Here is a 115,385-nt window from a genome sequence, read left to right on the forward strand (position 1 = left end):
TTTTTGTTTTTTTGCCTTTGGGTTGCTGTCTAGTTAACGTATCCTCCACATCTCGATTTCTATATACAATAAAAATCAGTTCAGGAAAGCACTAAATTCTATAAAAACGGCCGATGGGAAGGCCACAAAGGCAAGCAATAATGTTGAAAAGAATGCTCGACATTACCCCTAGCAATTTCCAAGTACTTTCCCTTCCCCAATGAAGTCATGCCGTTTGCATTATGATGTCGGTTTTTGAGTTTCAAAGTAGATTACATATAGAAACGTCATGAACAAAGACAGAACTGATGTTGCAAAAAGAAAGAAAGAAATGAAAGACTCCTACAATGTATTATTAATCTTCGTCATTAAGTCTGTGACGTCAACTATTAAGATTTTAAGGACAGTTATAAAACGTGTTAGCTTTACAAATAATAATGATGTAAAAAAAATGATGAAAATCATACGTCCTGAATAAATCTGTATGTTTGTTATTATGACCAATTTGTGATATTCATATTCCGGATGTAAAAATATAAAGTAATATTTTTACAGAATGGAATTGACAAGTCATTGAGAACACTACTTTAAGTGTATTATATGGTTTATTGTCACAGCGATTGCGAATTTTCTAAAATCATATGTTCAGATAGACACGTTTATTGAAAGTGCCACAAGGTGACGGAGATTCCTGGAAATAAAACAAAAAATCCTTATAGATTCTGTGTTAATGAAGTTTAAATCCTTAATTTCAATTAGTTAATCAGTTATAACAAAAAATGATAAGTTTAAGTAATATTCATATCAATCAGATGTAAATTCATACATCTAAAGCAGCTCCGATATCTATGTTGGAGTTAGGAGTCGTAGGGAAAGCTTCAATGGCAGCAATAGTTGCTGGCTTTGTACTATGAGTATTCAAGTAGAAATGCTTTACTGGTTCTTTTGAAAAACAAAGAGCGGCAAACTGGGTTCCAGTGGCTCCTACTGGATGGAACAAATCCACAACATTTACCATAAAATCTTCCATTGCAGGAAAATTATCACGACTGATACTTCCACTAGTATCGTACACAAAAATGATGTCAGCAACTGCTTTACATGTCAGTTTTTCATCTTAATATAGATAAGATAAAAAATGTATTCAATTAATAACATTCTACGCGTGAATTGTTTTCATAATCAAATTTGAGAAAAAGAAACTTGTTGTGATCACTTGTAATTGATAAATTAAAATTATTTTCATTTGAGTTTCATTGATGTCTTTGAAGCTGTTATTAGTTAAGATCACATTCATTTATATGAATATAAAACATTAAACGTTTACCTGGTTTCTTTGGATGATAACGATAGTGTGCTTCTCCTGCTGCAATCACAACCAAAACCTACAGATATTTAAAAGTCATGAAATGTATTGGATTTCTTAAGATTGTAACATGGATACGACGTTTAAAGTATGCAATGAACAAGAATTCTGAATCTAAAATGGAAAATGTGCCAGCTATGATGTGACACAGATAAGATGTAATTCACAAACAGGTTATGATGAAACCACTTATACATTCATGACATGTGCCTATCATAGAATTCAAACCTACCATAATAACATTTAGGAAGACCATTGTGGTATCTAAAAAAGAAGAGATATCGTTTAAAAAGTGTTAAAAAAACAAATATTCGTGGAAAAAAGAATTAACACGTATGTAATGTCATGAAAACTTGAATTACAATTTGTTAGCAAAATTATATGCAGTTAAATAATATCAAAGAAGCAAAGATGTCAACTTTTAATCATTAAAACAAATATTTCAGAAATAATTTGTTTTCTTCATTATTATCAATTGCACTTTCGAGATTTGTGGAGTCTGTGCGGTTGCCTGGTGTTGATGATAAATAAAACATGTGTAATGAAAGCCAGTCGACAGTATATCTCACAATTCACGAACAGTGTGAGAGAAAAGAAGATACTATGTGTGCTAAGAATGAACTTGTTTTAACCCTCATCTGTTATGATAGTATCCATAAACTTAGAATACACAGACAAATGAAAATATTAAGATAATTAAAACAAAAAGGAGCTTAACAGAGCTTACATAACCAGGAAAAACCAAGTAATTTAAAGAAAACCTCGTGATAATCTATGTGAAAATGCTTTTATCAAAAATACTTTACCTTGTCTCAAATAAGCAAATTCTTACCAGGATGTCTGTATATTTTGATCGAGAACTGCTGAGCAAAAATTTACCTCTATGGGGACAGAAAAGTAGTCATATAGGTAGTCTGCGTAACAGTTTTTCAATGCTGCGTCAACATTTCTTTCACTTTTAATTTATTACTTCATTGATTTTAAAAATGTAAAAATATTGATTTCTTGTTTCAAATAATGTGTGTTGAACTTTTAAATGATTTAATTTCTGGTTAGTATAAGATGCTAATATTTGTTTTTTTATTTTAAATACATTCAGCAAGAATCAATAATATTTTCATAATTACATGTAAGTCAGAATATACATTTAAACATCAATTTAATTTCTTTGAAACGAAGGAGTAAACGAGCAAAGTGTTCGTTATCCTATCAAAACTAAGTAACATGCCTTCTCGTATTTTTCTCATTGCCCAAATGTATTTTTAGCTCAGTTGGTCAAATACCACACCAGCCTTTGGTATCAAAAGATGTCCTTCGTCTAATGTTTTTCCGTTAGCCTTCAACATTTGGTCTTCTTGTTACCCACAATACAGAATAAAACAACTTGACTAAAATATCAATCGGTACCATCCAGCATCCAATGGAATTAGTGAAAAGACGTCATTAAAAGCCAGAGAAAAACTCGATCTTGTAGAATTCAAAACTATCAGGTATTGAAATAGTGTAGGACCGTGAATGTACATATGTGTATATCAATAATATTTTGTTTCGTTTTAATCTATGGATAAAAAAATGATATTTAAACTGATAAAAACAATATTCATGATATAGTTACAGTGTTGTATTTGTAACCTTTTAGATCGATAAGTTAACTTGGAATGTATCTTAATTAACAGGCTCGTTTAACAAAATCACCGTAAAAATTATGATGTGTAATCCCGTTTATAATATGAGGAAGGCGCTACCTTAAATGCCAGCTTACCAAGCCAATAATTCACTATGTCCCTACATATAGTTTTTGCCTAAAATTAAAAAGAAAAGGCTTGTTGAGTGAAATTTTCAAGTTTAGACTATCACTATTATATCTTACACTTTCCAAGCCCCCAAAACAGAACTGTCAACAAATAAATGTTTCCTCTACTTTCTTCCTGATATCAATATGTGGGGTCAGGCAAAATTACACTTGAATGTGTATTACCTTCTATTTCACCAGGGTCTGTTTGATCAGGGACAAGGCCATTGTCAGAAATATGAACAGTATTGCCTTGGTATTCAACTGTTTGTATATCTGTAAATAACATCAATAGGCAATGCAGCTAACCTTTCTTTACTAATAATAATGTCAACATAAGCTGGATTGTACTGTTTAAAAAAAAAGAGCAGTTTATATTTTGAATCTTCTTACTACAAAATCTTTAGATGTTCCATTTTTGCCCTGCTTCCGTACACGAATAATATTAATTTCTTCAGGAAGTCTAGGAAATATTTTGGCTGGTTCATTTACTTCATGTGGGAAAGTAACAAAGTGTCCATCAGAAGCAATACCCCCATGACCTAACATGTGAACATTTATACAAAGTGAGATTCTACATATAAGTTGTTGTTCAGATGGAATATTTTTAGGATCCATATTGTTTTCTGCTGAAAATAATTTTATTGGTGATTTATCTAAATGACAATGATTACATTCATTATCTTGTGCCATTTTCATATCCATTTGTCTTTCTTTGCAAATATTACAAAATTTAAAACAATAAGACATTTGTTTAATTTCAAAACTACGAATACAATCCATAACTTTATTAAATTGTTGATTTTCATAAAGAGCTGGAGGATTTGGAATATCTTTTTTATCATTATTTAAAAGTTGTAGCTGTTTTGTTTTATTTTGTATTGCAAACGACGCTTTCTGTTTGTTAAATTATTTTACTTTCTAAATTAGCTGGGTGTTCATATTGTATTCCCAGTTTCTAGCATCTCATATATATTTGATCAGCAAGAGGATCATACTGATTGTTAAAAGAAGAGTTTGAATTTAAATAAGCCTGATTAGAATATTGTTTTTCATTTTCATCTAAGCCTAAGGAACCATACATAGGATTGTTAAGTTGATGATCTAAAGATTTTGCTATTTTCTGGGATGCTATCTGAAATAAGAGGGGGAGACACTGCTCAGCAGTATAAATAGTCCGTGTAACACTTCACAATTCAAAATTTAAAAAAGTTTCGAAATTTTAGTATTTTTGTTTTTTAATCAAAGTTTTAAAATACCAACATTACTAATTTTTGAATTTTTTTGTAATTTTGAAAATATCACCAAATAATTCTTAAATTCTATAATTCGTTTGAAATTCAATAGTTTAGATTTTTAACCAAACTTTAAAAATACTAAATAAAGGCAACAGTAGTATACCGCTGTTCGAAATTCATAAATCGATTGAGAAAAAAACAAATCCGGGTTACAAACTAAAACTGAGGGAAACACATCAAATATAAGAGGAGAACTACGACACAACAGAAACACAACATTAAAATGTAACACACACAGAAACAAACTGTAATATAAAAATGGCCGTATTGCTGACTTGGTACAGGACATTTTAAGAAAAAATGGTGGGTTGAGCCTGGTTTAAACTTAACCTGCAGCTTTGATCATTTCGCTTTTTGAAATTTGAATTTTTTTTTTATTGAAATATTAAAAATAGAAAACGGACAAAAAGAGAACATCTGTATCATTATCGCCTTTGGGTTACCTGTAAAGTGCGAAACAGAATAAAACGGAACGAAACAAAACCAAAACAAAACCAAACAAAACAAAACCAAACCAAACCAAACGAAATTTGCCACAACGACACGAAATTTGACGAAACGAAACGAAATGAACATTCTTAATTAAAAATCAATGTAAAAAAAAAGCAAGAAGCAGACGGGGATGAAAGCGGAGAAAAATTGAATAAGAAAATAAATATCTCTCAAAAGTGGAGACTTAATTTTAAAAAAAGAAACACTTTGATTATGATCATTCTGAAATAAGAATAAAAAGACCGAAACGAATTGAATCATTTTTAATTGAAAATAAAATAATATTTCAGCGTTTCCGATAATTTATTCAGAACTATTTGCTTTTCACATTTAATCAAAAGATAACAGCGAATTTTGAATTTATTCTGTCTATGATGATACACTGTACCAACAACTTTATTAAAGACAGCAATATAATACTTGTAAAACGTGCAATTAAGTGTTGGAAACCAAGACCACAGAACAACACATTACCATTGCATAAAAGGGAGTAGTTATTTCACAACAGCATTCATATATATAGCCATTAATTTGTTTATCCTGTTATATCTATCATGTTACCCTGACAATGTAAGCACATAAATTACGCAAAAATCCGACCTCAACATATTTTAATCTTATCAAAATAGATCTGGTCCAGGTTAGGGGAGGGTTGCGTGCTCACAGACATGTTTAACCCCGCCACATTATTTATGTGTCATGTCCCATGTCAGCAGTGGTTGTCGTTTGTTTATGTCAAACACTTACAACTGCAATTTTCATTAAAAATAAAATGTTTAGCATAGGTTTACTGAAAATTCGACATTTTTTTTTAAATGACCAATATAATAACTATTAATACCACAAGGTTATTTATTTGCATTCAACATTTCATGATCTTTTGCGTAGAAATGTACGCATGTGAACTTGTCAATTCAAACATAATGTCATAAAAAAGTCTTACGGCATTACTGTTACAGTACAACAGTGCTATATCAAGACGATTTTGACTTTGAGTATGCCGCCCACTCTAACCCCAAAACAACAAAAACGAACTTTCTGTCAATGAATAGCGCTGGGAGATCTTTTTGTGTTCCTTTCATAACGTGGGACTATTACGTCTTATCCAAACGAGACCGGTGCATCAACTTGGTAAATTGGTAAAAGAGAGGCAAAAAATACCAAAGGGATATTCAAAATCATAAGTCAAAAACAAACTGACAAAGCCATAGCAAATACGAAAAACGACGAAAATACAAACAGTACACAAAAACACAACAAAGAAAACTAAAGACTTCAAGCAACACGAACCCCACCAAAAACTATTGGTACGCATCTCCTGATATGCATGCAACCTGCCATACGAATTTACACTCAGTCAAAATGTCACACAATCAGGAATGGGACACAGTTGGTAAAATTACGGATCAAACGACTATACTTCTATCTAAAGATTTAAGACCGCAAAACATGTCGTTGGTGAGTTGAGACACCGACACATTGTATCGGTCAACCAATTCGAGATGGTGATAGTAAAACCTATGCAGTTTTGACTTCAGCCGCTCTTCCTCTTAACTTTGTTGGAAACGTTTTTGTGTAAAAAGTTAAATCACAAAAATACTGAACTCCGAGGAAAATTCAAAACGGAAAGTCCCTAATCAAATGGCAAAATCAAAAGCACAAACACATCAAACGAATGGACAAAAACTGTCATATTCCTGGCTTGGTACAGGCATTTTCGTATGTAGAAAATGGTGGATTGAACCTGGTTTTATAGCGCTAAACCTCTCACTTGTATGACAGTCGCATCAAATTCCATTATATTGACAACGATGCGTGAATAAAACAAACAGACATAATAGGTAAAAATGTCAAAATAGGGGTATAGCAGTCAACACCGTGTCACAATATTAATCACAACAAAAACAAACAAATATTTTACAAAGAAGCACAAAAAAGCATATATCACATTTAACAACCTCGTTCATTGCTTACTTATTTTTGTATTTTATTTAGGTATGCCGAATCAACCCATAAAGTATCGAGGGATTTTAAGCCCTGGGACCGAATCGTAATTTTAACATTAACTCTGGCGTAGACTCGCGTGTTTGACGACAGAATGTAAGGTAGCATTGCATAGCAAAAAAAGTTAAAATTGACACTCATTAATTCTTTACCGCCCTCTTTTCCTTGCTTTCTAACAAATAAGGATTACTGCTTATGTCATGTATGTGCATATGTATGGAAACAGCATCTTCCATAGATTTGATTTCTAATAGATAAAATGGCGAAACATAATCTCTTTTAGGTGTAACCATGGCAGCAATCTGCATTAATTTGAAACAAAATATTGCAAAATGGGGTAGAAAATGTCATAAAAGTCCCCAAAACACTACAATAATTTCTGGAACTACGGGCTGTACGGATGTGAAAATACGAACTGTCAAACAGAAAATGGCCTATAAAACATTCAAACAACAATCTTGATGTTCATATAAACCCACTTTGAAGGCTATATTGTACTTCAGCTATCTAAAAATCCATTTTATTGCACAATAATGTTCATATATTAACAATTATGCGAAACCAAACTCCTAACTGTGTATTGCTACCTAAGGAGCACACCCCTTTTAATGAAGTCCGTATCGTGTGAACATGCAAGAGCGTAACGTATTAACTGAATTATGCAAACACAATACGATGAAATAGAGGGTATGTTACTGCTGTGAAATAGGAAGTTGACAATTGGAAAGATGAAATCATCACGTTTAATTGTCATAGATTCCAATTTGATGTCATCCATATGTGTTAATATCGAGGAAAAGATCCCGTTATGAAGCACCTTCTACTTTCGGCAGTATCATTAACCTCAAGTTCACATGGATATATGAGATGCAAGCATTCATTGAAAAGTGGGTTATTTAGGGACAGACCATCATCAATATATGTTACACTATTTCACCATAAGCGATAAAAAATAATTTAAAGTTGCATTCAATACAATTTTTCAAGCCAAGCAAATTTTGACGGGCAAGCAAATATTTTGTGTTTTCGAGCTTCTTTGTGAACTCAACGCCTCATTTCTAGAATATAATACGGTTTCAATGGCTTTTTTAACATCAAAACAAAACATCACAAACTTCTAAGCAGTCACCACAATATTATCGAACAAGTGATATAATTTGTAGATTTAAATTTTCATGTATTATTAAACAAAAGGATATATATAAACCAATGTGTTTTATGTTCCCCGTAAATCGCTGTCTTTACAATTAAAAATATTTCATGTATTATCTCTTGCCAATTATGCATCTAGATAATTCAAAGGTGATTTTATTATCCAAGAGTATCTTTAACGAGACGAAGTGACCAACAGTATGGAGATTTGAATTTTAATCTATCAATGATAGTTCAATCTCTAGATCAATGGTTATTTACATCCCGATCATAGATCAAAGAACTAAAGAGATATGTGACGTACAATTTCCCCTGACCGTATTTCACACAAGGATCATTTTCTAAAAGTTCTTCAATCTTAACTAAAATTCACAGTATCATAGATCTATATGTGTATTTTAATGTTCCAAAAATATTATGGCGGATTTCCGAAAATTGTCACAAACTTATAAATGCCTAAAGAAGGCTCAAAACAAAGATATTTTGACAGATTTTGTCAAAATTGAATAATTGTCCAAAACATTTACATGAAAGACGTTTTTAAAAACAACCAAAATTCCAATCGAAATAATTTTATATATTGTCATTGTGATACAAATCAATTCAGTTTGGTTAGTTTTGTCCTTCGATGCGAAATTTTACAAAAACATGTAAAATTTGAAATATTGTTTTCAACAGCGCTACGCTGAATAATATTTTGATTATTAAATCAAATTTAGATATAACGATTGCAATCATTGGAGTCATTCAAAATAATAATATCAAACAACGATGGAAAATGAAAAATTGTCGATAAGTATATTATAAAGGCATCTTAATATTTGATAACCAGTGGACTTCAACAACTTTCTATTAATGCTCTTCTGAAGGAACCAAATACACAGAAAATTGGCACTACCTATTTTCTTTCTTTGTTCACTCACTGATTCTCTAGTTTAATATTTAACGTTTTCAGTCATAAGAATTTTGAGAAGATGTCTATGACGATTTATATGAAGTTGAATCTGTGCGGTTGTATTGAGCAGTCTTTGTCATATCCACGTGCACCTAGTCAGCATCATGATATGATCATGAACATGTTCCCCTCTCGCAAGCAGTATTCCCTTCTCTTTTCCTCGAATGTGACATCACCGAATGCAACTTATCGCCAGATTTTTTTTTTGCCATGAAGGTGCCACTGGTAGAGTAGGATCGGATTATCCTTTCGGAACACACGAGTTCACCCCCGGTTTTGGTGAGGTTCATATTGTTCAAGATCTTTGTAATGTTTTCTTGACTGTTATTCGTCTTTTCGCCGTTTTAATTTTGGCATAGTGTCGTCTGTTTTTCTTCGACTTTTTATTGCCCTTTGATATCTTCTCTCCCACTTTTCCAAGGTCCCTGCAGACTGATTTATTTTCCATTTTTTCAAAATATTCTACAAGTATTCATAAATACAATTCATCCGCCCTAGAAATATAAGCTGGATTAGAATGGTCCTTAAATATGTAGGACTCTGAATCACGATCGTACTCTGAACCGCGATGGTAACGCTGAAGTCTGATGATTTGAAACTGTAGTGCGTTTTTAATAACGCTGAAATGCGATGGTTGCATTGTGACGCTATCTTCTTGATAGCTAGGCTACACCGAAGTGCGTTGGTGGTTATGCTGAAGTGCGATGGATTACATAAACCAAATTTCAAAGTTGTTCATGTTTACATTTCGATGTAGACGTCAATTTGTTTGTTAGAAGCAGCATTTCATGTTAATAAGTAAATCATCGAGAGTATGCAGCAAAATTAAATAAATCGATAGCTCATTTTGTATGAAACTGTAACTAAGGACATACATAATATGAAATATATTCTTGCATTTCAAATGTTGCAAACACTGTTCAAAGGCACGTACATTAAAGGTATATATGAAACTATAATATTAGCAGGGTACTAACAGATGATATTCAAACAGTATACGATTATCACACAATTCTAATTTGTATGGTAAACAGGCTTATTACAGGATGATAATTCTTTTGCCGATTGTTTTATTTCAACCATGTATAGACATATCATTGATACCAAAAAGCCATAAATGTTTTATGGACAATACTGAATGCAAATGATATACTAACTAATACAAACTAATAAAACAAATCTACTTTTCATAATAATTGCATATCTGTTGATTTAAAACTAGATCACACTCCATCTAGACTATCGCACACTAGCGAAAGGACCATTAAACTTCGGCGAACATCGAACTTCAGAGTGACCATCGCTTTTCAGCGTCCCCATCGCACCTCCGAGTCCTATATATATTGAAAGGATGTGGATAAAAACTGCATCAGCATGAGAACTTGAATAAGACACTGTTGGGCCTAGCCTGTCTAACGTATGTTGCATTCTAACTCGTATGGGATGTTATTTTTATATACGGTAGAATAGTTAACTAACTGATTTTGGTCCTTATTTTTGGCATTGATATTGGTTTCCACTGACAATGAGGTAAAACCAAATCAGCCAACTACATTCATAAATCAAATAGCTATGTCACTCATTTCCCACAAGTTAAACCATTGTTCGATAACACACTTATTATATATACTTTATATATTCTTTTTGGTCGGGTTGTTGTCTCTTTGACACGTTCCCCATTTCCATTTTAATTTTATTAGAAATAATTTCTATTATGTCTTATTTTGTTTATATTTATATGCCTGGTAATATAAAGATCTTTAAAGGTAGAAGTGTTATGTTTGTATTTTGTTAACCAATTAATTGTGATCTGAGATTTATCAATGCATCGTTGGACACGATAACATGGTTATTTAAACTCACTTACAATACCTTCTAATTAAGAAAAGGCTTTAATTTTGAAAAGAAATTAACACAATAGTTTAAGTTATAGATACAATGGATAAGCGTAGATTCATGAAAAACAAACCATTCGCCCTCCGGGCTCATGGTTTCTTTTTCAAGAATCCCCGCTTATCCATTGTATCTATATAACAGAACAGACATTGACCTTATTTGTGTGTCTATCAGACATGTATAATCCTCCAAAAGCTACGTTTTCCTAGGAAAAGCCAGCAATGTGTTAAATGTTATTTTTTGTGATCCAAGTGTCCGAGAACTGTGTTTTGTGAATGTTGGAGGAGGGTGGTCCACCTCAAACAGTTATTTATTTAGAATTAAGATCACTTATTTTTCATAACTCTAATCACAAATAAATATCATTAATGATAAGTTTTTGGTGAAAAATACTGCCTTTTCGTTGTTTTTCGTTTTATGCCATGGCATTGTCCGTTTGTTTACGACTTATGAGTTTGAATATCCCTTTGGTATCTTTCGCCTCTCTTCTTCAAGAGGTGTCTTGAAAAGATTATCAATAAATAGGCCATAATTTATTTGATATCTATTGGCTTTCATTCACACATTGTTGTTCTTTTACCCATGCAGTTTATTCATTATGAATTAAATACATTACCAACAACACCGTAGTGTTTCAATTTAAACAATTGAAGATCGTGGGACAGACAGCATATAACGCCTTAAAGTTTGATAATCATTATTGTCCCCTCAAATTTATTATATATATTATACTCAGGCCCAAACAAGTGTATAGGTAGGCGTGTCGCCTAAAAATCGTTAAACAAGTCAAAGAGAAAAATATCAAAATTGTAGATCGAGTTTATTTGAACAACACATACTCGTTTGGAAATGTTAAACTGTATCTTTAGACACATCGTTTTTGGGGGAGAAGCGTACATGGTTTTGTTTTAAATTAATTTTGAATATAAATTTGTAGATTTCTTGAAAATTAGTGCAAACACAACAACATTGATTTTTAAAAATCGTGTTCCTCAACTGGACGAAGGGAACTCAATATTGTACAAAAGGGTAATCACCATTTCTAAACCGATACAAAGCGATGATGCACTGAATACTAGCATCGGTATCATTGTCCAACCGCGAAAGGCCCACGAGTTGCAAATAAACTACTATTCTATCATGACTTTATCTGTATACTTTTTCTGTTGTTTTATTTCACAGCTGTTGCGTCCCAACATGTAGGCATTCCAACTTTTTAACCAATGTGCTTGTGTTTAATTTAAATTTTGTGACCTTTTCTATGCAGTTTGCAAAGACAAGCAACGTTCACTGATATTCGTCGGACAAAGCGGCATAACTCAGAATTATATTGGTTAAACCGGTACTTTGGTTGCCTGGATGTTGGATGTGAACTGATTGAAATTTAAGTCTTAGATACTTGATTTTGTTTATTAGTTGTTATTGGCTTTGAACTAGCTGGCAGTAACTGCGAGTACTCTCAGGTCTGTACTTAGTGTATTTTTTGTTGTTAGGGATGAGGGATGAATAAATACCCTGCCACGTCCTGTCTGTGTTTTTGTTTGATGTTTTTCTTTGTATCGATCTGAAGAGAAGCCTTTTTCAACTGATTTTTATAGTTTGTTCTAATTTTGTGCTGTTGCACCACTGTCCCAGGTTAGGGAGAGGGTTGAGCGCTCACAAACATGTTTAACCCCGCCACATTCTTTATGTGCCTGTCCCAAGTCAGGAGCCTGTAGTTCAGTAGTTGTCGTTGGTTCAAGTCTGTCATATTTGTTTTTCGTAAATTGTAGTTTTATAAATTAGGCCGTTAGTTTTCTCAATTGAATTGTTTCATATTTTTTTTATGTCGGGGCCTTTTATAGCTGACTATACGGTATGGGTTTTTCTCATTGTTGAAGGCCGTACGGTTGCCTTTAATTGCTTAAATCCACTTCATTTGAACTTTACTGGATAGTTGTCTCATTGGCAATATCATACCACATCTCCTTATTTTTATATTAGTAATAAATTGCCAATTGAAACTGGCATATTTTTTAATATTGATAGAACTGAAAGACATCGTAATCTCTATAATGCTAATGAACTTGGTGATGAGTTTCATTACTTATTTAAATGTACCTTTTTCAACAATGTAAGAGCTAAATTTTTACCTTTAGATATACATGAAATTTACAAAAACAAGTAAAATTTGAAATATTGTCTTCAACAGCGCTACGCTGAATAATAGTTTGATTATTAAATCAAATTTAGATATAATGATTAAACTCATCAAAGCGGATATCAGAATTAAAATTTGATACGCCAGACTTAAAATTTAGTTGGAATACAACCTAAAGGACCCCACTGGAACTAAGATTCATTAACTTTTGTTGGTCATCCTAAGGTATTAGGCTGCAGTGAAAATCTAGTCCATTTAAATATATATATATATATAATATATATTAAAATCTAGTCAGTCAAATATCAAAATAATGACCATTTCCATAATTTTATTTTTTGAATTATAACTTTTTAGTGATCATAACTGTAAATCATTTTAGTGTATGTAACTGTGAAATCCTATTCATGATGTTTATTGTGTCTGTCAAATTCATGCCTTTTATCTTGAATAAATATTTCTAAATGTAGCAACATTCCAGCAACGCCTGCATAATGGATATATATCTCCAAGTTGAAACGATATTCCAGAGTTTGCGTTTCCTATCATGATTTCCTTGATAAAGGGTTGCTGCCTAAACGGATGCTACCGTATTGCGGTTTTATTATTATTATTATTATTATTATTATTATTATTATTATTATTATTATTGAGGGACGGAAGGGACGTCTGGATTTGGCCTTTATTTTTCCGGGAATTCGGGTCGGGCCTTTATTTCGCGAGAATTCGGGATTTACACTCATCGCGACTCGGGAATAAATGATTAATTCATCGGTGTTCGGGAAAGAATACTTTTTTTTTGGGAATTCGGGATGACACCCCCTCCTACTGCCTCTCACTATTATTGGAAGTCCCGGGTTGGAAGTCCAGTTTCTTGTGAAAAAAATTACGGAAATAAATCCCGTCTTGGCTTCCTTAAAAATACAATTTTATCTCTATTAACTGCGGACCAGTTTGACGCGGTTAAAAATTTAAGGAAAAAAATTGACAAAGCTACCTGAACTCTCTTTTTGGTATAGTTATCATGTCACTAGCATTTGTTCAGCCTCAGCAGAAGAAAGGACAACCCAACCAAGCACAAATTCAAAAGGTAAGCCGTGACTGTCTTGAAATTCAAAAACTCACAAAAAAATCCTTCCATTGTTTCACATTCACCCTAGTTTTAGTCTAGATGTATATTGATTTAAAACTTTTAACTATCGGCAAGACATTTTTGGCCACAGTTGTTTCAGCCATACTTGGTTAAGTTGATTTAAGGTGGCCAAAAATGTATTTATATCATTTGAAGACTGAATTTGCATTTAGATAATGATATTAAGGTCAAATTTGACACAACTTGTCCCTCTGTACTATTTTGTTTCCTCTTATGGTACATCGTTGATCAAGGAGATTGCTTACGGTACCTTAGAAAATTTGTTTAGGCGCAACATTGGGATTCAGGGCTTGCCAGTTCTTGAATTTCCTTGATCTTGCTAAATATTCTCTTACAATTTGAGCTGTTGCTTTGTATGCTTCTCTCTTTGGTGGTGACAATATTGATTTTATGGGATGTTCATTATTTCCATATGTCTAAGCATGTCTTCTCTTTCCTGTTGGTTTCTTGGGCAGTCATAGTAAGAAATGTTCTGTTGTTTCTTCTTCGCAACATACACAATCATACTTGCCAACCTCTAACAATGAGAAATCATGTCATGACATGTCAAAAAGCGAGTGAAAATGTGCGATGTAGATGCAGACTTTTTAATATGTTCAATATTCATAACTTTACATTATACAAATTTGTTAATATAAAAAACAATATTCTACTATAAACTTTTATTGTATTCAACAGTGGTCTGTTTTGCTGCTTTTAAAGCAACACCACTAGGTACAAATTCAAAACAACTGCCAGTTTGGCTGAACTAAAATAGCTTTATCAAGCTTTGAAAGAGTGTCATAACGTTTTTTTGCCATCTAAAATGTCATCTATTATCTCTGCCATTGCTCCCAACAAACTATATATGTTGCTATTGCCTGGTCAAAACTAGGTACAATGTAGTTCATCAGAAAACAGCTGGTACTATGAGAACTGATCCAACAGTTCTGTGATATTTCCATCCCCTATGGCCTGTGGAAATCTGTTGGCTAGATTTGAAACTGAAAAAGAAAAATATTTTATTATTTGATTACCATTAAACACGTTAAATGCTTAATCAAATAGCTACATTGTAGTTCTTCTCTTACATGTATTGTTATGATTGCAACATAGGGTGCACAATGCGTTACTCGTCCCGTGATCATTTAAACTGGAACTCCCAAATATAATTTATAAATCTTGAATCTTATACGTACACATCGTTTTCACTTAACAATCGGCTCTTTAGACAACGGTACAGGTCCTGAAAGTGACCTCTCTCTGTGGACATTTCCCCTACGTGAATTTGAAAGAAAGAAAGTCATAAAATCATAAAAAACTAATCACAAACTACTTACCTTAAGTGCTTTTTGCTGTTCGTCCATATAGAAAAATAAACAATGGCGACCAAACAATTATTTAGAAATTTTGGTATTTATCGTCTAATAATGAAAAACCTGAGAATCGCGATATCACTAACGACCAAAAAATCAAAACAACGAAAAAACGTGTAATTGCATGTAAATTGGTGAAAAGCGTGTACACGCCATGTGACAAAATCCTCGCGTGTAAACCGTTGAAAAAGCGTGTATTACATGCGAATATCATGTCAGTTGGCAACTATGTTCACAATATGGCGTGAGGGATTGGCCTATTTGGTTTTGGTATTTATGTAATCTGCTGTAACCTGTTCTCAGTTCTGACAATATTCTTCCTATTTGGGGGTTTGGTGTGTCAAGTTGTACATCCTTCCCAACAATTGGTACTAGATTGAAAAGTTGTCTTCCTGTTTCACTGATTGTCCATCTACTTTGCCATTTCAATTTTGTAGAAATTCTGACAGCACTTCTTACCAATGCTTCCAAAACGGTCATATATTCCGGACATTTGTATAATGTCTGGTAAAAGTCCGGCTGGGCAAAGCATGAAACACTACTTTTTAGTTTTCAAGGCTTAAGAGACGGTCATTTTAACATAATTCGAGATCTTTTTGACCCAACCTTTTGCCTTTAACAGCCACACATTTCCGGTCATAAAAGTGACATGATCATTAAGTACTATCAAAACAACTCCTACTTTAATACCTTCTCATTTTAATCAAGGCTAATTAGTTGTCGAACAGCTGAAATTTACCTGTTCAGGTGACAGGTAAACTATTTTGAACCGGACATTGATCGGTCTATTTAAAGTTATTTTCTTACATTTCAGCGGTTTGCATCTAATTAATTTAGTTAAAAAGATTTAAATTATCAGAAAAACGTTTACAAATATGATTTGATGAAAAAATTAAAAAGGTGAAAATGAAAAATCGCCATAACCACGTTGTTTGAACCAGAGACATGTCTCTGTTTGAACTAGTACATGTGTGCGCAGGTGTGAAATTTAATTATGCATCCTAATTTCTTCAAAAAATGCTTAAATTGTCATTGATACCTTTATCTCACGTTTATTTCGAATATTTTCTTGAAGAAATAACGTAGAAAGAGCTACTTGCACTCATTCATGCTTTGCAAACGTACACGGAATTTACGTATCCGTCTCTGGTCCATGTTTTACCATTGTCAAGATAACATCCAGTTTAGATATAATAAACTGCTTCGCTGAGCGCAGCTGGATACGCCCGCAGAGGTCCAACCCTGAACAGTTGGGGCAAAAATGGACACAATATTCAAGCTTGATACAGGTCTGAATTTGGATTGTATTAAATATTTGACATATTATAGGTTTCTGAATAAATGTAGTCAAAGAACTTGAAATTGGTTATATGAATTGAATTTATATTCAATTACAGATTTCTTGCTGTTGTGCAATACACTGTGCTGTTGTGCAATACTTAGTAAATCTGTTGTCAGACTATAAACAAATAAAGTTCAATAAATTCTCAATGTCATATTAGAAATTTATGAAAATGTAAAGGGAGCTTACATCAATAGATATCAGGGATGGGCACGATTACTGACAAATGTAATCGATTAATAATCGATTACATGAAGGATTTTTGTGCAATCGATTATTAATCGATTACTCTGAATTTTGTATGTAATCGATTCCAATCGATTACTTTATCAAAAGTAATTACATTACTTTTCGATTATTATCAATTACTTATATTGAAGAAAGTTTAAACACAACTTATATAGAGTGGTAATTTGGAACTTTACAAAAACAGCTTTTTAAGCATTGTTGTCAAATGTTTTCAAATCGTTTTCTAGATAGACACTCTTAGAGGGGAACTAAACTATTTAAATATTCTTGAGTGAGCGATGACTTATAATGGTTTACTTTTATAAATTTTGACTTGGATTGAGAGTTGTCTCATTGGCACTCATACCACATCTTCTTATATCTATATATGAGAACATTCTTGAAATGAAATCGACAATTGTATCAAATGCTTCCTTATATTGTAGGTCATTTTGTCCATAGTTTGCAAATTTTTGCTGTCATACTGACTTAATTTTGATATTTACTCTTATATAACAGGATGATATATTTGAATTTAATAAGTATGAGAGGTTTCCTATGAAAAAAAAATATATAAAAAAGAAGAAGAGTTAGTTTTTTAACTTATTTTAAAAGATGGAAATTTATAGTTTATAGTTACATGAATGAATTTATCCTTTTGTTTGGATAATCCACCTAATTACAGGAGCTTATTCTCATTTCGCCTTAGCTGTCAAAATCATTATATTAAATAAATCCCAATTGGCCTTAGTACAAATTTTCAGGTAAAAAAGAATTAACTAAGGCAAAATGGGAGCTTGTGTAAACAATGTAATTAAGTTATTTTTTGTTTTTATTGCAATTATTTGATATTTGTTATGATTTTAATGTCAAAATATGCCATGCATTACTTTTTAAGAGAAGATGTTTTTTTTGTGTCTTCTCAATTGTCCCACTTTTAGAATAAGTCTTTTTATAGTTGCTCATATTTTTTTTTTTTTTTAAACTTTTTAACATATGATATATTTTGTAAATACAGTCTTTGTTGTTGTTTGTAATTAGAGATGACATTCGTTCCTTTCATTCATATGTTTAATTCCTCATAAATGAAATGTGCATTAGTACTTGGGCAATTGCAAAAAGCAACAGTTTTGTATGGCCCCGCAACAAAGTTGTCAGTGCCATATAGTTTTACCCTTGTCCGTCATTCCGTCATTCCGCAACAAACCATTATACAGACTTTTTTTCTAAACTCCTTCAGATTTTGGTATCATTCCCACACATCTAGTTTTTTTTTTTTTTTATTAAAGTTTCAGTTATATATGTAAACAAGTCTGTGGGAAAACATGTTTTTCTGTTCTTTTAAACTTTTTGTGTTGCAAAATGTTAAGGATAATTGAATTATTTAGATTTTTCTAATTGCATAAAATTCATAAATTTCAACTTTTATTAAATGAAACAAACAATATTTCAAGAGAAACAACTTTCCTACTGATATGTTTTTGTTGTAGATTTTTCATGGTCACTTTTATTAAATTAATATAAAAATAATATTTAAAGAGAAAAAAATCCCTAATTACATGTTGTTTAAATTGTTAAAAAAACACAGAGGTTTAATTTGTTTATTTAACATTTTTATCTAAATTCACATTTCGTCTTAGTTCAATTCCCATCTCGCCTTAGTATTTTTTTTACCTTTTTTACCTGGAATTCACAGCTAAGGTGAAATGGGAACACACCATTACAGGTTATAAAATTGCCAATGGAGAACAATTTATAAGCTTAGGGCAACAACATGTATTAAATCTCTCATTTAATTAAACATAATTGAAATCAAAACATAGTCTGTATCTCATTGATTAGAGGTCTTTGATCATCTGATTAGTAATTATAACAACAAGAAGGTTTTTGAGAATTCTTTGTTCTCTTTTCAAAATCATAAACAATTTACATTTTAGTGACACAATGGGATACATGTATCTATTACTGAACAAAAATTTCAATGCATTGGTTCATTGTAAAAATGTTTTGTATTCTTTCCTAATTTTGATGTCATAACACAATGACGAATCCACAGTTTATCTACTCTTAGCTAAAGTTCTAAATATAATTGAAAATTAAGCTTTAAAAAATGTTATTACATATATAAAACCATTCTTCTTTAGTATAGTACAGAACTAAACTTAGGACTACAAGTACATTTATGTTTTCCCTATTTTGAATCTATTTTCTTATTTTTAACATTTTTGTGTTTAATAAAAAATATCTCAAATTATTGACAAGCATTGGAAGTCATTTATTTCAAAAGCTGGAAATAAAGTAAAATTTGTTAGCCTAGGAGATCTGGTTTATCATAATGCAGCTTGAGACAACAGATCTAAATAAGGTATTTGATAAACTCTCAAGTAATATTGATGCATTTTATTTTATCAGTACTTTAAACTGATGAATACATGCAGTTGTCTATTTTCATAGGTTTTATTTCAAACTATATTACTAAAGTAATCGAAATGTAACCGAAAAGTAATCGATGATTACATCATAATTTTTGCTGTAATCGATTAAATTACGATTACATGTAATCGAAAATGTTGTTGATTACAGATTACTGTCGATTACTTGAAAAAATGTAATCAATTACAATCGATTATGATTACAGATTACGATTACCCCATCCCTGATAGATATAAACAATTCACCAAAGTTTCATGAGAATTGCTGTCAGCATTTTTGAGTTATTGTCTGAAAACTGAAAAATCCCCCCTTTTTTAATGAATAAAACCCCATAACTCAGAAATGTAAAATGTAAAATTTATAAAATTCTAAACGGAGCTTACATCAATAGATATAAACAATTAACCAAAGTTTCATACTAACTGCTGAAAGCATTTTTGATTTTTTGTTCGAAAACTGGAAAATCCCCCTTTTTTTATGAATAAAACCCTGTAACTCGGAAACATAAAATCTAAAATACATAAAAATTGAAAGGGAGCTCATGTCAATAGATATAAACAATTCACCACAATTTCTTGCAAGTTGGTGAAAGCATTCTTGAGTTATTGTCCGAAAACTGGAAAATCCCCCTTTTTTTAATGAATAAAACCCCATAACTCGGAAACGTAAAATCTAAAATTTATAAAAAACAAAAGGGAGCTCACGTCAATAGATACAAACAATTCACCAAAGTTTTATGCAAATTTTTGCGGTCGTATAACGGTATGACGTTGGCGTCGTCGTTGTCGTCGTCGTCCAAAGACACATTAGTTTTCGCACTCTAACTTTAGTTTAAGTGAATGGATCTCAATGAAATTTTACCATCAGGTTCAATACCACAAAAGGAAGGTGGGGATTGATTTTGGGGGTTATGGTACCCACAGTTAAGGAATTAGGGGCCAAAAATAAGCATTTTTGTAACTTCCAGACATAACTTGTGTGTAAGTGTATGGATCTCTCTGACATTGTACCACAAGGTTCCATATTACAAAGGGAATGCTGGGATTGATTTTGGGGGTAATTGCCTCCAAATTTTAGGAATTAGGGGCCAAAAAGGGGCAAATAACAAGCATTTTTCTAGTTTCATGACAATAACTTGTGTGTAAGTGTATGGATCTCTCTGACATTGTATCACAAGGTTCCATATCACAAAGGGAATGCTGGGATTGATTTTGGGGGTAATTGCCTCCAAATTTGAGGAAGTTTAGGAATAAGGGGCCAAAAATAAGCATTTTTCTAGTTTCCAGACAATAACTTAATTGTGTTCAAATGTATGGATCTCTCTGAAATTGTACTGCAAGGTACCATACCACAAAGGGAAGGCTGGGATTGAGTTTGGGGGTGATGAATCATAAGGGGGTTCAAAAAATTTGGGGGGGGATTTTTTTTTTCTTTCTTTTTTTCCTTTTTTTTTTTCTTTCAAAATTTTCCATTTTAAGTTGGTTATTTCTGATTTATATTTAAAAGCAAATAATAATGATATGGTAGGAGATAAACACCAAACAGGATGTGTAAATTATTATATAATAAGTATTGTGCAATAGCAAGAAATTTTCAATTGCACAGTATTGCACAATAGCAAGAAATCTTCAATTGCACAGTATTGCGCAATAGCAAGAAATCTTCAATTGCACAGTATTGTGCAATAGCAAGAAATATCCAATAGCACAATATTGCGCAATAGCAAGAAATTGTCAACTGTACAGTATTGCGCAATAGCAAGAAATATTCAATTGCACAGTATTGTGCAAAAGAAGATACTTCGTATAAATTGCTTATTTCTTGACCAATTTCAATGGGGTTTTATTCTTGAAGTCTTGGGGTTCTTTAATATGCTGAATCTAACCATGTATTAAGTTTTTGGGCCCCGTTTTTAAATTGGTCCACATTGAGGTCCAAAGGGTCCAAAATTAAAGTTTGTTTGATTTCATCAAAAATTGAATTATTGGGGTTCTTTCATATGCCGATTCTAACTGTGTATTTAGATTCTTAATTTTTGTTTCCGTTTTCAAATTGGTCTACATTAAGGTCCAAAGGGTCCAAAATTAAACTTAGTTTGACAAAAATTGAATTCTTAGGGTTCTTTGATATGCTGAATCTAAACATGTATTTAGATTTTTGATTATGGGCCCAGTTTTCAAGTTGGTCCAAATCAGGGTCCAAATTTAAACTTTGTTTGATTTCAACAAAAATTGAATATATGGGGTTCTTTGATATGCTGAATCTAACCATGTATTTTGATTTTTGGGCCCCGTTATCAACTTTGTCCACATTGAGGTCAAAAGGGTCCAAAATTAAACTTTGTTTGATTTCATCAAAAATTGAATTCTTGGGGTTCTTTGATATGCTGAATCTAACCATGTATTTAGATTTTGGATATTGGACCATAATAGGTGAATGTCCAATTTAAAATTTTTAAGTTCTTAGACCACATTCATTCTGTGTCAGAAACCTTATTAATAATAATGCTGTGTCAAATATTTAATCACAATCCAAATTCAGAGCTGTATCAAGCTTGAATGTTGTGTCCATACTTGCCCCAACTGTTCAGGGTTCGACCTCTGCGGTCGTATCAAGCTGCGCCCTGCGGAGCATTTTATTTTTTTTATGTCAATCATTGGGATGGCCAACTCGGCAACTGATTACCATAATTGCCTTTTATTTATTTAGTCTTAAGGGATTAAAATCGGGATAATATTTAAAATGTCCGGCTGGCTAAAAATAATTTTGGAAGCCCTGCTTCTTACATCTGACATTGTTATAACATTATATTGGTCATTTATCATTTTATGGTTCATCACAACATGGCATTGGCAATGATTACGTTGAAAAGTAACAATACCAAAAAATTATAGTTACATTTACATGTAAGACTAAGCACTGTTCTCCCCAGATATTTCATTTAGCATCCTGGTAAACAGGGAAATTTAAAATACCATCTTGTTTCCAAATATTATAGCATCACATCCATAACATAATCTATAAGAAAACCAATTCAGATAGCATCACAAATAAGATTATAGCATCACATTACCATGATGCTTAAAGGCCCTGGGGAGAACACTGCTAAGGCCATGCAATAATGATTGTTTGTTTACCCCTACCCTGCCTGGTCTGTTTTTATTGTCTGGGTCAATTCTTTTTTTTGTTGAAGATAAAAAAAAGTGTTGCTTTGGTCTCTAATGACAATTTTTCGATGATGCTTTTTAAAATAGTCTTATAACCTCTTAAAAGTGTGTCAACATTGTTCAATTACCATCCCTTTAGTTTCACATAGCTTATACCACAATATAGAATGTAAAACAAAAGTTAAGTGCAATATTCTCTGTAGTTCTACACTGATTTTTCACAAAAAATTAAAAGAAAAAGATTTTCCTGTCTGCCTGGCCTTAATACAATAATAGTTTTCTCATATTAATGGAAACCAACATTTATTTTTCCATGACCTAAATTCTGTAGTGCTTAATGTAGGTAGGGTCAGGAACTGATTAATTATTAACATAACAATGCTACTTGTGTCTACAATTACATGTACATTTATTATTGTTAGATTTATTAAATGTTTAAGTCTTTGGTTTTTGTTGCTCAATTCTCCCATATATGCTTAAATAGTTTTTAAGTATTAATTCACATGTTTTAATATTCTTTAAGATAAATTGATAATACTATCATGACTATATATAATGTAGAAGTGCCAAAGGTGAAGAATATAGTTCAATGGTTGGATGTTTGTGATGGCTGCCTTGAGTGGTTCTACCAAAAAATGTGTAGGTCTAAAACATGCACAAAAAACACAAGCTGAATGTGCAGAAGTTGCCATTGTTAATAAACTATACAGTGTATGCAATATTGTCATGATTGTATTATTGAATTAATGTTGAATAAAAGGGTTTTCAAGTTCTATTTTGATACATGTATTCCCAGCATACATGGAAAAGCAATGTCACCGTAGACACAAATATCATTGTTATGTCCATAATCAATCAGTTCATGACCTGACCTTGCATTCCTGCAATTAGTCTTAATGTAACAATAATTTTTCGTGATTGTTATTTTTTCAACATAATTGTAGCCAGTGCCACACAATAAATGACAGACAAACCTATGAAGCTGTAAAAGTTTTCAGGCCTAACATCCAATAGATATATAAACATGATAAAAGCTAAATGCATTTTGTGTTTCAGAAAAACAAAATCTATTTTAAGATTTTGATGGGTATGTGTTTTCATCACTACAGAAGATGGTAAAATAAACACCTGAATTACATTTGACACTGTCCACTGATCATGAGTAGTATAGGTTAGACAATACTTGGTCATGTTTTATGAAGATTAAAAGCCAAAGGTGTAGCTGAGGGTTTTAAATGTTCCTAAAACATGACCAAGTATTGTCTGACCTTACAAAATTATCCTTTCCCATTGTAATATTCAAACCTTAATTAGAATTCACTTTTTATAATGAAACTTGATTAACAAAAGGAATGTATAACATATATATGTAATGGTCATTTCAATGGATGGAATGAAATAGCACTAACATAGTTTTGTGAGAACAAAAAGGATAAATTGTTCAAACATTTGTGTTTTTCTTCTGCTTCAGGTAAAATTTCATACTTATCATGCTTATATACCTTAAATTACTTGGTTATAAAAAGCATGCAATGTTATTTAAATCAGCTTTTTGGAATTTGTATATTTTTTGGTAATTATAAAACTCACTCAATAAATTTAAGAATTACGATCATTCAACATCAGATGCTTACTTTTTATTGATGTGTTGTATTTTTCTTCTTCATAAAGTTCCTTTGCTTTATATATCAGCAGTCTGACATTGTTTTCTTTGAAAAAAAAACATTGACTCTAATCATGATAATGTCTGGTATTAAAATTTATCTGGAAATGATACCTGTCAACTTTTCAAAATCTCCATGTTGGGATTTTAATTGCAAGAGGACATGATGCTCCTCTTATATTGTACTAAGTGTTTTTAATCTACTACTGTATTGTTTGAATGAGTATATATGTGATAAATACCCTTTTACATGTTTTAACTCATTTTAATGTCTGTTTTGAGGTGTTCAGTTTATAATATAATAAAGAATTTTAAAGTTCATGTCAACACCTCTCATGGGGAAAATCCCCCTAAATCGTGCGAGTTGGCAGGTCTGGGAAACATCCAAGATTTTTAGATAAGAAATAACAACGTCTGGCCTTACATTCATTAAAATTTTTTGAACGATTATCATACTCAGACTCAGAAATCAACCAATCAAAATACTGGAACTCATGTTTCGAGCACAAATTTTGTGGTACTCAGTAGATTTTTATAAACTGAAAGGCCAGATCCTGTATTTGTTAATGGTTTATGAGTATGATTCATACATTTTTTACAATGTACATGTAAATTGAAATAACTGTACATGTCCCTGCTGTGTTCCATGTTGTCATTTTATAGTAAGTTAGTCCATTTTTTTTTATGTAGATGCTTGATGAAAATAACCAGTTGATACAAGCTATCACAGATTACCAGAATAAAGGAAAGGCATCAGAATGCATGCAGTAAGTAAACAATATCTTAATTGTTCAGTTAATTCTTGTTCAATAAACTTTTAACTCCTGACAATAAAATTTCTAAAAGAATATATATATTGTTACTTGCCAGAGTTTGATGTTTACTTCATGCAGTGACAAAAAAATCAGTTTTTGATAAACTGACAGACATAAGATTGTTCAGAACTTCAGATGTATAGAAATAATGATGAAACCCTTAAGAACAAACAAACAATAGCTTTCTGAATCTCTCATTTTTGTTTCCTTGATTAAGTGCTTCCAATACAATATTAATGTATGTATGATAAATATATGTAAAATGTATGTCAATTGTTCTAGGTATCAGCAGATGTTACATAGAAATCTGGTTTACCTTGCTACTCTGGCTGATTCCAACCAAAACTTGCAAGCTCTTCTCCCTGTAAGTATATGACTAAGGTACTAGATAAGACCTGGTTTATTTAAAAGTTGAGTCAGTCTTGTCAGAACATTTTTTACATGTCAGATTTAGATGAAAAGTTTTTGCATAGTTTACAATCATGTTAAAGTTGAGATTATGTCAGTTAGAGGAGAACAACACATAGTAACCCAATGATATTTGGTATACATTTGTATTAGCATTCAGTCTTCACACTTAACTTTTTAACCTACAAGTCAGTAGGACTTGTGGTTCATAAATTTTTACAAGTCCCCAGAAAATTCTACAAGACCACACAAAATATTATCACCGCTGAGCAGCGCGAAGCGCTGCGAACCAGCTAGGAGGGTTCTGGGGGCATGCCCCCCCCAGAAAAATTTTGAAAAATTAGATGCAAAATCCTGCATTCTGAGAGCTTTGAGTGTCATGTTTTGAAGATAAATTTAATAGGAATAACATTGACAATTGGAGAAAAAAGTAAAAAGTAGCTGTTATAATAATTTTATTCTCTAGAAGTAGAATGCTGTAACATTTTTTAGCCTCTGATGGTTCAGCTGCAGGCTTCTCATATTTAGAGCAATAAATTTGTGACTCTTATTCTTCTCGTGAATTTTAATAGTATCCAGTTTAAAGTTGTCACTACCTGGGGTCACAAACTGTGAATCCATTTTATGTTCTGTGCACCATGAACAGAACATTTTGTTTTTCAACTCATACATCAACCAAGGACTTCCTTCTAACCAACTGGAAAGGAACTGACGCGACCATGTAGCGTCGTACTTTCTCTTCCTTACATTTTCATCGGCGGGGGGCTAAAACGGCTTCCCCGGACGAGCTCCGCCAGTACATTGCCAAAGAAATATTTTGGGAATATAAGTTAGGGGGAAGGAAACCAATGATCTGTCATTTCATACAATGTCTCGATACAGTATTAATCGCAATACGTTTAATTCATGTGAAAAAGCGCAAAATAGAAACCGATTTATTGGTATCACTAATTACCAAAGACGCAAAGAGCGTACCAACTACCGAAAAATCTACAAGCCCAGTCGGACTTTTGAACAACAAATTTGACAAGTCCGCGGCCGATTTTACTGGCCAGGACCGTCGGACTTGTGGCTAAATTCGAAGACTGAGCATTAGAATATATCTCATTTCTATTTGGGCCTGAACCTCAAGTCATGATTCATTGACTCTCATTGTTTTGCATAGTTTAAATGTTAAAGTACAATGTATTGCCATTTTAATATCAACATTTGCAGTTGCTATCAAAATTTCAAACAGTTTATTTTGATTGATGTTTATTTTTTTGTTTGTTTTTATATTCTTAAGTCAATTTTTTTCAGCCCCCAGGACAACAGCAGCAGTATCATGATCCAAACATGCCACAGTCACAGCAGCCTAGTACTCAGATGAGGCCACCTGGCAATATGCCAAATCAGATACCACATCGTAAGTTATATCATACAAAGCAAATATAGAACAGTCACAAAAGTCTAGTACTTAGATGAGGCTACCTGGCAATATGCCAAATCAGATGCCACATCATACATAATTAGATACAAATCAAACATAGCACAGTAGCAGCAGATATGGCCACCTGGCAATATGCCAAATCAGGTGCCACATCTCAAGTAACAGCCTAGAACACAACTGCAATCTTCCAAATGCATTATAAGTTATAAAATAGAAATTAAAGCGTAGCACATTAATAGCAGCCTAGTATTCAGATGTAGCCACATGGCAATGTGCAAAATCAGTTGCCACATCATAAGTAATAACTTATAAATCAAAAAGCACAGCAACAGCAGCCTAGGTTCAGATGTGAAGACCTGGCAATGTGCCTATCATAAGTAATGACATAGAAAACAAAATGTAGCACAGCAACAACATTTGACTACTCAGGTGTTGCCACCTGGCAATGTCAGAAATCAGTTTCCACATCATAGGTAATAACTTTGAAAACAAAAAGCACAGTATCTACTGCCACTTCTGAAGTAACAACATTAAACTGAAACATGCCACATTCATAAATAGCCACCTACATAGATGAGACCTCCTTGTGATATACCTAAACATATGCCATATCTTGGGTAATAACATAAAACCCTAACATACCATAGAAACAACAGTATTTTATTCAGATTAGGTAATTAGGCACTATGGCATATGTTGCAAAAACACAAATTCCAGATCTGGGTAGGAAGAATACACCAAAAGTTCCAAATTTAAACCAAAAAATCCCTATGCATAGCTGTTAAGAATATAAAATATTATGCAAATATTGGTTTTTCAAATTAAAGTTTAAGGATTTGAGATCAACGTAGATTCCAGCTGAATGTTTGTTTTGAATAGAAGAAAAAATATATAAATTGAAATATTTTGACTGTTGCTCTGATGAGAAATTGACCCCGGGGGCATTGAGACACCTTGGTACATAGCACCTTGGTACATAGCACCATGGTACCATCACGACCATACGCAAGTAGTTTTCCTCCTAATCAGGTGTCAATCCTGACATTTTGTAAAATTTTGCAACAGTATGGACCTGAACATGCCACAATTTTTTTTATGAAAACAGCCTATAACTATGTTGAATGAAAACATCTGGTAATATGCCAATTAAGATGCCACCACATATAAATAGGCACAGTAATATGATCTAAGCATACAAATAAATGCCAATATGAAGTGATTTGGTAACAATTGTATTAGTTGATCTAAAATGTTACTTTCCTTGTCAAATGCTAAGACAGTCCCATAATCAAAGTGACAACACACAGATGTTTTACTGCACAGGATAATGTCGAGAAGTTTTGTAGTTTTTTATGTCATACAAATTGACACATTTTCCTAAACATTACTCATATTACAATTAGCCTAAACACAAAATATTGCAACATTCTAGCAGACTACACGAATGAATTTTATTTTTACAGGACATTCGGTCTGGTAAACAACCTAGCTTTACCAGACCGAATGAAATTTTACCAGACCAATTTTGTTTACATCTAATTGTATATTATCCGACAAAATACAACAATCTTATGACTTGTTGTGCCCTACTCCCTGTCCAAAATGCACAAAAACAAAATCACGTGACAAGAGTGTATATTTTGATGAAAGTTGTGCTCAATTGCTTGAATGCATTTCACTGATAAAGAAAATTAATGTCACATTTTATTGGATTTTGACATGAAAATTATTTGTGAACTAAAAATAATTTTGAGTTTTTGTATAAAATATTTCCTGTATCTTCTTTCATTTTCATATATCTTTTGGTTTTCAATTCTAGTGTTTATATTTCATAGCTGTATTTTGTGAACCTGCTTGGATTTTTTTTTTATGTTTCTATTGTATTTGATCGGCAAACCCGGAAATTGACCTTATCCGTTCCCGGAATCTGATCCGGTATTGTTTATATTTCCGGTTGATGGATGCCATTGGGTGCTATAAACAGTTTCGTATAAAAAACTAGGGGTTATTCCCCGACTAAAAATAACCATGGAGGGAAATCCCTTTTTATTCATATAATTGGTGAAAAAGTATCATGTTTTTTGTATTCGATTGTAAAAATTAGTTAATTAGCTTTCAAATTAAACAGGTTGAATGATTAAAATAATTTTAAAAATTAGATTAAATATTCATGTTTTGAGGGGAGACAACACTGTAAACATCCTGTTTTTTTGGCAGTGAAAATTGAAAACTTATTTGCAGCCACTGTAGCTCTTTTCGAAGCAGGAAACCGTACCCTGAAACAAGATTTTTATTAAAGGCCAGGTAAAAACCTATGAATTTCATACAGTTTTGATTATGGGAAATGTGCCTGTATCATGTTTACATGGGTATGCACATGACCTGATTTCAGGTTTTTTATGTTCAGATTAGGCAACTTTTCCCCCATTTTCTCTGGATAGAACTTTTTTACTATATTAAAAGTACAGTATATTTTTATTTCAATATAAACTAGAGAAAATTCTGATTCCAGTAATATCTAGTTTTATACAAGTATCTTTATTAACCATTCCACCACTAAGGGTAACTTAGGCATGGTCCCTTAAAATATGACGTCATAGAAAAAAACTGTTGATTGCACCCTTAAAGGGTCAAACATATAATATAGTGAGGTTTTAGCATAGAAATGTGTTACTGAATGGAGTAAAACAATTCTGAAAAATATCATATGGCATGCATACATTAATTTAAAAGCATCAGTTTGGTATATTTAATGCAAATATTACAGATTTGTACATAGCAACCAGATATAAGAAAACCAGACTGTGTGCAAATTTTGAAGTTTTTTCATCTTTTTGCGACGTCATAATATTTTTATTCACTCTCTCATATATTTGGAACCAAAAGTTGCACATGAAAAGTGTAGATTTTTTCTACTTTGACCTTTACTACTGATCAGTGTAACATACATTTTTATTCATTATATTATATATTTGGTACTTTTTATAGTCAAATAGCTACAAGTGCCGTTCCTAAGAAATACACTATTTCAATATTTTTCTCAACTCAGCTACACCTTAGTTCATATAATACTAGGGACAAAATCTGTTTAAAGTAACTTTATTTATGTTTATTTCATAGTTTTTATTCTATTTATTCAATAGAAACCCAATTTTATGATTTTTTTTCTTTGTATAACTGATGAAAATGTGATACAGGAAATGTTTGGAATATGCCAGTTTAACTATTTGCCACTGGCCAATATGCCAATACTATGCGACATAAAAAATGAGCCGTAGTTTCACTATCGATGGTCGCAATCCTTAAAGTAAGACATCATTTTAATCGATATAATGTACAGATTCAGAAAAGTAGAGAATTTTTTATATATCACATACAAAGTTTTGCTTAAAGGGTCAAACATATAATATAGTGAGGTTTTAGCATAGAAATGTGTTACTGAATGGAGTAAAACAATTCTGAAAAATATCATATGGCATGCATACATTAATTTAAAAGCATCAGTTTGGTATATTTAATGCAAATATTACAGATTTGTACATAGCAACCAGATATAAGAAAACCAGACTGTGTGCAAATTTTGAAGTTTTTTCATCTTTTTGCGACGTCATAATATTTTTATTCATTCTCTCATATATTTGGAACCAAAAGTTGCACATGAAAAGTGTAGATTTTTTCTACTTTGACCTTTACTACTGATCAGTGTAACATACATTTTTATTCATTATATTATATATTTGGTACTTTTTATAGTCAAATAGCTACAAGTGCCGTTCCTAAGAAATACACTATTTCAATATTTTTCTCAACTCAGCTACACCTTAGTTCATATAATACTAGGGACAAAATCTGTTTAAAGTAACTTTATTTATGTTTATTTCATAGTTTTTATTCTATTTATTCAATAGAAACCCAATTTTATGATTTTTTTTCTTTGTATAACTGATGAAAATGTGATACAGGAAATGTTTGGAATATGCCAGTTTAACTATTTGCCACTGGCCAATATGCCAATACTATGCGACATAAAAAATGAGCCGTAGTTTCACTATCGATGGTCGCAATCCTTAAAGTAAGACATCATTTTAATCGATATAATGTACAGATTCAGAAAAGTAGAGAATTTTTTATATATCGCATACAAAGTTTTGCTTAAGGGTGCTATAAACAGTTTCGTATAAAAAACTAGGGGTTATTCCCCGACTAAAAATAACCATGGAGGGAAATCCCTTTTTATTCATATAATTGGTGAAAAAGTATCATGTTTTTTGTATTCGATTGTAAAAATTAGTTAATTAGCTTTCAAATTAAACAGGTTGAATGATTAAAATAATTTTAAAAATTAGATTAAATATTCATGTTTTGAGGGGAGACAACACTGTAAACATCCTGTTTTTTTGGCAGTGAAAATTGAAAACTTATTTGCAGCCACTGTAGCTCTTTTCGAAGCAGGAAACCGTACCCTGAAACAAGATTTTTATTAAAGGCCAGGTAAAAACCTATGAATTTCATACAGTTTTGATTATGGGAAATGTGCCTGTATCATGTTTACATGGGTATGCACATGACCTGATTTCAGGTTTTTTATGTTCAGATTAGGCAACTTTTCCCCCATTTTCTCTGGATAGAACTTTTTTACTATATTAAAAGTACAGTATATTTTTATTTCAATATAAACTAGAGAAAATTCTGATTCCAGTAATATCTAGTTTTATACAAGTATCTTTATTAACCATTCCACCACTAAGGGTAACTTAGGCATGGTCCCTTAAAATATGACGTCATAGAAAAAAACTGTTGATTGCACCCATTGTTGTTTTTGTCAGTCAGATATGTTTTTATTCGGATTTACACATTACGTGTATGCAATTTTCGGCATAAAGCTAGCGGTTGAACAAAATAAACATCGCTGTCATGAATAATAAAGATGAGAATGAATTTTGAGATCGTTTGGGAATTTTGCTCCCAATATTGGGAAAAATGTAGGGTTTTTAAAAAAATCCACGAAAAAAACAACACCGGACATTCGGACCGGAATTCAACAAAATTTTACCAGACCGATCCATTATTCACCAGATTTGTCCGACGGTCCGACGTATTTCGTGTAGTCTGATTCTAGTACTTTTACTGCTGAAGAAGGTATGCATACATTTTTACTGTACATTGTATAGATTATTAGATACTTTGTAAATTGAAATGAGTAAATTTGTCTGATGATAAGGATTTTAACTCTTAAATACAACTTCTTTATATTGCAAGGGGACACCGCAGGTGGGAGTCAGATACCAGCTCAACAAGGTAGTTACCAGCAACAAGGAAGCAGTGCTCCTAACATGCCTGGATCTGGAGGGTACCAGTCAAGACCAATGCCAAGTCAGCAACAAGGGGGACCAATGCCACAACAAATGGCACCACAAGGTGGATCCATGGCACAATCTATGCCTCCACAGGCTGTCTATAGTAAGTTTTATATTATTTTTGGTAGACTGATGTTTGACAACTTAAAGTAAATAACTTTTAACATGTCCACATTTTAATAAGTCTATGTTTTTTCTGTTTACTATTAAACACACTGTGTGTTTCATATTGTGTAAAAGTCAGCCTCTATATGAAAGTACGTCTTTAGGTCTCATTTATACAATGGATGCAAGGATTGATTTCTGAATGTTATGCATAGAGATATATGCTGCACATCAAAATTTACCTGTTATAACATGTACTGTAGATTCATTCATTATTAATCATTGAATACCAATTTTTCTTGGATTTTCGTGGTTACAGAGGTTCTACGAATTTAAATATTCATCAAATTACAAATTTTCAATAGGAATGTATGTATTAATTTTTAAAACCTAAAAAATCAAATATATGAGAAGTTTACCTCAATCTGAATAAATTGGTAACCACGGAAACAAAAGAATCTACATTGTACAGTATAAGCAGTATCATATTTTGATTTTTCCAGTATTTCCCACTATGCTGGCAATACTCATAAAACTCTGGTTTTTGCCAACCCTAATGATTATTATGTTCACATCAAATTTGTGTCTACAATAACAATCAAGTATATGATGATGACAAAATCCATCAAGTTACAAATTTTCTATACATGCTATAGGAATGTGTGCATTAATTTTTAAAACCTCAAAATCAAATATCCATGAACATGATGAAAATGCAAGTTTACTCCAATCCACTAAAATTGGTAAAACGGAAATAAGTGAATCCATGTAGTATAAGCAGTATCATATTTTGATTTAACATCATTCAGAATTAAATTAATGATGTGCTTTTTTTAGCTTAAAAATATATAAATATAAGATTTAAAAGTAGATTTTTATGAGTATTAAGAGATAATTAAATAAATGAATATTTTTAGAAGCAGGAGTCATTCCTATACCTAAGAGTAAAAATATAAATGTATCATTAGTTTCGCCTGTGACAAAGTTGCAGAATGCGATACATAGGGATTACAATCTGGGGACAGTGTAAAACATTTGTTTAAAGCTTATTATGAGTAATAGAATAACTATATTTCGTATATGGATTCCTTGCAAGGTCTAAATGTCTGTCAGACAGGGTTCACCTGACCTGGACCTCATTTCTTTAATCAGTGATCAAGGTTAAGTTTTCATGGTCAAGTCTGTATCTCAGATACTATGATCAATAGGTCAACTATATAATGGTGTATAGAACAATTGAAAGGTGTATATGTTCGTCTGGCAGGATTCATCTGAACTTGACCTCATTTTAATGGTTCATTGGTCAATGTTAAATTTTCATGTTTTTTTCTGTTCATCAAATACTATAAGCAATCGGTCGACTATATTTGGTGTATGAAATGATTGTAAAGTGTGCATGTCTGTTTGGCAGGATTCATCTAACCTACCTTGACCTCATTTACATTGATCATTGATAATGTTGATTGTACTTGAAACTTATAGTAAAACCTTCAAATTACACACTTTCAACATAAATTCAATCATGATAAGTAAAGCAAGTGAGGCATTGCAGGGTGTGCACTTTTGTGGTATCTTTTACAACTTTAGGATATGCATTGTATTTTAAGCAAATAACAAGCAATCATTGAATCTTTTATGAATAAAAAGAAGATGTTGGCTAAATATGTCAATGAGACAACATTGCAACCCAATGCCAAAAGTAACCAAAAGAACTTGTCTGCAATGATAGACAGGTGTCAATACACTACATGTATGCGAAGCTTTAAATTGTCCTGAGTCTATGAATATGATAAAAGTGAATAAATTTAACAGAAACATTCAAAGATTAACCATTAACTCCCAATTCTTTAAAAGAAATCACATGTAATTAATTGCTTTAATATTCTTAATAGTAATACTAGTTAATAAATTTTTAAAAAATCTATTACTTGGCTTCATGTTGTTACAGTTTGACCAATTTAGACAGCATGGCAATTCAATAGATTTTAGGGACGATTATGTTTATATATCTTATTGATAAAGCTTTTCACATTTGTCTATGTCAGTATGTGTCTTCATGTATGTCTTAGAGTTGCAGGACCAATACTTTCTCAGATTTATACACTTTGCAAATGTAAAATTAGAGTCTCAAACAAGTGAACTTACTACAAATGTATGTCTTATTTATACTCTTTAAGATTCAGGTCAGTATTTCATATTACCCAGTATAACCTGGTATAACCAAATAAAACCTTGGTTGTCTCAGTTTTTCCCACTGGGTTGGGCAATACTCATAAAACTCAGGTTTTTGCCAACCCTGATAATTATTATGTTCACATCAAAGGACAAGGTTCACTTTAGGCCAAATACTGCCTTTAAAATTCAACCTTTATCTTAAGATTTCAAAATGGCCATAATTTAGTTCTTAAATGGATCTGTTTCAAAACCATTACTACTAAGTTTAAAAAGTCTCTTCATAAAAGTACATTTTAGGCTTCAAAGTCAGCACATTTTGGATAAATTGTCAAAAAACAACGATTTTGTGCATGTTTTGGATATAAAAGCTTCAGGAAACCCATGGCCGCAACCTAGGATCCAAAATGTTCTGTAGCCAAAAGTTGCCAATGATTATAGTGAATCCCTAGACACAAACACTTTCTGGATCAGGGGTGGCAGCCAAACTAAATTATGTTTAAACAGTTAAGAATTATTGAAAATTTGACCAAAACTGACGTTACAACACAAATAATGCATACTTGAGGGTTCATTTCATCATCATTTTTAATGTGATGTGCCAAAAGAAGTTATTTTGTATTAATCATGTTAATAGTTATATCACAACTATTTCTTTGTGAAATTTGTAGTATTTTGGCCTGATTAAAAAAACAGGCCCATCAAATTCTTAGGGCCAATTTTAACCCTTTGTGAACTTACTCCTTTGTGTCTACAATAACAATCAAGTATATGATGATGACAAAATTTTAAACTAAAAACATGAATTTACAATATGGCGCTGATGGTACCAGCCTAAACTATTTGAATAAAGCTTTTAATTTCAGGGGGTAGAAGATCAAGACACTTTATACCTAATGCCTTTTGGGGTTCTGTGTCCACAGTGATTTTCTGATTTGACAACCCTAAGAATCCCTTATCAAGCCCTATTAACTCCTTGCAGTTAAAATTTTAACAATACCTTTTGGTATAGAATATGTCATTGAGACAGCAACCCTACAATACAAATAACCAAAAAACATTTATATATATTAGAACAAATTTGGTTGGCAAATATACATGTGTTTTCTCTAACATTATCTTATGCAATTTTAGACCAGTCTCAGTCTGGAATGGGTAATCAGCCATATGGAATGCAACAAGGTAACTTTAGTAACCAGCAGCAGCCAATGATGTCTCAATCACAACAAATGATGCCGCAACAGCAACAGCCCATAATGTCACAGCAACAACCCATGATGTCGCAGCAACAACCCATGATGTCACAACAACAGCCTATGATGTCACAACAACAGCCTATGATGTCACAACAGCCAATGATGTCACAGCAACAGCCTATGATACCACAACAACAGCCAATGATGTCACAAGGTCAAATGATGCCTGGTCCTAGTAGCTCACAAGGGGGACCAACAATGAGTCAAGGTCAAAGATCATCAATGCCGATGCCATCTGGCTATAGGAGAGGACCATCTCAAGGTAGTATGAATAAGAGAAATGTAAAACTTAAATATTGTTACTGTATTTGGTCGTGTCTAGTACACACTTTTTACCAAGATATATAGTAGGTATTATGGGGATGCATATTACACACATTTATCATGTTTATAGACAATATTTTTTTGTTTTTTTTTTTAATAAATAATGAGGTTGTTTCTTCATTACTGTATATTCAAGGTGTTTTTTTTTTTATTATAATGCAAAAAACATCTGGTTTGTTTTCCCCTGCCGCAACATGGTGCAGGGGACATTGAAACTCATATTTTGTACGTCTGCTTTTGGAAGCATTGTTGTGTCTTGCCAGATTATTATGAAATGTACATCTTAAGTTTATACCAGAAATGTCTTGTATAAGTTCTAAAAATCAGTGCCAATCAATTATCTGATTATTACTAATTTTGCAAAATACAAAATTGGCATCCTATAGTATATGTATATTCCCTGTTTAGTCCACACTTCTCAGATTTAGGTGTTTTAAGGAAATTTTCAATTGGAATATAATCACTTGTCATGCTTGTCTGTTTAATTTTCATCTGATATGAATTAAACTTGAACTTTCTAATGTTACAATGTGTTACAGGGAGTGAAATATCATTATTTTGTTGAATGCTTTGTAGGTCAGTATGGTCAACAAGGTTACCAAGGTAACCAGTTTGGAAATCAACAGGGATCTTTTCCTCAAGGCGGGCAACAGAATTTTCAACAAGGTCAAGGTTACAATCAAACTCCTAACATGCCTAATCAACAGTACAGTGGGCACCAGGGACAGGATCCACGGTTTGCCATGTATAATAGAGCACCAGGTCAGATACCACAAAGTCAGGCGTCAATGGGAGGGCAGATGCAGAATCAAAGTATGATGAGTGGATCTGCCCCACAGAAAATGCCTAGTCAGGGGTCAATGGGTCCAACAGGAAGTCAGATGGGTTCTCAGAGTAACATGGCAGGACAGGCAAACCTGATGCCGAATCAGATGTCTGGACAAGGACCATCTGGACCTCCAATGCAGGGTCCCAGTCAAATGGGAGGTCCTAATCCTAGTCAGATGGACAATCCGATGTCACAAAGTCAAATGGGAAATCAGATGCCTCAAGGACAAATAGGAAATCAAATGCCTCCACTAGGACATCCTCAAATGGGAGGTCAGATGCCTCAAGGTCCAATGAATCAAGGACAAGGTCAGATGGGTAGTCAGCCTAGTTTTCCTTTCAATCAAAATCAGTTTTAGATATATGGATCTATCATTGGAAAGTAATGATCAGTTTCCACTTAATTCAGAATTGATTACTCAAAAGCAGGACAGAGGAGAGGGATTTTGTGACATAACCTTAGGAAAAAAATTTAAACCCCTTTCAAAGTAAGCATCTTGTATTCGCTATCCTGCTTCAGAGATAATGTTAAGTACATGAAACTATATTAGTAATGGGTCCTAAATTCATCAGTCAATTTTGTTGCAAAAGATGTCATCATTATGCATTTGTTTTATCTTAGTTTTAGGCCTACCTTCAGGCTTTGGGAATGTCTGAACACCTTTTTGTTTTATTCGAGAGCTGAGTTTTGTTTAAAGAATATATTCTGACATTGGAAATGGATATGAAAATTCAACAGTCAATAAGTAGTAGAGAATTTTTTTTAATTAATTTTTTTCCTGTGAAGAGAATATTTTACAAACCCCATAATATGCATAATGTATTACATTCAAGATGTTGACTAGGAAACTAAGGTCCAAAAAGGTTTAAAAATGTCTATGGTTGTAATATTATTAAACTATGGATACCAATTAATACTGTCAAATGATTATGTATTAGAAAGATCACATGACATTTCCTTATATACAGTGGATTTTGACCTTCACATTGCACTGAATAGTAGTTATAATTTATAAAGAAGAACATGAAGAGAATATGATAGTTGAGGTTTTCAGTTAATAGAACGGTCTGATAGCTTTTAGATACGAGTTTAAAATTCAGGCCTTTTCCATTTAAATGTGAATAGGACTAAGAGATGAGATCATTTTTAAGCAGTATGAATTAAAATTCATGAATTTTTAGGCATTTTGTTAAATACCTTAAAAGTAAATAGCTTTTATGTGTTTTCAATGTCTTGATTATTCTTGTAATATAATTTGAGTGCCTTTACTTGTTATCTCTACTTCCTATACCAGCTTAAACTTTCGAAAAGAAAGGCAAATTGTATCTAAAAAAAAATATTTTATTTTTTTTATGCAAGTTCAACTTTTTTTACCTAATACTTTTGTATTTTATACCTTTCCAAGTAAATAGGATTTCTGTTTATTAGAAATTATTTGTGATTGATTGTCCTTCATAGTATGTAATCATTCAAACACATTCAGGAGAAGAAAATGTTAATTTATTATCAATATGGACCTTGTTTTACACTTAATTGAGCCAGATTTTCATACTAGCTCCTGTTGTAATATTCTCCACCAAAAGACAGTTTCCAGATTGATTATGAATATGGACCTTGTTTTACACAAAACTAAATGCTGTGTTCACATGCTCAACAGAGAAGAAGCAGATTCCACATGTTCCAGTTTTCAAATATTTTAGTTTGACTTAGCCATGGCTTATTTGGCTCATGAGTAGAGTCAAACCTAGGAACCAGTTATTATTTAAATTCTGTTATTTTAAGTATGATAAAGAGATGTCTGAAAATGTCTTTTTTGAGCTGATTGATATTATTAACTTGTTTTAAGAAACAGTTTCAGTATTTTTAATGTTATGAAAATCTTCAAGGTTGTAATATGTAAAATGTTTTCTTTGTTCATCTTTAAAGCTAATTTATCATATTACAACGAATTTAAAACATGCCAAAAAATCAAAGAACTGTGAAATTATCATTTTGATGTACATGTAAATTATTGATTTTTAATGCATTTATTACTTTAAATGGATTATTGTCAGCACAAGTTTCTAGAATGAATTGAAACATGAAGAGGACTTATTTTATGCCTCACTGCTGATAGAAGGGGGCATTATGTTTTCTGGTCAGTTTGTCATTTCATCAGTTAAAAACAAGTCATCCAATTGGGGTGCACAATAAGTAACCATTGGAATAACAAGTTTTTTTAAATATTAATTCTACCAAACTCAACAAATATGTAGTTAATAAAAAAAGTCCAGCATTATGATTATGTCTTCTGTCTCTTTGTTTCATTAGAATCAGAGCCATTTAGCTGAGACCTTCAGTACCCCTACCTTTTCATATATGTATTGTATACTGGGTTGTCTATTTTGCCTGTTCCATAAAACATACATGGTACCCAGGATAGGGCACTTTTAAAATGGGGTAACCACCTATAGAGGTAAATTTAGAATTTCACTTATATTTACACTGTTCCATATTGTACTTGACACCCACAAAGATGAATTTACAAAGCACCTACATTTGGTCCCATATACAGTTTAATGGAGCAGCCCTAAATACAGAAACTTAATGAAATATATTAAACTACCATGATGTAAAAAGTAACATATGATTATGATAAGAACAATGTTAGTCTTTGTTTAATGTGTATGGAGTTTGTTTTTTATTGATCAGTAGTTTTTCTTTTAAAAAGTGTTGAAAGATGATAAATCTTGTATCTGAAAATGATTTGCTTTCTAAGTTATCCTTTGTTGATATTGTGTTAGATTTGATACAGGTCATATTGATCTCATTGATAATTTTGATCTGTTTAATGAGTTGTTGATATTAATTGTATATAATTTAAATGTTTGTTACAAAATGTACATCTTTAATAATATGTTTGTAGTTTTGTAAAAAGAAAATAATTCAAGCTTCTTAGTTAAATTGACAGCTGTCCTTTTCTGCCATCTCTCAGTGTATGAAGACTTTTGAGAGTCAATAGTCGTGCACGTTTGTTACTTGTTACTTTTTTACTTTAAAAATTACCTGGAAAATTATCTTAATGCACCACGGTAGCAATTTTTGTAAAACCCATCTTTTGATACAATCCTATTTCAAAAAAGTTAGCGGGTGATAATCACATAAACTTGTAGGTATAATTTGCATAGATTTGTCTTATATTAAGATTTGATTTATGTGACAATAATGGCAAGATTTTTTCAGTTGTAGCCAAGACTACCAAATATTTGTTATCTTAACTTATTGCTCAAGGAAAAAATCTGAATGGCATGGACTTAGTAGACAGTATTGTGTAATTGGTTATGGTTTTTATACGACCGCAAAAAAATTTTTGTGGTCGTATATTGGTATGACGTTGGCGTTGTCGTCGTCGTCGTCCGGCGTCGTCGTCCGAAGACACATTGGTTTTCGCACTCTAACTTTAGTTTAAGTGAATGGATCTCTGTGAAATTTTACCATAAGGTTCAATACCACAAAAGGAAGGTGGGGATTGATTTTGGGGGTTATGGTACTAACAGTTAAGGAATTAGGGGCCAAAAATAAGCATTTTTTAGTTTCCAGACAATAACTGTGGAACGGTGTATGGATCTCTCTGAAATTATACTACAAGTTTCCATACCACAAAGGGATGGTTAGGATTTGCTTTGGGGGGTTATGGCTCAAACCGTTTAAGAATTAGGGGCAAAAAAGGGGGGAAAACAAGGTTGTCCTGGTTAATGGACAAATACTTTAGTACAAAACATAATTTAAAGCAGTGTAAGGGAGATAAATCAAATACATCATTGAAATTATCTCCCTTACACTGCTTTTAAAGTAATGGTTAATGAACAATTAAGATAATTTAAAACAGTGTAAGGGAGGTAATCCAAATACAACGTTTTGGTTACTTCCCTTACACTGCTTTTAAATTATGTTTAAAGAAATGCATATTTATAAAGGAAGACCAGTAAAAATATCTGCAAATGTTGCATCTTTTTTTTTACAAAAAAATCCATATGAAAGATTTGACACTATATTTTAAATTCTATTATAAAATTGATTAAGTTAGCACTATGGTAAATTTAAATGGGTAATTATGGTTGCAAATTCCATTGGAAATTTGAATTGAGATTATGACCATATATTGAGGGAAAGAATTTTTTGGGGGAAAAAAAAGGGGGGGGGGGGAAAGAAATTGTGGGGGGTCAATTTTTTCTCATTTCAGATTTCAGAAATTAAAAAGAATTATTCTTCAAATATTATTTTTTTTTCAAATTTCAAATATTGAAAAATTTCAAGAAGTAATCTTTAATTGCACAGTATGGCGCATTAGATTTGTAAAATCTTTGACCACATTTATTTATTTGTTATGCCGAATCTAACCGTGTATTTAGATTTTTAATTTTGGGTCCAGTTTTCAAATTGGTCTACATTAAGGTCCAAAGGGTCCAAAATTAAACTTTGTTTGATTTTAACAAAAATTGAATATATGGGGTTCTTTGATATGCTGAATCTAAACATGTATTTAGATTTTTGATTTTGGGCCCAGTTTTCAAGTTGGTCCAAATTGGGGTCCAAAATTAAACTATGTTTGATTTCAACAAAAATTGAATATATGGGGTTCTTTGATATGCTGAATCTAACCATGTATTTAAATTTTTTATTTGTGGACCCCGCTATCAAATTGGTTCATATTGAGGTCAAAAGGGTCCAAAATTAAACTTTGTTTGATTTTATCAAAAATTGAATTATTGGGGTTCTTTGATATGCCAAATCTAACCGTGTATTTAGATTTTTAATTTTGGGTCCCGTTTTTTAAATTGGTCTACATTAAGGTCCAAAGGGTCTAAAATTAAACTTAGTTTGATTTTAACAAAAATTGAATTCTTGGGGTACTTTGATATGCTGAATCTAAACATGTGTTTAGATTTTTGATAATGGGCCCAGTTTTCAAGTTGGTCCAAGTTGGGATCCAAAATTAAACTTTGTTTGATTTCAACAAAAATTGAATATATGGGGTTCTTTGATATGCTGAATCTAAACATGTATTTAGATTTTAGATTTTTGGTCCAGTTTTCAAGTTGGTCCAAATTGGGGTCCAAAATTAAACTTAGTTTGATTTCAACAAAAATTGAATATATGGGGTTCTTTGATATGCTGAATCTTACCATGTATTTAGATTTTTTATTTGTGGGCCCGCTATCAAATTGGTTCATATTGAGGTCAAAAGGGTCCAAAATTAAACTTTGTTTGATTTCATCAAAAATTGAATTATTGGGGTTCCTTGATATGCCAAATCTAACCGTGTTTTTAGATTTTTAATTTTGGGTCCCGTTTTTTAAATTGGTCTACATTAAGGTCCAAAGGGTCCAAAATTTAACTTAGTTTGATTTTAACAAAAATTGAATTCTTGGGGTACTTTGATATGCTGAATCTAAACATGTGTTTAGATTTTTGATTATGGGCCCAGTTTTCAAGTTGGTCCAAGTTGGGGTCCAAAATTAAAACTTTGTTTGATTTCAACAAAAATTGAATATATGGGGTTCTTTGATATGCTGAATCTAAACATGTATTTAGATTTTAGATTTTTGGTCCAGTTTTCAAGTTGGTCCAAATTGGGGTCCAAAATTAAACTTTGTTTGATTTCAACAAAAATTGAATATATGGGGTTCTTTGATATGCTGAATCTTACCATGTATTTAGATTTTTTATTTGTGGGCCCGCTATCAAATTGGTTCATATTGAGGTCAAAAGGGTCCAAAATTAAACTTTGTTTGATTTCATCAAAAATTGAATTATTGGGGTTCTTTGATATGCCAAACCTAACCGTGTTTTTAGATTTTTAATTTTGGGCCCCGTTTTTTAAATTGGTCTACATTAAGGTCCAAAGGGTCCAAAATTAAACTTAGTTTGATTTTAACAAAAATTGAATTCTTGGGGTACTTTGATATGCTGAATCTAAACATGTGTTTAGATTTTTGATTATGGGACCAGTTTTCAAGTTGGTCCAAGTTAGGGTCCAAAATTAAACTTTTTTTTTTTTGTTTGATTTCAACAAAAATTGAATATATGGAGTTCTTTGATATGCTGAATCTAACCATGTATTTTGATTTTGGACATTGGACCATGATAGGTAAATTAAAAAAAATTAAAGTTCTTAGACCAGATTCTTTCTGTGTCAGAAACCTATGCTGTGTCAAATATTTAATCACAATCCAAATTCAGAGCTGTATCAAGCTTGAATGTTGTGTCCATACGTGCCCCAACTGTTCAGGGTTCGACCTCTGCGGTCGTATCAAGCTGCGCCCAGCGAAGCATTTTATTATAGTAGTTTTTGTAAATCTCTGTTAGAATGTGAATGGAATCCTATGTATAACATTTATATATTGTATTTTTGAGTGGAAGAGTGATGTCCCTTATTAGTGTGATGGAGCTGATCTACATACCTTGTACAGAATTAGAACGTGAATTGACTAATAAAACACTACGGTTTGAATTCAAATCAAAATATACATAAGAAGGTGAAATGACTTATAAAACATTACGGTTTGAATTCAAATCAAAATATACATTTCTGTTTCTTAAAAATACATTTCTGTTTTTTAAACATTCCAGTAGCTCTTTTCACACAAAAAAAGTTATGACTAAAATGAATTGTTTGCGACTTTAAAGTAATTTTTATTTCCAAGATCTAATTATGAAAATGGCAATAGTGTTGTCAGAATGTTTGGCTTCTTTAAATGAAATTTTTTTTTAGAAAAGAACTAAGAGTCCACTTTGTTTAGGATTTTAGTTGTTGTTATTGACAGATTGATTAAAATATGATAAGTGATATACTACTTGTCAATCACATTAAAGTTTTCACAGTGTTGTAACACAAATATCAACTTTTTATGCACAGTTTGGATTTAATCTGAAAGCTGTAAAAAAAAAAAATGAAGTGAAATATGTAGTGTTGTGTACCATTGACTGTTGTACAAATAAATAATGATTTATTTTCACTTTGTAAAGGATGTGTTGGAGAGTCTGGAGGCACTTCAGCTTCATACAATACAGTTACAGGAAAGATAATGACATTGCTAACATAAAATGTTATTTTTCACGACGTCAAACTGGGACATATCAGGGAAAAGATGCATTTTTCTACTGATTTTAATCATTAGTTTGAAAACAAGAACATGGACCCCACTTTTTAAAAATGACATTAGGCTTGATTAAGTATGAAAATTATTTGTACCAATTTTCATGAACAAATCACCAATGGAATTTTTTTGAATTAGATAAATTTACAGCAAAAATGCTGGTATTTTTTTTCCCAAAATCATGAAAATTTTAAAAATGAATTATATTCAAAGAATTGATCCAAAAAATCACAGCATATTTATGCAAAGAAGATATTCCATATGTTTTTACAAAAATCTGCTTGTGTTTACATTTTGAAACTAAAAAATTTGGTATGTCTCTCCAAAGGATAGAAATATCCAGGAAACCGAAATTTTGAGGAATGTCTAAATTTTGACCCCATTTATTTTTAAAAGTAACACATGAAGGTATAAGTTTTATTACATATTTGAATTGTGTAGGTAAAAAATAACTTGTATACAAATGTCAAAAATTCACCGTCGGATCAAAACTGTATCGTATGCCCTTAAAGGAGAACGTGCAAATAAGAAATGAATTGGGCAAACTTTCATTTAATATCTTAACATTTTGAATTATGTAAAGTTTCAATCTGTTATATTGAAAACGTAAAGCTGTTGATTGACTTTAGAATAAAAAATTCAATTAACAAAATCAAAACGATAAAACACTTGTTCACAAAACATCATTTTCCTGTGCAGTGTGAACACAGTCTAAGCGTTTTTTATGGTATGTTGCAAACACTTATTTTCAGTTGAGGTCATTGGGCAGTGCATTTGATGAGTTTCAGATTTAAAACTAAATTATCATATTTTTATAAAAGGTTGGTTAGTTGACTTCATTAGTCAATCTTTTTAGAAATATCAATGTGAAGACAATCCAATTTTGAAATTTTTCAATGAACAATCACTTCATATATTTTTTTTAACTGCCTTTAAACAGCAGAATCATTTTAATGTTGTCAGATGGTAGTATATTTTGTTGTGAAATGGATTGAAGGTATCTTTCATATTGAAAATGACAAACATATTGGTCTGATGGAAGAAAAAGTTTTATGATTGATTTTAATAGATTGTTAGTCAAATAGATGTGATCAGCTAAAAGTGAAAAGTTTAAATCTTTTACCATGAAAAGTTATTTGAACATTCCTGATTTATGAATGAATGTGTAGCATGGAAAAGTTTTGAAGGGCAAGATTTGTACATAGAATAATATTTCAAAGAAAAGGTGCTTTTTGTTGTGAAATATATTAATGTTTGTAGAAAAAAATAATAAATTGTCTTACAGACTGCTCTGTGTTCCATTTCTTTAATTCATACATCATCAATATTTATTATACAGTTGCACCCCATCTGGCCTTGGAGTCATGTTTTGTTTAATCCTGTTGTGTGTCCATTATATACAATTGATTTATTATCTTTCTTGACACATGATGGTAAACAATTCTACCAAGAGATTTCTGTAACATGGTCGCAGATGAGTTTCGTTTTCAAAGTGTCATTGTGGTACAATAGTGAAAAATAATGGTAAAATTCTGGTAACTTCAGTATAAATGGTCAAACCAAAAAAGAGGGTCAACTACACATGATGGGGAAACATTCTGACTAACTATGAGAGCTTTCTGTTTAATGGTTGCAGAGAAGTTGGGTTTTAAAAAGGTCATTGTAATGAAGTATTATAGTCCAAAATATGGTCTATAAGTACCATAACTTTCTTAAAAATTGTCAAATCAAAATGATATGGTATACTATGGTCAAGAGAAGATGCAGACATGTAATCCTACCAAGTATACCAAATTTTTGTCATAATCTTCTGAATATTGTTGTATATAAGACAGACATACAGATGAAAACTGTTAGCTATAGGGGACAATATGAGTGTCCATTGATTTATCATGCATCAGTGACCCTCAATTTATAACTATATTTAAGTTTTCAGATTAGATGTTGTTCACTGTGTAGTTCTTATACCAGACCATATCTATTTTGTGTTCTATTGCATAACCATTGTAACATTTCACTTTCCATGAAAATATGAGGCTATGCTTGCTAAGTCATGCTTCAAGTTGGGAGATGGTGGTTGCCTACAGAAAGGGCATAAAAAAAACAACTGGCAATGGAATTATGTCATTTATAACCCCTGTATTTCTTTATTAACAATATAAACCTGTATCAAATCAGACTAAAACAATGTTGTACTTGGCATGCAATACATTCAGACAGAAGAGTGAAGATCTGTAGACTCAAGTCAAAATAAAGGGATCATAAAAAAAATTTCTTAACATTTTGAATTATATTAAGTTTCAAAACAAGTTATAAATGGAAGATAACCAAATATACTTACTTCAATATACATGTACTTTGTTATCCTGGAAACAGACCAGTATGTGCATGTAGGTATGTTATATGATAGCTGAATTCTACATGCATTTGCTATTTGTATCCCTTCGTGGGTTCACTCAAAGTTGTAGGTTTTAAAATCATTAATTGGAAATGGTCACCTAATATTTGAATGGACCATTCTCACTACACATGATGCCCCAACTAAAAGAAGATAATTCCTCTGATTTTGTAGTTGCTTAAAACTGGAATTGATGCAACCCTTTACCACAGCTATGTATGCATGTACCGTAGGTATTCGTATGCATCAACTAACCCCGCCGCATTTTTGCGCCTGTCCCAAGTCAGGAGCCTCTGGCCTTTGTTAGTCTTATCATTTTTAATTTTAGTATGACGTCCATTATCACTGAACTAGTATACATATTTGTTTAGGGGCCAGCTGAAGGACACCTCCGGGTGAGGGAGTTTCTCGCTGCATTGAAGACCCATTGGTGGCATTCGGCTGTTGTCTGCTCTATGGTCGGGTTGTTGTCTCTTTGACACATTCCCCATTTCCATTCTCAATTTAATACAATGAAAGTCTAAGTATTCGAAGTTTAGTTTAGATAATTTAATGCAATGAATACATTGAGAAAAGATCATTCCTATTTGATTTATAGTTTTTTTCAATTTAGGTATCCATGCAAAGCCTAACCAAAGCTATTCATTCCTAAAATGAACGTTAAGGTATCTTGAATCTGTATAAGTTTCATTCCTATCATTCAAGGGAGAATCAAAGACCAGCCGGCAACTATTAGTTTAGGACATACTGACAGTACAGACAAAGCTATTAATACCTACTGTATGCTCATGAATTTTTTTCAGGAGCATAATAAAAGTCACCTATTTTATTGCAAGTTTCATGACTTAATATAATGCATCAACTAACAATGCGATGATTCCTCTATATGTAGTTACTTATAACTTTATTAAATGCAAACCTTAAAGCCATTAATGCATGAAATGAAGGTCAAGGTGACTAAATTTCAGTATGGACCTTTCTACCTAAATATGATTCAACGACTGATATTCCTCTAAACGAACATTTGACTGGTAAAAAGATAACCACTACCAAGGTTAATGACTTAAGACAGCTCTTATAAAGCATTGATTGAGTGTTGATTGCTTAATGTCCAGAAATATTAACTCCTATAAACATGCATATTCATTTTGCTGCAAGAGTCTCTGTGACTCAGTGGTTCAACTATATATAGCTATTACAGTGGTCACCTCTTAAAAGTTGCGAGTTTGAACTATGCTTAAAGCGAGGTGTAAAAAACTTGGATCAAGTCGACAATGTTTAGCAAAAAAAGTTCAGCAGTTCTCTCCTGTACTCAGACTTCCGTAGCCCAAAAAAACTTATCACCTTAATATAGCCAAGGGCACTGAAAGTGGCATAAAATACAATCAAACAAATGAAGCGTGTAAGAATTTTTTGTACAACTTTGTTGAAGGTTTTATCTAATGCTCAGACCTTTAGCCTGAATCTTAAGAAGGATTTTGCCTCCCAACATGCCCAAGCATTGGACAATGTTAAATGAATATCAACCTTGGGCAACTGACCTTGAAATTACATAGTTTGTAGCCAATTCATCATAAAAGGATTGACCCAAGTACCTTGAAAAATCTTCTATTTTAATAAATTGTGTTTCAAGACAAAGAAACTAAAAGAATAAATGATTTAAACTGTTTTATATATTCTTTCAATGCTAAACCTAATACAAAATTAGAGAGATGATTCAATTAATATACAATGATAACAAATATGAAACAACACTCCATTACATTGTGGTATTTCTGAGATACAGATCATTAAGATGTAGCATGCTGTAATATATCATTATATGTATTGATAAACTAACATGTAAATTTGTTAATGAGACACCAACTCAGCAGGAGAAGTCAGTCAACAATAAATATCTTTGTCACATACAATTATAAACTGTCTTTCAAATTATGTATCATCAACAATGCATTTTCTGAATGTTTTAGCAAAGCCTGGGCTATTAACGGCTCAGTTGAAATTAATAGCTATTCAGCTACAATAAAATATCTCTGAAACAAATAATTCTCAAAGAGTAACATTCAGTCCTTTAAACTGAGAATTGCTTATTATGTAAATTGCAGAGCTGCCAAATAATAACATATACCTATATGGCCTACAATGATTGGCATACATCACATATTCTATATCAATACATATAATGATCAATCAACACCTTTGTCTTAAACAAATACAGTAGATAATGCATAATTCTGTTATATGTGTAAATATATCAATATGGTTACACAAGGAAATCTCAAAGCTCCTTTATCTTAATGAAAGTTTTATTAGGAATTTTGCATGTGAACATGTATTTGTAATTATATTTATAAAGACACTCATAGCTTATATTTCCAACAACTAGCGGTGGTCATGAAAATTCAAATAAAATATTGCTATTTCTTCTTATTATCTTGAAGCAACAAGCATAAGGACAGGGACATAGTGAAACTCATAATAAAAGCTCACAGGCATGTTAGGCTGACTGAAAGTGTCATCAAATGATTTAGAAATTAACTCTCAACATAGTTCTTTAAAGGAAAACTTAAATTTATCAGACCAGAAATCATTGTGATTCTCACGCAAAACAGTTCGGGATTCTGTGTATCTAAATATAAAAAAAAATATTAGTTTTTGAGCACAATAAAGCAGATGAGGCTGTTAGCCTTAAAAATATTCATCTTTTGGTACTTATTACTTCATGTTAGCATCTTCATTATCAACTATTTCATACAGTAAAAGTTTACAACTTCTAGTGAAATAAATTTAAATCTTTATACAAGGACATTAATGAGTATAAAAATAAGAAGATGTGTTATGACTATGATTGCCAATGAGACAACTATCTACATGGGCATTAATTTTTGTTGATATAGGTGTCTGTAAAGGCTTTGTGTTCATAACACTATTATGTAAGTATGGCTATTGTCCCAAAAGAAATACAATATTGTATTGTTATTTGTTATTTATAGTATTTCTTTACAGTATTTACAAACAATGTTAGTTTTTGACAGTCATGACATTATAATTTTTTTCAAATCCTATAAGCTGCCATATTTCTTTAATACAAAAAAAATAAAATGCTCCGCAGGGCGCAGCTTGATACGACCGCAGAGGTCGAACCCTGAACAGTTGGGGGAAGTATGGACACAACATTCAAGCTTGATACAGCTTTGGATTTGGATTGTGATTAAATATTTGACACAGCATAGGTTTCTAACACAGATTGAATGTGGTCTAAGAACTTAAAAATTTTAAATTGGACATTCACCTATTACGGTCCAATATCCAAAATCTAAATACATGGTTAGATTCAGCATATCAAAGAACCCCAAGAATTCAATTTTTGATGAAATCAAACAAAGTTTAATTTTGGACCCTTTTGACCTCAATGTGGACAAAGTTGATAACGGGGCCCAAAAATCAAAAATCTAAATACATGGTTAGATTCAGCATATCAAAGAACCCCATATATTCAATTTTTGTTGAAATCAAACAAAGTTTAATTTTGGACCCCGATTTGGACCAACTTGAAAACTGGGCCCATAATCAAAAATCTAAATACATGTTTAGATTCAGCATATCAAAGAACCCTAAGAATTCAATTTTTGTTAAAATCAAACTAAGTTTAATTTTGGACCCTTTGGACCTTAATGTAGACCAATTTGAAAACGGAACCAAAAATTAAGAATCTAAATACACGGTTAGATTCGGCATATCAAAGAACCCCAATAATTCAATTTTTGATGAAATCAAACAAAGTTTAATTTTGGACCCTTTTGACCTCAATGTGGACAAAGTTGATAACGGGGCCCAAAAATCAAAAATCTAAATACATGGTTATATTCAGCATATCAAAGAACCCCATATATTCAATTTTTGTTGAAATCAAACAAAGTTTAATTTTGGACCCCGATTTGGACCAACTTGAAAACTGGGCCCATAATCAAAAATCTAAATACATGTTTAGATTTAGCATATCAAAGAACCCTAAGAATTCAATTTTTGTTAAAATCAAACTAAGTTTAATTTTGGACCCTTTGGACCTTAATGTAGACCAATTTGAAAACGGAACCAAAATTTAAGAATCTAAACACACAGTTAGATTCGGCATATCAAAGAACCCCAATAATTCAATTTTTGATGAAATCAAACAAAGTTTAATTTTGGACCCTTTGGACCTTAATGTGGACCAATTTAAAAACGGGGCCCAAAATCCAAAAACTAAATACACGGTTAGATTCAGCATATTAAAGAACCCCATGAAATCAAGAATAAAACCCCATTGAAATTGGTCAAGAAATAAGCAATTTATAGGAAGTATCTTCTTTTGCACAATCCTGTGCTATTAAATTTTTCTTGCTATTGCGCAATACTGTACAATTGACAATTTCTTGCTATTGCGCAATATTGTGCTATTGGATATTTCTTGCTATTGCGCAATACTGTGCAATTGAAGATTTCTTGCTATTGCGCAATACTGTGCAATTGAAGATTTCTTGCTATTGTGCAATACTGTGTAATTGAAAATTTCTTGCTATTGCACAATACTTATTATATAATAATTTACACATCCTGTTTGGTGTGTATCTCCTACCATATCATTATTATTTGATTTTAAATATAAATCAGAAATAACCAACTTAAAATGGAAAATTTTAAAAGAAACAAAAAAGGAAAAAAAGAAAAAAAAAGGAAAAAAAAATAAATCCCCCCCCAAAATTTTTTGAACCCCCATTATGATTCATCACCCCCAAACTCAATCCCAGCCTTCCCTTTGTGGTATGGTACCTTGCAGTACAATTTCAGAGAGATCCATACACTTGAACACAAGTTATTGTCTGGAAACTAGAAAAAAATGTGTTTTTTGGCCCCTTTTTGGCCCCAAATTCCTAAACGTTTAGGGCAATTACCCCCAAACTCAAACCCAGCTTTCCCTTTGTGATATGGAACCTTGTAGTACAATTTCAGAAAGATCCATACACTTACACACAAGTTATTGTCATGAAACTAGAAAAATGCTTGTTTTTTGCCCCTTTTTTGGCCCCTAATTCCTAAAATTTGGAGGCAATTACCCCCAAAATCAATCCCAGCATTCCTTTAGTGATATGGAACCTTGTGGTACAATGTCAGAGAGATCCATACACTAACACACAAGTTATGTCTGGAAGTTACAAAAATGCTTATTTTTGGCCCCTTTTTGGCCCCTAATTCCTTTACTGTTATTACCATAACCCCCAAAATCAATCCCAACCTTCCTTTTGTGGTATTGAACCTTGTGGTAAAATTTCATAAAGATCCATTCACTTAAACTAAAGTTAGAGTGCGAAAACCAATGTGTCTTCGGACGACGCCGGACGACGACGACGACGACGACGACGCCGGACGACGACGACGCCAACGTCATAAAAAAAAAAATTGTTCATGAATACTTACTAACCTTATAGATATGAAGACTTAACCATATTTTAACTTTATTCAAATGAGTTCTGAGATCCAAACTGAAAGAGATTCAGCAATTTTGAACTTTATAGAAATTCAAATACAAAATAAGAAATGTAGCTGAAATCTATAAATAGCCTGTTCATGAGATTGCCTCTTTTTTTCTGGTTAAATTTTGAATTTAAATTACATATAATCATTTGCCCTCATAAACATTTCACCAATTTGTTTTTCTTTATTGCTTTGGACTAGTAAACTAAACACATTGGATATTAGATAAAATTTGCTTTATAGTTTCCTTTATTATAAATTTATCAAGTTATTTCAAATGAATCTTTGACAACTGTTTCAGAATTGGGTGATAATGCCTACAACTTTCAATTTAACTATATATTTTATTACAGAATGCTTTGTTCATTTAGCTATACCTGATACATAACTGATGTTCTGCATTGGGGGTCCTTTATTTCTTACATCTTTTTTTTTTAGACCATTTTCTCTATTCTTTATTATTCAGCACCCCATTATTCTCTATTCTTATTTTTTTTGTGCCTATATTTCTCTATTCTTTATTTTTTTAGCCATTTATTCTGCCCTTTTTGCCTATTATTTTCTATTCTGTAAACCCCATCCTGACCCTACATTAAGTAGATCATCTTCAATTTATAGATTAATACTACTATACATGGTTTCATATTCATTGGTTTAGTTTGATGTACAAATAAAACTTCTGGGAATTTCTCAAAACCAATATTTTTTATTGGTTTTTGTTTTTTATTTCCTTTGAGAACATTACAAAATATTTTTCAAAAATATAATAAAAAATATTACATGAATATGATGTTACACTACAAATGATATTTCTTGTTTTTACAGCAATGTAATGTTTTTTCCATTGATTGTTTAATATAATCTTTGATAAAACACACAATACCAGTAATAATTTACTTTACCAAGTAACCCACACTTTGAATTAAAAATACAATCAGATCAGAATAATGTTTTTTTTAATTTGTCTAACATAACTTAGTACCCTACTGATATGGTTTTATAAGTTCATTGTTGTTTTCAAAAAAAAATAATGTTAGGTGGCAATCAAAACCAATTATCTACATACATAAGTTGTTAATAATTGAAAGGTCATACATATCTGTTCATCAAGTATGAGACTATTGAGATGATTTCCCACAACATCCTGGTTTCAATTTGACAAACATGACAAAAAGTTATGCAAAGCAACCAACAAATGTTTTAAACAGTGAAAAAATAAAGACACTTTTATAGCATGCAGGATACAAAAGCAATTTCATTTTCCAATTGACTGAAAATGAATCAACTATATAATTCTTCATAAACCATACATGATTTTTTTTTACTAAATTGATAGAATTATTATATTTTTTATGCAATTTGCATTACATTTACATTACCATTATTACGTAAAATGATCAACAAAAACAAATACATTTATGCAAATACTGCAGATTAGTAAAGGTGCACCAAAAATCCTTCAAAGGCTTGCCTATAATGTGGAATAAATCTTTATCTGTATCCGCTCTTCAATCACAATCCTGGGTAATGACAATCATACATTGTCTACAGAACGTCATTCATTAAAAGTTATGAACACACAGTCGGAAAAATTCATGTGCTATAAAAAAGGAATTTGTTTCATTTTTCAAAATAAATGTATGAGCATAGGGCATGGGTTGATCATCATCTGTCTGAAATATAAAGTATATAAAATAAGTAACATTACTAAACAGATATCACTGCCATTAATATAATATAAAATAAATATATTTTTTTTATTTATGCAGACCTAAGACTTCAGATTTCATACACATATAAATAAGATGTGGTATGATTGCCATCGAGACAACTATCCACCAGAGACAAAATATGTTTAATAACACCTAAAGGACACTTTACTGCATTCAACAATGAGACAAATCCATCCCGTTTAGTTAATTCAATAGGCATGACAAATAGTGAAATGATTCAAAAGACATTTAACCAATGGCCTGATTTATGCTAAAGTCTTAAGTTATAAGCAATATTGAAATCAAGCCCTGCTAAATAATTCATTTTATAGAACATGCCAGTAGGAAATAATAGTTTTATTGTTTTTCATTTTTTTCTGTATATACAAAAAGATTGTTTGGCAATTTATGACAGCAATGCTGATTCTTTCTCATTGTAGTCTGTAATATATTGATATTACAGTTACCCTATATCTGATTCCTTCTCATTGTAGTCTGTAATATATTGATATTACAGTTACCTTATATCTGATTCTTTCTCATTATAGTCTGTAATATATTGATATTACAGTTACCCTATATCTGATTCCTTCTCATTGAAGTCCCTATATCTGATTCTTTCTCATTGTAGTCTGTAATATATTGATATTACAGTTACCCTATATCTGATTCTTTCTCATTGTAGTCTGTAATATATTGATATTACAGTTACCCTATATCTGATTCCTTCTCATTGAAGTCCCTATATCTGATTCTTTCTCATTGTAGTCTGTAATATATTGATATTACAGTTACCCTATATCTGATTCTTTCTCATTGTAGTCTGTAATATATTGATATTACAGTTACCCTATATCTGATTCCTTCTCATTGAAGTCCCTATATCTGATTCTTTCTCATTGTAGTCTGTAATATATTGATATTACAGTTACCCTATATCTGATTCTTTCTCATTGTTGTCTGTAATATATTGATATTACAGTTACCATATATCTGATTCCTTCTCATTGAAGTCCCTATATCTGATTCTTTCTCATTGTAGTCTGTAATATATTGATATTACAGTTACCCTATATCTGATTCTTTCTCATTGTTGTCTGTAATATATTGATATTACAGTTACCCTATATCTGATTCTTTCTCATTGTAGTCTGTAATATATTGATATTACAGTTACCCTATATCTGATTCCTTCTCATTGAAGTCCCTATATCTGATTCTTTCTCATTGTAGTCTGTAATATATTGATATTACAGTTACCCTATATCTGATTCTTTCTCATTGTAGTCTGTAATATATTGATATTACAGTTACCCTATATCTGATTCCTTCTCATTGAAGTCCCTATATCTGATTCTTTCTCATTGTAGTCTGTAATATATTGATATTACAGTTACCCTATATCTGATTCTTTCTCATTGTAGTCTGTAATATATTGATATTACAGTTACCCTATATCTGATTCCTTCTCATTGAAGTCCCTATATCTGATTCTTTCTCATTGTAGTCTGTAATATATTGATATTACAGTTACCCTATATCTGATTCTTTCTCATTGTTGTCTGTAATATATTGATATTACAGTTACCATATATCTGATTCCTTCTCATTGAAGTCCCTATATCTGATTCTTTCTCATTGTAGTCTGTAATATATTGATATTACAGTTACCCTATATCTGATTCTTTCTCATTGTTGTCTGTAATATATTGATATTACAGTTACCATACATGTATATCTGATTCTTCTATACAAACATGAAGCATGATAGACAACTTAGGGTTCTCATTAAAACCAGTCCGTGAGTCCTGGACTCGTTAAAATCAGTTTGACTCATCATTTTTAAAACTGGTATGTCCAAAGATACATCAAGATTGTAAAATGTTGTATCAACTGAGCACAAATATCACTTTTATCTTTTATGACAAAAGTTTTAAAATAATCTAAACTTGATGTCATTTCCTTGCTCTATTTTGTCATGGGGACTGAAATAATAAATGATATAGCAATAAAATTTCATCTTCTCACTGATGGACTCGCCATGGCCAAAAATGGACTTTTCAAAATTCCTTAGTGAGAATCCTAGATCTTGCAAGAATTCCAGTCAAACAGATGCAAAGGACCATCTTGAACTTCCAATGAGGTGACAGCCTTTACTCCTATATCAAAAGCATCACTGTTGACTTTGAGATGAAGAATTGCAATTAAAGCACTGTAACTTGCTTTTGGTTTTGTCCAGTGTGTGCAAGGATATTGTGTCATGAATTAATCCATGATGTCCAATCTATTCCTTATCTATAACCATGATATAAATTACTACTATAACACTTCCATCAGGTGTTGATTGACACTTACCTTAAGTTGACCTATAATCACTACTATAACACCCCCATCAGCCATCGGCTGACAATCACACTTTGTTACATTATGTGCTATTTTTGTAATTGGTAAACTCTGAAGATAGAAAATAAATGAAATCAGGTAAGAAAAATATAGTTATTCAGAAATTTTAGCATGCATTTGTTATTTCAATTGTTGATCAATGGAAAAATAGGAGAATACTTTAAACAATTTCAGGAATGCTATAATAAACATTAGTAAATGTATGTATGTACACTAGACTCCAGCAAGTAGGATAGTTAAAATGTCAGCAAAAAATATCCCATTTCCCAATATACTCAATTATCCGTTATATATTTATTGATGCTTCTTAAAACAAGCATTCTGAGAGTATTGCATGGCAATACATAGTCCCCTACCTGGTAAAAATTCATTATACTGGAACAAAATGCTAACTTGTTCTATAACTTGTCATGGTGTAAACAAAAAGTAAATATCATGTCAATATCTTCAGGCATGACTAAAAACAGTGTTGAAAACTGATTATAAGAGTGAATTTTTCAAGTCCAAGGACCATAACTCTGCACAAAATTATTAGACCGAAACAAAAATATGAACTTGATCTGTAACTTGTCATGATAAAACTATATACCAATTATCAATCAATATCTTATAAGCATGATGAAAAAAACATTAGATATGATTAATAGTTCTCTAAAATTAGATATGATGTAATACAGTGTATATCTATTTTCAAATTATAATCAAATATAATTAATAGTTCCAAATATTTTTTCTTTCATTTGTCACAAACTAATATAGATTTGTAACTTATCTATAAAATGTCAACAACTTTTATCTACACAATGTAATGTATTGAAACATATACATTAATAAAAATAGATTATTACCAATTAAAGGATTTCTCTTCATAATTTTTTTTTATTTATATATATAGCATTCAGAAAATTAATTTATACTAAATACATGAAATAACAAACAAACCTGCCAAAAAATTCTTCCAATAATTTAACAAAGAATGTCCTTTAAAAAATTAGTTATCTCCCTTTGTACAGAAATATGGTTTAACATAGTACTCTAACATTAGATATGGTCCATAACTCTGGACTAAATCATCAGACTGGAACAAAATTCGAACTTGATCTATAACTTGTTATGATAATACTATATGCCAAATATCAAATCAATATCTTCAAGAACAAAGAAAAAAAGAGTGGAAAGTTGATTTGCCGGACTGACGGATTGACAGACGGACGGAGTGCAAACCTAAAGTCCCCTTCGACTTCGTCGGTAGGGGACTAATAAATGGGGAATGTGTCCATGGGAAACAGATGATGCCCCCGCTTGCATATAACATTATAAAGGGACATATATTAAGAACTGTAAAAGTGATGCTACCCAAATTTGTACTTGATCTGATTTTTGTGGTAATAATCATTGTTTATAAGTTTCATAACATTTGGTTGAGGCAAACTAAAGTTAGAGAACGGAAATGAAAATGTCAGCAATTTTTCCATTTGTAAAGGGGCATAACTCTTGAACGGTAAAAGTGACGCCACCAAAATTCAAACTTGATCTGTGTTTTGTGGTAATAAGCATAGTGTATAAGTTTCATAACATTTGGTTGAGGCAAACTAAAGTCAGAGAACGGAAACCAATTTTGGGACGTACGTACGTACGTACGTACCAACAGACAAGGGTAAAACTTAATGCCCCCTCCGCCACGGCAGGGGCATAAAAACTTGACCTAATCCCCAGTTGTTTCAAGCTCTGACAAACTGTTCTTGAGGTTTATATTTTTGCATTTATTTTACCACTGATTTTGATCTTATCAAATGTACATAAATAAGGCCATTAGAATTGTTATAGCTAACTATATGGCATGTGGTTGCTCATTGTTAAAGCCATATCCTGACAGGTACCAGTTTGCATCTACCTTATATAGTTTTCAAGATAATAGCCAATAAAATGCTCCGCAGGGCGCAGCTTGATACGACCGCAGAGGTCGAACCCTGAACAGTTGGGGCAAGTATGGACACAACATTCAAGCTTGATACAGCTCTGAATTTGGATTGTGATTAAATATTTGACACAGCATAGGTTTCTGACACAGAATGAATGTGGTCTAAGAACTTAAAAATTTTAAATTGGACATTCAACTATTATGGTCCAATATCCAAAATCTAAATACATGGTTAGATTCAGCATATCAAAGAACCCCAAGAATTCAATTTTTGATGAAATCAAACAAAGTTTAATTTTGGACCCTTTTGACCTCAATGTGGACTAAGTTGATATTGGGGCCCAAAAATCAAAAATCTAAATACATGGTTAGATTCAGCATATCAAAGAACCCCATATATTCAATTTTTGTTGAAATCAAACAAAGTTTAATTTTGGACCCCGATTTGGACCAACTTGAAAACTGGGCCCATAATCAAAAATCTAAATACATGTTTAGATTCAGCATATCAAAGAATCCTAAGAATTCAATTTTTGTTAAAATCAAACTAAGTTTAATTTTGGACCCTTTGGACCTTAATGTAGACCAATTTGAAAACAGAACCAAAAATTAAGAATCTAAATACACGGTTAGATTCGGCATATCAAAGAACCCCAATAATTCAATTTTTGATGAAATCAAACAAAGTTTAATTTTGGACCCTTTGGACCTCAATGTGGACCAATTTAAAAACGGGGCCCAAAATCCAAAAACTTAATACACGGTTAGAATCAGCATATTAAAGAACCCCAAGAATTCAAGAATAAAACCCCATTGAAATTGGTCAAGAAATAAGCAATTTATACGAAGTATCTTCTTTTGTACAATACTGTGCAATTGAATATTTCTTGCTATTGTGCAATACTGTACAATTGACAATTTCTTGCTATTGCGCAATATTGTGCTATTGGATATTTCTTACTATTGCACAATACTGTGCAATTGAAGATTTCTTGCTATTGCGCAATACTGTGCAATTGAAGATTTCTTGCTATTGTGCAATACTGTGCAATTGAAAATTTCTTGCTATTGCACAATACTTATTTTATAATAATTTACACATCCTGTTTGGTGTGTATCTCCTACCATATCGTTATTATTTGCTTTTAAATATAAAACAGAAATAACCAACTTAAAATGGAAAATTTTAAAAGAAAAAAAAAAGGAAAAAAAAAAAATCCCCCCCCCCCAAATTTTTTGAACCCCCTTATGATTCATCACCCCCAAACTCAATCCCAGCTTTCCCTTTGTGGTATGGTACCTTGCAGTACAATTTCAGAGAGATCCATACACTTGAACACAAGTTATTGTCTGGAAACTAGAAAAATGTTTATTTTTGGCCCCTTTTTGGCCCCTTATTCCTAAACGTTTTGGGCAATTACCCCCAAAATCAATCCCAGCATTCCCTGTGTGATATGGAACCTTGTGGTACAATTTCAGAGAGATCCATACACTTGAACACAAGTTATTGTCTGGAAACTAGAAAAATGCTTATTTTTGGCCCCTTTTTGGCCCCTTATTCCTAAACGTTCTGGGCAATTACCCCCAAACTCAATTCCAGCTTTCCCTTTGTGATATGGAACCTTGTGATACAATTTCAGAAAGATCCATACACTTACACACAAGTTATTGTCATGAAACTAAAAAAATGCTTGTTTTTTGCCCCTTTTTTGGCCCCTAATTCCTAATATTTTGAGGCAATTACCCCCAAAATTAATCCCAGCATTCCCTGTGTGATATGGAACCTTGTGGTACAATGTCAGAGAGATCCATACACTAACACACAAGTTATGTCTGGAAGTTACAAAAATGCTAATTTTTGGCCCCTTTTTGGCCCCTAATTCCTTAACTGTTGGTACCATAACCCCCAAAATCAATCCCAACCTTCCTTTTGTGGTATTGAACCTTATGGTAAAATTTCACAGAGATCCATTCACTTAAACTAAAGTTAGAGTGCGAAAACCAATGTGTCTTCGGACGACGCCGGACGACGACGACGACGACGACGACGACAACGACGACGACGACGACGACGACGACGCCAACGTCATACCAATATACGACCAAAAAATTTTCAATTTTTGCGGTCGTATAAAAACAAAAAATAAATTGCTTCGCTGAGCGCAGCTGGATATGACCGCAGAGGTCCAACCCTGAACAGTTGGGGCAAAAATGGACGGAATATTCGAGCTTGATACAGGTCTGAATTTGGATTGTAATTAAATATTTGACACATAAAAGGTTTCTGACACAGAATAACTGTAGTCAAAGAACTTAGAATTGGTTATATGATTTGAATTTATATTCAATTTTTTGCTTTTGTGCAATACACTTTGCTGTTGCGAATTGACCCCCCCTCCCCAACAAAAAATAAAATGCTTCGCTGGGCGCAGCTTGATACGACCACAGAGGTCGAACCCTGAACAGTTGGGGCAAGTATGGACACAACATTCAAGCTTGATACAGCTCTGAATTTGGATTGTGATTAAATATTTGACACAGCATAGGTTTCTGACACAGAAAGAATGAGGTCTAAGAACTTCATTTTTTTTAATTTACCTATTATGGTCCAATGTCCAAAATCAAAATACATGGTTAGATTCAGCATATCAAAGAACCCCATATATTCAATTTTTGTTGAAATCAAACAAAGTTTAATTTTGGACCCCAACTTGGACAAACTTGAAAACTGGGCCCATAATCAAAAATCTAAACACATGTTTAGATTCAGCATATCAAAGTACCCCAAGAATTCAATTTTTGTTAAAATCAAACTAAGTTTAATTTTGGACCCTTTGGACCTTAATGTAGACCAATTTAAAAAACAGGACCCAAAATTAAAAATCTAAAAACACGGTTAGATTTGGCATATCAAAGAACCCCAATAATTCAATTTTTGATGAAATCAAACAAAGTTTAATTTTGGACCCTTTTGACCTCAATATGAACCAATTTGATAGCGGGCCCACAAATAAAAAATCTAAATACATGGTAAGATTCAGCATATCAAAGAACCCCATATATTCAATTTTTGTTGAAATCAAACAAAGTTTAATTTTGGACCCCAATTTGGACCAACTTGAAAACTGGGCCAAAAATCTAAAATCTAAATACATGTTTAGATTCAGCATATCAAAGAACCCCATATATTCAATTTTTGTTTAAATCAAACAAAGTTTAATTTTGGACCCCAACTTGGACCAACTTGAAAACTGGGCCCATTATCAAAAATCTAAACACATGTTTAGATTCAGCATATGAAAGTACCCCAAGAATTCAATTTTTGTTAAAATCAAACTAAGTTTAATTTTGTACCCTTTTGACCTCAATGTGAACAAAGTTGATAACGGGGCCCAAAAATCAATAAAATGCTTCGCTGGGGCGCAGCTTGATACGACCGCAGAGGTCAAACCCTGAACAGTTGGGGCAAGTATGGACACAACATTCAAGCTTGATACAGCTCTTAATTTGGATTGTTATTAAATATTTGACACAGCATAGGTTTCTGACACAGAAAGAATGTGGTCTAAGAACTTGAATTTTTTTAATTTACCTATTATGGTCCAATGTCCAAAATCAAAATACATGGTTAGATTCAGCATATCAAAGAACCCCATATATTCAATTTTTGTTAAAATCAAACAAAGTTTAATTTTGGACCCCAACTTGGACAAACTTGAAAACTGGGCCCATAATCAAAAATCTAAACACATGTTTAGATTCAGCATATCAAAGAACCCCAAGAATTCAATTTTTGCTAAAATCAAACTAAGTTTAATTTTGGACCCTTTGGACCTTAATGTAGACCAATTTAAAAAAAGGGACTTAAAATTAAAAATCTAAATACACGGTTAGATTTGGAATATCAAAGAACCCCAATAATTCAATTTTTGATGAAATCAAACAAAGTTTAATTTTGGACACTTTTGACCTCAATATGAACCAATTTGATAGCGGGGCCCACAAATAAAAATTCTAAATTCATGGTTAGATTCAGCATATCAAAGAATCCCATATATTCAATTTTTGTTGAAATCAAAAAAAGTTTAATTTTGGACCCCAACTTGGACCAACTTGAAAACTGGGCCCATAATCAAAAATCTAAACACATGTTTAGATTCAGCATATCAAAGAACCCCAAGAATTCAATTTTTGTTAAAATCAAACTAAGTTTAATTAAGGACCCTTTGGACCTCAATGAAGACCAATTTAAAAAACGGGACCCAAATTAAAAATCTAAAAACACGGTTAGATTTGGCATATCAAAGAACCCCAATAATTCAATTTTAGATGAAATCAAACAAAGTTTAATTTTGGACCCTTTTGACCTCAATATGAACCAATTTGATAGCGGGGCCTACAAATAAAAAATCTAAATACATGGTTAGATTCAGCATATCAAAGAACCTCATATATTCAATTTTTGTTGAAATCAAACAAAGTTTAATTTTGGACCCCAATTTGGACCAACTTGAAAACTGGGCCCATAATCAAAAATCTAAATACATGTTTAGATTCAGAATATCAAAGAACACCATATATTCAATTTTTGTTGAAATCAAACAAAGTTTAAATACTGGACCCTATCTTGGACCAACTTGAAAACTGGGCCCATAATCAAAAATCTAAACACATGTTTAGATTCAGCAAATCAAAGAACCCCAAGAATTCAATTTTTGTTAAAATCAAACTAAGTTTAATTTTGGACCCTTTGGACCTCAATGTAGACCAATTTAAAAAACAGGACCCAAAATTAAAAACCTAAATACACGGTTAGATTTGGAATATCAAAGAACCCCAATAATTCAATTTTAAATTAGTTTAATTTTGGACCCTTTTGACCTCAATATGAACCAATTAGATAACGGGGTCCACAAATAAAAAATCTAAATACATGGTAAGATTCAGCATATCAAAGAACCCCATATATTCAATTTTTGTTGAAATCAAACAAAGTTTAATTTTGGACCCCAATTTGGACCAACTTGAAAACTGGGCCAAAAAATCAAAAATCTAAATACATGTTTAGATTCAGCATATCAAAGAACCTCATATATTCAATTTTTGCTAAAATCAAACAAAGTTTAATTTTGGACCCTTTGGACATTAATGTAGACCAATTTGAAAACTGGACCCAAAATTAAAAATCTAAATACACTGTTAGATTCGGCATAACAAATAAATAAATGTGATCAAAGATTTTACAAATCTAATGCGCCATACTGTGCAATTAAAGATTACTTCTTGAAATTTTTCAATATTTGAAATTTGAAAAAAAAATAATATTTGAAGAATAATTCTTTTTAATTTCTGAAATCTGAAAAAATTGGCCCCCCACAATTTCTTTTTATCCCTCCCCCCCCCCCCCTTTTTCCCCCAAAAAAATTCTTTCCCTCAAGATATGGTCATAATCTCAATTCAAATTTCCAATGGAGTTGGCAACCATAATTACCCATTTAAATTTACCATAGTGCTAACTTAATCTATTTTATAATAGAATTAATAAAAATATAGTGTCAAATCTTTCATATGGATTTTTTTGTAAAAAAAAAAGATGAAAACATTTGCAGATATTTTTACTGGTCTTCCTTTATAAATATGCATTTCTTTAAGCAGTGTAAGGGAAGTAACCAAAACGTTGTATTTGGATTACCTCCCTTACACTGTTTTAGATTATCTTTATTGTTCATTAACCATTACTTTATACATAATTTAAAAGCAGTGTAAGGGAGATAATTTCAATGATGTATTTGATTTATCTCCCTTACACTGCTTTAAATTATGTTTTGTACTAAAGTATTTGTCCATTAACCAGGACAACCTTGTTTTTCCCCCTTTTTTGCCCCTAATTCCTAAACGGTTTGAGCCATAACCCCCCAAAGCAAATCCTAACCATCCCTTTGTGGTATGGAAACTTGTAGTATAATTTCAGAGAGATCCATACACCGTTCCACAGTTATTGTCTGGAAACTAGAAAATGCTCATTTTTGGCCCCTTTTTGGCCCCTAATTCCTTAACTGTTGGTACCATAACCCCCAAAATCAATCCCAACCTTCCTTTTGTGGTATTTAACCTTATGGTCAAATTTCAAAAAGATCCATTCACTTAAACTAAAGTTAGAGTGCGAAAACCAATATGTATTCGGACGACGACGCCGGACGACGACGCCAACGTCATACCAATATACGACCACAAAAATTTTTTTGCGGTCGTATAAAAAGGAAAAAAATTAAAATCCCCCCCCCCAAATTTTTTTGAGCCCCCTTATGATTCATCACCCCCAAAATCAATCCCAGCCTTCCCTTTGTGGTATGGTACCTTGCAGTACAATTTCAGAGAGATCCATACACTTGTCAACACAAGTTATTGTCTGGAAACTAGAAAAATGTGTTTTTTGCCCCTTTTTTGCCCCTAATTCCTAAAATATTGAGGCAATTACCCCCATCATCAATCCAAGCCTTCCCTTTGTGGTATGGTACCTTGCAGTACAATTTCAGAGAGATCCATACACTTGAACACAAGTTATTGTCTGGAAACTAGAAAAATGCTTATTTTTGGCCCCTTTTTGGCCCCCAATTCCTAAACGTTTCGGCAATTACCCCAAGACTCAATTCCAGCTTTCCCTTTGTGATATGGAACCTTGTAGTACAATTTCAGAAAGATCCATACACTTACACACAAGTTATTGTCATGAAACTAGAAAAATGCTTGTTTTTTGCCCCTTTTTTGGCCCCTAATTCCTAAAATTTTGAGGCAATTACCCCCAAAATCAATCCCAGCATTCCTTTTGTGATATGAAACCTTGTGGTACAATGTCAGAGAGATCCATACACTAACACACAAGTTATGTCTGGAAATTACAAAAATGCTTATTTTTGGCCCCTTTTTGGCCCCTAATTCCTTTACTGTTGGTACCATAACCCCCAATATCAATCCCAACCTTCCTTTTGTGGTATTGAACCTTGTGGTAAAATTTCATAGAGATCCATTCACTTAAACTAAAGTTAGAGTGCGAAAACCAATGTGTCTTCGGACGACGACGCCAACGTCATACCAATATACGACCACAAAAATTTTTTTGCGGTCGTATAAAAATTAAAATCAAAGCACTGTAAGTGCTGTAGGCAGTTAACCAAAAACCAAGGCAAACATAATTATGAAAACTGTGGCTATGTTGCTTCATTTTTTTTAAGATTTAAAAGAACAAACATTAAACATTCATATATTGTGCATTTACGTTCATTTAATGAATTAATTATTAAGGCAAATAATTCATATTTTATCAAGGTTTTCCAAAGCAACGCATATATCAAGTATATTTTTAATGGTCATGTGTCTGCAGTGGTACAAGTTCGAAATGATTGCAGTTGTTCTAGTTGATAGTTAACGGTATTAGTTGACTGTTAGTAGGTCAAGTTGACTTAGTACGAGCTTGTAATAGTATGCATGGACTTGCTTCCCTGGAAAGAAAACTGAGTTTGTGTTCTACAGTGCAAAAGTTATGAGACACAAATCAGACAAATGTTTACTACTACGGGGATCAAAGGTGAGGTCTGACTGACCTGCCCATAGTAAATGTAAATAACCCCCGCCTTCACCCCAAGTCCATGATGTCTAAGTTTGGAATAAAATGACAGGTGATTATAATAAAGTTGGTCAAACATTCTTGGGCTTGAAAGATATGTTTTCTTTAAAATGAGCCATATTAAAATGAAATTTTTTATAGAACCAGAAATTATTCAAAATATAATTAAGGTAAAGTCTTTAAACCTACTCATTTTTTGCATCAATAAAATTTTATAATAAACAAGAAATAATTGTAACAGAATGCTGTTACGAAGTCTCCCAAACAAAGCTCCCATAATTATTCATTCCCATGGTCGCCTGACATTGGGCAAAGTCTAGTACACATTGATTAGGTCTAGTAAAGTGATATGCATATGTGATGCCTATGAGATTGACCTTGTATGTCATTCAAATCTGTTTGAAATGACGAACAGGAATGAATATGGTTTAGGAGTTGGTATCTCAAACTTTTACAAGTTCTTAAAACACACACAAGAGGGGATGGGGTGACCTTAGGGACTACCCCTATATTTCATTTGATTTTTTATGTTGTCCCATACATGAATATATATATGGTTTAGGGGTGGGGATCTCGGCGGTTATCAAGTTTTCAAACAGGAGGGGGTGGGGTGACCCCAGTGACTTCCCCTATATTTCATTTGATTTGTTATATTGCCAAATACATGAGTATATATGGTTTAGGGGTGGGGATCTCATCTGTTTCCAAGTTATCAAACAGGACAATATTTCATTTGATAAGTTCTGCTGTCCCATACATGAATATATATGGTTTAATTTAGAGGTCGGGATCTCGACTGTTTCCAAGTTCTCAAACAGGAGGGGTGGGGTGACTGCAGGGACTCCCCTATATTTCATTTGATTTGTTATATAGTCCCATACATGAATATATATGGTTTCGGGGTGAGGATCTCGACTGTTTCCAAGTTCTCAAACAGGATGGTTTACAGTGACCATAGGAGCTGCCCTATATTTCATTTGATTTGTTATATTGTCCCATACATGAATATATATGGTTTAGGGTGGGGATCTCGACCGTTTTCAAATTCTCAAACAGGAAGGGGTAGAGTGGCCCCAAGCACTCAACCTATATTTCATATGATTTGTTATATTGTCCCATACATGAATATATATGGTTAAGGGGTGGGGATCTCGACCGTTTCCAAGTTCTCAAACAGGAGGGGTGGGGTGACCCCCAAGGACTCCCCCTATATTTCATTTCATTTGTTATATTGTCACATACATGAATATGTATGGTTTATGGGATCATTATTTTTTTGTATGCTCCAATGAACAAATTATGTCTTTAAGAGAAAGGTATATACCTACATATTACACACAAAATCCTTCCCAATTGAAACTTACTGGTCTATTATCACACTGTAACGTGCCACTGCTAACAAAAGTGTGCATGTTTCTAAGACATATTGAAAAAATATTTTCATAATACAAAGCATGTTACAATAACTTCATATCCACGTTGCAATTAAGAATTTTGCAAACAAATCAACCAAATATGGTTTATTTCAATTTTATTGTATGATATCACTTATTTATTTATTGTGTGTCTTGCTTGTAAATGTATAAGTATATATGTAATTGTTAATGTATAATTGTTATCCTCTTGTAGCACCATACGTGTGCTTAAGTTTAAATAAATTGTCTTGTCTTGTCTTGGGATCTTGACCGTTTCCAAATTCTCAAACAGGAGGGGTGGGGTGACCGCAGGGACTCCCTCTATATTTCATTTGATTTATTATATTGTCCCATACATGAATATATTTGGTTTAGGGTGGGGATCTCGACCATTTCAAAGTTCCCAAACAGGAGGGTTGGGGTGACCCCAGGGACTCCCCTGTATTTCATTTGATTAGTTATATTGTCCCATACATGAATATATATGGTTTAGGGGTGGGGATCTCGACTGTTTCCAAGTTCTCAAACAGGAGGGGTGGGGTAACCCTAGGGACTTCCCCCTATATTTCATTTGATTAGTTATATAGTCCCATACATGAATATATATGGTTTAGGAGTGGGGATCTCATCTGTTTCAAAGTTATCAAACAGGAGGGGGTAGAGTGACCCAAAAGATTCCACCTATATATCATATGATTTGCTTACATTCAGGTATCATATAATCTAGTTGCACTATTTGTGAAAACAAAGTAAGAAACTTCCAGCTATTTTAACTGACCCTTCAAAATTGAGAAAAAAATTGCAGTAATATGTTTACACTTTAAAAGCATCTTACATGCATTATCAACATTTATCACTGATAAAGAAGATTTATACTGTCACCAGGAACATATATATTGTTAGATATACTGTTCCCAGCTGTCACATTGTATTCAGGGATTTGGACATTAAAATTTGTCAGAAAGTAATTTTGAGTTTCTGTATCAAATATTTTTTGCTTTTTCTTTCTTTTACATATATCTTTTGGTTTCCATTTCTAGTGTTTATATTTATTTACCATGCATAGATGTATTTTGTCACCTGCCTGAAATTTTTTTTTTGTAGTTGATCTCCAAAACCCGGAATTACCCTTATCCGCTTCCGGAATCGGACCCGATATTGTAATTGTCTACACGGCATCCATTGTTTTTCGATGTTGTTTTTGTCAGTCAGATACGATTTTACTCGAATTTACACATTACTTGTCGGCGATTATCTGTATAAAGCTAGCGGTTGAACAAAATGAACATCGCTGTTATGAATAATAAAGATGAAAATACGTTTTGAGATTGTTTATTTAGAGACTTTGGTAAAAAGGTTTGCAAAGTTATTTTTAATTTCTTTCAAGTGAAAGGTCCGTCGGGCGTAGCTAGTAACCAAGTCGAGAGTCCGATTGCAAAAGTGGTAGGTCGCGGACCTCGGACCACCGCTAATTTGAACCCCTGCCTCCAAATTGAAATGATACGAAAATTTCGTCTTCTAATTTGAAATTGCCGCCAACAGCATGAACAGTTGAACTTATTAATAGACTACTGACGTAGTTGTACCACGTATTGACGACAAACAATATTCCTACGACTTTTGCCATTTGGGAAATCTAAACTACTTGTCTTTAAAGATTTTCGGCGATTAAATATTTCATACAATTGTTTTTTGACATCTTAGCCAAAAGCACAGGGGATAATAAACTACATAAGGATTCCTAATGTGCTCTACTTCCTATGTGCAACTTCAAAACTTTTGGGTGGTTCGACGATCATTTGTTTTTTCTGGTCATATTTTTGTAATCCAGAATTAAAAGTATGAAAAAACTATTCAATTAGTTATAAATAACATTATATCCAGCTAGATAATAACAATGGCACGTATTTCAGCATTTATTGGGTAGAACACAAATCTAGGGTGCTCGCATAAGGCAGCTTAACTGCCTAAAAATAACCCCCCCCCTTTTTTTTGCTTTTGTGCAATACACTATGCTGTTGCGTATCAATTCAAATTTCCAATGGATTTTGCAACCATAATTACCCATTTAAATTTACCATAGTGCTAACTTAATCTATTTTATAATAGAATTTTAAATATGGTGTCAAATCTTTCATATGGATTTTTTTGTAAAAAAAAAAGATGCAACATTAGCAGATATTTTTACTGGTCTTCCTTTATAAATATGCATTTCTTTAAACATAATTTAAAAGCAGTGTAAGGGAGGTAATCAAAACGTTTTTGTTTTTACCTCCCTTACACTGCTTTTAAATTGTCTTAATTGTTCATTAACCGTTACTTTATACATAATTTAAAAGCAGTGTAAGGGAGGTAATTCAAATGATGTATTAGAATTACTTCCCTTACACTGCTTTAAATTATGTTTTGTACTAATGTATTTGTCCTTTAACCAGGACACCCTTGTTTTCCCCCTTTTTTTGCCCCTAATTCCTAAACGATTTGAGCCATAACCCCCCAAAGCAAATCCTAACCATCCCTGTGTGGTATGGAAACTTGTGGTATAATTTCAGAGAGATCCATACACCGTTCCACAAGTTATTGTCTGGAAACTAGAAAAATGCTTATTTTTGGCCCCTTTTTGGCCCCTAATTCCTTCATTGTTGGTACCATAACCCCAAAAATCAATCCCAACCTTCCTTTTGTGGTATTGAACCTTATGGTAAAATTTCATAGAGATCCATTCACTTAAACTAAAGTTATTGTGCGAAAACCAATGTGTCTTCGGAAGACGCCGCAGCCGCCGCCAACGTCATACCAATATACGACCTTGCGGTCGTATAAAAATGAAATTGTCATTTAAAGGCAATAACTCATTTTAACGAGGGTTTTTTTTTTAACGACCTTGACTACCCATTGTAGGTACTCATTTATGGAATCGACTCACAATTTTGGCCAAATTGACTCATTTGTAGATCTTGGCTTGTTGATTTTTTTGCCATTTAACCTTCTATCTATCTAAGAAAGTTTTCAAGATAATCGGTAAAAACGCAAAAACAATTGGTAACAAGCATTTTGTGAGTATTGCCTGGCAATACATAGTCCCCTACTGGTTAAAAATTCATTGTATTGGAACAAAATGCTAACTTGATCTATAATTTGTCATGGTGTAAACTTTATAACAAATATCAAGTCAAAATCTTCAAGTATGACGAAAAAAAATGTGGACAACTGATTATTTGAGTGAATTTTCTAAGTCCAAGAACCATAACTCTGCACAAAATCATCAGACTGGAACAAAATTCAATCTTGATCTGTAACTTGTCATGATAAAACTATATACCAATTATCAAATCAATATCTTCAAGCATGACGAAAAAAAGTGAGGAAAACTGATTATTTGAGTGAATTTTCTAAGTCCAAGGACTATAACTCTGTACAAAATCATTAGACCGGAACAAAATTTGAACTTGATCTGTAACTTGTCATGACAAAACTTTATACCAATCATTAAATCAATATCTTCAAGCATGACAAAAAAAGTGGGGAAAACTGATTATTTGAGTGAATTTTCTAAGTCCAAGGACTATAACTCTGCACAAAATTGTCAGACCCAAACAAAATTCGAACTTGATCTGTAACTTGTCATGATTAAACAATACACCAAATATCATATCTTCAAACACGAAGAAAAAGTGTGGAAAACTGATTTGCTGGAATGACAGATGGACAGACAGACAGACGAAGTGCAAACCTGAAGTCCCCTTCGACTTCGTCGGTAGGGGACTAATAAAATGCTCCACAGGGCACAGTTTGATACGACCACAGAGGTCCATCCCTGAACCGTTGTATCAAGTATGGACACAACATTCAAGCTTGATGCAGCTCTGAATTTGGATTGTGATTAAATATTTGACACAACATAGTTTTCTGACACAGATTGAATGTGGTCTAAGAACTTATATAAATTTAAAATTGGATATTTATCTATTATGGTCCAATATCCAAAATATAAATACATGGTTAGAATCAGCATATCAAAGAACCCCAAGAATTCAATTTTTGTTTAAAATCAAACTATGTCTAATTTTAGACCATTTAGAACTATGTGGACCAATTTAAAACTGGGCTTAAAATCAAATTTTTTGAAGGTGTAAAAATGAGTAGCAGGTAACCCTTTTTTTGGAGTAAACTATTGTGATGTGAAACAAACCCTCAAAATGCAATACAAATTTAAAAGCTTTAAGACAGGCTAGGTGTTTAATTATGTACACTTTTTGTAAATTATCATAAAGTGAAATAAATCATTTTACACACATTTATATCATAGTCCAAAATTTATAGAGTTAAAATTCAATTTGAGAGTCCAAATTTAGTTATTTCAACAAGAGAATATTCTCTTGTTCCTTTGAGCCTTCAAGTGCTGAACAGTTATAGATATGTCCATGTCTGGTGAATCTGCTCCTTCTTAAGATATTCTATTATGAAGCAGTTTGTAATTTGAGTACAAATTTTTAAAACAAAAATATTAAAATGAACAGCTGACCAATTTCAAAAGGTTTGACATTTCGAGATTGCCTAATCTGTGTGTATTTGTCACAATCTTTTAAGTACAGATTTTCTTTTTTTATTTACATGTGCTATTCGAACTTCCAGTTGAAACATACACAAGTTTCTAATTTTTTTTTTATTATGACTTATTTTAACCATTGTGAAGTGTTCTAGAATCATTTACAAGCATTTTCAACTTCTGTTTGATGATGGAAAACGGATTTTTCCATGAAAATACCGCAAATTAAGGTATGCAGATATTTTCTATATTTATTTTCTAGGAATAATTTATTTTACATGGTCAGCAGAAGTCAAAAAGCAGGAATTTTGATTTTTTGATTTTTTTCAAAAAATAAAAGTTGGCAGATCCTAATGGATCTTTTTTTATCACAAACCTGAAGACAAAACATGTTAAAGTGAGGTAAATTAAATATTAATGTTCTAAAAATTACCTTTATTTTATTAAGTATAGCTTCTTTGCCTTGTGCTGCAAAATCTTCAAATGTAAAAAAACAACTGTCCTGAAATAAAACAGAATGTCATTAATTGTTGAATGTGAATTGTTAATAGAAATTTGCATAAAAACTATTTCAAATTTATTTGTTACAAACAAGTAATTGTTGTTTTAAAATTAGTATTGCCTTGACGATCAGTAAAAATTCAGCTGTAAACATCATTAATCAATATAGTAAATAAATTCCTTTTTATCATTGTTAATGTCTTTTCAATGACCTCACTGTACACAAAACTTATGCAATTATAGTGTCCTCAGCCATAGGGAATTTGTAAACAATTCTTAGTCTCATTGTATACTGGAGAGGGGGGCTATGTACTGGTACTACATGTATACAGTCACAGACATAACAGAATGTATATATTTTTGGGCAGATCCTTATTTTGTAGGTTACGCCTGGAAATTTAACCTCTCCCTTGGATTTATAATTAAATGTACTTAATGGGTCATGAAGTTATCCTGGATATTAGAAAATGACACATTTTCACCTGTATTTCAATTATGATTCTTGTAATCAATTTTCAATGAGAACATGGAGAAAGGTTGTGTCAAAATACCATGCTTAGAATAAGTGTGGTGTTATCTAGTTATTTTGTGTACCTGTCAGGAACCTTATCTATTTTTCTTATTTTTATATAACATAACACGTTTTTAATGTCTTTTGTCAATGAATTTTCTATTGATGGCAGATTCTAAATAAAATTAATTCAAGACTTGAGGTAGATTAACTGTATAACTCCATCTTGGATTGTAAAATAGCAATACACAATCAGTCTAGTTCTTTGCTTAAATCTGCAAGTTTTGAGACAGATTGGCAATTAATATTTTTTTTTTAATATACAAATTTTTAGCAAACAAAATGAGTTCTCTGGGGAAATGATCTTAGATCAATTGATCAGAGTTTTGTATCTGTGCAAAGATCAGTTATAAGCTGATTTTGTATATTCATTGTTTCAAGGTACAAATCATTAATACATTATGTTTTTAATTAAACTATACTTTAAAACAAGAAGAAAAAAAAAACGCTACCAAATGATAGCGTTTTTGTTAACATTGAAAATTATGTCATATATAATTTCTTAACAATTGGACCAACATCATCTTCGCTAGCCAAGGGTTACGACCCACTTCCCTCCTCTCCACCCTTGGCGGATTGAGATAGAATTTCGGAGACACAAGGTAATGATTTTCATTGGTTGCAGTCGAAACTCGCTGCATCCAATCTAAAAGCGCCTATAACATAATATGTGTAAATGTAGAAAGTGTATGTAAACAATTGCCACATGCTTATTGTGCAACAAGTCTGAGTCTCCAAATTGAAGAGTTCAAGTGCTACCATTGGTCAAGAATAATGTATTCGGAATGGGCGTGACTTTAATCTACCGATAGATGGCGCAACATTGTTATCACACATGTTGGCTTAATCTGCCAAGGGTGGAGAGGAGGGAAGTGGGTCGTAACCCTTGGCTTGCGAAGATGGACCAACATCGGATACTTCTGTAATTCAGTTACATGTACTTTTTCACCAGAAATTATGCTGGAATTTTTTTTTAAATTTGTAAAAAACTTAATCATTATTCAGCCCTGTCGTAATATCAGTTGTGTACCGTATCATAGATAAAATTGAGAATGGAAATGGGGAATGTGTCAAAGAGACAACAACCCGACCATAGAACAGACAACAGCAGAAGGTCACCAACAGGTCTTCAATGCAGCGAGAAATTCCCGCACCCGGAGGCGTCCTTCAGCTGGCCCCTAAACAAATATATATACTAGTTCAGTGATAATGAACGCCATACTAAACTCCAAATTGTACACAAGAAACTAAAATTAAAAATAATACAAGACTGACAAAGGCTAGAGGCTCCTGACTTGGGACAGGCGCAAAAATGCGGCGGGGTTAAACATGTTTATGAGATCTCAACCCTCCCCCTATACCTCTAGCCAATGTAGAAAAGTAAACGAATAACAATACGCACATTAAAATTCAGTTCAAGAGAAGTCCGAGTCTGATGTCAGAAGATGTAACCAAAGAAAATAAACAAAATGACAATAATACATAAATAACAACAGACTACTAGCAGTTAACTGACATGCCAGCTCCAGACTTCAATTAAACTGATTGAAAGATTATGTCTTCATCATATGAATATCAGGCACAATCCTTCCCGTTAGGGGTTTAGTATCATACCATCATAACATATATGAGAAGAACATAACCCGTGTCATGCCAACAACTGGTTTTTAAATAAATGTGTTTAGTGCGGATGCAAAGACCCTATAAGTGAATCAATATTAACGCCAAAATATGCAATCTTTAATGACCTGACAACAGTATCGTAACTATATCCCTTCTTAATAAGTCTATTTAAAGGTTTTGTTAGCTTCAGAGGTGAATACTGACATTTTTGTGCTTTATAAAGAATATTTCCATAAAAAATTGGATGTGAAATACCTGAACGTATAAGAAGTCTGCATGTTGAGCTATATTTACGAATGATGTCCTTATACCGATGATAAAATTTAGTAAATGTTTTGACTAGTTTGTGATATCGAAAACCCTGGTGTAATAATTTTTCAGTAATACATAAATTTCTCTCGTTAAAATCTAAAACATTGTTACATACACGAGCAAATCGTACAAGTTGAGATATATAAACACCGTAAGATGGTGACAAGGGAACGTCACCATCTAAAAATGGATAATTAACGATAGGAAATGAAAAATCATCTCTTTTATCATATATTTTAGAATTAAGCTTTCCGTTAATGATATAGATATCAAGATCGAGGAAAGGGCAGTGGTCATTGTTAGTATTAGCTTTATTTAAAGTAAGTTCAACAGGATAAATTTCTTTAGTATACACACTGAAGTCGTCATTATTGAGAGCCAAAATATCATCCAAATATCTAAAAGTATTATTAAATTTGTGTATCAGATGTTGTTTCGATGGGTCTTTGCTGATTTTTGTCATAAATTGTAACTCATAGCAATACAAAAAAAGGTCCGCAATAAGTGGTGCACAGTTAGTCCCCATTGGAATTCCGATAACCTGACGATATACGGAATCTCCAAAGCGAACAAAAATGTTATCTAGTAAAAATTCAAGGGCATATATAGTATCAAAGCATGTCCAATTGACATAGTTTTTTTGTTTATTGCTACTAAAAAATGACCTAAAAGAGTTTGAACATATATATTCACATTCTGACTTTTTAAATGCCCATTTAATTAGGTGTGTGAATTTTTTCTTAATGAGAATGTGAGGCAATGTGGTATATAGGGTAGAAAAATCAAAACTTTGAACAGATTCAAAATCACCAATATATGCATGCAATTTATCAAGTACTTCCAACGAGTTCTTGACACTCCAAAAGTAATTAATCCCACTATTTTCGAAGGCCTTATTTGAACAATTTATAGACGTTACTTGTTGTTTTACATGATAGTGATTTTTTTATTTAAATGTTAACTTATATATTGTAAAATTGTATAAATAAATGGTGGCCTAAGTAATAACATTCTATTTTGCCAAATAGTTTTAATAGTTATAAATATACGTTGATAGTGGGGCTTCCCATGGATAGAAACAAGTGCCTGTGTGAAAGACCCAGTGAGAAATTCCAGACTTGTTTAACTATACATTCCCTAACATGGTAAAATCCGGCTAATTTCACAGCTCTATCCTCGGGATTAGCTGCTGCTTCATATGCCTGATAATATGCTTGAACGAACTGTGTTCCTATATCGTTAAATTGAGGGTTGTAAGCCATGCCGATGCTGCTCCAGTAGATGGCGCCGTCTAGCTGAGCATGATAAAGTGTTGATCATAAAATCTGCGCCATAAATTGTCGTTATCTATATAAACTTAAAGACTGAGAAAGATCGCTATTCTAAAATCTGAACATTAAATGCATTATGATTTGATTAAACTTTTATATTTGTAGGAATAATTTATTTAATGCATTTTTAAAAGATAGTGTTATTTTCGTTGCTGTTTCGGTCAAAGCATTTTTATTTTAAAATCACCGGAAACTAAAAAATATTGGCGGAAGTTTTGAATGTTTACAAATATTTCACTTAAATTTACCCGTATGAAGCAAAGATAAACCTTGTTAAAAGTGACCAAATCCAACCAAAATCAAAGTCGACAAGGTATATAACAATATATAGAACACTTAAACTCTTAAAGATTCATTATAAAAAATGGATATTCTGTTGTGTTTATACCTCGAAAAAATTATTTCTCTGAATACAGACAAACCTGTTTGCGTTTCAGAAAGACAAACGCTTTCCTTTATTTTGGTGGGCAATTACTTATTTTTTAGTTCAGGACTATAGACATGATAGAAGGTATAAATTAAAAAAACTAAATTTAGCCCACGTCATGGTTGAATTCGGGTCCGATCGCCCTGATTCACGTTCGCCCAAATACCTGTTTGCCCAGGGTCCATTTGCCCTGATTTTTATTTTTCTTTATTGTTGTCTAGTTGCTTAATGTTTATTATTTGAACAGAGTATGTTAAAGTTGTTGAAAAATTCACTGAATACAGTTCTGCCAACTTTTAATAATGCAAATGCGTGAGATTTGTCCAAAATCGTAAAGATCAAAGAGAAAAAACAATAGATCAAAGGAAAATGCTGCCAAATAAGCATGAAAATGATTGAGTCTCACGCTAAATACGTGAGACTTGGCAGCCCTGTGAATGTTTATATTGCTGCAACCAAATAATTATTTTCCTTCGATTTGCATAGTAGAATACTGGAATGCAATGTACTTATTTATATTGATATTTGTTAACAAATTTAATAATTCTAGCAAGTCAATTTATGCAGTATACATGTGATAATAAATGAACTTATAAATCCATTTCATGTTTAACAATTCCATGAATTCGTACATCATTGTTTTCACTCCTTCCAAGCTGGTTAGTTTATCAAAACAAAATGTTTTTATTATTAATCCATTAAAGACAATTATTACAAAAATTGGTGAGAATTATTATTATGAACTATTAATGCTCCAAAACAAGCCATCAACTTTTTTTCAAATATTTCCATGTGTTTTCATGAATTTCTAGAATTTATACCATATAAATATCTGAATAAGTTTATTAAATTATTATACCCTTAATATTAATATTTTTTAATAAAAGTAGGGAGAACGAACCCAGTGCGAACGGACTCTATGGGCGAACGAACTCAAGGCGAACATGTTGTCAGGGCGAACGGACCCGATACCATCATGGTTATACACTAGTCCAAATAATTATGACATCTTGAAAAGCTATTTTTATTTTTTTGCCTTGAAGGCATCACCCGTTCCAGTCATTCCCATGGACGGCAGACATTTGGGCAAGGGCCAGTAAAAATTGGTTTTGGTCAGTTAAGTGATATGCATTACTGGACCAAAAGTCCAGTAAAATTTTCATTTTGTCCAAATCATATGTGTAAATGTCCTGTAAAAAAGAGTCTGATCCAGTTAAGAAAAACACTTCAAGAAGAATGATTTACTGGACCAAATGTCCAGTTGATTTCTCAAAGATTTGGAAACCACTGCAGGTCTCGATTTGACTAGGTGATGAATTGACTATACTGGGTCCTGATTTAACCAAGTGCCGAAGTGAATTCTATTGAATAGGTGGCAGAATGTTTGGATGGAGTGGGAAATAGTAAGAAAGTACGGGAAAACCTATGCATGTTTCCAAGCAACTTTTCCCATGTTTTTAAAGCATTTTCACCTCTCTCTAAAAATCTGCTACCACTTATTCAATATGGTTGCATTAATAAATGAAAGGGCCTAAATGATAAAATCTATGAGATGACCATTTCTGTTAAAACTTACATGGTTCTGATTGATATGGACAATAGATATCTGCACAACAAAAGATTTCAACAGTGTAACTCAACATAGACTACTTTCACATTAGCTCATTTTCCCATACATTTCCAATGTCATAATGTTTACATTACAGAAAATGGGGTCGTCTTAGTGATAACCCTGTAGGGATATCCTAGCCCCTGACAGTTTCTTAATTGCCATTCTAAATGTCTTGAAAATAATAGAAAAAGGCTTTGGGTTTGCCTTGAATATTGTTAAATTTTATTTTTATTTTTATAAAAGAATGGCTAAAAAGGATACACCAAGGTCAATGTTGCAAGCATTCATTGAAAATGTTCCAACTACAGCTCCAGTAAAGAGAACAAGAGCTAGAACAAGATCTCCAGAAGACAGGCATTTCAATGAAACTGTTCCTAATCAGAAAAAGAGAAGAAGATCATCTCTAGCAGTAAAACAAACACCAAGATCAATGGTAAAGTGTCTATTAACCCTAGCATCAAGTAGATTTCAACAAAACTATAATGCCTTATTTTCATAAAAATTGTTGATACAAAAAAGGCTTAAATAAGCTTTGTTTTTTTTAACATTCCTCCTATGGTTAGCTTAATTAGCAGTTTTAAGGTTCCTAATCATAGATGTCATTTTTGAGTGTTCTCCTTTAGTGCAATAACTGCCTCCTGCATGTGCATTTATATGATTAACTAAAACAGCTTCTTAAACAATATTTATTAATTTTTGCCAGTGGCAGAAATTCCTGATCAAGGGGACCCTAGCTAAAGTGACAATTTAAGCTGTATTCTAATATATTCATCAATAACTGCTGCATATTTTGCTGATGAAACATATATATGCAGGAATAATAAATAAACTACATATAAAATTGACAAATTTTCCTGAAAAATAAATTCATAACATTGAAGGGTACAAGCAAACAGATGTGAAAGCAGAATTTTTTGTTGTGATATAAATTTCTTTTTGTGGATGCACAAAATTTAAACCCCAAAAAATAAAAAAAAACAAAGAATATTACTATATTTACTTTTTACTTAATCCCCATAAAGTGAATTTAGAGACTAAAGCACAAAAACTAATGTTCCTTCAGTTGTCAGAGGTACAACTACATAAGTTTCTGGATCTAAAAGTATGAACTTGCATGTTTGTCTCTCTATGTGCATAACTATTCTCTGAGTTGATTTAGAGTTAATCAGTATGTGAATCTTTTATTTTTCAGATTGAATCTTATATGCATGATCACAAAACACAGACTCCGTTTGTTCGTGTGTTACGTAGACGGTCGAAAACTTTTACTCCAATTACAGAGTCAGGTGATAGAAGTGATGTAATTACACCAAGAACAGCATTGGAAGGATTTATTAATAATGGTAATCTGTAAAAAGGGATTAAAACATAACGCTTTATGTTAAAAGGGATTAAAACATAACGCTTTATCCAGGGAATACTTGTCAGATTTCTTTTTTTATTGAAATAGTCCAAATGGTCAAAAGATGCTTTTGTTTTGAATCTTTAAGGGGTCAATGTAGAAATAAGAAGATGTGGTATGATTGCCAATGAGACAACTCTCCACCAGAGACCAAATAAAAATTATATTTATTTAGTGTACTGCTTTTTGGAAAATTACAGAAAAAACTACTTAGTATTTTAGACAGAAATCAAAGGGAGATAAGTATTTTAGACTATCCAAATCAAAGGAAAATAAGTATTTTAGACAACAGAAATCAAAGGGAGATAAATGTGTTCTATGAACATCAATTAAAACCAAGTGTGAACACAATCATTCATGGTATGTGATTTTAACAATGACATCGCAGGCAAACCAAAGAGAACAATGTTGCTTGGGGGTCAGATGGATAAAAATCAATTTAAAAGTTCTGTGGCTAGTTACTATTAAATTTTTGGGAAATGATATATTTAACTTGTGACCTTGTGAAGAAGTATGATGAACTAACATCAGACATAACCATCACAGTATATAAATAGAAAAATTTGACAGACAGAATCATTTTGTAGATCCTGCTCTGTAGCTATGAATCAATCATAGGAACTTGAGTAAATTTTGTTGATCCAATCATGTATTACAGCTTTAACTAAAATCAAACTACTGTGTATTTTTGTGAATTTCGTGGGAATAAGAGAATCATGCTGTCAATTGTTCAACAAAGTATAAATTGTCTATAGCTAGGCTTGTAATAAAGACTGTAATGAAATATCCACGAAAATACAATTTTTCCTCAATCCACAAAAATTGGACACATGAAAATAAATGATTCAACAATACTCAAAAACTATCAAAAAAATTACTAGCTTAAATTTTGTTCTCATAATTGTGAATGAAAATAACATTGTAATATAACTGATGTTAAATGATGAAATGTTGCCTTAAGTGGTATATGTACATATTTTGTTTTAGCACCAGAAGAGACACCAGTCCAGAGGGCAGTAAATGAGAGTGAGCTGGATAGTGAATCAGATATCATCTTGCCTAATGAAACCCTTCATGTGACTCATTCACCAATGTAAGTAGCAGAGGGAAATATTGTATTATAGCATTTATGTACTACTATTATTAATTGTTGCACCAGTAAGAAAATTGATATCTTTAGGATTTTGAAAGTATGAGTCAAATATTCTTTTTTTTCAATTTCAGACATAATGAAGACACTGGGTCAATTACAACTTCACAGAAACAAAGGCAAAACCAACATCATATCACATTACAGCAGTTTACACAAGGGATGCATAACCTGACCTCAGCTGGTGAGATCATGTGACCTAGTCATGTAATTAATGTAAAATCGTTATCATATGATCATTGAAATGGACTTTACTTTACACATGGAATTTTGTCAACCAAAAAATGATGGAAAAATGTTTGAGGCATACTCAGGGTTTTTGTTTTGCAAAAAAAAAACAATGAAAAAAAGAGGCCATTTTTATCTCTCCTGCAAGAAGGCGACATTGCAATCTTACAGTCTTGGATTAAAGTTTTTTGTGAAACCAATAACATTTTTCAGCAATCATTGAATTTTAGGAACTTTTACAGAAGCCTTCTCATAACCATCTGGTGTAAAAAAAAATCAATATTTTACAAATAAATGGACTTGATTCATTTTTTCTTCTGTCCAACTTTAGGTACAGTCTGTGGTTAAAGATTTTACACTTGAATAACCTTGTCAAACCTTTATGCAAATTTACAAAACTTGAACAGAAGCATTTTCATAATCAAGAGATAGCCTTCTGAGCAAAATTAGATTTGTATTCATTTTTCTGTATTTTCCTGATAATACACTTAGTATTTTGTTTTGGCATTCAATATTTCACTTTTACACTGACAGCAGCAGTCACAGCAAGAAAAAGGGTTCCACTGAATCCTTAACAACTTTGAATATAGCCAATGTAGGCTGATAGGGTCATAAAACACTAAGTGGTCAATCTTCAAAACAACAGTCTACAAAAAACTACATAAAAAACAAAAAACTGAGCAATACAAACCTCATCCAAAACCAGGGTGATATCAGGTGCTCCTGGAGGGAAAGGATATCCAGCTTTACATGTGGCAATGGTCGTGTTGCTCATGGTAAGTAGACATTTTGTATTAAATCTCACTCAGTGATGTCATGATCAAGAAAATGAGGATGGAAGAATGGCTACAACCATTTGGTAAAAATTCATCCAACATAGAGCAGAACTAATTTAATTCTCTCTGGTATTCTGAATATTGATAAAATGATTTGTACATTTTGTAGTTCATGTAAAAAAAATCCTTACATTTCAGGATTCTAAAATGAATATATCCCAGAGGCGGATTTAGGGGGGCCCGGCCCCTCCCCTTTTGTGTGAAAAATTTAGTTGATTATATAGGGAATCACTGAAGCATGACTGGAGCGGGGCCCCTCTTAGGCAGTCAGTGAGCCCCCTTTTATGAAAATTTCTGGATCCGCCACTGTATCCCTCCACTGAAAAGCATGTCAAAACAGTTAAAATTATTCTTTTTAGATCCAGTGATATTTCAGAATGTTTTCTAATCTTTATTTTTTCAGCCAATCAGACAAAAGAAAGGATGTTTAGCAGTGATTCAGAAGACACCCCTGAGATTCCTCCAGATGTTACTCTTGATGTACTGGTAGACTCATTGAAGTAAGTCACATAAGCTCTGCCATCAGTTCACTTATTTTGCTTTAGTAGCCAACTTCTACGTCATTTAGTCTTATTGGCAATCATGCCACATCTTGTTATATTCATATATATATAAATAGTGGCATTTGTGTTGTATAAACAGATTTTATTTCCTTATTCTTTAAAAAAAATAGTTACAGTTTAACTTCATTAGTTATTGTTTTTTTTTAGCTTTGTTGTCTTGTCTGTGACAAATGTCTTTCAATGAAAAAGTGATGCATTGTTAATAGTATATATATGAATCAGATATGCTATGCGCTTGTAGAAAGTGATGTTAACAAAATGTCTGTTGTGTTCTGATATATATATATATTTAGCTCATTGTAATCATATTTTGATTGACACAAGTCAGTCGGTATACCTATAAAAAAGGTCAACAGTTTTGCAAAATCATTGCCTAAAACAGGAATTTTCCAAAAAAAATGGGGAATTTTACGTAAATTTTATGTTATGAATATATTATATTAAACATGTAATGAAATGATGTTGAAATTTATTTTATGTGATTATATAATTCTCCTTATGGGTTTTGTTTTCAAGATGAATAAGATATAGCCTTTATTTTGAATCTTTTTTCCAGTTCAGAAAGTGATAGAAGTCATATGAGGATGCCACAACAAGACAGGCGACAAAATCTGAATCATATAACATTAGAACAGTTCTCACAAGGATTGAAAGAAAAAATAGGTTATATATCATGTTTTAGCTTCCAAGAAATATCTTGCCCAGACATTGCTTTCACCAAATTGAATAAAATTATTATATGTATTTTATATTTATTATTATATGTATTTTATACATATACAGTCAGGGATATAACTCTATAGGGTTATTACAGAAAAATAACATACATTTGTTATTGTGGACTAAAAAATCAAAGAACTGTGATAACATATGTATGTTACATGTTTCAAAGGGACAATATACATCATTAGTTTAGTTAAAATGTATAAAAGTTCCATTGATATTACTTTTGTCTATATGTATACTTAACTATTGAAAGATATAACAGTTCATAGTTTGCCAATTTTGCATAGTACACCTCTATGTTATTACAGAAAAAATATGCCTGTAATAACTAAAGGGTTTTTATCACAGCTTCTCTATATCACTTCAAAGCATTTGCTCAGACATACATCATGCTTAATTACAATGTATTTTAATTTATTGTAAGAAATAATGACCAGAGCATGTAATGAGGTTCTGCGCAAGTTTCTCAGTAATTCCCAAGTGTCTTATATAATAAGCTACATTCCTTTAATAACCTAGCCTTGTTATCACAGCTAAGTTTATCCCTTAATAGCCTCGTCTCATTGATTTACCATGGTTAATCAAAAATGAATTAATTTAATTAAAAAATTAGTTATCAAGGCTATGCATTTAGTTTCTGCGCAAAGTCTCAAGAGTTCCCTAGAGCCCACTATAAATGAAATAATTTTACAAATAACAAACATATGTTATTACAGATTTAGAAAATTTAAGAAATAAAGAGTAGACAACTCATGAAAGTATCTGTAATAACACACGCAAGTTATTTTCTGTAATAACCCTATCGAGTTATATCTTTGACTGATATATGTTCAAGTGTAAGTAATTTCAAAACTTTCACTACCCCAGAATCATAGCAAAAAGTGGATTACTGTTCATCTATCTATACCAGTGGTCAAATGTAAACACATTTAAATTCAGACGTTTTATCACCCCACACAAACACACATTACACCTAAACACTCATTCTCAACCACCCACTGCTTTTTTAAATGTTAAACTAATTGAAAAGACTTGATTGTTTTCTTGTTTAAACTTTTATGTGTTTTACAGGAAGTGGATCTGATGCTGGTGTAATGGGTGATGATGAGACAGAAGAGGAGCATTCAGGTTCGATGTTAACACATACAATCATTGTTACTGTTAAACAAGGAATTATACCAATTTGTTGTTGAATTTTATTTTACAGCCAACATTGCAATTTTATAACCCAACATTTTGATCATCGATTTTTTCAAGATTTACAAAAAAGACTTTATCAAAAATATGTAAAAGGCTAATTTCTTGATATGCATAGAAATTGCTTATTAAAATGAGGAGATGGTCATTATTATGTGATTGGGTTGCTGTCTAATTGATTGTTAATTTCATTTCTATTTTTAAATAAATCCCTTTCAATTCACTAACTTGATTTTCTGCTATTTAAATTTAAAGTACAATAGTAAATGTGCCATGCATGGAATATATATGGGAATAATGCTAAAGTTGTTCATTATGTTGTTAAAAAAAACATGATAATTGAGCTACATCCAATAACCATGCATATACTGTAAAAGCAGAAATTTTCGTGGAGGATTTAATTTCGTTTATTTCGTGGAAAGAATATATCCACAAAATTAAAACCCCCACGAAAATTAAACCTTCATATGATAGCACTTCCATTTACTGGAAACCACGAAATTAAATCCCCATGAAATCTTATATAGAGACAAAACCACGAAATTTTAACCCCACGTAAATTAATGTTTCTACAGTATACGAATAGCTATTTCTCAGGGCAAACTGTTTTTTCAATTGAAATATAACTTTATTTAATAACCTACAGGCATGACATGATAAAAATAACAAAAACAAACTGTTTTATCACTTCCCTACTTGAATTTTCAGTACCCATGTTGGCTAATTAATGTCTACCTACATCACAAAATGAAGAAAAACTGTTTAGCATCCAGAAACTCACACTGCCATTAATATAAAAAAAATGTAAAACTGTTCAATCATTGTTTAGTTATTAGTAACTTTAAATTATAATTTATACAGATTTACAATATAAACATTACATAGAGTATGTTTAAATCAAGGACTTCATATGCAAAACATGTGTAATTTTAAATACCTACATGCTAAAAGCGTGTGAAATTTATCATGATTTAGGCACAATTTCACTACATATGGGATTTGTGTGTTTACAATAATATTTGGTTTACTCACAATTCAATATTTACAAATTACGTACATTCAGATCATCTTATTTTCTTATACTACAGATATTGCATGACTTTTACATCTATTGGCCACTCAGTGAGTTGTTGTAAGGTTTCTTAAACATGCCCACAGAGTGTGACACTCATCTTACACCATCAAATTTATCGTCCTCATTCCAGCTGGACGTGGCTGCATATTTATACATCCCACACATCCAACATGCACCTCACTTTAGCATGGCTTTTACTGTAAAAAAAAATTAAGTCCAAAATTACCATATCTTTAATAAAACCTCTGTCAACCCTTTTGGTTTTCTGTGTTCATGAAATTAGTTTCATGATTCAAGTACTGAATAAAAATACTGTATTCTTTTCATGATTTTATGATCTTTTCAGCTACTGAGTTAAATAACATGAGAGTATTTGGTCTAAAGAATTGTTGTTTATTACAGATATTCAAACATTTAGAAGAGGTCAGAGGATGTCTAGTAGGTTATCCATGGGGTCACTACATACACAGGTCTTAGAAAGGTCAATGAACAACAGGTCTTATCTTAGTCCAGGAAAGACAATGCCACAGGATTTTGGAGATTTGACACCATCAAGAAGAACACCAGTCAGGTCCCCAATGGTTTCACTGCCTATTGAGTCAAACTTGACCCCATCAAGAAGAAATTTGACTCCAGACAAGTCCAAAGTTGATTCAGTGTTTATTGAACGCAACTTTACTCCATCAAAAAGTATTCAAAATATTAAACTGACTACTGACTCAGATTTGACCCCATCAAAAAGACATCTAAGTTTGAAGGAGTCATTGTTGAATCAGACAGATCTTACACCATCACAACGGACTAGTAATTTGAATAGGTCAAAAGTGGTTCAAGCGCCTTATGAATCTGACTTTTCACCGCCATCGAGAACACAGATTTACAGTGAATCAGCCTTAACACCATCACGGAGAACACAGATTATCAGTGAATCAGACTTAACACCATCACAGAGAACTCAGATTATCAGTGAATCAGACTTAACACCATCACGGAGAACTCAGATTGTCAGTGAACCAGACTTGACACCCTCACGGAGATCTCAGATTGTCAGTAGATCTTCAACATTGCATGAACATGAAGAATTAACACCATATAGAAAGACTTTATCCAAAAACAGTATTTCATCTAATGTGGAGTCTAATCTTACTCCATCAAGGAGAACTGAGAACCCAAACAGATCTACAACATTTCAATCTCCAAAAACATCTGACCTGACTCCTTCAAGGAGGACTGAAAACCTACACAAATCTACAACACTTCAATCTCCTGACAAGTCTGGCCTGACTCCATCAAGGAGAAGTAATACTCTTGATACATCTTCATCTGTATACCCAACAGAGTCTAATGCCACTCTTTCAAGAACAATGCCAACAAATACACCTATGGAGCCAGTAAAAACAAATGAATCATCACAGGATGAATCAGGAGAAACTGATGAATCATTACAAGGTGAATCAGGAGAAACTGATGAACCATTACAAGGTGAATCAGGAGAAACTGAATTAAGTTTGTCACAGACTGCAGATAAGCCTGTTTCACATGAAGAATCTGACAAATCTGGATTGACTCAATCTCGTATTGGCACTTCACAAAACAGACAAATGAAAGATCATGGTCAGACACCATCTCACAGATCACCAGAAAAAGCATTGGACTCAGTGATGCCATCCTCTGATACTAGTCAAAAGAATAACCAAAAATCACAAAATAGGACTAAGGATATTTTAATGTTTGAGCAGGTTGAACAGGATAGTACAGATGAGAAAACACCAAGGAGCCAGATAAGGTCACAATCAAAGCTAAAGCCACCTATAAGAACTCCACTGAGTTCAAATTTAACAATACTTGAGAATATAAAGCCTTTATCTAGCAGTACACCAGCAAGAATTCTTATAAATAAACAGATTGGTACACCAAGTAGGGTACCTGTTACCCCGTCATCTGGTTCTACACCAAAAAGAGTTCCTATGATAGGCAGTTCAATGAACAGGACTCCAGGAAGAATACCAGTTAAAAATTCGTCAATGAATATTTCAAATAATGCTAAATTATCTGGAACTATAAACAAATCAGTTAAAAATCAATCATATCTGGGAGGAAACATGACAAATTCAGCACTGCCAAGTACAAACAGTTCACTTAGGAAGTTGTCGCATAAATCAGTTAACGTGTCACGACAGGGTAAGAGAATATATAAGTATTTTTCAGTACTAAAGTTGTTTAATTTTGAACATGCACTTTAAAGTGATTTCTTTTCTTCCACAAAAGAAAAAAATCATTAATTTTGTGAAATTAGCTGACTACTTTTGATTTAAAAAAGTGATACATTTATTTATTGATAAAAAATGTGATTAAAATAAGGAGATAAGTCAACCATCTAAATTTTCCAACTTCATCAACTTTCATTAAGATTTACAACTGATATCAGATCTCAAATTCTAAGTGACCTAGAGTCTGAAAATAGCTTTTTAAGAAGGTAGCAAGTGGAAAGAATCATGAACATATTGCAACCTTTAAAAAATGTTAGTCATGGTGGCCTTTATTTTAAGCTTATTTAGTTTGATTCAGAATTGGGATCTTGGATAATATGTGACCTACAATCATTAGCCTAGTGTTTTAACCATTATGATGAATTATCTATCTTTGAAAGGTAAAAATGGTTATGATTGAGTATGTTTTAAGAATGAAAAAAAATCCAAATGTAATACTGTAAATTCAGAAATTGTTGCAAGGTTTTTATTAATGTGACTTGGTGATTATGGCAAAAATAAGAACTTGATTCTGATATATATCTGTTTGCAGATTTCCTGAAATCGCGATAATTAATCTCGCATTATTGTCCATTCTTCAAAAATCGCAATAATAAATGCACGCCATAACCAGTGTTCTCCCCAGGCTGTTTTAGCATCGCGGCACCGAGACGCTATATTTTTTTCCCGTGATGCTATAATTATTTTGAGGATGCTATTTTTCTTGTCTCTATATCGCAAAACCATGTCCTAAATTTTGAACTTTCATCTAATTACCGCTTGTGATCGTTTTGATACGTTTGCATAATCCAAATTGAAAGATACAAATGATTTCTCTCTGTAGAAAAGAGGTTAGGTCGTATATATTTTTACAACTTTTAAAAAATTACTTTCTTTCATTTCCAGTATCTAGTTAATCGAGAGCGTACATGCCGTATATTAAACATTTTGATTTTGAGTTAAATAAGTTTGGTACATGTACTACTTTAGAAAGAGATCATAATTGGCTTTAGTTAATGTTTCATCCATTTAATGCATTAAAAGCGTCATACGCATTCCCAATCTCTTGTCAAACATTGTTTATTTTCGTAAATTTTTCTTCCGCCGCCATTGAAATATTTGTGTAAACTAAGGATCAAAACCGGACCAGATATGACAAAATTCCGTAGTTTTACGATAATAACTACAGATGCACACATTGCACAGTAGACAGAAAAAAATATCACAAAAGAGAAAACTACACTTTCCAAACGCATTAACAGACTATTTATAAGATATCTTTGCTAAATCACGGCCACCAATCCAACTAAGTCATACACAAATAATATGAAAACAAGTGCGTTATTCCGACTTCCGAGTATGCAGTAGAAGTAATAAACAATCAAGAATTGCTATACATTCACAAGGTAAGTCACCTATTTATATCATAAGCTTTATATTTTTCAAAAAACCGAGAATGTTATTTGACCCTTTATTTTGTTTTCCTTCATGTGTTATCACAACTTTGTTGTACATTGAGTAGTATTTTTACTACAGCTTTTCTCCCAGTGAATAACGATACAATCTGCACGAAATTCTTACCGACATCTTATGTTATTTGTTAATAAGACACGTTATGCATGAGTACTGGTACATTTATTGATCGGTGTGATATATAGATTAATTATACGTTGCGAGATATGATATATGTCTTTATTATCATTTTAACGATATAAAACTAGGAGGATATGATTTGAAGGTATCATATATGATTAAAACGTACCAAGTATGAGTTGATGGTAACGTAAGAACACACTACGAAAAATTTAGATCATAAAAAAGCCATTTACCAATGTAATAAAAAGAATAACTAATCAAAGAATTCAAATATCGAAAAATATTCAACTCTTGACCGAACAACACTGATTATTAAAAAAGAGGGACGAAAGATACCAGAGGGACAGTCAAACTCATAGATCGAAAACAAACTGACAACGCCATGGCCAAAAATAAAAAGACAAACAGACAAATAATAGTACAGATGACACAACATAGAAAACTAAAGACTAAGCATCACGAACCCCACCAAAAACTGGGGGTGATCTCAGGTGCTCCGGAAGGGTAAGCAGATCCTGCTCCACATGTGGCACCCGTCGTGTTGCTTATGTTATTACAAATCCGGTAAATAGTCTAATTCGGTAAGTCACATTCATGAATTAATGTGTTGTTCGGTCACTCGTTGAATATTATACACCTATTGACTGGTTATGAGGGTAATAGCAAGTTTGTTGTCCCTGAGATACCAACTATTGCTCAAGGCGAAGCCGAGGGTAATAGTTAGTATCAAAGGGACAACAAACTTGCTATTACACTCATAACCAGTCATTAAGTGTTTTATTATACTGAGAAAAAACTTTCTAAAAAGACTACATGTTTACACCACTTGGAAAAACACCAAAAAGTCACATAGACATGCACAAGATGAACTATCAGGTTTTTTTTTAGCCCGTGTGGTATTTGTCAATATTTTAATTACTGTAATCAAGACCAGGAATCCTTCAATGTGTAAGAATTCCTGTGTATTTAATAAATGCTAATTTTTTTTACCATACACCAAAGCAATCCCAGATTATGAAGACGACAACGTATCCATACCATAAATTTGCTATGTTTTAGTTCTTAAAATATGTCGCGTAGATTTTCTTTTTCTTTTTTAATTGCTTCTGGTAAGTTATTTATAAATTTGAATTTACGACGACAGACACATACAGATTATACCGTTTACGATATTTCAGAGTTTAACGTTGCCTAGAGCACAAATCCAAGCAGAATAGTCTATGACGTCATTGTTGTCCAATGAAAAATTAGTATGAAAAAGTACGGGAAATATGTTTATAAAACTATTATTCTTTTATTGTTGAAGGCTTCCAGTAGACACTCCGGTCTTCGGTAAGACAACTGGCAATCCCAGTCAACTAAGATAGGAGTCGAGCGCATCAGCCTTAACAGGGTTGAATTTAAACCTTCATGCTTACTGGCTAATTATTATTGTTAGATATATATCCCCTAAAGGAAGGACGGTACCTAAAGATGAATTAATTCATAATTAACATTGACATTGTGTAAAAGAACATCATCATGTTGGTTACTAAAATATCTCTCACTTAATCATACTCGTTACTTTTAAGTCATATATGGTCCTTCTTAACCATACATTCTTAATTTTTTTGCGATAATTTGATAATTAGTACAACTATAAAGTATTTTGTTTCTAGAATTAATTTATATATCACACCGATCAATAAATGTACCAGTACTCATGCATAACGTGTCTTATTAACAAATAACATAAGATGTTGGTAAGAATTTCGTGCAGATTGTATCGTTATTCACCGGGAGAAAAGCTGTAGTAAAAATACTACTCAATGTACAACAAAGTTGTGATAACACATGAAGGAAAAAATAAAGGGTCGAATGACATTCTCTGTTTTTTGAAAAATATAAAGCTTATGATATAAATAGGTGACTTACCTTGTGAATGTATAGCAATTCTTGATTGTTTATTACTTCTACTGCATACTCGGAAGTCGGATTAATGCACTTGTTTTCATATTATTTGTGTATGAATTAGTTGGATTGGTGGCCGTGTAAATGTATTCTTTTTCAAAATGCATTGTTTTAATATACTGACTAAAGTAGCTTAACTTTGTAAAAAATATATATCATTTTGATATAAAGAAACAACTGGGACTAATTCATTGAGTACCATGAAACAATGAATTTCATTAACATGATAAAGAAAAAAGTTTTTTAATTGAAATTTTATTGCTATATGATACTTTCTCTTCCCTTTTTATATAAAGACCAGTTCTTTTTCTTTTGCTAGATATTTAGTATTGTATATACAGGTTGCACTATAATAAACCATTCATTCATTATATTCATTCATTCATTCATTCATTCATTATATTCATTCATTTTTATACGCCCGTTTACGGGACGTATTATGGTATACCGTTGTCCGTCTGTCTGTCCGTCTGTCCGTCGTCAACATGTCGGACATTAACTCAAAAACGCTTTAACCAATTTGCATTAAACTTTGGTGAATTGTTTATATCTATTGACGTGAGCTCCCTTTCGTTTTTTATAAATTTTAGATTTTACGTTTCCGAGTTATGGGGTTTTATTCATTAAAAAAAGGGGGATTTTCCAGTTTTCGGACAATAACTCAAGAATGCTTTCACCAACTTGCAAGAAATTTTAGTTAATTGTTTATATCTATTGGTATGAGCTCCCTTTTGATTTTTATAAATTTTAGATTTTACATTTCCAAGTTACAGGGTTTTATTCATAAAAAAAAGGGGGATTTTCCAGTTTTCAGACAATAACTCAAAAATGCTTTCAGCAGTTCTCATGAAACTCTGATGAATTGTTGATATCTATTGATGTAAGCTCCCTTTAGAATTTTATAAATTTAAGATTTTACATTTCCAAGTTATGGGGTTTTATTCATTAAAAAAGGGGGGATTTTCCAGTTTTCAGACAATTACTCAAAAATGCTTTAAGCAATTCTTATGAAACTTTGGTGAATTGTTTATATCTAGTGATGTAAACTCCCTTTATTTCATTAGTTCGTTCGTTCGTCCGTCCGTCCATCATTCATTTGTTCGTTCGTTCATTCGTTCGTTCGTCCGTCCGTCCGTCTGTCCGTCCGTCGTCCGTCCATCCATCCATCCATCCATTCATTAGCCCAAGAGGAAAAAAATAATTCTGTAACTATAAATGAATATAGAAAACATAAACTGAAACAACTGTTATCATGGTTATAGTTTAATTGTATTCTCAGTTATGAATTGAACAATATAAACATATATAACATAAAGGAAATAGAGCATTGCCGCGATGCGTCAAATAACATTGAAAAAAATACAGTTTATTTTTTTACGCCAAATATGATGCTATCCAAAATTTCTGGGGAGAACACTGGCCTTAATTTCTAAATTTACAATAGCCAATAGGCTAACACTATTAGCGTAATGACCCATTTAGTTCAAGGATGCATCATTTAGAGTACAGCAGTAAATGAAGGTCACTCCGACCTACATCTTATTTCATTGGCACACACTAGACGAGTACAAATCTGTTAAAGAAAGTGACTTTGACCTTCATTTTACACTTCGTTGCCTAATTTTAAGTTTTATATTGAGTTGTGATTTCAGATAGAAAATGATCTACAATTATATAACTAGGTATTAGGATATATATATACTTATACTTAGTGATCGCATTTTACTCCTTGTCACACTAGAGTTAAATTCGAAATTTATTTTAAATAAAATAACTTTTTTGGACGTGACTATTATTTAAACTTTGTCAGTTCTTGTAGTAATCAATGATTCTTTATAATCAGATTGTTATGGCCTTAATATTGTTATATTTTAGGAGTTAGTGAGAGATTGGAGGCAGATGAAAGTGAAGAGGAGACTGGAGAGGAGGTATTTAAAAATGATTTATTGAGGTCACACCTAGACAGTACTTTAAATAATCAGAAGACTGTAAACTGGTAGCTTATTATGCTTTAATACATTAGCATTAAAGTAAATGGTCCTTTAGGTCTTTAAAATGAAGTAGGTGCATTTAAAAGTTGGATATGTGCAAAGTCAAAACTGAAATATCTGCCATGTAAATATTTGTTGAAATTTTTAGACTGAGATGGTACAGATAGTAATTTGTTCCCAAAATGTTTTTTAAAATGTAATTGTGACGGAAATATCAATGCATGGGCACACAAATATAATGGTAAATATTTATAAAACAGATATTCTTATTGACAAATACTGTGGTAAAACTAGTAAGGTCTTGCATCTGTGTAATATTTATGAATCAGAAAAGATGTCATGGTGAATTATCAAGTTGGATGTCTTAGTCTACCTTCAGAGACCAACCATTTTCACATTGTTCAGATATTAAATTTTCTGATTATGTATGTTTTTAATCGAAAATAGTTTTACTAGAAACCATTGTTTGGCAATAAATGGTAGAATTTGTTTTACGCCCAGTTCATTTAATACTCTTAGGGCCCCTTGTTTATTGTTGAAGAATTTTCAGGAAGTGTTATGACCAAAAACAACGATAATACATGTATTAATATTGTTGACTTTCATATTTTGGATATTTTGTAACACATGTACTGTATGACATTGTTGTCTAACGAAATAATGTACCCCATATCCTTACTTTTCAAGCATAAATTATTGCTTTGCAGCAAATACTTTTTCATAATTAATTATATCAAGCCAAAGATAGTGAATCAAAGTATGAACAATAGAAACAGAAGAATAATGATATGAATAAAATGAAATTTATTGTATGGAAGTTTAAATTAATCAACATAAAAAATATTGTCAGAATACATTGATAGTTAACATTTACACCCAGTGAAATAATTGCTTGTGAGTTGATTTAAACTGATTGCATAGAAATTTATGATAGAGATGACAGCCACCTGACCAAATAACCAAAACACCTCTAAGTGACTTCAAAACTTATGACTTTACAAATATATGTTATTTGGGATTTTTTTTTTATATAAAAAAGAGGAAACTCTTATGTGAAGAATGTTCAGCATCTATTTACAAATGCATTATTTGTTTGTCTCATGGGCTAATCAGTTACTTCTTCAGAAGTCAGATAATAATTTATACATCATATATTGTATATACCATTATATTGAGAAAATCAGTGTTTTGCTATAAACAATCAACATGTACCTTTTTATTGGAGTGGTGAAAATTGTTTCTTAGTTGAGAACTAATGACTAACCTGTGTAATATGATTAATCAAATAAATATGTAAATAATACAATTTAGTGATTTATATGTATATACATTGCAGTTCGATACTATAGAGTTATACAAACTAAAGACGCCCCACTTGAGAGGAGATATTTCACAGATCCCTACACCAATATACAGTAGTACACCTGCACCTGTTAAACCGGTTCAGAAACAACAACCAAGGTGATTCTTTATACAATTTTTAAGCAGTGTTCAAATACTAACAGCAGTTCCAGAATTCAATGTGCGAGTTTTCAAGAGATGCTTGATATTATTCTTGTCCACCACCAGTGGGTGTGTTGTGAATTAGGTTTGAATGTGATTCTGCAAGATAAAGGTTATATTAAGATGAATATAACAGGTTAAATGTATCCTTAGCATTTTTGACCATGACTTTTGAATAGTTAACCTAAAATGGATAAGCTTCCTACCTTTTCTACTTTCAACCACTTTTATAAATTTATTAAAATCCAACAAGTATGACAAGTGTAGCTTAAAACATCAACCTGTCATTTTTGGAGTATATACTTGCATAAGACTTACCAGAAACAACAAATTGCAATAGTTTTTTTCCATATTTTAAGTCTTTTTATTTTTTTTACCTTGATGTTTGATCTTTTGACCTGAAAATCAATAGCATTCTTCCTCTTCTCTATATTTTCAATCTATTCAACTTCATTATAAACCAAAGAAGAAAACTAAAGCTAACATTCAGAAATCAGCTTTATAAGACAATTCTTCTTTTAGTAAATATAACAGTGACCTTGATTTGACCAATTGACCAAAGTCTTCCCCTTCCCTAAATCTTCTGTCTGTACATGATTCATTCTTATGAATCAAAGGAAACCCCACTAACCACCCAGAAACCATTTTTCCACCCAAAAAATATTTGAAGTAACCATGACCTTTGACCTATTGACCCCATAATCAGTAGACTTCTTCCCCTTTCCAATATTTTCCATGTATAAGCGGACTTCCTATCAATCAATGGATACTCAAGTTTTCACCTAGAAAGCATTTATTTCATACACACAGACAGAATGATGGACGGAACTTGCCCGGGAAGGACAAAGCAATGTTTGTATGTTCTGGAATTTTTTCAGGAGCATAATAAGGAGATGTGGTATGATTGCAAATGGGATAACTATTCACCAGGGACCAAAGGAAGTAAATTGTTTATTGTTTAATGTTCAGTTTTAGGGATTTATATAAAAAGGAGATGTGGTATGATTGCCAATGAGACAACTATCTACCAGAGTCTAAATGATGTGGATTTAAGCAACTAGAAGTCACTCAACAGCCTTCAACAATGAGCAAAACCCATACCGTATAGTCAGCTACAAAAGGCCCTGACATGACAAAATGTAAAACAATTCAAACGAGAAACCCAACAGCCTGATTTATGACAAAAAAAATAAACAAAAAGTCAGTTTCTTGATTATTATTAGTTATAGGTGAACTATATTTGGTGAATAGAATCATTGTACTGTGGATTCATTTTTATTCGTGGTATACCAATTTTCGTGGGTTTCGTGGGTCACAGCGAACCACGAATTTAAGAATTCAACGAAGAATAATCCAGAGAAATGTGTATGGAGTCGGATGTTTATTTCCGGTTACCATGGTTACTAGTATGTTATGCAGTTCTAGTATAGTGTTGACTAGCGATAAACATTGTAACATAACACATGTTTTTATTGAAAGATGATACAAGTATTTATTTGATTAAATCAATAATAAATATATCGAATATCAATGATAATTTACTTTTTTAAAATTGATTAAAACTCTTCATGGAAAATAAGTGCAAGTTGTTAATTACCGTGTCATAGTTTGGTTAACTGAGGAGGGATAGGAGGGGTCCTGATCCCGAAATCCCAGGCTTAAAAACATGGAATCCCGAGGTCCCAAATTTAAAAAAATTTAAATCCTGACATCCCGAAATTCGAAAAAAGAATTCCCGGATCCCGAAAGAATCAATCCCGAAATCCTGAGCTTAAAAACACCCGATTCCGGAGTCCTGATAAAGGTCCTACCCCCCTCTTAACTGGTGATTAAAAATCAATAGGATTAAGTACGGGGATATTGCCCGTAGGTAATATTGTTTATAACAGGAACATTTATTTTCACACCGTTTACTTATATGACTGTTTATTATATTGTGATTAGGGAAATGAGCTTTAAATCTTAGAGTTTTGAATGCCTTATAAAATTCCGACAAGAATTTATAAAATGTAAAAAAAAAACTAATAATTAGTTGTCTCTGTCCATTATTGTAATAGAAGTTTTCAATGAACACTTTAACCTAGAATGACCAAGCAAAGATTGTGACAATTCAAAACTTTTTCAATAAATTCCTTCTTTTTTGTTTGTTTTATTATTGATCAAACCTAGGAGGTTATATGATCTAAATCAAAAAGAAATCCACGAATTACGTATCTGAATTTTTTTCTTTCTTTTTTTTTTTGTAATCAGCGATCCACGAATTTACGTATACCATGAAACGTCTTTTTTTCTCTATCCACGAAAATTGATACCCACGAAAATAAATGAATCCACAGTAATACATAATAAATGTTATGTTCATCAGACATAGCAAAGTTCTTCTGACCTCATTTTTACATGCTTTATGGATCATTTATCAATGTCAAGTTTTATGTGATACCTGTAGTTACCACTTGATATCAATGATGTTCAACAAAAATTCAATTGAAATTGGTAAGTCCACTCTTGTAACATATTTTTTTTTCAGACCAATTCCTCAGAGTAAACAAGACACAAAGAAAAGAAAAAAAACAGTGTCTTCAGTATTACCAAACAATACAATAAAACAGGCATTCCAGCATTTCTGCAACATGAAAGCTGCTCCAGACACCATGGAAGAACTAATTAAATAGTAAGTTGTAATATTTTAAATAAATATATAAATATATGTATGGATAGATGGCTGTTTAACGTCAAGTGGCAAATTAACACATAAATAGACAAGAACATGTTAATGGGATATGAATATGAACCCTGCTTTGTACAATACCGACCATATCTTTAATGTGCATGTTCACAAGATAACAGTCCAGACCTTGTTCAACAATGTTTGACTAATTTTAGCCATTTTGCCTTGTATCAAGAAAACTATAATAGATAGAAAGAAAATGATCCGAAATATAAGGTCTACAAGAAATATACCTGTAAAATATGTTTAAAACCATCAATGTTTTTCACGCCCGTTTACGGGACGTATTATGGTATACTGTTGTCCGTCCGTCGTTAACATGTCGGACAATAACTCAAAAATGCTTTAACCTATTTGCATGAAACTTTGGTGAATTGTTTATATCTGTTGACTAGATCTCCCTTACATTTTTTTAAATTTTAGATTTTACGTTTCTGAGTTATGGGGTTTTATTCATTAAAAAAGGGGGATTTTCCGTTTTCGGACAATAACTCAAAAACGCTTAACCGTATGCAGTTTTCATAAAACTTTGGTGAATTGTTTATATCTATTGATTTAACCTCCTTTAGATTTTACATTTTCGAGTTATGGGATTTTATTCATAAAAAAGGGGGATTTTCCAGTTTTCAGACAATAACTTAAAAGTTCTTTAAGCAGTTTTCATGAAACTTAAATGGCTGGTTTATATCTATTAAAATAACCTCCCTTTAGTTTTTTATTGATTTATGATATGATGTTGAAGAGTTATGGAACTTTATTCTTTGAAAAAGCCACAGGCATATCATGCGCTCATGCACAGCTCTTTATTCTCCTTTATTGCTATAGGAGTTATTGGCCTAAAATGACGATTTTTGATAAATTATAGAGTTGTGGCTATAATCATTATCACTATAATAGATAGATAGAAACAACAAAAAATTTCAGTAAGACACATCATACAAAAGTATGGTACAAAAAAGTCACAAGGTTGATGCTATCAATAATCATCAATTGACTATTTATTGGAGTTATATATATTGCCTTTTAATGATGATTTTCCTGGACTTTTATTTTTTTATGTTCTTGTATTGATAAACATATCAGTAGTATGAATATGTTGATTGCATACTGAAGGATCATTTTATTAATTGAGGGGCTTGCAAGTTTTTGAAATTATTATATTTTGTGCTGGGTTTTTTTCTCAGTAAATACTTTGATCTGGCACTGAAGAAAACAAATTAATAGCCTTGATTGTTTATTGCAGCACTGATACATATTTTGAAAACACCTTTAAAACTTTGGAGGCATTTGCATTGCATGCAGGGAGAAAAACTATAGATGAATCTGATGTGGAACTCCTGATGAGACGGTGAGTTTACTATGTACAAAATGATGCAGAGTAAAAAGATGTACAATTTTAATTTCCCAGGGCAGCCGTTACTTTTTTGGTATTTTTGGTTGTCTATGTTCTTCAACCTCATATTTTATATTAGTCTGAACTATTAATTGAACTTCACTGATGAGTTTTATATCTAGAAAAACACAAATCTGGCTAAATTATAAGACTGCTGTCTTTGATAAGACCTGACAGCTGTAAAGCCAAATTCACTGCATCTTGTTTTCATTATTTTTAAGATTGTCTGGCTTTTACAATTCCCTAGCATATATATATGATTACTTTGCCCAGAAAGTTATTTTTTTGCTTTCCTCATTTTAATAAATATCTCTTAAACCACATCTCTGCAAAATCTTAAATGTTAAATTTTTTGTCATTTCCAATTGGATTTTGACAATTCAAAAAAATCTCTCTCTACAAAATCTATATGAAAAATCAAGAAAACATGTTTTCAAAAAAAAATATTTACATATGTATATGGTCATATACCAGTATATTATTTCTAGTTTGATGTGCTTCTTACCCAAATGTTTTTATGTCAATATATCCCTGTAGTTACGGATAGGGCTTTTTAACTTACAGGAAGTATGGCACGGTCCAAACATGGGGCATACGATTTATAAATATGACTGGTTATTTGTACATCCTTTACATCTAAATTGATTTCTGCACACGTCTTTCTGCTAGACAGGTGAAGTCAAGGTGATAATGTATGTCAACCTCAGTCAACCCAAGGGGTCAAAACTTTTCAGAAGCAAGGTTCCCAATCAACCTAGTAAACTTGAAAAGGCTGGAACTTTATTTCAGTCATCCCAGGCCTGGAAATGACCTTGAAATTTGCAAATATTGAAAAAAGTCATGGGGGAAAAAAACTTTGATTTCAAACGTTTGCTAGCAAGTTATTCGATGAACAAAATGGAAACCACAAAGAAGAAATCATAAAACTCTCTTAGTACTGCAACATACACAAATACACCAAAAAAACACATAAAGTAAAAAGTTAATCACCGGTCAATAAATTAACTGTATAACTTTTAAGCAATGTTTAGATTTAAAAGAACAATTGTATATTTGAAACAACATGGTTTACCCTAAAACAAAGATATCAAAGTTGTTTCCCTTACATGTTTTGGTCTATATTTATAATTGCCTGTATTTATGAAATTGTTACCCTACATTTATTTGTACAATTTATCAACTTATTTTTTTTCTTTCAGACAAGGCTTTATAACAGAAAAGCAGCCATTAAATGTGTTGGTTGAAAATATCTTACCTTTGGAACTACGACAAGAAATTATTCCAATGGCTAGAGCTAACAATGTTATTGAACCATTGTAAAGAATACAAATATTATTCATATTTCTAACAAGGACCTACTTGGATAATTATAAAATTAAAAGCAGATTGTAAAGAATAAAAACCTTTTGCTTACGGTTTATCAAGGACCTACTTGGAGAAAAACCAAGACAGCTTGCTGTGGATAGCTCATATAGATGCAGCAGAGTTTTAGTAACATTTGATGGGACTGCCATATTAGATTTTAGAAATGTTGTTTCCTTAAAGCTTGCAAAAATTATAGGAAGCCATAAAATTTATATCATTTTAAGTAAGAAAAGATAATATTTACATGCACATACATCTGTTTGGAAATTTAATCCAAATAAAGGTAACATTCAAATGGTTCATGTTTCAATAGAAATTTGTTTTTGTTTAACATAAGAATTTTCAGGTTATGCTATTCTTTATATTTAAACCATTGTGGTGATGTCAGCCAATTCATTTACCGTGGATTCTTTTTCTAGAATCAACGCTTCCTAAATCTGTCGCTGAAATGAGCTCACCAAATTATATTCAATTGTTTCCTTTGTGTGTCTAATTTCATTATTTTTGAATTGGTTAATTTACTAATTTCTGTTCACTAATGGCATTGATTTTAAAACTTACCTTTAATTTTTGTAATTTTTATATGCCTTCACTGGGAATCGAACACCTCCTTGAAATCTGGTATGTGTGACTGACGTCAACACATCGACGAAACCTTTCGGCTACCAATGGGTTGCAATTTAGATGTCTATTATATATATATAAATGAACATATGATACACATAATAGGCAATCATATAGTATAAGTTGGTAGCCGCCAGGTTAACATGGCTAAGATCAATGAGTTAAAGAGCCTAGTTAAAGGTAGAGACTTGTCAGTTTAGGCTCTAATCCTTGTATTTTCTTTGTTGTCCCTATTCTTTAGTTTTTCCGTTTTTCTTATTATGTATGTTATTGTGGATATTTTTACAATAATAGCGGGTTTTCCCATTTATCTATGGATTATAATGGGCTATTTCACATATTTTAAAAGAAAGTGATTACATTCAATTTGTTCATTTTTGTTTTATAAATATAGTATGATTTCATCTGTTTTACTACATATCTTTACAAATGTTTATTCGCAAATCCCTATGAGAGTAAATCGTGATGTACCTAGAATTAGGCTTCTTGCTAGAAAGTGCAATAACATAACATACTCATTATATATACTTATTTATATGTCTTATTTTGTAAATTACGGATATTATTCAGATGCCTGATAATTTAAAGACAGACGTGTTATGTTATGTTTGTATGTCGCTAACCAATTAATTGTGAACTTATATTTATTAATGCATCGTTGAACATGATAACATGGTTATTTAAACTCACTTACCATACCTTCTAATTAAGAAAAGGCTTTAATTTTGAAAAGACATCAACACAATAGTTCAAGTTAGAGATACAATGATAAGTGTTGATTCATGAAAAACAAACCATTCACCCTCTGAGCTCATGGTTTCTTTTTCAAGAATCAATGCTTATTCATTGTATCTATAATACAGAATCTAAAATTTTGAAATTTATGATTGAGTTTATTTCATTAACAGGGCATAAGATCGCCGCGATATAGCCTTGTTGTGCTAATGCGGCGTAAAGCAACCAACAATCAATCAATCATGGAATAAGATATGGAGTTCATTAAGATTAATAAAAACTTGCATTAAAAGTCAGATTCCTATGATGAAATACTGGTATTTTAAAAACATATTTTTAAAGAAAGTTACTGTATGAATCACAACAAAGCTTGACCTGTACAGTTGTTGCCATGATTCTGGACAAATACTTGCATTATTGATATGGTGCTCAATGAATAATGTAGCTTCTTTGAGCCCAAGCTTGAAAATTGTTAGGAAAGATCTTCAAATTTCTCTTCATGCCTATGAGTTACTCATCTAACAGACAAATAGATAACATTAGTCAGATGCAGAAAATAAAAACTGGTGCCAAGCTTTTTGTTCCATCTTTTTGATTGGCATTGGGAACTGTTAGTAATTTAACGAAATAAAGCAATCATGTGGGAATGGCCCAAAATAAAAAAAAAACCTGTTCGAGTAAAATTCTATTATGGTACCATAAGATAACATAAAACAACATATTACAAGCCTAGACAATTTTATTGTTTCCAAAATTTTTTTTGGTTTTAGTAAAATTTTACATCCTAGCTAACTTTCAACATTCTTAAAGAAATACAGACCCTGTGTTCAGGCATTGATTACAATGAACTGACAGCACTCTCTTCTACTTCTTGTTGTGATGATTATAATATCCACCACTTGAACATTGGTCATCAAACTTTTGAAGGTGCATATCATTTTGACAAAACCAGGGAATTCAGAAAAAAGCTTCAAAACAGAAAGTGAAAGAGCTTTGTCTGATCCTTATAAGCAAAGTGAGGACTCAAGACCTGTATTTAATCATGCACGTAGGTACATTTTGGTGCACCAGGAAGGTCATCATCTAGATTATAGAAGGTACCTTTTAAATAATAGCAATATTCAAATTGCTAAGAGGGGTAAATGAAGATTATAGAGTCAAATTCTGGCTTTCAAAATCTTTTTTTAAGCTCTTTGTCTTTTGTAAGGAAATTTCTGATAAGTTTGGTTTCCAATGTTTCGGGCGTTCTCAAGAAGTTGATCAAAATGTAAAATATTAAGGAACTGAAAAAACTATTACTTTGGTTCTTGGTTCTGATTAAAAGTTCAAGAACAGATGAAGCAAAATCAATCAAACCATGCAGGAATGTTCCTTATTAGAGCTGTTACTCTGGTCCTATGATAGTCTGAGGGCCCAAAAATGGGACAGACATCCATATTTTAAAGATGGACAGATGAAGTGAAGTAAAATCAACGCATACAAGAATGTACATGCTATTTGTTGTTACTATGGGTCTGATAAAAAGTCTACAAGGATTATTAAAGAGTCAGTTTGATCGAAATTTTCATAACAGTTGATTTAGTACAACATCGAAAGATTTGCAATCATTCAGTACAGCTTCATTCCTTTATTCAACTAGTTTTAATATCTGTCAGTCCAAATTCCCTTTCACTGTCTTGGAGATTTCAATGAAACTGCACATAATAGTAGTACACCATATGAAAAAAGATAATTCTAATCAAATAACTCCAAAGGGACACACATAAGTTCATTACCATGTAGGGGCAACTGCTATTAGAACACAAATTGATGGATTTTAATGAAATTAAAACTCCATATAAAGCTTTGCTTGATGGCAAAACAATAACTATCTGACTTTCAGAAAAGGAGGTTATTTAACTTTGAATTTGATCTGAAGTTGAACGGAGTAACATGTTGTGACCTCACTCACAGTACCTCAGGTTTCATCTGAAACTTGTGAAGAGCAGACTTTTTAACAGGTGATTGAATTAGGCCCCTGTAAGCCATTAATTGAAATGGGTCATATTTCCAATTTTGTTATTCCTATTCTACTGAGTTATTTCCCTTTTTAGCACCTTATACATGTATCAGTCAATTATTTGACATATATGTATATACCACTTTTCTTATATAGATACATTGTACATATACATTCAAGATACCTTCCTGAAAGGGAAGTCTTGCAAAGTAAAGGTACTGCAGACAATCCTTTGCAATGTATATTATAAGGAAATTCGTCTGAAGATTAGCTACTGGTTAAGAATAAAGTTGAAAAAATAACACACAAAAAACAGACAGAATTTTTTTGCCTGTGATACTTTTTCTCACACAAAACTAGAATAATAAACAATTCAAACTCAACATTATGGTTAAAAATTATAAAAAAAATGCTAAACCACTGAATTGGATTTGCGTAAAACAGTTCAAATCTGGCCTAACTTTTTTCTTGGCAACCAGATAATCCCATCATACTGGAATCCTGATTTATACACATCTATTTTTTGACAGGGATTGTCGAAGTTGAAAATTTTATTGCAGTAAAATGGTTCATAACCCCATTCATTGAATCTATGAAGCAATCCGCTAGGTATAGTGTTTCCATGGTTATACCATTTCATATACACTCCTATTAACTTTTTAGCACTGAACAAATGATTGGAACCTTCGATGACCTTTTGTTCATAACCTTGAACATCCATTGTAATGAAAACTTTTTTCATTGCATGTACCTCTGCAAGAGAGAGGAAATCATTAAGTGTAGCAGTTTTGATAGTTTCTTGGTGTTTTCTGTATAAGTTATTTGGTTTTCCAAGCATTTCTTTTACAGACCTCTCTTTTCTTTGCTTCACATAACCGAAATCTAACCATCCTCTTTGAAATGTAAGTGGCACATCCAGGTGATTGTTGTTAAGTGCATTATAAACAATAGAAATCTGATTGGTTAATTTGTTTTCAATTACAGACGCACATAAATGTTGTATGTGCTGATAGATTGTTTCCACGGCAACGACTTTTCTTCCTAATCTAGCTAGTGGTAAAGAGTAAATGCCAGACTTTGCTCCGATGTCTATTACCCCAATAGAAGTGTCATTTTGAATATATTTATAAATTGTGTTGAAAACCCAAGGCTTGTAAACATTTTTAGAATTGGTTTCATTGGAAATGAGATCCGTTTGTGGATTATATATATAAATCGTCAAATTGCCAAACGAATACGGGATTGTTCCTTTTAGGAAATAATGCATGGATTTTAATGTCTTTAGATATTGTCTATTGCAAAGAGTAAAATTCCGTCTCCATACCACATCTTGAAAAGAATAAACAATTGGTTCCTCTGGTACCATTCCTGAAATAATACAATCATAGATACTTTAGGGACATATATTTCAAGGAAAAGTCAGAAAATTCCAAGCATATTTAACCTATACTTTTATGAGAAGATCATGCACTACCATAACTGAAATAAAATTAAAAAGATTAAGAATAAAAATTGAACAAACAAAGTTGTAGAGTTATAAACCTCGATACATAAAAATAAGGAAAGGTTAGACGTTTTTGTTCTCTCTAAGCCAAGTCTGGTTAGTAGTTTCTGTTCTCTCTAAGCCAACTCTAAATGAAGCAACACACATACTATTTTCATTATGTGATATCCGTTGAAATCAGTAGAAAAGTTAAAAATTCCTGTGAGTGAGGCAAGATGGTAAATAGTTTGTCTTCTTAGGTAACATACTGCCTCGGCTTTATTTTGTGTATTTGAAATTCATCTGTTAAACTGTATTTTGAAACATACGTGCAACTGCATATCTATTCCAATATGTACCAAGAAAACTGCATAAAAAGCTGATTTCACAGATATTTTTACAGTTAATCTTTTATGCATATCGATTGAAAAACTATGTACACAGCTGCAGCGGCATAATTTTATTTTTTTTCCATGTTCTTAATTTTGTGATGTTTCAAGGCACTATACATTTTCCTGATCTCTCTAATACCATTAAACATATGAACTTCAATGAATATCGTAATGAAGAAAACCAATATTGCTATAATTTTTCAAAAATATTATCTTTTACACATTCATACCTGCGTTTTGATTAACCGTTGAAGTAATTAATAAATACGCTAGAACTGAGCACACCACGAGAATGACAACGCCATACTGAAACCAAATTCTTAAGCTGCTTACATTGGCCATTCAGCTATTGATAAATAAGACAAGTAAATGCTTTAGTAACAAAACAAGAAATACGCAAGTGTTGCAAAAAATCGGGATTTCCATTTTTAATTTACCCATAACAAAAAGAACAAAAAAGCGGTCTTCCCGGTGGCTGACTTTCTTTTCTTTTAATATCTATACATTCTTAAAACATGTACAACCGATCCCCAGCTGAGGGTTAAATAAAAGGTTTCAAAAGAGGTTGAAATATTGACTTGCAAGCCAACAATACATCATTGAGGTCTATGAGCTTATTTTGACTCCTTATAGCGAAATATTATAAATGTTTGAAACAAAAGAAAATCATACTTCAAATTCTTGTTTTAATCGTATCTAATGTCCCATCTCAAAGTATTTATGAATGCTGAGTAATTTAGTTCTACAAGTCTACATGTCTGCAATTGCATAGCATATCCTTTCAAAATATAAAGCAAAATTTACCTGAAGCTATACGATCCATATAGTTATATATAAATAATAATTTGTCTAGCATCAACAAGTGATATAAAAGAATAATTATTCGTTATAGCTGAAAAAGTTATTTGAATAACTGTCGATTTAAAGAGACCATTGAATGAAATTTACTATGCCTCTATTATTCATTTCAAATAATTGAAATGATATTTCTTACTAACGACACATTCTGATCAAAAACCAGATCAATCTATATTTGTATATGATAAAATATTCACCTCCATAATCAAAATGGACAATGATTATTAAGACAGTTTAATTCAAGGATTCCATTTTTGACAGTTATCATCCCCCTTTTTAGCAGGACCAATCTTAAGGGAGTCTTGTTGAAAGAAAGATGTATAGATAAGTAGCCATGGTCAATCGGCATGAGGTGTTAAACAAGGCCTCGTGCTTGAAGAATGCTCTTTGCGCGTTAAAGAAATTTTGCAACAATGCAACATCTCTCGGAGTAGTCCATATGTGACCTGTTGTAAAGCTACGTTTCTGCACCTATCCAACATTATCATATCCTCTTTGCCGTAGTCCAAACTGAATTTCCGACACTGCTTTGCAGAACCTACTTATAAAAACTGTAGATATATGGGAAATTACCAAACAAGGACCCAGATAGCCGGACTTGATATAGATACAAATATGGCGGGGTTTAACAAACCTTATGTCATAACATATAAACTTAATGTATTGCTTTTGTTTTCGTCCTGAATATTTATGAAACATTTACCACTGGCGTTTAGTAAACGTCAAACAATGAATCAATATTTTCAGAGGCAGATTGGGGGGGGGGGGGGGGGTGGGGGGGGGGTGGGGGGCGTCTACCCCCCCCCCTTTTTGTGAAAAAAAATTTGGTTATATAGAGAATCACTGAAGCATGACTGGAGCGGGCACCCTCTTAGGCAGTCGGTGCCCCCCCCCCCCCCTTTTATGAAAATTTCTGGATCCGCCACTGATTCTAAAAACATAATGATACTATATTTTCATTTTCTATACATTGCCAAATTATAATTCAAGGTGGTTAAAACTGTATTTTTGCTTTGAGTACTTAAAAAAATAATTAGATGGACATCACAAACCACAACACAAATTTAGTTGGGAGTAAAGCTATGTATTACCGTTCAGATACGAAATAGTTCTACTAGTATTTGAGTTTATCAATTCAACGAAGCTGCATGAATAAGGGGTGGTGGAAATTGTGGTGCACCCGGCGTCCACTTCCATAGTCATCACTCAGAAACAAATTGAAATGCATCCAACTGATAATTTTTTACATGTGCTTTAAGAAAAGTTTGACTTCATATCTGGAACTGAAATGGTTCCCACTGCTTCACGTTTGTTTTCAACATTTTGTCATTGTATGAATTACCGTCTGGGTAAAAATTGCCAAAGCGATATAAGCGTCAGGTCACATAGAAGATTCATTAATTCATTGTATCTATATTTGAGAATCTAGCTCTAGTTACTTCTCAATGTGTTATCAAAGGGTTTCTATGACTCATCTTTTTATTATAATATTTAAATGAAAACATTGTCTATGACCAAATCCAGAATTATATAGTGATCAAGATTCAATGCAAAACAAGGGATTTAAAACTTACGACTGCTTGTCTGAGCACATCAATGCGTACATTCCCGAATTAGACTTTTATGAAGGTATTGGTGCTCGGGTGGAAAAGGGGGGGGGGGGGGTTACGGAAGAGTCGCTGGAATAGTAAGTGCGCGATTTCAAGCTTCATGATATATGAAAAGGTCAAGAAATTGAGGTGAAATATCAGATATCGATTTTTCACAGATGCTATCAAAACCAGTCGTAAAATACACCTTTTTGTCAAATCTATTTATCTCACCATGCAATAGCGTAATCCTGTAAAAGTTAGGTATATTTTTTGTCAAAAATTTATGATTTGGTATGCATTTTTGCTATTCAAAATATATGATTTGGTATGCATTTTTGCTATTCAAAATATATGATTTGGTATGCATTTTTGCTATTCAAAATATATGAATAGGGCGGGGTACTGGGTATGTCAGCTGCTCAGAAAAGGATTTAAGTGCCCTCCCCCGAAGTATTGACATCATCATCCATAATTCTCAAAGCTGAGGTTTGCTTCCAGTAACTGTGAGCATATATTGTTGATTGTGTACATGCTTAGACAAATACGAGTATTGACTAGCTACTGCAAGAATTGATATGCTATTCCGCAGTTCTTGTGTTGCATTAACATTAAAGTTGCATATAAAAAAGCGTTGCATACATCTGCTTGACAGAAAATCAAAATCCTTACCTCCTTCTTATGTGTATGACCTGTCATTGAATATGACCATATGTTACTTGCTACCGGTCACTGCATATGTGACCAACACATCAGTTGTCACTAGGGGAACTATCTTGTTCCTCTTCCTATTTGTATATCAGGTCACTGTATGTGACCAGGTGTTACTTGTTTCGAGCAAAACTACAGGTGCCACCAGAGGAGATATCCTGAGCCAAACATAAAATTAAAATTGTTTGACGTTGCCTACCTACCCACATAAAAAGCCTACCTTAATTATTTTGTTTAACTTTTTTTCATTCTCTAATGTTGTTTTGTCTAAAATATGTAATTTATGTTGTTGGTCAAAAAAAAATCCCTACCTACCTACCCAATTCCCTACAAGGTATGGGTAGGCAACATCAAACAAAGATTATGTTAATGGTGGCCCTGTCCTCTTTCTATATGCATTACCTGTGATTGTATGTTACAAGATGTTACTTGTTAATATGAACAACACAACAGGTGCCACCAGTGGAAATATCCTGTCTTCCTTCCTATGTGCATTACCTGTGATTGTATGTTAACAGATGTTACTTGTTAATATAAACAACACAACAGGTGCCACCAGTGGAGATATCCTGTCTTCCTTCCTATGTGCATTACCTGTGATTGTATGTTACCAGATGTTACTTGTTAATATGAACAACACAACAGGTGCCACCAGTAGAGATATCCTGTCCTCCTTCAGACAGTTCACTTGCAGTCAATTTAGATCTGTTCAGTTCATGTTCAGACTATTCAGTAGATGTTATTAAACTGTACACATCAACATCAAACTGAATTGTCTGAAAAGTTACTGAACTGGATTGAATTGACTGCAAGTGAATTGTCTGAACAATACCGAAATGGATAAGTCTGAAAATAGAATGAAAGAGGGAACAGGACTGAAACATTAATTGTTCAGACTTCTCAGATGGTGTTAAGATCAAGATGACTGTTTAAGACTAAAATATATTTACAAGTGCTTTTTATGAGCAACACAACAGGTGCCACCAGTGGAGATATCCTAGCCTCCTTTCTATGTGTATGACATGTCAATGAATTTGATCAGATGTTACTTGTTACGAGAACCACAACAGGTGACACCAGTGGAGCTATCTTGACATCCTTTCTTTGTATATGAACCGTCACTGCATGTGACCAAATGTTCCTTGTTGTGGGCAACATAACATGTGCCACCAGTTGAGCTGGACCTGTTTAGTCTCTGAGGAACCTGAGTTTACCAGAGGCGGATTTAGAGGGTTTTCCAAGGGGCCCGGGCCCCCCTTTTGTGGGGAAAATTTGGTTGACTATTAAGGGAATCACTGAAGCATGACTGGAGCGGGCACCCTCTAAGGCAGTCAGTGGGCCCCCCTTATGAAAATTTCAGGATCCGCCACTGTTTACCCCTTTTTGGGGTGGGGTTCATGTTGCTCAATTATTAATTTTTTGTGTAAAGTTTTGTGGACTGTGGTTTGTTCTTTTTCTTTTGTCCATCGTGTTGCCCGACTCTTTTGCATATCTAGACCATATAGTTGATTACATACCATTTTTTTACCATAGAAATTATTACCATTGGCAACAATGTTACTGATGGAAAGAAAGTGATTTGTAAGAATACTCTGTTATGGTAGTACCTGCTTTTATTTGTCTGTATTACAGATTCAACAGCTTATTAATCTCCAAAGAGATGAAAAGATAATACACCTTGTACATTTGTTTTTTCTTTCATCGTAAGATTAATTAAATTTTAAAATAGGGTATGCCTTTTATCTTGAAATGTATTTAACTGTTGTCCAATATGATAACTTATAATCAAAAGAGGCACAAAAATAAGCTTAAACAAGCATTCTGAGAGTATTGAATGGCAATACATAGTCCCTTATCCGTTAAAATTCATTGTACTGGAACAAAATGCTAACTTGATCTATAACTTGTCATGGTGTTAACTATATAACAAATATCAAGTCAATATCTTCAAGCATGATGAAAAAAAGTGTGGAAAACTGATTATTTAAGTGAATTTTCTATGTCCAAGGACCATAACTCTGCACAAAATCATCAGACCAGAACAGAATTAGAACTTGATCTGTAACTTGTCATGATAAAACTATATACCAATTATCAAATAAATATATTCAAGCATGACAGAAAAAAATGCGGAAAACTGATTATTTGAGTGAATTTTCTAAGTCCAAGGACCATAACTCTGTACAAAATCATCAGACCGAACAAAATTCAAACTTGATCTGTAACTTGTCATGATAAAACACTACACCAAATATCAAATCAATATCTTCAATGACGAAGAAAAAATTGTTGCAAACTGATTTGCCGGACTGACGGATGAACAGACAGACAGATGGAAGGACAGAGTGCAAACCTAAAGTCCCCTTCTACTTCGTCAGTAAAGGTATTCTTTTATTTTTATTCTAAAGGACCAATGACAAACTAGCCCAAATTTGAGGTGATATACTTTAAGGCATAATATCTGAGTATTTCCAATATGCCTAAGTAAAGCATTGTTTACCAGTGGCAGCTAATAGTATCTATCCCTTATCATTATCATTTATATTTCAGACCCTGTTACCAGTAACTGATATCTTAGTAAATTTGTTCTCATCTTGAATAAGTGTGAAACATTTGCCTCTGGATATAACCCAAACAACAATATGGACAATTATGTTCATTTCATAAATTCAGGACCTTCACTCCTTTCAATGGAAAATCTATTGTGTTTTATCACTGGTATAGATGATTTTAAAAGATAAACAGTTGTCTTAATTTTTTATTTTAACCAATCTCATTTTATCGTCTATTATTTCTGAAATTATAATCTTCATAGTCAACATCATAATCCTGGTAAGATTCATTGTTATCCTTGTCATATCTAGAATCACTTTCTTCAAAAAAGTCAGAATATTTTTTATTAGATCTTTTTTTCCATTTTTTCAAAATGTTTCCTTTTGTTAACTTTTCCTTTCCATCTTCCGATGAAGATTCTGATCCGTCCATTGTTTGAAATCTAGCACTTACAAAAGATTTAAACTCATGGTCATTTGCTGGTTGTCTATGTTTCAACTTGTGCTTTGAAACTTCTATTTTTTTCATTAGAAGTGCATGGTTTAATCCATATAAATCATCTCTGTACTGATTAAATATGTTGTAATCTAAATCAGTTCTATAATTAGATTTAGCCTCATTTTGACATTTTGCAATCTCAGCTTCAATTTTTTGTGTATTATTAGATTCCATATGTACAACTGGGGTATCTCCAACATCAAATCTCTCTCTGATTTCTTGTAGTTTGTCTGTTCTATGATTATTACTTTGTATTTGTACGGAAGAGTCGCTGGAATAGTAGGTGCGCGATTTCAAGCTTCATGATATATGAAAAGGTCAAGAAATTGAGGTGAAATATCAGATATCGATTTTTCACAGATGCTATCAAAACCAGTCGTAAAATACACCTTTTTGTCAAATCTATTTATCTCACCATACAATAGCGTAATCCTGTTAAAGTTAGGTATATTTTTTGTCAAAAAATTATGATTTGGTATGCATTTTTGCTATTCAAAATATATGATTTGGTATGTATTTTTGCTATTCAAAATATATGAATAGGGCGGGGTACTGGGTATGTCAGCTGCTCAGAAAAGGATTTAAGTGCCCTCCCCCGAAGTATTGACATCATCATCCGTAATTCTCAAAGCTGAGGTTTGCTTCCAGTAACTGTGAGCATATATTGTTGATTGTGTACATGCTTAGACAAATACGAGTATTGACTAGCTACTGCAAGAATTGATATGCTATTCCGCAGTTCTTGTGTTGCATTAACATTAAAGTTGCATATAAAAAAGCGTTGCATACATCTGCTTGACAGAAATTCAAAATCCTTACCTCCTTCTTATGTGTATGACCTGTCATTGAATATGACCATATGTTACTTGCTACCGGTCACTGCATATGTGACCAACACATCAGTTGTCACCAGGGGAACTATCTTGTCCCTCTTCCTATTTGTATATCTGGTCACTGTATGTGACCAGGTGTTACTTGTTTCGAGCAAAACTACAGGTGCCACCAGAGGAGATATCCTGAGCCAAACATAAAATTAAAATTGTTTGACGTTGCCTACCTACCCACATAAAAAGCCTACCTTAATTATTTTGTTTAACTTTTTTTCATTCTCTAATGTTGTTTTGTCTAAAATATGTAATTTATGTTGTTGGTCAAAAAAAAATCCCTACCTACCTACCCAATTCCCTACAAGGTATGGGTAGGCAACATCAAACAAAGATTATGTTAATGGTGGCCCTGTCCTCTTTCTATATGCATTACCTGTGATTGTATGTTACAAGATGTTACTTGTTAATATGAACAACACAACAGGTGCCACCAGTGGAGATATCCTGTCTTCCTTCCTATGTGCATTACCTGTGATTGTATGTTAACAGATGTTACTTGTTAATATGAACAACACAACAGGTGCCACCAGTGGAGATATCCTGTCTTCCTTCCTATGTGCATTACCTGTGATTGTATGTTACCAGATGTTACTTGTTAATATGAACAACACAACAGGTGCCACCAGTGGAGATATCCTGTCCTCCTTCAGACAGTTCACTTGCAGTCAATTTAGATCTGTTCAGTTCATGTTCAGACTATTCAGTAGATGTTATTAAACTGTACACATCAACATCAAACTGAATTGTCTGAAAAGTTACTGAACTGGATTGAATTGACTGCAAGTGAATTGTCTGAACAATACCGAAATTTACCGAAATGGATAAGTCTGAAAATCGAATGAAAGAGGGAACAGGACTGAAACATTAATTGTTCAGACTTCTCAGATGGTGTTAAGATCAAGATGACTGTTGAAGACTAAAATATATTTACAAGTGCTTTTTATGAGCAACACAACAGGTGCCACCAGTGGAGATATCCTAGCCTCCTTTCTATGTGTATGACATGTCTACGAATTTGATCAGATGTTACTTGTTACGAGAACCACAACAGGTGACACCAGTGGAGCTATCTTGACATCCTTTCTTTGTATATGAACCGTCACTGCATGTGACCAAATGTTCCTTGTTGTGGGCAACATAACATGTGCCACCAGTTGAGCTGGACCTGTTTAGTCTCTGAGGAACCTGAGTTTACCAGAGGCGGATTTAAAGGGTTTTCCAAGGGGCCCGGGCCCCCCTTTTGTGGGAAAAATTTGGTTGACTATTAAGGGAATCACTGAAGCATGACTGGAGCGGGCACCCTCTAAGGCAGTCAGTGGGCCCCCCTTATGAAAATTTCAGGATCCGCCACTGTTTACCCCTTTTTGGGGTGGGGTTCATGTTGCTCAATTATTAATTTTTTGTGTAAAGTTTTGTGGACTGTTGTTTGTTCTTTTTCTTTTGTCCATCGTGTTGCCTGACTCTCTTGCATATCTAGACCATATAGTTGATTACATACCATTTTTTTACCATAGAAATTATTACCCATTGACAACAATGTTACTGATGGAAAGAAAGTGATTTGTAAGAATACTCTGTTATGGTAGTACCTGCTTTTATTTGTCTGTATTACAGATTCAACAGCTTATTAATCTCCAAAGAGATGAAAAGATAATACACCTTGTACATTTGTTTTTTCTTTCATCGTAAGATTAATTAAAGGTTAAAATAGGGTATGCCTTTTATCTTGAAATGTATTTAACTGTTGTCCAATATGATAACTTATAATCAAAAGAGGCACAAAAACTAGCTGAAACAAGCATTCTGAGAGTATTGAATGGCAATACATAGTCCCTTACCGGTTAAAAATTCATTGTACTGGAACAAAATGCTAACTTGATCTATACAATTGTCATGGTGTTAACTATATAACAAATACCAAGTCAATATCTTCAAGCATAATGAAAAAAGGTGTGGAAAACTGATTATTTGAGTGAATTTTCTAATTCCAATGACCATAACTCTGCACAAAATCATCAGACCAGAACAAAATTCGACCTTGATCAGTGACTTGTCATGATAAAACTATGTACCAATTATCAAATAAATATCTTCAAGCATGACGAAAAAAGGGCAGAAAACTGATTATTTGAGTGAATTTTCTAAGTCCAAGGACCATAACTCTGCACAAAATCATCAGACCGGAACAAAATTCAAACTTGATCTGTAACTTGTCATAATAAAACAATACACCAAATATCAAATCAATATCTACAAGGACGAAGAAAAAAGTGTGGAAAACTGATTTGCCGGACTGACTGATGGACAGACAGACAGATACATGACGGACAGAGTGAAAACCTAAAGTCCCCTTCTACTTCGTCGGTAGGGGACTAATAAAGGTATTCTTTGTTTTTTATTCTAAAGGACCAATGACAAACTAGCCCAAATTTGAGGTGATATACTTTAAGGCATAATATTTGAATCTTTCCAATATGCCTAAGTAAAGCATTGTTTACCAGTGGCAGCTAATAGTATCTATCCCTTATCATTATCATTTATATTTCAGACCCTGTTACCAGTAACTGATATCTTAGTAAATTTGTTCTCATCCTGAATAAGTGTGAAATATTTGCCACTGGATTTATACCAAAACAACAATATGGACAATTATGTTCATTTCATAAGTTAAGTTCAGAACCTTCACTCCTTTCAATGGAAAATCTATTGTGATTTACCGTATAGCGGGTTATTTTCACGGGTGTAAAATTTCGCTATTCAGGGACAATAAAGTGTACGAAAAATTTTGGCAGTTTTTATTTTGGCGGAGTCTTTAATCACAATTAAATATTTTGGCGGATACTGAAATGGTTGCAGTTAAAAAATTGTTAAATTTGACAAACAAGGGTCTATTATTATGTAACCAAATCAACTAATTAACACCTGACAACCAGTGAACAATG

The 115,385-nt window shown here is 32.4% G+C and overlaps 4 protein-coding genes and 1 long non-coding RNA gene across 7 annotated transcripts; 3 read left to right on the forward strand and 2 right to left on the reverse strand.

The window, feature by feature from the left end:
* Nucleotides 1-14,019: 14,019 nt before the first annotated feature.
* LOC127701836 (protein SSXT-like) lies at nt 14,020-41,268 on the forward strand. The gene is made up of 7 exons (XM_052205809.1): nt 14,020-14,164; nt 25,106-25,182; nt 25,513-25,594; nt 26,938-27,043; nt 32,327-32,527; nt 35,836-36,219; nt 36,858-41,268. The coding sequence occupies exons 1-7, from the start codon at nt 14,099-14,101 to the stop codon at nt 37,466-37,468; spliced, it is 1,527 nt and encodes a 508-aa protein (XP_052061769.1). The 5' UTR covers nt 14,020-14,098; the 3' UTR covers nt 37,469-41,268.
* A 613-nt stretch (nt 41,269-41,881) lies between these two features.
* Nucleotides 41,882-45,536, forward strand: LOC127701861 (uncharacterized). Its single transcript, XR_007982233.1, has 2 exons — nt 41,882-42,465; nt 42,990-45,536. It is a non-coding gene; the product is annotated as an uncharacterized LOC127701861 (long non-coding RNA).
* Nucleotides 45,537-52,897: 7,361 nt separating this feature from the next.
* LOC127701858 (nuclear transport factor 2-like) lies at nt 52,898-76,101 on the reverse strand. Its single transcript, XM_052205837.1, has 4 exons — nt 75,935-76,101; nt 72,219-72,287; nt 56,229-56,327; nt 52,898-53,834 (listed from the first exon to the last, which is right to left on the reverse strand). The coding sequence occupies exons 1-4, from the start codon at nt 76,052-76,054 to the stop codon at nt 53,724-53,726; spliced, it is 399 nt and encodes a 132-aa protein (XP_052061797.1). The 5' UTR covers nt 76,055-76,101; the 3' UTR covers nt 52,898-53,723.
* Nucleotides 76,102-76,324: 223 nt separating this feature from the next.
* On the forward strand, nt 76,325-100,409 carry LOC127701829 (serine/arginine repetitive matrix protein 2-like). Of its 3 annotated transcripts, XM_052205797.1 has the most exons (15): nt 76,325-76,436; nt 78,406-78,595; nt 79,355-79,505; nt 80,552-80,657; nt 80,789-80,898; nt 82,182-82,278; nt 82,898-83,004; nt 84,139-84,195; nt 85,742-86,788; nt 86,822-87,520; nt 93,010-93,062; nt 94,462-94,586; nt 97,156-97,299; nt 98,600-98,704; nt 99,949-100,409. In XM_052205797.1, the coding sequence occupies exons 2-15, from the start codon at nt 78,407-78,409 to the stop codon at nt 100,067-100,069; spliced, it is 3,111 nt and encodes a 1,036-aa protein (XP_052061757.1). In that variant the 5' UTR covers nt 76,325-76,436; nt 78,406; the 3' UTR covers nt 100,070-100,409. The 3 variants fall into 3 exon arrangements, with proteins under 3 accessions (XP_052061757.1, XP_052061755.1, XP_052061756.1); XM_052205795.1 differs by having other exon boundaries at nt 85,742-87,520; XM_052205796.1 differs by having other exon boundaries at nt 85,742-87,520; nt 93,013-93,062.
* Nucleotides 100,410-102,052: 1,643 nt separating this feature from the next.
* LOC127701848 (uncharacterized) lies at nt 102,053-106,195 on the reverse strand. The gene is made up of 3 exons (XM_052205824.1): nt 106,152-106,195; nt 105,578-105,693; nt 102,053-104,840 (listed from the first exon to the last, which is right to left on the reverse strand). Exons 2-3 carry the CDS (start codon nt 105,687-105,689, stop codon nt 103,918-103,920), a joined length of 1,035 nt encoding a protein of 344 aa, XP_052061784.1. The 5' UTR covers nt 105,690-105,693; nt 106,152-106,195; the 3' UTR covers nt 102,053-103,917.
* Nucleotides 106,196-115,385: the final 9,190 nt, after the last annotated feature.

Source organism: Mytilus californianus, unplaced genomic scaffold (genome assembly GCF_021869535.1).
Source record: "Mytilus californianus isolate M0D057914Y unplaced genomic scaffold, xbMytCali1.0.p SCAF_5, whole genome shotgun sequence".
Taxonomy (NCBI): domain Eukaryota; kingdom Metazoa; phylum Mollusca; class Bivalvia; order Mytilida; family Mytilidae; genus Mytilus; species Mytilus californianus.

Coding starts and splice junctions, on each gene's coding strand:
- LOC127701848 (XM_052205824.1), bottom strand. CDS start 105,689: ATGGCCAATGTAAGCAGCTTAAGAATTTGGTTTCAGTATGGCGTTGTC. Junction 104,841..105,577: donor AACGGTTAATCAAAACGCAG/GTATGAATGTGT, acceptor GTATTATTTCAG/GAATGGTACCAGAGGAACCA.
- LOC127701858 (XM_052205837.1), bottom strand. CDS start 76,054: ATGGCTTACAACCCTCAATTTAACGATATAGGAACACAGTTCGTTCAA. Junction 56,328..72,218: donor CTATACTTAATAAAATAAAG/GTAATTTTTAGA, acceptor TTCTATCTTCAG/AGTTTACCAATTACAAAAAT. Junction 53,835..56,228: donor TGATTATAGGTCAACTTAAG/GTAAGTGTCAAT, acceptor TTTATATTTCAG/ACAGATGATGATCAACCCAT.
- LOC127701829 (XM_052205795.1), top strand. CDS start 78,407: ATGGCTAAAAAGGATACACCAAGGTCAATGTTGCAAGCATTCATTGAA. Junction 80,658..80,788: donor CATGTGACTCATTCACCAAT/GTAAGTAGCAGA, acceptor TTTCAATTTCAG/ACATAATGAAGACACTGGGT. Junction 93,063..94,461: donor AAGAGGAGACTGGAGAGGAG/GTATTTAAAAAT, acceptor TATACATTGCAG/TTCGATACTATAGAGTTATA.
- LOC127701836 (XM_052205809.1), top strand. CDS start 14,099: ATGTCACTAGCATTTGTTCAGCCTCAGCAGAAGAAAGGACAACCCAAC. Junction 27,044..32,326: donor GCCAAATCAGATACCACATC/GTAAGTTATATC, acceptor TTATATTGCAAG/GGGACACCGCAGGTGGGAGT. Junction 32,528..35,835: donor GCCTCCACAGGCTGTCTATA/GTAAGTTTTATA, acceptor ATGCAATTTTAG/ACCAGTCTCAGTCTGGAATG.